This window comes from Pelmatolapia mariae, linkage group LG20 (assembly GCF_036321145.2).
Source record: "Pelmatolapia mariae isolate MD_Pm_ZW linkage group LG20, Pm_UMD_F_2, whole genome shotgun sequence".
In the NCBI taxonomy this organism is placed as follows: domain Eukaryota; kingdom Metazoa; phylum Chordata; class Actinopteri; order Cichliformes; family Cichlidae; genus Pelmatolapia; species Pelmatolapia mariae.
Window position 1 is genome coordinate 1,547,347 of NC_086244.1, and position 144,179 is coordinate 1,691,525.

Genomic DNA, 144,179 nt, shown 5'->3' on the forward strand with positions numbered 1-144,179 from the left:
GGGCCGGTGAGTCCAGTGTTTTCACAGATCTCTTACTGGATGACTGCTGCTTTTTAAACTCTCCTTGAATATCAGGTAGAGGAGGAGGCCTAGCGGTTGTTTTTAAGAAGCAGTATATATGTAAACCACTGCCCTTATCAACATCACCGAGTAGCTTTGAACTGAGTGTGTTTGAGCTGGGTCACTCTCACACAGTGCTCTGTGCTGTGGTTTACAGACCCCCCAAATACAATAAGGACTTCTTAAAAGACTTTTCTGATCTGTTGGCTGAAATTATGCCAAAATACGATCATGTCCTCATTGTTGGGGACGGTTTTAACTCATGATTTACCTGTCTCTAACTTAGAGGTTTGTGATATTGTATGGTCGGATCATAAGCCTGTCTTGTTTGAGGTTTCCCTTCCTTGTACCAAAATCAATCCACCTCCTGTTGTTGCTAGGTGCTGCTGTTTTTTAACCCTTCCTCTGCTGGTCAGATCTGTATTGTTTTTAAACAGAATTGCAGCCTCCCTGATTCCATATATAATGATACAGAAGAGCTGAGCACATGGTTTTACTCAGTCTGCCAAACCATTTTAGATTCAGTGGCCCCCTTTAAGCTTAGACAAGTTGAAGCCAAATCTGAACCCTGGCTGAATGAAGACACCCGTGCTGTCAGAAGAAAGTGTAGGAGAGCTGAACGTAAATTGAAGAACGATAAACTTCAGGTGTCATACCAAATATTACAGAATTACTGGAATTCTTATCAGAAAACTGTAAAAGATGCTAAGAGAAATTATTATTATTATTCAGGCAAATTGCCGTAAGCCTCATGCCTTATTTAAGACTATTGACATGGTCCTTCATGCTCCACAGACTCTTGGTGTCGAGTCCTCTCAGGAAATTTGCGAAAACTTCCTACACTTCTTTATTGATAAAATGCTATCTGTGAAAGCGCAGATTTCCCATTCCCTTCTCGACCCTTCTATCCCTGTCCTTAGCTCTGCTGTCTTTGACAGGTTTGAGCCAGTTTCTTTGCTCTGCCTGCAGGAGTTGGTTTCTCACCTGAAGCCCTCAGGTTCCCGTTATGATGCTCTCCCTCCTCGATTTTTCAAAGAGCTTTTCCTCACTGTAGCACCATTTGTACAATCCATTGTAAATAGTAGTCTGTCCTCTGGTGTTGTACCTGTGAATCTTAAACATGCAGTGATTCAGCCTCTACTCAAGAAACCTGCTCTTGATCCTGATATTATTGCAAATTACAGACCTATTTCCAAACTGCCTTTTGACTGATTGATCGATTGATTGATTATACTTTATTCATCCCGAGGGAAATTGGGTTAAGGCTGCCAGCCGTGCCAGCGCCATCTTACCCTTCCGACCATACATACATTACACAAACATCACATGGGGAAGACAGGTCAGAGGGGTATAACATGGAAAATACACAACATGAGGAAAGACGAGGAGAAAAAAATAACTCCCCGCAGACTGAGCTCCAACAGGGAGATCAGTTTGAGAACAGAAAAAAACACCTCTGCCCATAGCACATGAAAAAACTCTTAATACACCAAAGAAACACATGACAAGCAACAGGGATGGGTAAAGGGTGAGAGACAGCCAGTGTAGACAGTACATCCGGGCCTGCAGCCTATGCGCTGGTCTCCATGATCCACCGTCAGCATCGGAGGGGAATAAGCGTCGAAGGCGTTTGGAGGGGGAGGGGGGATGAGTGTATGTCTGCATGTGTATATATGTCTGTGTGCGTGTGTGTGTGTGTGTATGTGTCCAGAGTTCAGCTGAGACAGTATCCTTCGCCCCGCCAGGATAAGTAAACAGTCTTCCAGCCAACCCAGGTGGCCTTGCATAGGGGAAGAACAGTCTAAACACAGTCATTATCAGGGTGTTTTTGTTCAGCTCCAGCCTTGAGACCACAGCTGGCGCCGAGTGGTAGCTGCATGAAGTGATGGTGGTTTTTACTTTAGTGCGAACAACTCATACGAATTTCAAAGCTGTTCTAACAGTCCGACACTGGTCTCTCAATCTCCCGTTGGAGAGCCGTGAGCTTCTCCATCATGTTATCAACCTTACGCTCCGTGATGTTGTCATTCTTGTTCTCAAAGAGCCGATTCTGAGAACTCACGACCGCAGTGAGCTTCTCCAAGATGTGATCTAATTTGTGCTCAGAGGTCTTATTCTGAGTGTTCACGGCAGCCGTAAGCTTCTCCAAGATCTTATCCGCGCTGCACTCAATGAGCCCATTTTGAGAACTCACGCCTCGTCCCATCGTTTCAATCCCAGCCGGCAGCCTTTGGGGGTTTGAACAGCCGGTTCCGCTTCCTTAATTCTTCGATAAGCCAGGGCCAAGCCAGCTCCGATCAGCAAGAACCCTGTTATCATGGTTCCGAATAGGTAGACATCTTCAGCGTCTTCGATCGACCGTCCCGCCAGGCACACGACCCTCCATTTCTGCCACCCGTCCATCGTGTATCCGGCAGGGAAAGTCCCTCCAGGACACTCAGGCTCATCCGAGCCCAGACTTCTCATTGAGAAAAGGGTGTCAATTGCATTCAGGGACCAGTTGATCAAATCCATAATTTCTCTTTAGGTTTTAGAGAACAGACTGTGAGAGAGTGCTCCAGGGAAAAGTAATACAAAAAACACGAGACTAGACAAGGACATAAGAGGCTAAGCAGGGAAGCTAAGGGAGAGGAGGAGGAGGAGAGGAGAAAAGTGCGACCGCCTTCGTCAAGATCAAGAGAGATTATCTCAAACATTTTTGAAAAGGTAGTTTACAACCAATTAATGTCCTTTTTAGAATAACACGGTATTTTAGAAGTTTTCCAATCTGGTTTTAAAACTTTACATGGTACTGAATCTGCCCTTTTAAGAGTTTTTAATGATGTGTTTTTAGCAACTGACTCAGGTGACTGTGTTATTATCGTGCTTTTAGATTTAACTGCTGCCTTTGATACAGTTGATCATAAGATTATAATTTCCCGTTTAGAGCAGTTGGTGGGTTTTAGGAGTACCACACTGCAGTGGTTTAGATCCTATTTGGCAGAGCGAATTTTCTCTGTGAAACTTGTTGAGTTTGTATCCTCTGCTGCTTCTCTTCAACGTGGGGTCCCACAGGGTTCAGTTTTAGGCCCACTTCTTTTCTCTCTATATCTGTTCTCTTCTTAAAACATATTTATTTGCTGAAATCTTTGGCACTCTTTACAGGGTTGACTCAATTTGTTTTAACATGTTTTATTTTATTTTATTTTATTTTATTTTATTTTATTTTATTTTATTAATTTAATTTAATTTAATTTAATTTAATTTAATTTAATTTTTTATTTTTATTTTACTTTGCTTATGCTATTTGTATATGTAAAGCACTTTGTGAACCCTGGTTTTATGTTAAAGTGCTTTATAAATAAAGCTGGTAAGGTATGGTATGGTAACAAAAAGGTGTTGTTATCTTACCAGTTAAGTTATAAGAGAGAACATAACAGACTGGCGACGAGGATTAAAACGGATCCCCGATGTGCACTGGACAACAGAGAGGGGGAAATCCTAACTCACCTGCCTGGCTAGTGCGCTGCAGAGAGGACGTGAGTAACATCAATTCTTTTAGGTGAAGTACGCTTATAATGACACCAAGAAAATGTCAGGAGGGGTTGGACAAATAACGGCACAGAAGAATGGACAACATATGTAGAGAGAGTTGAGCAGTATTGTCTGGCTAACAAAGTAGAGGATGAGAGGAAAGTTGCTGTGTTACTGAGTGTGATAGGAGCGAAAACATACAACTTGTTGCGCAGCCTCATCACACCGGCCAAACCAGCTGACAAAAGTTTCAAGGAGATCACAGAAGTGCTCCAAAAACATTTACATCGGAACTCCAGTGGCTGTTGGAACACTGTCAGTTCAGGGAGGGGCTGTCAGATGCGCTGAGAGACCGTTTCGTCTGCAGCATCCACAATGAAAGCACACAGAAACGACTCCTTACAGAGGATACCCTCAGGTTGCACCGTGCATTAGAGATAGCTATATCGATGGAGACAGTGGTAAAAGATGCAGGAGAGCTCCAGGGAAAATGCACAGAGCCATGTTCTGTAAATAAAATACAACCGTAGCGCAATAATAAATTACAGATGTGCTTCAGATGCGGCAAAAAGTCACATGACACTGCTAATTGCTGGTTTAAAGAGAAAGAATGCCTGCAATGTAACAAAAAGGAGCATATACAGAAAATGTGCAAATCAAAGCAGTGTGAGTGGCCAAAAGACACTCATACAGCGCTTTGAGTGCTCAGAAAGAGTAGAAAAGCGTTATATAAGAACCAGTCCATTTACCATTTATGATAAAAAGAAAAACGAAATGTGGAAAAGAGACAGAAAGCTGCATGAAGTAAATGAGACAAACTCAAATGATTCTGAGGAGGATTTGGCATGCCTGGAGCTGTACACAATACAGGAGAAAGATAATGATGCAATATGGCTATCACCAAAAATACAAGGGGTCAAGTTACAGATGGAACTGGACACTGGGTCTGCCCTCTAACTGATCTCATATGAAGATTACAGAGACTGAAAACTGAAACTGAAAAACACCTCAGTGAAACTGAAAACATACACAGGCGAAAGAATAACTCCTCAGGGAAAACTAAAAGTGAAAGTGGAATACAGTTTATGAACTCTTCCTCAGGTGAAGGACAGATTATAGTCGTCTACTGGGCTAATTATGGTCGCCGTGACAACACCACGTGCCCTGATGGACGTCCTGACTCTCAGCTCCAAAATGTTCACTGTTCGAGTCCCAATAGTAAAGAATATGTAACTAACAGGTACAGATGCTGACTCTCTTTCTTCAGCTTTCCATCTTCTCTCAGATGACACGGCGTATTTCAGTCCTCTGCTGACTCACCTTTGACCTGCATTCACAGGTGTAACTGGCAGAACAGCTGTACTGTTGGAGCAAAGACCTCAGTGTTTGGAGACCCCTGTGGTGACACCTACAAGTACCTGGAGGTGGTTTATGACTGTCAGGGTAAGAACTTTAAACTTTATGACTCTGTGAATTCAATTATATGTACAGATAATTATTAATCATTATTAAAGAATTCATATTTCTGTCATAAAGAAGTCACTGAAATTATCAGACATGAAAATGTTTCAGTTCTTTTGCAGATCCTGAGTGAACGGATTGAAATCACAGTTTTCAGAAAGTTCTTGAGAATAAATCAGAATCAGTTCTGTATTAATCAGATTTAATTACTCATAAATTACACTTGAACTGCTGCTTGTGTCACACTAAATAATCACTGCTGCTGTAGTCAGTCAGTTAAATATCCAGCAGCTAAAATAAGAGGATTGGATACTTCTCTTTGACGTGGACTCAGATGCTGTTCATTAGGAGCAAAGATAAAGCACGTCTATAAAACATTTTCCATTCTCAACTTCATGTGTTTGTGTATTGTATGTACGGTCGGCAAGGTCAGATTCTCAATTGCCCCTCGGGGATAAATAAAGTTTTCTGAATCTGAATGTTGGATTCTTACGTATTGTTTTTATGTTGAACAACATGTTAACATATTATTTCATGTACCTCTGCTCCACTAACTTTACAATCATGCTGCAGCTCCTTCCTGCCCTCCTGGTTGGACTTCAAATCAAACTAGAAAGCGAAAATTTCAGAAGAAATTTTAAGTGTGCCTATGCCGCTGGTAAACAGTGTAGTTTGCCATTCATACAGCTACAGAGAGCAAAACTCAGCAGAGCAGCCATTCTCCACCATGAACTATGGTAAAAACAAACACCGCTCGCGCCTCACAGATGACAGCTTACAGTTTTGGGTAAAGATGAAGTGACTTTGTACAGCCCCGATTTGCAGACGCTGTGCACATAGTTTCATGAGCAGAAGTCCCATTGTACCACGGCAGACCCGACAATGTTTGCATGAACACGCTTTGAAGCATTACGTTATGGACCACTTTTCACACATGGTTGGTGTACCCACACAGCCGGCTGTAGCTTTTCAACTCACAGCCCGACACACACCCAAAAAACAGCCGAGAGAGCACAGACTACGCCAGAGAGGCGTGATTGCAGATGCCGCTCAGGTGGGTCCACCTCCCCTGCAGCGGCACTGCAGACCACGCCCCGCCACACACATCAATCACGTAAAATAAATATTTATGCACTTTTGCATTCACTTTTTGTTTTTTGTTATTTTTACACAGTGTTCTGAATGATTAACAATGGTCTACAGCCAATCTTGTGTATTATTATACAAACTTTGGTTGTAAGATGCCCTACCTGGCCCCCTGGCAAAAGCTTTGCTAGATCCGCCCCTGCACAGTTACCAGCTGTCAGCTAAATAAAAAAGGAGCTTGGTGTTTATTTCTCTCAGAAACAGTTCATAACTTCCCTTCAACTCATTCATGTCACCTAAAAAAAAGGTAAACCTGTTTCTCCATCACCAGTTCAGCTCTGATGATTCGGTAAGGTCATCTCCTGGTTTCCACCAGCCGCTTCTACAGCTGTGGCTCCAGCAAACATCAGCTGATACTAGAAATTAAAATCAAATGAATTCTAACAACAGCTGATCAAGCTTAAACGTGCTGCTGTTGTTTAGTGCGATAAACAAACAAGAGAGAAAAGCCGATCATTGATCAGTTTCATGACTGAAGTTTGAACAGGCGAGAGAATGACAGGGGAGGCTGTCATAAAGTTCAACATCAGTAACTTAGCGCGCACACAGCTGTATAGAAACTCCGTCGTGCTAGCTAGCACGCAGTACGAGTTATTATAACTGATTGTAAAAAGTCAGCACAACGAAAATAAACTACACCTAAACTCGGTTTATATCTGACCCAAATAGAGTGCAGTTCATAACTTCTTACCTGAAATTCAGTTCACCTCACGCTCTGACCGGCAGCCGCCTGCTTCTCCTGCCTTCGGTTTCCCTGATCCACGATCTACCACCGGTCGATCGGCGGTCGCCTCGCCGCCTCGTATGTCTCGTTCCCTGCATGCTCTGTCTGACACACACCGGTGGATAGCTGCCCTCGGTTGTAGCTCCGCGTCAGCGACCACCAAACAACTCAGTTATTTTTTCCACATCGACCAGCATCTGGACAATCCACCGCCTTTCACTGTTTGTACCGTTACTAAAAAAAAACCCTCATCGGCTCATAAAAACGAAAAATAAGTCCAGCTATGACCCTGAGTCAAAAAGACAGCCAGTTAGCTAGCTAGCTGTCTAGCTCTTTGCAGGCACCGAAACCATCAGAGCTAATATGGGATGTCTTGGTAACACGAGCAGATATTTGAAGTTTACATCTGGCCAATCCACCACCTTTCACTGTTTATACCGTTACTAAAATGAATAAATAAATAAATCATCGGTCCATATGAACGAAAAATAAGTCTAGCTGTGACCACGAGACTTTACGAAGGACCGGGTGTGAAACCAGAGTAAGCCGCTCTCACTGTCATCCAGGCCGGCTGTAGCTTGTTAGCAAAGCCGCGCTAGCCACACTAGCCAGCTAGCCTCAAGCAGAAACGACATCGTCAGAACATTGTCGCTAATATGGGATGTTTTGACAAAATGAGCAGATATTTGAAGTTTACACACCTATATTCTCGCCTGAAAATATCTTAAAAGTTTATTTTGTGACCTAGAAACAGTATTAAGAGGAAAATAAAAACTAAGTGATGGCCGCCATTGTTTGACTCGGCAGAGGCGTGCTATGAATTGTGGGATATTGAGTTTTCCACCAAGTATTACCGTAACTTTTGAATGATTTGCGCAACCTTAAAAATTCCAATGGCTCCTGAAAGCAGCGACGCTGTGCGCACCGTTGATATTGTCATCATTACGGTAATCCAAATAAGGGTAGACAGGCCGTACTACTCCCGGCATACCACTAGAGAGAGCCAACACACCACAAATGAAGTTTGAAATTTGTATCAGTGGGACCAAAAGATGGAGCCAACACACCACAAATGAAGTCTGTTTCTATGGCGCCAAAAGAAGAATCTTTCTAAATTTGCACTAAAATATTAATATTTAAAAAACTATAAAAGTCATAAACACCAAAAGTGTATACCATACTAGTCCAGCTCCAGCCGCACAAAATGATCTAACATATGTAACCCTATTGTCAAAAGTGTTTGGCAGAGAAGCGCGGGAAAATTTTCACTAAAATATTAATATTTAAAAAACTATAATAGTCATAAACACCAAAAGTCATAGCACACCATTCCTGATCCAGCCGCACAAAATGAGGTAACATATATGAAGCTTGTCTCAAAACTGCGAGGCGAGATTCGCTGCAAAATTTCAGGCGGAAACTGAAGAATAATAATAATAATAATAAATCCGACGAATAGTAATATGTGTGCCTCTTGGCATAGGCACACATAATCAAATCACTTTTATTGTCACATCACATGTGCAGGTACACTGGTACAGTACATGTGAGTGAAATTCTTGTGTGCAAGCTTCACAAGCAACAGAGGTGTGACTTGGTTTGGAGGTCGCTGTTTCATCTTTAACAGCAGCATGAAGATCTGGACTGATGCTGAGGTACATTAGGAAATAACAGCAGCTGTCGCTGCATCATTGATGATATAAAGACTTTCTGTCTTTGACTGATTTTGAATACATTCTAGTGATGGGAATTCTGTCTCTTCTAGAGAACCGGCTCTTCAGGTTGTTTTGTTGCTTTAATTAATTATTATTAACAACAATATAAAATTATGGACAAAAGGAATTACTAAAGTAAAAAAATGTGTTTTATTTATATATGTTTATATCAAGGGCGTAGATTTGGCATGGACGTAAGCGACATGTCCCCACCAATATCCAGCGATTATTGAATTGTCCGCACCAATAATTTGATCTCTTTGAGTAAAGAAAAACGAACCCGATAGAAACAAAAGAACGATCTGTCAACGTCTCATTCACCCAGTGGTGCAGAAAGAGTTAAATTGCGTTCTCTACTGGAGTCCTACCTCATGTGACAAATATGGCCAATGTGATTGGCTGTGCCTTTCAGGGAGCTCTGTTTAGTTTTAGCCGCGGCAAGCCTGCGCTGCAAGGAGGAGAGGAGGATGGCAGCAAAAAGGAAGAACCTGGATATAAGAAAGTATTTTTCAAAGAAACCTGTAAGTCACTTAAAGTCAAGTTCACTCATAAAATGTGTCCGTCATAATAACGTTACAGGCTATGCTAGGCTTTGGTCCACGTCAGTCTAAAATTGTATGTAACCATGAATAACGTGTTTTGGAAACTAACTGCACAACAGGCAGCACTATTAGTTATCTCAGTCTCAGAGCAGCATTTCTATTTTTATTTTGATTGAAACTGTGATTAGGTAGAGGATCACCAGGGGGTCCTTTTGTCCCTCCTTGGGGGGTTACTCCCACGGGGTTTAAAGCTGGGACTCTCCACCATTTGACCCTAGAACTGAAGAAGCTTCTCGGATGAGAGGTGAAACGTCCTCAAGCAACCTAAAGAAGTCCAGACGCTTTTCTTTGCAAGCTCCTTAGACAAATGTGCCAGCTGTTTATCTCAGTTAATGAGAGGAGAAGGCATGAGTTTTTCTCCTTCACATACTGGACATTGAGTTGTACACCAGTAGTCCATGTCTGTTGCTGTAACAGTAGTTCATGTTTAGAATAAAACATCCCAGCTCACTGATTTAATCGGGGCAATAGTGTTACTTTGTGGTAATCTTAGATGGACAAAAACCACCAGGTCATTAAGTGTTCCCTTAGTGCTAAAGTTTAAGAGATGTTTGCGTACTATGACTGAAGTAATGTTGTTAAGTCCTTAAAGTCATATTCTTTTATTGTAATGACTGTATTTGAAGCTATTTTGATTTTTGTATTATACCTGATTTATATGGAATATGGCTGAAGTAAACTAAAGTCTAAAATACTTACTCACTTGTAATAGTAATTTAACAAAAAGGAAAAAAAAAAGAAACTGAATCATTCGTCCCCACCAATGCCAAAACCAAATCTACGCCCTTGGTTTATGTATAAATATATACAGTGACCCCTAGTGACAAAGCAGAGAAAGAAAGAGAGCCAGGGACAACAACAAGAGACAACAACGTCACATTAGAAAGCTATAGTAATCATCCACAACTATTTTCAGTTGCGGATGATAAAGGATTCAAAACGTTTATTCATGCAGGCCCATATGACAAAGAATGTGCATCTTCTTTTTGTTTCGCATATTTTAATTTATATTTTATTGTGTTGTGGTTTGCAGTGTTTTGTGTTGTTTCACTTTAAATTTCTTTAGAAGGAAAAAGATCAACATTTAAATAGTAAAAAGTTGAAATGTAAATTATTACATTTTATGTGGAGTGAATAAATTAAAGTATATTTACGGTGGCTCCTAGAGACAAAGCACGTACAAACTCCAAAACAAGTTGGTAGCGTTACCTGAACTTCTAAAACCGAGCTACCTAGATCACTTAAATTACACTATTGAAAGTATATATTTATTGTTTGTGTATTTATACACAAAAACTCATATATATATTAAAATAATTTTAAAGTGTTCATTTACCTGTTACTACCACACACCACATCCAGTCGTTGGTACTTCCTGGCTTGTGTAGCCACTAGGTAACAAAAGCTCGACACTGCGCCCTAGCATCCTGGAGCACTTCTGTTGTGTTTTGGGGTTTGTACAAATTTAAAGTGAAACAACACAAAACACTGCAAACCACAGCACAATTAAATATAAATTAAAATATGAAAACAAAAAGAAGATGCACATTCTCTGTCATATGGGCCTGCATGAATAAACTTTCTGAATCCTTTATCATCTGCAACTGAAAATAGTTGTGGATGATTACTATAGCTTTCTAATGTGACGTTGTTGTCTCTTGTTGTTGTCCCTGGCTCTCTTTCTTTCTCTGCTTTGTCACTAGGGGTCACTTTCTAATGTGACGTTGTCCCTGGCTCTCTTTCTCTCTCTCTCCCTCCCGCTCTGTTCCTGTGCTACTGAGAGTGTAACTACCGCCCCTCCCCCTCTGCCCAGCGCAAAGCACAAGGCTCGCGTGCGGAGTGAAGCGGAAAAAAGTGTGAGAGAGAGGGTGAGAGAAAGAAAAAAAAAAAACCCAGGGCTCCCAATAAGGAGCCGGCTTGCACTTCAAAGATCCGGCTCTAAGAGCCGTTTCGTTTGCGAACGACACATCACTATTGGATAGATCCGCCCACCACTACTACTTTCTCATTCTAAGTGGAGATCTTTAGTTGCAATGACACTCCTACAATCCAGTTTTTGAGAACAACACATGCTATTTGTACCTTTTATTTTTTAAACATAGAAAGGATTAGTTATTAAACCCAATCTGGTTGATTTGGGGATGTCACCTTTTCAATTATATCTTTTTAGTACAAATAGCTTCATAAAAGCAGCACTGCTTTTCTTTTTTAATATTTTGACATTTATGCAAAAAACTGGTGTTTTGTTCCCATCTAAAGAAAACATTTGACACCTGTTTATTAATTGAAATTCGAACATTGAAGTAAATGCTTGAATACTCAAAAAGAATTTTGAAAAAGCATTTTTTTAAACTGCTATACATTCTCATTCATGAAATCTTGTTTTCCATTTGACTAATCATATTGTGCAACTGTTAATTCTTCACCCACAAACAGTTTCTTGTAAACTGGTACAGAAAATTCTGCATTATTTAACAAAAAACAAACACTGTTAGATGTTAACGTCCCTTTTATTTGTGTTCAAGGAGGATAAAACAGACTCTCAATAAACACTGGCATATAAGTTAAGTTTTGTAATCTTCTGTCTTTTATTCCAGTCAACTATTGCATCTGACAAATTGCTTTCCAAAGTTATTCCCTTAAAATATGTTCTAAAACAAATGACGAAAAAACAAAAAGATGAAAATAAATCAAAAAATAATTAAAAAAGGAAACAAAAAAACTCCTCTGCACAAAAAAGCACATAAATGTCCACAACCCAACATTGGGAAGACATAACAAGCCACACGATAGGGTGATGGGTAAGGAGCAATGTGAAGCAAACCCAGCAGCCGCCTCGCACAGCGCTATCTTATCCAGCGCGGCACGTAGACCCGCCATGTTCCCCCACAGGAAACAAGCATCGAAGGCGTTTGGAAAGGGAGGGGGATGAGTGTGTGGTTATCAGTGTAAGTGTATGTGTGTGCATGTCCATAGTTCAGCGGAGACAGTGTCCTTCGCCCTGCCAGGCTAAGTTAACAGTCTGCCAGCCAACCCAGGTGGCCGCATAGAATGGGGAGGAACAATGTCAACACAGTCGTTATCAGGGATTGTTTTGATCGGCTCCAGCCTTGAGCCCGCAGCTGGCGCCGGAGGGGTACCGCATTATGATGGCGATTTCTTTCCAACAGCTCTTGAGAATTTCGAGCTGTTTTGTTTTAGCACACCGACACTGGTCTCTCCATCTCCCGTTGGATAGCCGCCAGTTTCTCCATGATGTTGTTTACCTTCAATTCTGTGGTCTTGTCAATCTTTTGCTCACAGAGCAGATTCTGAGACCTCACGACCGTAGCCAACTGATCCGTGATGTTTTCCAGCTTCCGCCCATAGTTGTTGATTTGAGCTGATTCTTCCCTGATGTAACCCAGTATCCGCTCAGAGATGTTATTCTGAGTATTCACTGCAGCCGCAATAGCCTCCAAGCTCTTGACCATGTCCCCGTCTGTGAGCCCTTTCTGAGAAACCGCACCTCGTCCAGTCAATTCAATCTCAGCGGGCAGCTTTGTGGGGGTTTGAGCAGCCGGTTCCGCTGTCTTAATTCTCCGATAAGCCAGGGCCAAGCCAGCTCCGATCAGCAAAAACCCTGTTATCATGGTTCCGAATAGGTAGATATCTTCAGCGTCCTTGATCGACAGTCCCGCCAGGCACACGATCCTCCATTTCTGCCACCCGTCCATCGTGTATCCAGCAGGGAAAGTCCCTCCAGGGCACTCAGGCTCTCCCAAGCCCAAACTTCTCGTTGAGAAGAGGGTGTCAATAGCATTCAGAGACCAGTTGATCACATCCATAGTTGTCTTTAGGTTTTAGACACAGGCTGTGAGAGATTGTTCCAGGGAAGTAAGAAGAAAACACGAGACAAGACAAGGACATAAGAGGCTGAGCAGGGAAGATAGGGGAAGGAGGAGAGGAGAAAAGTGCGACCGCCTTCGCTGAGAGCCAAACGAGATTATAAACACAGTTCACCTCTTGCTGTCAACCCACATGACCTAATTAAACATGTTTAACATTTAAACTAGTACAACTTTTAAGTATGAAACTTTAAACTGAAATGTACATTTTTCATGATTGAAACGAATTGATGTGATCCCCAATGCTTGAAAATAAATTTAAATATTTTTTAAAAAGTTTTTTTTGGGGAGGTTACTAATAAAACACCTCCTTGATATTTAAGTTCTTTTTTTGTTAATCTAATCATGTGTTCCCTTTATAGCTTTATAGACACATAAACTACTGAAAAATGGATGTCATTAAACATTTTTTATTGCAAAAAAACTACTAAAGTAAAAATGAACACAAGGAAGCTCTCCAAGGCCAAAACAACAAACAAAACTCCCCCTTTAACTAAAAAACAAACCAAGAACTCTAGCCAAAAACAAAACACAATGGCTGAGCTCCCTGTCAGCCAAAAACAGGAGAAAACAATTGAAACAAAAATGGAAGAGAATCCCTACCAGCTTCCACTGTGATTAACCAATTACGCCGTAAACCCTTTGCTCACAATAAAGAAAGACAACTAAAGTTACACAGAGTTTAGATCCTCTCTCTCTCACAGACAAACAGACACAAAACCTGCTGCCCAAACCACTGTAGCTCACAGCTCTGGCAAATGGGGGAAGTGGAAGGGACGTGGTGGTTTGAGATGGCAGTCTATATGCCGTGGGTGACGAGCTGCAACACACCTCAGCTGCGGCTCATGAGGCAGACCTGGAACACAGGAAAGGGAAAAAAAAACTCTCTCACAGAGGGAGAGCCACTAGAGGTCAGCGACCGTAACACTGTGAAGTACAGGATACATGATTGAACATCTGTGTGTGTGTGTGTGTGTTCTGGTAAACTGCAGCAGGTTCTACTTCACCACTCTTACTGCTGATCCAGTTTTGCATTTGTCTAAACTGGAGTTGTGAGAAATGTGACTGTCAGAATTTCCACACAGCCAAGTGATTTTTAGTAGGTCACTGATTCTTTGGGTTTCTCTGGCAGGTCGTTCAGGCAAAAACACGGTCACCTGTGGATTAAAGCCCTAATGGGACTACGCTACAGGATTAGGTCAAGTCACCGAGAATGTGACCCAGCTTAACATAGAAAATAAAAAAATAGAAGAGATTGTTATTGATCTACAAGACCGTAGCATGAGAGATAATCTTGTGTTTTCTGGTATTCCAGACTCTACTGGAGAGGACACAGAGGCAACAGTGAAAATCTTTATTAAAAACCACCTAAAGCTGCCGGCCACTTTAAACAGAAGGAGCAGGTGAAGAGTCGTGGCAAGGAGCTAAAGGAAAGGACTTTAGGGTGAACGACCAGTTCCCCAAAGAGATCGTGGAACGATGAAAGGTCCTGTTCCCAATCCGACGCAGTTTCATTCACAAGGGCTCCCACGCTGCCCTCGCCATGGACCGGCTCTACATGGACGGACAGCTCTACTGCGACCCCGGCACCACTCCGTGGTTTTATTGACTTCACACCAGGTAAGAATACCCTACACTTTTTTCCATTCACAGTCTCTTCTATTAACTTAAATCAATATCAATTTGCTAATTCAGTATCTCGCTGTAAATAAAACCTGTCCCCCCAACCCTCTTGATTCTGGCTCTGTGGTTTCCAATTTCCAGTGTACCCCACAACCTGCGACCAGGCACATCTCTCGCTCAACCGTGTCCACCCCTGTTGACAATAACGGTTGAATGAGAGTTGACAACACACTCAAATATCATAAATCCTATAATTTTGGCCCCCACAATTTATGACTGCACAGAGATCGAATGTGAACGAAGTCATGGAGCCTGTAACGTAGTCCAACTCTATGCCACCGTAATAATTTAAACAGGTGTCGATTTTACCTGATGTGCTGCGTTTGGTTCGTCTCACCGTGGCCTGGAATGCTGGAGTCACTGGCGTGGTCTGAGGTCTGTCTCTGGCAACTCACATGCAAGAAAAATCACAGTTCCAGTAACAATAATAACAACCCCTAAAACTCCCATTGCTCGTCGATTTCCCCACAACCCCATTTCTGGTCACTTCTCCAACCCCTTACTTTATTCTTAGACTAGAACCTCTGTCTAAGGAGTTTGCAACCTTTTATTTATCTTAGAAGTGACCTTTATCTTCCAGGTTGGGTGAGTCTCTGCTCCTCTTCTTTCTTCAATGTCAGGGGTTAGACTACCCTTCAGTTCGTTGCATATATCAGGGGATTATTCTGCCCCAGTCAAGGTCTATGTTTGGGGGTCTCAGCCGAGTCCCCCTTCTTACAGAGCCTTTCAGACCTCCTAGGCTCCTCTGCCACAGCGCACTGACTCCAGTGATACCAGGTTTCACCTTTCCCTCTCAGTTGAACTGCATGTGAGGTCCTGGTCACCACTTCGAATAAACCTGTCCACCTCAGCTCGTTCTACTTCCACTTGTACACTTTCAGCCGCACCCGATTCGCCTACGGCACCGTCTGCTCCTGTCCTTGATCTTCTGTTACCTGTGATTCAAAACTTGAGACAAGAGCCTTGAGTGCTTTAAATTGCGTAATCTATTCTAACCCAGGTGCCTCCTCCCTCAAAGCTGGGATCCCTGCGGTGGGCGCAGGAAATTGTCTTCCCGTGAGCAGCTCATAAGGAGTGAACCCAGTGGACTGATTCACAGAGCATGTAATGCTCATTGGTGCTATTGGGAGCGCATCAACCCAATCCATTTTTGTCTGTGCACAGATTTTTGCCAATTTGCTCTTAAATTAATTAATTAATTAATTAATTAATAAACGCAATACCTGGAAAACCACAAACAGAACCATTTATAAAAGACGAGAAACCAAACAGGAAATGCTGTTATACAAAACTTACAACAAACAACTCACAAAGCCACACAACACAAAACTCTGGGTCCAAAACCAACAGACGCCAGAAGCCTCGTGGGCAGTGTAGCCCCAGTAAGCTATTAGGACTTACTGGTGAGAAGACTAACTTCTCACCTTTTATAAATGGTTCTGTTTGTGGTTTTGCAGGTATTGCGTTTATTCTGCTCCTCCCTGCTCCGCATACGTTTTGCTTTGTTTCCTGTGAGTACCGGAAATAAATCTGAACTTTGAGTTCATTACTTGTCCGGAGTTCTGCATCTGGATCCAAATCCTGCCAGCCTCACAGCTGCTACACGACACTTTCTGTGAATCAAGACCCTTTCTGCATGGTTAGTCCAACTCATTTAATCTTTCGCTGTCTTTTCAGTGAGTCACAACAGCTGATGTTCTCACGTGGCTCGCTGGGGTTTCTACACAGGTGTAATGACTTTTTCAGCTTCAGGTTTCCTGGATGATGATTTGGGTGTTTATGATGGCCCTGTTTTGTCTGTGCTCCAAACCCTTTGCATGATGCTGTAGCTGCTGTACAATGGCATGTTGTGTGTTTCAGGAACTAGTTCAGCAGTTCAACAGTCAGAGTTGATGGAAACTTGTTCATAAATGATATCCTGATGTTTCTTGGAACTCATCATTTGGATACTGATAATTGAGTGTTTGGACTCACAGTTCCAAACACTGTCTCCTCTGTGGTCTCTGACCAGAGGGACGTGTGGAGATGTTCCATGCAAATCAGAATATTTTCCAATCAAATGTGTCCTCAGTTGTACTCCTGCTGCATTCATATTCAGCATCAGCTGCTAACGATAGACATGCTGTTCAAAGCAGTATGATCTGTTATGAACTCATAAAGGGCAACCAGGCTGTTTAACACAGTCTTGGAGAGTGAGAGGAGTCCTGAGGATTGAAGAAGTGTGCTGCTGCTGAATTTCAACAACAAGTATGAAGTGCAGAGCTGTAGGTCTGTGAAGAATCTCAGTCATCCAGGTCATCGTAGTCTAAGGAGCTTGGAAAGAAAAGCGTCTGGACTTCTTTGAGTTGCTTGAGTTGCCTTAACGCCCACTCACATCCTGGGCCATCTGACCTCAGGAAATCACATGATAGGGTGGGGCCAGGTTTCACAATGAGCTCACCCGAAACCCTGGCTGATTGTGACCCACACCCGTTTTCACACCTTGGCTCATGTGATTAGGTAGAGGATCATCAGGGGGTCCTTTGTCCTTCTTTGGGGGGAAACTCCCACTGGGTTTAAATCTGGGACTCTCCACCATTTGACCCTAGAACTGAAGAAGCTTCTCGGATGAGAGGTGAAAAGTCCTCAAGCAACTCAAAGAAGTCCAGACGCTTTTCTTTCCAAGCTCCTTAGACTGCAGAGCTGTAGTAACTACAGCGGGATGAAGCTAATGAACCGCATTATGAGGATATGAGAAAGAGTTGAAGCTGGATTAAGAGGAGAGGTGATGATCAGTGTGCAGCAGTGTGGCTTCATACTGAAAAAGAACTCTACAGATGTGATGTTTGCAATGTTAAACCTATTCCAGGTAACGCTTCATGAGCTGGGACAGCTAAATATATCTTTGGAATATTAATTTGTAGTAGTTTTATTTCCTCATTCAGTCATTTGCATGCATTGCATGCCTCTTTTGCATGCATTGCATGCCTCTTTTGCATTCATTGCATGCCTCCTTTGCATGCATTGCATGCCTCTTTTGCATGTAGGTAACATTTCTGAACCAGACAGTGTGAAGACACCAGGTCTCTGATCCCCCATCAGCTCAGCTCTAACACCATGCTCTGCTCCGGACTCAGCAGCACACTGTGTGAGTACAACACACTCATAATCTTTCATGTACAGTAGAAATGAAATCAGTGCCAAGAAGTAAAATGTGCTGAACTTTGACATGTTTCAATAGAGCGATTAATCTAATATCATAAGTACATGTTTGTATTATCTCAGCAGGACATTTAGGCTTTCTAGTCTTAGTCAAAAATGTTTTTTTAGCATCAGCTGCATGTAATTCATCTGCAATAGTAAAATGTTGGATGGCTGATAACTTTTTCCAATTTTATGTAGAAAAATCAAATTCCTTGTTTGCGCCCCTGACAGATTTGTCTCTGGTGTAATAAGAGCTCTTGTTGCTTTGTGACATTTGATAAATCATCTTTGAGGAACCTCGGGGTAACTCTACTCTCACTTTGGAAATGCCGCCAAGTTAAGTACCGCTGTGCCACGGTCTGACCTGGAGAGTGTTATTCATGCATTTACTTCATCATGTCTGGATCACTGTAATTCATTGTGCAAATGTCTAAAGAAAAACTCTTCTAACTACTCTCATGCTGCTCCATCTGCACCGTCTCTCCATTCAGTTCATCCACCAGCTGTTGTCTGACAGAAGGTCGTTAGCATCATACCCCTCCCTGTTTTAACTGTACTTTAGAACAGCATGCATCAACACCACATATGGGCAGGCAGAGTGAGGTATGGGGTCCTCTCACACTCCCAGTCTGTTTGGTATCTGGGGCGGGGGGCCGGGAAGAGGCACTAGCTGTCTGGTGGGGATCTGGGGTCCCTGCCGGTGGTTGATGCCCCTGTCCACCAGGGCATTGGTGGTTCTCTGCGTCTGGGGCTGGGTGCTCAGTCTATTGCAGGAAGACACAACAAGGCATAAAAACCACAAAAACACAAAAAGATGCACATTGGTAAGCAACATTGTGTGCTGTATACGTCGATTCGATTGTTGTGCTTATGTCTGTATTATTCTGGGATCTTTACCTTATGATATAAAGTGCCTTGAGGTGACTGCTGTTGTTATTTGGTACTATTTAAATGAAGCTGAAATGAAGTTGAATAAATCCACTGTATTCAACACACAGTCCAACACTGATGTTTCTGTCTGTGTCTTTCAGTGCTGGGAGCAGCGTATTTACTCATGACTTCAGGTAAAAGTTGTAGTCTTTGCTCACGTTTCACAGATACTTTGTTAACAATTTACTTTCATCTTGAGCCATGATAATAACCTGGACATTTTTAAATTAATCATTGAACACAACCTCACCCTTTGTTCTTTGTTCCTGAACTGCTCAGTGCAGTAGGGGCGTAACATAGACATCAATGTCTGATGTCTCCAGGACCTATTGAAATTCAGAGTGGTACACACTTCACACGTAGTGTTTAGGTCCAAGCTGTTTTACTACCTGTGCATAACTTTAAGACAAATGAAATTACTTCCATGGTCTGTTTGCTTTACCTCTGGAACACCAAATGTTTATATGAAGGTTGTGAGAGCCTTAGGCACGGACTCAGTTTGCCTATTACAGTTGCTCCTGCTTTTTTCTCTTTAGTTTAGGTTTTTTTTTCTTGCTTATTCTTTTTCTTGACTCATACTTTCATCTGTTTTATTATCTTTCCCTCAATCATGTGGATTGAGAAAGTTTTTGTTCTGCTGGTGGCCACGGAACTGTTACTTTTATCGAGGAACGGGACCGCGGCACAACTCCTGCATACTACACGGGCTGTTTACTCTAGAGATCAGCTGATCCCCCTGATGCCGACTGGCTCATCGCTCAGACCCACAGACGTACCAGCTGAAATCTGGAGGAAAACACATCGGGGATGCAGAGGTGGAGGACAGAAGAGGAGAAGGAAGGAGACGGTGAGACAGCGGAGGCTCGAAGTGAAGAGGAGGTACAAACCATGTCTGCCATCTATCATAATGGGAAATACTCGGTCGTTATCAAATAAAATCGTGGAGCTGACAGCGCTTGTACGACGTCAGAGGGAATACCGGGAGTGTAGCTGGATGCCTTTCACCGAATCATGGATGCACCAGGATATTCCTGACTACAACGTATCTGTGGAAGGCTTCCACACTGTTCGGACGGACAGGGACAGCACTGGGAGCGGTAAGCAGAAAGGAGGTGGGCTTGCTGTTTATGTTAACAACCGGTGGTGTAACCCTGCCCACATAACAATCAAAGAAAGGATTTGCTGCCCGGACATTGAACTGTGTGCTGTTGGACTCAGGCCGTATTATTTACCCAGGGAATTCTCTCACGTCATCTTGGTGGCTGTTTATGTACCTCCCTCTGCTAACCCCACCGCTGCATGTGACACTATCCACTCTGCCATAGTCCGGCTACAGACTCAGCACCCGAGTGCCTCCATGGTGATCTCGGGTGACTTCAACCATGTATCACTGGACAATACACTTCCAACATTCACACAGTATGTGGACTGTCCCACCAGGGGGGAAAGAATCTTAGACCTACTGTATGCTAATGTCAAGGATGCATACAGCTCCTCCTCACTCCCACCTCTGGGAAGATCAGATCACAACCTGATTCACCTCATCCCCCGCTATGTGCCGTTTGTGAGGAGGGAACCTGTGACCACGACGAGCATTAGGAGGTGGTCAGAGGAGGCCTTAGCGGAACTACAGGGCTGTTTTGAGGTGACTGACTGGGAAACACTCTGAAAGCCTCACGCTGAGGACATCAATGGGCTTACTGAGTGTATCACTGACTACGGGGTGATCGTGGCTCAAGAGTTGGCAGTTCGTCTTGTAATCAGAAGGTTGCCGGTTCGAGCCCCGGCTCCGATAGTCTCGGTCGTTGTGTCCTTGGGCAAGACACTTCACCCGTTGCCTACTGGTGGTGGTCAGAGGGCCCGGTGGCGCCAGTGTCCGGCAGCCTCACCTGTCAGTGCGCCCCAGGGTGGCTGTGGCTACAATGTAGCTTGCCATCACCAGTGTGTGAATGTGTGTGAATGGGTGGATGACTGAATATAGTGTAAAGCGCTTTGGGGTCCTTAGGGACTAAGTAAAGCGCTATACAAATACAGGCCAGTTAGCATTTACATAACTTTCTGCATCGACTCCATTGTTCCAGCTCAGACTGTTCATTGTTACCCAAATAACAAGCCGTGGGTGACTAAGGACATCAAAGCTCTCCTCAATGACAAGAAGAGGGCTTTCAGAGGGGGCAATAAAGAGGAGGTGAGGAAGGTTCAGGTGTTACCAAGGGACAAGATCAGAGAGGCTAAGGATAATTACAAGAGGAAGCTAGAGTGGAAATTCCAGCAGAACAGCATGAGAGAGGTGTGGAATGGCATGAAGACCATCACTGGACTGATGCCAACCAACAGTAGGGAGCTGGGGGAGGTGAGGAAAGAGCTAATTAGTTGAATTTGTTTTTCAACAGATTTGACACCACAGTGTCTGCTCACACCCCCACAACCTCACCTGTAGTCAGCCTGGAATCCAGGGCCACACCACTGTGCCAGCCTCTCTCTTCACAGAGCACTGCGGCCTCCGGTGAGAGTCCTGACACCCCTCCCCCACCCATCACTTTCCCTCAATACCAGGTTCAGAGGCAAATGAAGAGACTCCACTCAGGCAAGTCTGCTGGACCAGACCGAGTGAGTCCCCACGTCCTCAAGGCCTGTGCCCCCCAGCTTTGTGTTGAGTCTGCGTCTGCAGAGGGTCCCATAATGATAATGAACTTTATTTATAAAGCACACTAAAAAACCAAGGGTATACCAAGGTGCTTGACAAAAATAAAATAGGAAAAGGAAGATGGGAGGGAAAAGAGAAAGGACCTGGCACGTATCAATTAAAAAACCTTGACAATCATAAGATATAAAAGTAGTTCACAAGCATAACGGATAAAAAATGTACCAACGCACACCAAGTGTTAACTAGGAGGAAAGGCAAGATTAAACAAATAAGTCTTCAGCCGTGATTTAAACAGAGGCAGAGAGTCAGACGCCCGGATAGACACAGGAAGGTTGTTCCATAAGACCGGGGCAGCTACAGCAAACGCACGGTCACCGCGAGACTTCAGCCGAGAACGAGGTTGCTCCAGAAGAATTTGGGTAGCAGATCTAAGTGCTCTGACAGGAGTGTGTAACCTGAGAAGCTCATTGAGGTAGCTCGGCACCAAATTATTAATGGTTTTGTAGGTGAAAAGTAATATTTTAAATTGCTGTGGAAGACATCATGCCTTGTCCCTGTACCAAAGACGCCACGCCCCAGTGGCCCCTAGGATTACAGGCCTGTGGCACTGACCTCCCACATCCTGAAAACCCTGGAAAGACTCATCCTGGACCAGCACCAACCCATAGTCAGACCACATCAGGATCCACTTCAGTTTGATTACCAGCCCCGACTCGGAACTGAAGATGCCATCATCTACCTGCTCAATCGTGTCTACGTGTCATGGTCCTGGGCCATGTTGGCCCAGTATTCTTAGTTTTCGTGTGTTTTGTATTTTGTTCTTTATTTATGCCTTGGTTCCTAGGTTGTTCTGTTAAGATGTTCCTTATTTGATTACCCCCTGTGTGCCCCTCTGTGTATCTGTGAGCTCTCGTTTCCCCTCATGTTTTATTCCATGTTTTCCCCAGCCCGTTATGTCTGTGCTCTCCCCGTGCTCTCTCTCCTCCTGTCTGAACCTCTGTACTTCCTGTTTTACTTTGACAGTCTCTCGTCAGTGTGCGTCATGTTGTGTTCACTCCTGCCCTGTCTCGTTACGATTATCTGTGTCAGCTGTGTTCCCCATGTGCTCCCACTTCCCTCGTTAAACCTCTGTGTATTTATGTCCGCGTCTCCCTCAGTTCTGTGTCGCGTTCTCCCTCATGACTGTGTGCCCCTCCGTGTGTCTCCTCGTGAGTCAGTTCCTTTAGCATCTCCCAGTTTATTTTCTTATTATTTTGTATCGCCCTTCTGTCAGCAATAAAGCTGTATTTTGAGTTCAGTCCTGTTTTCCCGTGAGTTTGCGTTTGGGTCCACTTCCTGCCTGCACACAGCCTAATCATGACACTACGCCCATCTGGACCAGCCGGAGAGCACTGTGAGGGTCATGTTTTTTGACTTTTCCAATGCATTCAACACCATCAGTCTGACCCTCCTGGGTGATAAGCTAACAGCAATTCAGATGGATGCTTCTCTGGTGTCCTGGATTGTTGTTTGCCTGACATTTCCTGTTGTTCTGTTCCTGTCACTTCCATGTATCATTAGTTCTATTATGTTCAGCTGTTCACTCACCTGTTTCCAATCAGTTATTATTCAGCCGATGTATTTAAGTCCTCAGTTTCATCCTGGTCATTGTCATGTCATTGATGTTGTTCTTGTCGTGTGTTCAGTTCAGTCAGCCAGTTAGTTTGCCAGTCCATTCAGTTCAGCCAGCCATCTTGTCTTCTGTTGTCCCGGTTTCCAATAAAACCATCAAGAGTCCTGCGTGTGGGTCATCTCTTCCTCGCCTCCGCACACGAGCCCTGACAGAATGACGCGACCTGTGCTGAGAAGACGCATACGACCCAGCAGACTCTGACCTTTTTGAGCGGCAGGAGGCAGCGCTTTCTCTATGGGCGGAGAAGCTCCGGTGGAAACAGCAGCTATTCTTAGAGAGGGAGCACATCTTTGAGGCGACACGTCTGGCTCTGGGGGGGCCTCGGAGACGCCGCGGTCCTCCACCTGCTGCCTCACCTGCTTTGGAGCATTCGCCACAGAGAGTGGGCATCACTGGCCAAGCTTCAGCCGCTCGCTCTCTCGCCACTCCGCTCCTCGCTCGCCCGCCAGCCGCTTCACTCACCAGCCTCCCCACTTCGCCCTGGCACAGCAGCCTGCATCCCACCTCGGCTCAACGGAGGCTCCCGCGCTCAGCGGCCTGGCTGTTTCCGCAACAAAGAAGCGAGGCTCGTGCCACCATCGCTCTTCTTGCTTGGAGCGGCAGCATCCAGTCGTGAGCGAAACTGACTTTTTTCTTTCTCCACACCGCAAGCCAGAGACTGTTCGCCATAAACCAAAGACTGGTTACTGTGATTACATTCTGGATTTTCCAATTGCTACTCACCACGCCACCTCCAAAGAGACTGTTCTACCATCCCAGGCCACTGCTAAAGACATCATCCCTGCTAAACATAATAATTTCTCCCATTCACTTATTATTTCCTCACCTATTACTCAGCCATTTCCTGCTAACAGGGCGGCTCAGATTCGACCTTCCCCTTCACCTGTTTCACCTTCTCAGGTAAAGGCAGCTAAGGCTCAGCCTGTCCGTGTAGCGCCCCCTCGGGGAGCAGACGCCGAGCAAGCACCCACTCCTATGCCAGCTCCCAGAACGAGGGCAGCTGCAGCCCAGTCTACCCCCGAGCCTGTTCCTGTTCCTCGGGTGGGGGTGACTGGTGTCCCGCCACCTCTCGTGCCTGTCCCAGCGCCCAGGCTGAGGGTGGCCAGGGTCCAACCTGACCCCCCTAGAGACTCAGCTGAGGCTCTCCAGCTGCTGACTATTCACTCTGAAGGCTCGGAAGAGCTAGCCTGTTCACCTGTCAGTCTACCACTTCGTCCACCTCCTGATCCAGCCTTTCACGCCCTAGCACTATCTCTGGTTAGGCTAGCCGACCTGTTTCCAGCTCAGGCACCAGAGGGCCTAGCCCAGGCTGTAGCTTTGTCTCCATCGCTAACTCAGTCTTTAGCTCAGCCATTAGCCTCATCAAACTCTGCTCAGCCATCAGCCTCGCCAGTCCAGTCAGTTCAGTCGCCTGCTGTTCAGCTTCCAGACCAATCAGTCCAGTTGCCTGTAGCTCAGTCACCCATCCTCCAGTCACCCGTAGCTCAGTCTCTTGTCCTCCCGTCCGCCATCGCTCAGTCTCCTGTCCTCCCGTCCCCCGTAGCTCAGTCTCCTGTCCTCCAGTCACCCGTAGCTCAGTCCCCTCCAGTCCAGTTAGTCCAGTCTCCTCCAGTCCAGTTAGTCCAGTCTCCTCCTGTCCAGTCAGTTCAGTCTCCTCCAGGCCAGTCTCCTGTAGTCCAGCCCATCGCCCATTCTCCTGTAGTACAGTCAGTCCAGTCTGTAGCTCAGTCGCCCGTTGCCCAATCTCCAATTCAGTCTCTGGCCCAGTCACTCATTCATCATCCTGTTCAGTTCCCTGACCTGCAGCCACTGCATTCAGAGCCAGCTGTGAGCTCTCCCGTTCCTCAGCCAGGTGTTCCCGCACCCGCTGGCCCGGCCGCTCCTCAGCCAGGGGTTTCCGCACCCGCTGGCCCGGCCGCTCCTCAGCCAGGGGTTTCCGCACCCGCTGGCCTGGCCGCTCCTCAGCCAGAGGCGTCTGCACCTGCTGGCCCTGCCTGCCTTCAGCCAGAGGTGTCCGCACCTGGCTGAAGGTACACCTGCTGGCGCTCCTCCGCCGGCTCCCGTGCCAGCTCCCGCGCCGTTGCCTGCAGCGGGTGCGGGAACACCTGGCAAAAGTTCTCCTCGTCCATGTCGGATTTGGCATCAGTGGCCACCTTCCAGGTCGCTGACTGGACCACGTTGCCGGCGTGGTCGACCTCCGGACCTACTCAGTCGCCGCCACTGCCTTCCGTGTGGTCGGCCTCCGGACCTGCTCAGTTGCCGCTACTGCCTTCTGCGTGGTCGGCCTATGGACCTGCTCCGTCACCTCAGCCACTGGCCGCGTGGCCACCCACCGGAACTGTGCCTGTTTGGACTCTGTCCCAGATAAACACAATGTTGGAAAATACCTCCCACCCACTCCATGACGTGCTGGCTACTCACAGGAGCACGTTCAGTGAGAGACTGAGATTACCAAAAAGCACCACTGAATGACACAGGAAATCATTTCTGCCCGTGGCCATCTCCCTGTACAACTCCATCTAATACAATGTGAACACTACAATAGTTACATCCTCTGTCAGTGCGCCCCAGGGCAGCTGTGGCTACAATGTAGCTTGCCATCACCAGTGTGTGAATGTGTGTGTGAATGGGTGGATGACTGAATGTAGTGTAAAGCGCTTTGGGGTCCTTAGGGACTGAGTAAAGCGCTATACAAATGCAGGCCATTTACCATTTACCATTTGCAGACACTCTTTCTTACTCTGTAATGTTGCTGTCAATTTGTTGATATTTATTTATAATCACATCTGTCAACCCTGAATATTTACTACTTGGTGACTCGCATATATTGTATAGATTGTGCTATTCCTCATATCTGAACATATCGTATTGATAAATAGTCTAGTTTGTTTTTGTTAATGCTACTGTACTGGAACAACTGTAACCCACATAATTTCCCTAGGGATTAATAAAATATTCTGATTCTGATTCTGATTTAACTGAGTGCAAGAGAAATGCTGCAGGATAGTGAGTATTTTCACATTTCACAGCAAGTAGATATTCAAAGCCTTGTTCTTTGGACCCACACAATCCAGAACCAGATGTTTAAAAGTCCTCTACATCTCTGGAACTGGGCTAGATTCATGTGCTCAATCAGCACATAAAGCTAGCCAATAAAAATAAAGCCGTTACAGCAGGTAGAATTGGTCTTTAAAATGAAACATGTATAAAATTATATTTATGCATTCATTTTTTTTATTACAGGGTTTAGCAGAGCCCAGCTCTCTTTACCTTCCAATGTGAAGTCCATATCCACAAAGAGAGTGATCACCTTTAACGACATCAGTGTCCTACAGCTGAGCTGTGGTAAGGAGGGTGTAGTTTGTACGTTAAAGCTGGATGTAAAGTCAGGTCTATAAGAATATATACAGTGACTTGTTTTGCTCACGTACATCACCACAGTGGATCTTAAATTAGACAGTCAGGAGGTGACTGAAGTGCAGACTCTCAGCTTTAAATCACGAAGTTTAATTAAAAAAAATATTAAAACTGTTGTGTCGTGTTCGGGTCAAATCTGACTGATTTACAACTTAAAACACTGATAAATATTGTGTTTTACATCTGATTGCCTCAAGGCCTTATGACATCCTCCACACTATGCACTTGAACTGATAAAAGTGATGATTATCTTTTCAATGAAATTTGAGTGTTTTAAACAACCTTATTACATCTGTGATGTTCCCGGTCAAAGGTGACCGCCATAGAAAATGAATGTCATTTTTACACAGTCACCTATTTTGGATCTGACTGCAACTTCTGAGTCTGTAAAGTGAAGCCAAAGTGTCTTAAACCTGCATTATTGATATTAACATTTCATTTTTCCTTTTGTCTCATCGTGTATGTAACAGGCAGTGGAGTGATGATTGTGCAGTCAGTTTTCTACAGATGTGCAGATAAAGAAATCTGCTCTCGGCTTCACGATCTGGACTTCATCAAGAAAAGGTGAACACTGTCGGGTAGTTTAACTGCTTTGATTACAATAAAAAGTAACAGCAGTTCAAATGAAAGCAGCAGATATTAGAAATCATGAACTGATCACTTCAACAAACCTGCAAATGAGCTCTTTGTCTCCCTGCAGCTGTGACTTGAAGGAAGTGTGTGAAATGAATAGAAACATGGTCTGTACCTGTGATCCCAGCGTCTGCATGTACCTGGACATCACCTTCAACTGCTTCCCTGCAAGTCTGTTACATCTCTGATTATCAGCTAATAATCAGTCACATCTGTACATGAATTATTACAGTTTCTAATGTGATGTGTTTCTTTGTCAGTCCACAGTGTAACATGTGAAGGATCTCAGGCGAAACTTCAGTGTGGTCAGATTTATTTTTCTCATTTATTGTAACTTTAGTGTAACTTTCATTTGATAGAACTACAAACATGGTTACAGTTTATGAACTCTTCCTCAGGTGAAGGACAGATTATAGTCGTCTACTGGGCTAATTATGGTCGCCGTGACAACACCACGTGCCCTGATGGACGTCCTGACTCTCAGCTCCAAAATGTTCACTGTTCGAGTCCCAATAGTACAGAATATGTAACTAACAGGTACAGATGCTGACTCTCTTTCTTCAGCTTTCCATCTTCTCTCAGATGACACGGCGTATTTCAGTCCTCTGCTGACTAACCTTTGACCTGCATTCACAGGTGTAACTGGCAGAACAACTGTACTGTTGAAGCAAAGACCTCAGTGTTTGGAGACCCCTGTGGTGACACCTACAAGTACCTGGAGGTGGTTTATGACTGCCAGGGTAAGAACTTTAAACTTTGAGCCTCTGTGAATTCAATTATATTTTCATAAACAGTTAATTATTAATCATTATTAAAGAATTCATATTTCTGTCATAAAGAAGTCACTGAAATTATCAGACATGAAAATGTTTCAGTTCTTTTGCAGATCCTGAGTGAACGGATTGAAATCACAGTTTTCAGAAAGTTCTTGAGAATAAATCAGAATCAGTTCTGTATTAATCAGATTTAAAAACTCATAAATTACATTTGAACTGTTGCTTGTGTCACACTAAATAATCACTGCTGCTGTAGTCAGTCAGTTAAATAACCAGCAGCTAAAATAAGAGGATTGGATACTTCTCTTTGACGTGGACTGAAATGTTGATTCATTAGGAGCAAAGATAAAACACATCTATAAAACATTTTCCATTCTCAACTTCATGTTGGATTCTTACACATTGTTTTTATGTTGATCAACATGTTAACATATTATTTCATGTACCTCTGCTCTACTACCTTTACAATCATGTTGCAGCTCCTTCCTGCCCTCCTGGTTGGACTTGGTTTGGAGGTCGCTGTTTCATCTTTGACAGCAGCATGAAGAACTGGACTGATGCTGAGGTACATTAGGAAATAACAGCAGCTGTCGCTGCATCACTGATGATATAAAGAGTTTCTGTCTTTGATTTTAAATACATTCTCACACTTTTCATCTTCTGTGGTCTGCACCTCATCTTCCTCCTCAGAGTTCCTGTGAGACACTCGGTGGACATCTGGCCTCATTCCACAGCACAGCTGAGTACACCTTCATCAGAGGGGTCACTCACACAGCAGCAGGGTCATATCCACCAGCTTGGGTTGGAGGCAGAGAGACTGTAAGTGTTTCATAGATAAAGAGGATGAGCTGCAGCTGTTTCTGAGATTTCATATTTTTCTCTTCATATTCATCAGTTTGATTCAAAGGTCAACATGTGACAGACTGATTAATCAGGACTTTGTTCCTGGAGACAGATGTTGCTGTTGACTTGATTTTTCTTTTCATTTTTTACCTCCACAAACAAAATGAAGCTTCATTGTCTTCGAGTGGTGTAAGAGGTCTCATGTCTGCACTCTCAGCATAGATGCATCAAAGTACATCAGAACAAACTGAACCTCAAACTTTATTCTTCCAGGAAACTGTGTGGGTGTGGAGTGATGGTTCCCAGTTTGACTTCATAATCTGGGCCAGTGGAGAACCAAACAACTATGGAGTAGAAGAAGATTGTATGGAGATAAATTATAAAGGTACAAACTGAATGTGGGCCTGTTGATGAAATGTGTTTGGTTTTAATTGATTGAAGTCATGTAATCTTAGGTCTTTATAAGAACTGTGTTTTGTTCTTTTTACATTAGAAAAGAAGAAAACATTTACTGCACAGACCTCTGATTTTATTTCTGTTCTTCTTCATTTTGATTCTTCTTTACAGGAGGAGATCATGTCAACGACGAAAAGTGTAACTTGAACATCCCTTTTGTTTGTGTCAGAGATCCATAACTGCTCCTTCGTGTCCTGACACATCTGACATGATGATGTCACATCCTCACTGTTGATGTCACTTCCAGCAGGAAGTCAAGCCTCGATGACATCACTGCTGGAAGATGTTGATAAATATGATTTCATATCACAATAAACACAAATAATAAAATCAATAAAATTTAAAGGGATTGAAATGTTTACCTGACAGTGAGTCGTTCATGCTTCAAATCATCATCTGATCATTTTAATAAACCTGAAAACGAGCTGCTTTCTGTCTCCCTGCAGCTGTGATGGAAAAATATGTGTGACATAAACACACATCAGTACTTCTGATCCTGGGACCTCATCGACTGATGCTGATAACTCAGTTTTTACATCTAAAGAAAAGCAAACTGGCTTAATCATTTTTGCGTAAAATTATATATTTATCTTTTTTTGCAACTTTACCATACCAGCTTTATTTATAAAGCACTTTAACACAAAACCAGAGATCACAAAGTGCTGTACATATACAAATAGCATAAACAAACAACAACAATAAAATAAATGATTAAATAAAATAATAAAACATGTTTAAAAAAGTCATATTGAGTCAGCCCCTTACAAGAGCAAATAAATGTGTCTTAAGAAGAGTTTTAAACTCCGAAAGAGAAGATGCCAGTCTAACGTGCACGCTCACGTCTAAATCTCCAAAAGTTGATTCTGTTCATCTGGACGTAGCGTTTTGTGGGAGAAATGTTTCGTCACTCATCCAAGTGACTTCTTCAGTCTCAGCTGACTGCAGGTTTCCCCAATCTTATAAACAGTACATTTGCATAATGACTGAAACCAGCCCACTGAAGGAACAATGGGCTGGGAGGACAGTTCCTTGATCTTAATTATGCAAATTCTTATGACCATTGATCAACAACCACTGATCAAAGCCCACTGATCAATGGCCATGAGTACCATTCACAGAGAGTTGGGGAATGGCTGCAATCACAGCATTGTAAGATGGTGACAGATGTACCCTTAGGCCCCCTCCTCCATTCAGAGATGGTCTTTCCCTTTTCACGTAAATGGCCTCCTTGACTCCGCCCTCAAACCAGCGTTCCTCCCTGTCCAGGATGTTACATCCTCATCATTGAAAGAGTGTCCACTGGCCTGTAGGTGTAAACAGACTGCAGAGTCCTGGCCTGACGAGGTAGCTCTTTGGTGTTGTGCCATCCTCTTCGCCAGAGGTTGTTTGGTTTCCCCGATGTATAAATCCTGGCAATCCTCCTGGCACTTAACAGCGTACACTATGTTACTCTGTTTGTGTCGGGGGACCCGATCCTTGGGGTGGACCAGTTTTTGGCGCAGCGTGTTTTGGTGTTTAAAAGCCACAGAGACCCGGTGTTTAGAAAAAATGCGTCTCAACTGCTCCGATACTCCTGACACATATGGGATCACTACAGGTTTTTGCTTGGGCAGCGGTTGTCCTTCCCTCCTGGATCGGCTGGAGCTTTCTTTTGGTGCCTTTCCAGCTTTGACAAAAGTCCAGCTGGGATAACCACATTTACTCAGGGCCTTCTTGATGTGTTCCTTCAGTGGGCTGGTTTCAGTCATTATGCAAATGTACTGTTTATAAGATTGGGGAAACCTGCAGTCAGCTGAGACTGAAGAAGTCACTTGGATGATGACGAAACATTTCTCCCAAAAAACGCTACGTCCAGATGAACAGAATCAACTTTTGGAGATTTACTTACCTGGATGATTGAGCATGCATCAAGACGCTCACGTCAAAATTTATACTTAGTTTTTGGTACCTTAAGGAGCTGCTGATTGGTGGACCTAAGGGAGCAGGCAGGTGTACATGGCTACAGTTGCTCAGAGAAAGGGGGGGGGAGGGGGGGGGGGGGTCAGGCCATTAACAGATTTAAAAACAAATAAAAGAACTTTAAAAAGGATCCTACCACTCCTGGTAGCCAGTGGAGTGTAACTAAAATGGGGGTAATGTGCTCAGATTATTTTGTTCCAGTTAAAAGACACGCTGCAGCATTTTGCACAACCTGCAGACATCTAATGGATGCATCACTAACCCCACAGTAAAGTGCGTTACAGTAGTCCAGCCTAGATGTAACAAAGGCATGGATTACAGTTTCAAAAAGCTGCTTTGATAAGATGGGCTTTATTTTGGCTAATTGTCACAAATGAAAAAAGCTTGATCTTACAAAAGCTCTGACCTAAACTCTCCCAAATGAACAAACATTAACAGAATGTGACGTCATGTTCACGTATACATACTGTACTGATCATCATATCATCAAATAGGGCTGTAATACCACTTTGTATCACCAGATGGGGGAATAAATTCATGGAACCTTTATTAAACCATTAAAAATTAAAAGGTAAAAAAAATCTTTAACTATGTTTTTGCTATAATCACAGATGTGACAAATAAGAACAATAAATACAGGATAGAGGTGAGGGGGAGGGGGGGCGGTTATATAAACATATACAACCAATAAAATTACAGTGACTGTGAAGCACAGGATACATGACTGAAGATCTGTGTGTGTGTGTGTGTGTGTGTGTGTGTGTGTGTGTGTGTGTGTGTGTGTGTGTGTGTGTGTGTGTGTGCGTGCGTGCGTGTGTGTGCGCGTGTGTGTGTGTGTATGTGTGCTGTTAAAGTGCAGCAGGTTCCACTTCACCACTCTAACTGCTGATCCAGTTTTCTAAACTGGAGTTGTGAGAAATGTGACTGTCAGAATTTCTGCAGGTGGAGACAGCTGAGTGATTTTTAGCAGGTCACTGATTCTTTGAGTTCCTCTGGCAGGTCGTTCAGGCAAAAACACAGTCACCTGTAGCTAAAAGGACCCACATGAGGACCTGAGGGGTCAAACTGGCTCATATGGGGAAACACTGCTGCTGTTCAGGATGCAGACAGACTCAGACAGGAGTTTAAAGGGATGAGTGAAAGCTGGAGGTGAGAGAGCGACTCTTCGTGCACAGTAGAACAGAGAGGAGGCTGCTGCAGTGGCTCAGTCTACAGAAAATAAATGTGAATGACCTCAGAACAGGAGATTTTTATGTTGTGTGAAAGTTAAATATTAATCAGACTGAACCGAAACTTCTGCCAACAGGTTTACATTTGTGTTTTTGGGATTGAGCAGAAAAAACTCTATTTTATTCTTTTATCATTGCCACTGTATTTTATGCAGATATTTTAAAAAAAATCTCTGTGACAATTTTTTAGTGTATTTCAGTGTAAACAAATAAAATTGTATATGATATGAACAGTGATGGGAATAACGGTGTTACAAGTAACGGCGTTACTAACGGCGTTACTTTTTTCAGTAACGAGTAATCTAACTAATTACTATTCCTATCGTTACAACGCCGTTACCGTTACTAACAAGGAAACGCGGTCCGTTACTATTTTTCAACAAACAGACGGTTGAAGCTGTGTTCAGCTTACCGCATCTTATATCAGCTGCAGGAAGTAGCTGTAAGTAATCTGGGTGCTAGCTTTAAGCAGCTGCGCGCTCCCGCGGACGGTAATCACGATCACTGGCTGTGTCCGAATTCAGGGGAAGGATGCTCATAAGGACACTACCTACCTACGTCACAAGGTAGTGTCCTTAGACGGACGGGTAGTCAGGAAGTGAGCGGCTGTGGACAGCCCCCTTTTATTCTCCATAGAAACTTTATTGAACAAACAATGAGTATCCAACATAACAGATGGGTTCTGAACAGCCTCTTAGCCTTCAACTCCGCCCCTACTTGCGTGTTTTTCCGGTCGCTAGCGCCACAGCGCGAAAACTTCAAAATGGACCCAGAAATGTCGCTCCGTTTTAATTTTAATTCTCGAGGAGCTAGAAAAACCTTATCGTCATCGCCCGCACGTTTTGTACATTGGGCTCATCAGAGACAATCATATCCAGGTAAAATAATTTCCTTTAATCTACACGCATTTAGGAATTACTTAGCTAATTACACGGATAATTGAATTATTGCCGGCGTTGTGCCAAAAAAGTGTTCGCCTGCCAAAACTGATTTCAAATGTTTCCGTGTGTAATATGTGTAATATCTTTATGTATGTTGGTAAACAGACTTCGGTGAACATGGTTTACAAAGGTGTTTTATATATACAATAATTACCTGTTGTTCAAGTATCTTTATAACTCTGGTTATAATGTAGGTACAATTGATATATTTGTTGCGCTGTCTGCTGTCCTCTTGACCAGATTACTCTTAAAAAATAAATTTCTAATATCAACAAGATTGTTTGTGAACTGGATAAATAAAGGATATATAAAAGTCACTGCCAAAAACTGATTGCAGCTTCTACCTTGTTACAGGAATGTTGCTGGTGGCTCAAAGTGACTTGATATCATTGATGAGGGAAACATTTGACATATGTTTCACGTATTATAGACCAACAAGTTATTTATAGCAGGTTAAATATGAGCAATCATTTTTGGGCAAAAACCGGAAATCAGTTTTTGGCACAACATCGGTCATTCTCACACGTGTACTGTATCATATAAAATATATGAACTAAATATCTTTGAAACGTATAAATCTAATCTTTTGTTTATTTTTTACATAGCACTTTATCAAACTGTTGTCTGCTACAGAGTTACAAGTATTATACTAATAATATAGCATCCACCATCTTCTGCTTGCATATTTCTGAAAACATCTTAGTGGTGTGGCAGCCACGAGTGAGCCCTGCAAACCCTGTGGATGGACGATGCAGTGGACAGTGGGAGGAAGCATCCTAAAGCTCTTTGCAGACCACCCCGTGTGATTCTCCACTCCCCGACCAGAAAAGACAAACCGCAGGTCTCAGTTGCACCCCATCCATGTCTGATCTTGCTCGGGCAGATTCAGCAACACTGCCAGAGACTTCCTGTAATCTATTACAGTTGTTCAAGAAACGGTCCAGGAACAGGTCACTCAGGTTAATCCTGTGTGAACAACTGAAAATATTGTTTTTTCATCTTTACATACTGTGTATTTGAAATATTCTTGTTTAATTGTTATTGTTATTTACTTTATTACTATCAAATAAATATCCATGTAATACTGTTCAAAGTTAGCGTTATGTTCATACATGTTACAAATGCCTGTAAATCAAATTGAGTTCAGTGACAATCACTGTTTGTTTGAATCAATTTATTAATAACATAAAACCTTTAAACTAATGCAACACATATAACAATGTAACAAATATATTCAAATAAATAAATTTCTCAATACATAACTCATTTTGGAACTAATCTTTCTAGAAGTGAAAACAGTCTGTCCATCCTCTCCCTGCTCTCCTCTCCTCAGCCTCTCTTTGCTGCCTCATGTCCTCTCTGATGAAGTCTAGCAGCTCATCATCCCTTTTCCTCTTCCTCCCTGTCATAGGTGGCTGAGCCGCTTCATCATCGCTGTCGTTTTGGTCACCCACTGCTGCGCTTGGCCCTGGAGTGTCCTCAGGGAGAGAGGACATTAGGAAAAGAGGCTTAATGGAAGGCATCTGTCCTGTCACCTCATCCATGAGGGCAAACCAGGGCCAAGTAGCAGCAGTGGGCTTCCCACTGACCCCCTCTCCTGAGCCTGGATACTTGCAATCCTAAAGGCAGAGGAAATAAAAATGACAGCAGGTAAATAAAAACACCACAACAACTCTTAGTAATTGCACATTTATTAACTTGTGTTCTTAAGAATTATCTTCTTGATAACACACATACGTACTTTGTATTCTTTAAAGTTATCTCATGTCTTCTGGCCTGCAGGGGGGTGACTTTCCCCTGCAGGCCCATCTTCTCCAGAATTGTCCTGATCACACACAACAAATAAGAGAAGAAAGGAAACCATGGCAACTATGTTAATCCCTAAATCCCAAAGTTTTCACAGCAGAACACCAGAGGAACACCGTCTGGACATCACAGGTTCTGTACAGCAGCGGTCCGTGAGTCGTTTGATACCGGGCCACGAGAGTTGAGGCTCCCCTGTGAAATTTATGGTTTTCAGGGGTTTTATCGTTAACTCGGTTTCCCTGAGTCTTTCCCTTGTTGTAGTTTTGTGTCTTATTTTGAAAGAAATATTTACACGTTACCATAGCGACCAGAGAGCATTAAACTGCAGTGTTGAGTCCGTGGCGCCGTTTGAAAATTTGTGAGGTGTATGAGAGTGGATGACAGCCGCTCTGTGTGCCGTTTAGGGTGTTGTCCAGAATAAGCAGAGAGAGAAGTGTCTCACAGAAAGTTTGGATGGGTCTGCAAGAAGCATGAAGTGTGTGTGAGCCAGACTCGAGAGGCGGGGTTCACAGGAGTGAGAGGATTGTGTGTATGAGTCTGTGAGAGGGAAGGAAAAGGTGGGGGCTGAGTGACCAGCCTGTGCATGTGTGTGTGTGAATTCCTGGATGACAGAGGAGGAAGAAGAAGTGGATTAGTTGAATTTTCTGTGAAGTAAAAATAGCCAAGGAATCCTAGTGAAAATAAATAAAGAAAACTAAACAGTGGATTAGTGTTAAGGTAATGATAAATAAATTGATAAAATTAACAGAGACTATGACAGTTTTGGTGCCGAGAACCCGGTTTGAGGGGGGACTTTGGTTGGTGTTTTGGCTGAGGTCCGGTGGTGTCAAATAGACGGACAGGAATCCAGCAGGTCGACTGAGTGATGGGGGCCCTTAATAAGGTAAGCACCACCTGTTGATTAAAATAATATCCAAAGGTGCTGAATTGGGAATTAAGCTAAATTAAATGTTCACTCAGTAGAGTTGCTGGGGATTTTGTCCGTGGTGATTTTGGGGTAATTAGTGATAAAAGTAAAAGGGGAATATTGGACTGACAAAATTTTGTTGCTGTTAATTTTGGGGTGAATTTTGAGTTAATAAGGTGTGTGTTGCAGTGAAAATATTATGTGCTTAAGTTAATGTGTTATATTTACTGACTGTGACGCCAGCCAAGCAGGATTCAGATTTTAGATTAGGGCATTTGGCTGAGGGATTTTATCCCCGTTTTGACCAGCAGGATCGCGGATCCGGGCATCATATAACAAGGTGGCAAGTGAGGTCCGCTTTGATGCTTTTAAAAAGTATATAAATTAGTCTAGGACCGGAGTTGAAAGTTGAACTCCGAGGAGCGCAGTCGCTCAGCGTGTGGCAACGACCGGTAACCGTGGACGCACGGTTATCTCTGGCGGCGTCCAGGTAGCTCGGGTGGTACCCGCGGGACTTCGAGCACCCGTTAAAAACCCGGTGGTCGACGGAGACCACAGTTTTACTGCGCTGTTTGAATAGCAGGGTTGGACCCGGCCGCGACCATTTAAAACGTGACTGACTTATGAGCTTTAAGTATAGCTGAAGGCGCAAGTGGGATACTTAGACACTGGATGTGGAGCTCTCTGTTAAGTCACGGGGAGCGGTTATAAATTAATTAGGGCCTAGATATTTGGCCGTTGTCGGAAAGGGAATTTCCGAAGCGGAGTTATTGATTAGCAAGGCTGGGCCTGGGCTTAGAAGCTTTTAAATTAGTCAAAAAAGTTAGGTGTACCGGTACAAGAGGTTTTAAGAATAAGAATAGGAATAAGTGACAGGAATAAGGATAAAATAAGGAACTGCTGAACAACTGATCCTCCACATCTGGTGTCTTTTTGTTTTTTTCATGTTCAATACAGGCCTGTGTATATGAAATAAAGTGTAAATTAGCTTTGTAAATTGCTTATACTGATTATAACTGGGTGTGCTGTGAAACTGATTTAATACAGAAGCTGAGTGTATGACGATTAAACAAAGAGTGTGTGTTTGTGGTGTGTAGAAATCGCGGTAGGAAGCCGTGTCACCAGTTATTGCAAACTGTGAAGTCAATTGGGGGTTGAATTTGGTTTTATATTTTTTAAAGGGGAGAGAAACTGCAGTGTTGAGTCCGTGGCGCCGTTTGAAAATTTGTGAGGTGTATGAGAGTGGATGACAGCCGCTCTGTGTGCCGTTTAGGGTGTTGTCCAGAATAAGCAGAGAGAGAAGTGTCTCACAGAAAGTTTGGATGGGTCTGCAAGAAGCATGAAGTGTGTGTGAGCCACCCTCGAGAGGCGGGGTTCACAGGAGTGAGAGGATTGTGTGTATGAGTCTGTGAGAGGGAAGGAAAAGGTGGGGGCTGAGTGACCAGCCTGTGCATGTGTGTGTGTGAATTCCTGGATGACAGAGGAGGAAGAAGAAGTGGATTAGTTGAATTTTCTGTGAAGTAATAATAGCCAAGGAATCCTAGTGAAAATAAATAAAGAAAACTAAACAGTGGATTAGTGTTAAGGTAATGATAAATAAATTGATAAAATTAACAGAGACATTTAAAGGTGATCAAGTACTCAAGGATGAATGGAGAATTTGTTTGCTGACTGCATGAGAGCTGTTGGGGTGAAATGAAAATGAGATTGAGTGAGTGTACAGGTTAATGTGTGGGTGTAAAACAATGGGGTAAAAGAAAGTGAAAAAAGAGAAAGAAAGTGATGAAACCAAAGAAAATAAAAAGTGTGGAAGTGTGAGTGAGACATTGTCTCCAACTGGGGAAGCAGAGATAGTAGAGGTCATCTTATTCCCCTGCTGGACACAAAAAGAAAACATAATTTTGAGTGTTGTGGATGAAAATAATTACTAACAATGTGAAGAAGTTTTTGTGTTTGTGGTTAAGACCAAATAAAAATTCCCATTTGGGGTTTAGAGTCAGTAGAGTTTGAAACAAAATAAGTGGAGATGTGTTGCTTTAGGAGTGATTAAAACATCTGGAGTCACAGTAAATAATGAAAGTCTCTCAGTCTGTCGTTTACAGGTGGGGAACGGACCTGGATAAATTCTCCATGGGCAGCAGTCGGCAGTAAATTATAGGTTAAAATCATTAGAAAAATAGAAACACCCAGCCAGACTTTTTGGCTGAATTGTTTTGCAGCTTCTCGTCTTCATCCTGAATAAGCGAGCTCCAAGGAAGCTAACCTCTCCCTGAAGACACAGAGTGCAGTTCCTGAAGCACAAGCATGAACATCAACAGTGGACAGAAGTCCAAGAGACAATACCAGAGACCTGAGCAGAGAGGTCTAGCAGCACGATGGGCAAACGGCATCAGAAAGAGAAGATCCACCATCTAGACTGGATGGATGGAGATGCGTTTGCAGCAGGCTGCAACCTCACTGTGTGTGAAGGACTTTTGAGAAGTCTGTCTGAGCTTGACATTTGCCATGTTTGGAGCAAGATGGCAATGAAAGAGACAGTGGGACAAAGAGATACGGGGACAACGCTGAGGAAGACTGACTGCTATTGGACTGCAAAGTGGGGGAGAAGAACGGAGAGAATGGAGCAGGTGAGGACAGAGGAATGCTGTTTTAGTGTGGGGAATCAAATGGGTTAGAGAATCCAGGGAGACAGATGACTGCCTGGAAGTGGAGGATTGACAAAGTGTCCAGACCACCACAAAAGGGGGAGGAAGACAAACACTGTGGGATGCAAGTTTACTGTTAGAGTAAATGGAAAGACAACACCACACATGAACATGATATGCACTACAGAGAATGCAAAATAATACATAAAGTGTTACACATGCAAAGAGGATATTTGTAGAAGGGGTTAATAACACACAGCGTGGTTGCTTATGGTAACCTGCTAGCACTGGGGGTTTAGCTGTGTCTGACTATGACAGAGTTTTTCATGTTTCTGAAACAAAATTTGGAGTGGATGGAATTTGGTTTCAGAAAAGGGGTAAGGTACATAAATGGACACACAGAAATAGAAAATGTATTAACCTTACTAACACAAACACACACACACGTAATGAAGCTCATTAGGATCAAACACAATTTTAAGTAGGCAATACTGTTACCATCATCCTGTCTGGTTTATTGAGGGGGTTGAGAACTGATACATAGACAACTGAATTAGTATTATTTTGGGGAACATGATAGCAGGGGTGAACTGAATCCTGCAGCCAGAGTTTAAATGAGTGAAACTAGCAGATTTTTTGTTTTTGTTTTGTTTTGTTTTGTTTCTGAAGTATGGGGGAGGTTTTACCATGGCACAGAGTTTTAGATTTGGTGTTTTTTCATCTATAAGAGAAAGAATATTCTGTGACAAGTCCTAAGACCGGGCTTCTGTATCTTTTGTTTATTTTTCATTTTATTTTTATTTTTTGCGCAGTGCACTGTTTTCTGTTTGTGAATTTCTTTTTTTTAAGCAGATCTGCACGTCGGGAATTAAAAGCGCTACACGTCGTTAAGAAAATTGTTGCAAGTGAGGTTCTCCACATTAAAATGGGCTCTGGAGAAAGTCACTTATCGGGGACAATTAGAAAGTAAGTCCCTGACAAAAGAGGATTCAGCGAGGTAATCCATCTAAAGTTGTTTTTCTTTTTGAAATGACGTCATTTTGCTGAGGGGGAAATCAAATGCGGCGAAGGTTTCTTCTATCAGCAAAGAAAGAATGAATGTATGAATGAATGGTAATAAAAACAAACTGACTGACTGGTAAAAGCTGACAAAAGCTGACAAGACTTGACCACGACTCAAGGTTAACCTCCACCTAGACAGGACGAAAGGGTGGATGAATTTATGTGTGTTTCTTTTCACAGGAGCAGGATGATGACAGCAGCATCCTAGGTTGTGTGACGATTTAACCTTTTAAATGCCACTTTCTGTGTTTGAGAATCTAACAGGGGTGTGTTATTCATGGGCTTGTGCGCAGCGTTAACATTTACATTTCTTTTCAGAGAGTGCCACCGAGAGAGCAGATAGTTGATGATGTGATTTGATGATGTGATTTATAACAGAACAATTGGTTGATGTTTGTTTTCCTATTAGAGGATTTCTGGGCTTATGTGTGAAGAAACTGTGTTTACAGGTTATGAGTTGGTGATGCTGTTACACTGTGTGGTTGCGAAAATGTGAAGGTTACTTTGACAATGTGAATAACATGTGAGACATTCCCTGTGTTGAAACTAGTATCACTTGTTTCCACAGCTATGGATGGCTTGACTTTATGGTCTTTTTACAGCACCTCTGGAATGTGGATGGCTGAAGCCTGACCACCGAGATGGTCAATGTGTGTTGCTAATGTTTGTTTTGCTTTTGTTAGGGGTGCATGTGGAGGATTCGGTAGAGAACAGACAAGTGACATGAAGAAAATATAAGAGATGCAGTGTTTATGGAATAGTTTAATAGGGTGCTCACTAGCTGGCCACTATTGAGCTCATAGTGATAAGACAGTGGAGTGACATTGCTTAAGGAAAGTCACTGATTAAATTGGGGAACAAATTGGGATGATTGATGATTTGGAAAAATTATGATAATAATAGTGATTTAATGATTGGAGAAAACCTGCACATGATACTTGTCTGTTTTGCTGAATACTTTATCACTCTTATGATTTATAGTTGGTTGTAAATAAGAAGTTTGATTTAACAGATTTGTTTTCCAGGATGCAGACTCCAGGTGGAGCTGGGAGTTAAACAAGCTTAACATGTAGCTGCTGACTAATGATTTTACACAGGGTTACAGGTTGGAGTATGGCTGCTTCAAGTGGGAAACCCTGGAGATTGTTTTAGAGAAAATGTGAAACATTCTTGTACATGTCTCAGTGGGGAGCTGACACACGGCGGAAGCCATGTGCAAGAGGAGGGTCGATTTTTAATCTGCAGGTGCCTACAGGAAGTGAGTGAGGAGGGGCGCCTACAGGATGGAGGCTTGAGCAGCATCAGAGATCATCTTCATCATAGCAGACATCGCATAGGGAGCTGTGCGACTGAGCTTCCAGGAGATGGAGAGGAGACGTCCCAAAGCAAAATTTTAGATAAAATGGGAGACTCATCGTTGACATTGAGGAAGACAACTAAGGTGTACGACGTGCTCTGCCTTAAATCTTCAGCACCGTGGGGACATGAGAACCTGAGGGATGAAGGGAGCGTGCCAAGCTCCAAAAGTGACGGCTCGTACCACAACAGCGGTCCAATTGAAGGAGAACTGGTTGCATTGGTCTCAATGTGCAGTAGCGGATGAGAGTGTGGTGGAGACAAGCTCATCTTCAACCAACACGGGTGAAACAGAGGCAGAATACATTCTCTCACATGTGCAACAACTAACCAGTAGTCTACCTGGGAAGTAAGAAGAGGAGGATCGCAGAGCATCACTTCACTCAAAGGGGAGGTGGCTTAGTTGCCCGAGGAGTGAGACAATGAGAGGAGTGTTGGCCTTTTTCAAAGGCCAAAGAGGAGGAATGTACGGTTTATTATAAAATTATTTTACTGGTACTATTCATAACCATTATTGTTTCTGTTGCATCACTTATCATTTATCATTATCATTTCATCAGAGCATTTTTGAAGCTGTTGAGGTTACATTAAAGTCTCTATTTCAAGTCTGTATTTCAGGTGTTGTCATAATCACATGATGATCCTTCATTGCAGGTTTAACTGTATTCATGTTATCCATATTGCTTATTAGAGAGTTGTTAATTGAATGTCTGAAGTTATGGGGAAGTGAGGAAGTTAAGCTAAAGTTAAGATGATTCCATATCTGCTTACAATACAACACATCACAGATAATAACATCACAGCATGGAGCATAGAGGCCTGTGGGCCCAGCACAGCCTGCTGCAGGGGAATCTGCCCGGCAACAGGTGACTCGGAAGAGGTTCATTGAGGCCAAGACACACAAGACACATAATGGGGCCTGCACACATACACACACAGTTTCTCAACTTGTTTTGCTCAAAACTGCTACGTGACTTGTCCAGTGTACGTGACCGTTTAGCAATAACAGAGAACATCTGGAGTAGGGAGTAAAGGGTGTCAAGGGTCCGATGTACTGGAGTGTTCTTAGATTACGAGAATTGATACTTAGATTTCCAGTAAATCCAACTGCTTTGACGCATAATGTTCGTCATCAACTGTTATATATACCACTCCTCATTTGTTGTTCTGGGGAGATCGGCTCTGGGAGTGTGATGATGCTCATCTTCCCCACATATATGTGCTTAATAAAATCACTATTTTGACATCTACTGGGACCTCCAGTCGTTTGTCCTTTCCTCAAAATACGAACCATGACAGTTTTCAGGGGTTTTATCGTTAACTCGGTTTCCCTGGGTCTTTCCCTTGTTGTAGCTGTGTGTCTTATTTTGAAAGAAATATTTACACGTTACCATAGCGACCAGAGAGCATTAAGCGGCAGAGAGGAGGATGTTACTCTCGATGCTGGCGCATTTTCAGGAGGACGCTGCTAATAAAGTTACACAATTACACAGTACATTCACGTTTATTATTATATTTACAAAATACCACCGTTTTTGTCTTGGTCGGATCATTTTATGTGGTTGTATTTATCCACGATACCTTAAAGGCCGCTCCGTGTCTGACATAAACCGGTCTGCGGTGCAAAAAGGTTGGGGACCGCTGCTGTATAGCAGGACCGTACTCATATGAATATGATGTGTAAATTGATTTATTCTTGCACCTCCACGCCGTAGCGGCCCAATTCTTCACCCCAGTGAAGAGGTGATCGTTTTCTCCTCGTTTTAATAAATTAAGTCATTTGGTCTTTGTTCCCCACAACATATCACCAATTTGAAAAAATCAAAATTAGCTGTATGTAAGCGGCATTACATGAAAAACCGCGGGACCCGCCATACAAGCTGGTTTACGGTTATTTAAATAAAAGAAACATGTCTATGCAGATGCCCAAAGCTTAACAACATGACCGCTATAACAATTTAACTTTTGTACAACCAGATTTTCATATACTTACATTTGAAAGTGTTTTCCTCTCCCGCTTCGACCACCATCCTTATCAGAAACAAATCTCCTGTATGACCCGCAATGAATCCTGGGATATAGTAGGACACGAAGGATACATCGGACCATCCTTAAAATTTGGGGAAAAGTAGGACACATTTGTCGCCACATTTTGAGCACTCTTTGAATTCGGACACCCTTCGTCGCGTCGCCGTGACGTCATTGCATCCAAATATGGCATTGAAGCATCCTTCCTCTGAATTCGGACACAGCTAAGCCTCAAATTCGCGGAAAAGTAGGACGCATTTGTCGCCACATTTTGAGTGCTCTTTGAATTCGGACAGTCCTCGTCGCGTCGCTGTGATGTCATTGCATCCAAATATGGCATTTTAAGCATCCTTCCCCTGAATTCGGACACAGCCACTGTCTAGCACAACACCTGGAGCTAAGGGGGCAAAACAATAGCATGAGTGCTGCTGTTTGACTGAGGAAGAATAAAGTAGTCGTGGTAAGTCAATCACATGACCACTTAAAGACAAAGCAACAAGGTGATATATACCAGTTTATAAACTGTGTTGATAGGCCACGTAAAACCAGAGTCGTGATAAACAAGATATACGCGGCGTTTTTTCCTCAATAGTTTCGTCACGTTTACTGTCTAAGGACAGCGCAGCAAGCACTTTCTGCTTATGAGCAAAAAACCAAACAAAACAGCGGAAGTTTTAGGAGTGACGGCGAGAGAGAGAGAGAGAGCAGAAAAAGAGAGAGAGCGAGTTTTGAGATGTGAGATTTGTGACGTTTAGCGTGTTTGGAGTGTGTAGTTAATGTGTTGTCTTGTGTAGTTAGTGTGTAGTGTTGTGGATAGTTTTGTGTTGTGTGTCAGAACAATGAGGCGACTGCTGTCTCCAGGTAGAAACAGGAGTGATACACCTGCTGCTGTCAGACCTGCAGGTATCAGGCTGTGATGTTCTCCTTTATAGTGGACAGAAATATTTGGAGTGGCACAAATAATTTGTGGCATCTTATTGAAGAACAGCTGATTGTTCTGTAAATAGTTTGAAATGGTTATAAAAAAAGGGTAAAAGGTAAATGGATTCAAATAAATTTGTTGTTTGCAAAACTTGTGCATAGGATTTTAAAATTGACAATTAATATTTGCATTTGAAGTTATGAAATATTATTCAATAAACATGTTTATGGTTGTTACAGTAAAAATATAACTTTTTCTACTCTGATTTTATGGTTTTTGTCTGATTTTAGATCAATTCTGGTTATACAGTTTGTCAAAATGAAAACATGACTGTAAATTCAGACACGTGAGGTTGTGCTAAAAAGCATGATACCAAACAAGGCAAAGTGAATAGTTTTTAAAGGTAATATGTGGAGGGAAAATCAAGAGTAGTAAAAAAATGGCCAATTATACCCTGGACCCCAGAGGGTTAAACGTTCTTTGTTTTTTTTTTAAGTAACGCAATAGTTACTTTTCCAAGTAATTAATTACTTTTAGAATATTGTAACTCAGTTACTAACTCAGTTACTAGTAACTATAATTGAATTACTTTTTCAAAGTAACTTGCCCAACACTGGATATGAATTACTTTAAGATTTTCAAAATCATTCTGTATTTGACATTTTTTAGTCTTTAACATGTTTTTGATTCACTTTTTCCTTCTGACTCTTTTGCTGCTGTAACAGGTGAATTTTCCCAGTGAGAGATTAAATAAAGTTATGGGATCCTAATCAGTCAGAGTTGAATAATGTGATGGAAAATGTAGTATTTAATATCAGAATAAAGAGATATAAATTTATGGATGACATAAACAGATTAATGTTGCTGTGATGACCGTTAGCTATGAACAGCAATAATCAGAGCTCTACAAACAGCTGATAACTAGAAACTTGGAGCTTCTAGTAATCGTTTCCATCTAGATCAGAGATGTCAAAGTCATCTTTCATGGTGGGCCACATACAGCCTGCTTTGATCGACCAGTGAAAGTCGTCTTTGTGTCAGTTCAACAAGTTTAGCTCCACATTTAATCCTGAGATACCTTAACATAAGAAAAAGAAGTTATGTATGTTCATACTGAGAGAGACAGAAAAGATGCTGCACATGAACTCATCACTTTGATCATACAAGGGAGAGATGAGTGAGTGACTGAGGGAGGGGTGAGAGAGGGCTGTCTCTCCATTCAAAGTCAATGAGACTTTATCACCAGAAAAAGTGGAAAATTTCAGAAAGGGTACAAAACTGCTGAGGAGTGCAGCATCAAAAGCAATGAACTCGAAGGAAAATGACGACGGAGCCAAAAAATAGATTATTTTTTTGGGAACTTTATTGACACACTGACACACAGTACATCCTCTCTTTCAAGGCTACCATCCCTGTGTGCACTCACATGGTAAGTGGTGTGATGACTGAGCGTTCTTTATTTACAATGGAGCTTACAAAATGATATTTAATGTCCACATTTTTGCACCTCTGTCGATTCACAGGGTTTTTAGCTAAAGCAATCGTTCGCTGGTTGTCCTCATACAACACTGTTTGTGTGTATTTGTAGCCATCTAAACCTCCAAAATAGAGAGGCGTTGAAAGGCTGCTCCAACAGAACTTATTGTTTCGGAGGAAAATACGAACACAGTGTAGAGTCGAGTCTTAATAGCTTACTTACAACTGGGCTCGTCAGGCACTCTTCTTGGCTGCAGTGGTTATTATTATATTTACATGCTTCCATCTCCTGTTTCTGCTCGATGACAGCTCGGACTTTTCCACTCTCCTTTTTCTCCCTCCCTCGCTCACAGACACATAACGGGTATGGTAGTCCATTCTCCCTGCAGCACGGACTACACTGCCCATGAGGCTACATTCTTTAGGTCTATACCTGTAACACTCTGCCTATTGCCTTCACATTAAATAATTTATTGAATAATAATTTAAAAAAATATTTCTTCACGTCATTATGCAAGTAAAGGTGACATGGGCTGCGAGATTGAGACACAGGCATTAGAGCTTCTTAATGCGTGTTTTGTTTGGGTTTCCACCAGTGTGGAAATACCAAAAATAGAGAGGGCATAGCCTAACATATGAAACAGGAAAAGACCGCCGTGTAATCCCTTTATTTCAACAAAGTAACTGTATTCTGATCACCACCTTTATAAACAGTAACTGCACTTAGTGGACCTTTGTTCCTCACTATCTGTTCTGCAAGACACGTTGCCGCGGATCTCAAAATGGTGACGGGCACCTGACAGTTTTATTACTGGGCACCCTATTCTAGTCTAAACAACAGCATTTCAGTAAGTTTCCACTACAAGATGGTTCCCTCCTATCTACTGCTCTACAGGCAAACATGGGCGAGAGTCTACGACTGAAGGACACCTATTTTAATGCCTTTATTATTCAGGGCTGTGTCCACTTAACACTACACAATATGATTATATAGCAGTTTTGATTAATATGAGATTAATATAAGGCACAGTAATAAAGCACTTCAGGTAAGATCATTCTAACATCCCCTCTTTTGATCTGTCCCCATCAAACATAATATCAGCAGATTGACCCTCCCCAGTTCCCAAGAGTGGCATTATGTTGTCTGCCTTGGCATCAGATCCTCCAACAGCCTGATTAATCACTCTTACCAATAATGCTCTGAGGCAAGGCACACAACAACAGCCACATGTTACCAAAATAGCTGTAAAAGTAGATAAAGAAATCAAAATAGAACAAATAAAACCCTTCCATTGCCCAAAGATAGAGGTCATCCACTCTCCCAACGGATTATTGACTCCCGAATGCTCGTGCATGTTGTTGGAGTCTTCAGGCCTTCCAACGCTCTGGTCACGGATGCATCAGGGGCTGTATTATTAGGAATAAAAGTACAGCACATATCGCCAAACATCGCGCAAGTTGGATATTATAAGGATATTATAAGGCTATAATGGACGTAATTAATACGGTCCACATTCTTATTTGGAGTAATTGAGATAAGCCCTGCAATCAAAGGCAAATTCTCAAACCCAGCCGCAATTGGGTTAGCCCAATAGCTAGTCGTCTGGCACTCATCTGGGCACACCAATGCAATCTATATACGTTGGTGAACCCGCAGAAAGGTCAAATAAGCTTGTCGAACGCTTCTTCAAAATATGACGTCTACGTCTTGCTGTTAGCTGGGCAGTGCCGGGTTTACTCAATTCCACCCTCTTTTCACCCACTAGTATTAACAGGGCCCCCAACCATACTAAGGCGCACAAGCCAGATGTTCCCCTTGGAATTCTCACAAACAAACGATATTCTCTACAATAATAATATAAACCAGATCGTGCCCATGAACCAATATACGTGTCCTTCTCCCGTGAGGCATTCCCCCTGGCTGGAAAAATTTCTACACACCAGTCAGCTGGAATCTCACTGGCGTCATGCTTGTGGCTGGAAGGTTCAGAAACAGTAAAGTTAAAACAGGTGTAATTTGCTTTTCTCGGTGTGAACGGTCCAACTACAGTTTTATTATCAATTGAGGGAAACAGACTGGCCAACAACGTGCAGTTGCCCTCTGAAACCGCCTCCCTAGTTAGTCTAAGCATGCACTTAAACCCCCAGCGGTCCTCTGGATACAGGGGTGCCAGTTCGGTGAACAAATGTGGTCTGGCCGCCGCACAGGCCACACAATCAGACACATTTTGCTCTTAGGAGTTTTGAATTAACCAATCTAACCACACATTACTATCCCTATAGCCAGTCGCCATAGAGATCAGCTGTCTGGGTTTCAATTTAGTGTAATCCACTTCCATAATCCCTGTAAAATTTTCAGAAAGTGGTGCTGGGTTGGGAACAAACCTTGTAATGAATTTCTAAAGTTCACCTTGACCACTCCATATGGGTCATCTCCGACCACATCCACTCCTAGGGTAAAATAAACCGCCCTATTGGTGATCCCCGTGGGTGGCGGAGCCGTCCAGTTCCCCAACGACACAGTCACTAAATTCTGTGAGGTCCTAAAATCTCGCTGTAAGTAAAACCTGTCGCCCCAACCCTCTTGATTCTGGCTTTGTGGTTTCCAGTTTCCAGTGTACCCCACAACCTTCGATCAGGCACATCTCTTGCTCAACCGTGTCCACCCCTGTTGACAATAACGGTTGAATGAGAGTTGATAACACACCCAAATATCATAAATCCTATAATTTTGGCCCCCACAATTTATGACTGCACAGAGATCGAATGTGAACGAAGTCATGGAGCCTGTAACGTAGTCCAACTCTATGCCACCGTAATAATTTAAACAGGTGTCGATTTTACCTGATGTGCTGCGTTTGGTTCGTCTCACCGTGGCCTGGAATGCTGGAGTCACTGGCGTGGTCTGAGGTCTGTCTCTGGCAACTCACATGCAAGAAAAATCACAGTTCCAGTAACAATAATAACAACCCCTAAAACTCCCATTGCTCTTCGATTTCCCCACAACCCCATTTCTGGTCACTTCTCCAACCCCTTACTTTATTCTTAGACTAGAACCTCTGTCTAAGGAGTTTGCAACCTTTTATTTATCTTAGAAGTGACCTTTATCTTCCAGGTTGGGTGAGTCTCTGCTCCTCTTCTTTCTTCAATGTCAGGGGTTAGACTACTCTTTGGTTCGTTACATAGATCAGGGGATTATTCTGCACCGGTCAAGGTCTATGTTTGGGGGTCTCAGCTGAGTCCCCCTTCTTACAGAGCCTTTCAGACCTCCTAGGCTCCTCTGCCACAGCGCACTGACTCCAGTGATATCAGGTTTCACCTTTCCCTCTCAGTTGAACTGCATGTGAGGTCCTGGTCACCACTTTGAATGAACCTGTCCACCTCGGCTCGTTCTACTTCCACTTGTACACTTTCAGCCGCACCCGATTCGCCTACGGCACCGTCTGCTCCTGTCCTTGATCTGCGGTCACCTGTGATGCAAAACTTGAGTCAAGAGCCTTGAGTGTTTTAAATTGGTTAACATATTCTAACCCAGGTGCCTCCTCCCTCAAAGCTGGGATCCCTGCGGTGGACCCAGGAAATTGTCTTCCCGTGAACAACTCATAAGGAGTGAACCCAGTGGATTGATTCACAGAGCATCTAATGCTCATCAGGGCTATTGGGAACGCATCAACCCAATCCATTTTTGTCTGTGCACAGATTTTTGCCAATTTGCTCTTCAAATTTTGGTTCCTTCTTTCCACCCTGCGCTGAGATTGTGGATGATAAACTGTCCGAAATTTATGTTGGAGTCCGAACATAGATTCCACCTCCTGAAGGTGTCTATTTTTAAAATGAGTCCCACTATCTGATCTGATTCTTTCGGGGAAACCATGCCAAGGATTATTCTATTGTTTTAACTTATTTTCTGTACAGCACTTTGTTCCTGTGCTGGGTATTTTAAAGTGCTTTATAAATAAAATTGGATTGGATTGGAAGGAATGTAATGGTTCACCAAACACTTAATCACCGTCTTACTATCTTCTCTCCTCGCTGGCCATGCTTCCGGCCACCCTGTCAGACTATCTACACAAACTAGCAGATATCTGAACCCTTTTGCGGCTATAGCCATGTCCGTGTAATCGATTACAATCTCCTGCCCAGGTCTTTGGCGCAGGGGAAACTTACCCATCTCCAGCTTTACTGTTACCTTGGAGTTGTACTGTCCACAGATCAGGCAAGTCCTCACATGCTCCCGCACCATGTCCTTCAAATATGGGTGCCACCAATGATAGAGATTCCTCTCCATCTGGGTCACCCCAACATGTCCTAGGCCATGAGCCTCTCTGATCTTCCTCTCTGCCAGACCCGTCGTTAGGACCGGTCTCCTGTTTGGTCCTCTCCATATTTCCTCCACTTTCCTGGCCCCCCTTTCTCTCCATACTAATTTCTCTTCCAGCGGGGCCTTCTCCTACTTTTTAATGATGTCCTCCTTCTCCAATCCAGGATTTTCCTCATACTCCATACCCATACTCACCATCTGTTTCACTCCCATGTATCCAGCCGCCTTCTTCACCGCCTCCTCGGCTACTCTTTTTCCTCTCACCATCCATGTGTCTGAATCATCGTGACCTTTGCATTTGATGATTGCCACCTCCTAAGGTCCTTTTAGAGCTTCTTCCAGCTCTTTCATTTCCTTTTCATGCTTGATGGGCTGTTGTGCTGAAGTTCGAAATCCAGCCCTTTTCCACTGCACCAGTTCTACATGTGCTGCCCCGAACATATATGCTAAGTCCGTGTAGATGTTCACTCTTTTCCCTTTCCCCAATTTCAGGGCCTCAATGACAGCTCTAAGCTCAGCACGCTGAGCAGACGGCCTGGCCCACAACACTCCCTCTTTTTCAGTCACCAGTCTCAGATTCCCTCTTCTCATCCCTAAAACAGCAGCCATCTGTGAAGAGGTCCTCTGCCCCTTCCAGTGGCTCTGCTTTAAGGTCTGGTCTAGTCTTTTCTTCCTTCCAGACCACCTGGGTGCAGAGATGTGGTTCTCCGGATCACATTTGGTCTGCCATATTGACCCCTTCATGTGTGAATATCAAATTTGGGGCTTCCAAGACTCTACTGAGTCTCTGCTGTATCAACAATGTCATAGTAAAGGCCTCTGAATTCATATATGCCACTACGCTGTGTGTAGTCAACACTCCCAGTGGGTGCCCCCTCACAAAGTGAGCGAGCTTTTGGATAGCCTTAGCTACTCCTGCCGCATGTTGCGTGCATGTTGGATGCCTCCTCTCCATGTTGTCTAGTGCAATGCTGATGTACATGAGCACATGTCTAGCTCCCCCTCTTTTCTGAAACAAAGCTCCATTCACTACCCCATTTGTTTCAGAAACATCTAAAAAGAAATCTCTGTTGTAATCTGTAATCTCTACAAGGTCAGCGGCGCGTGACAGATCTTGTTTCAATGAAATAAAGATCTGTTCTGCTCCAGCGGTCCAATTCAATTTAGCAGTCAGGTCCTTCATACCCTGCTGCTTGACTAGGTCACGCAGGGGTTTGGTACGGCCCACATAATCGGTTATGTAGTGTCGACTAGACCCCGTGAGACCCAAAAAGGAAAGCATTTCACTGTTTCTGGTCTGCGGTGGGACAATTTGGCACTTCTGTGATTGGCCAACATCCCAACCCTGAATTGCTTGATTTCTCTTCCCAAGAATGTGACCTTGGGCCTCACCAGCTGCAGTTTGTCCTTACTTACTTTAAACCCTGCCTCTGCCAGTCTCCTGAGCACGGTTATATTAGCTTGAAAGCAAGCGTCAGCCGTGGGAGCTGCAATGAGCAGGTCATCCACATACTGGACCAAGGTGTACTTCACTGGAAGTACACATGGTTCCAGCGTCTGTTTCAATACCTGATTTAAAATCCCTGGTGACAGGGCGAACCCCTGTGGAAGTGTAGTATACCTGAGCTGGTGACCCCTATAAGTGAACAAAAAAACATCTCTCAGGCAGTGGTGCAATGGTACACAGAAGAAAGCACTAGCTAAATCAATGCAGGTAAACCACCGTTGTTAAGGTAAAAGATTGGTAAGAGCCGTGAAAGGATTAGGAACAGGAACAGTTTTAGTTTTGAAGATATCATTGATGGCCCTCAAATCATGCGCCATACAATACTTTCCTGTGCTGTGCTTTTCTACAGGCAAAATCGGAGTGTTCCAGTGCGAGGTTGAGGGTTCTAATACCCCCACCTCTATGTCCTCCGCAATACCCTCCTCTGCCTCAGGTTTGTGACGGTATTGTGGACACCAAATCTGGACCTCTGTCTTCAACTCAAAGGTCACAGGGGAGCACGTGGTTAAGCCAACATCTGTGGGCCCCTGTGACCACAGAGTGTGTGGCAGGGCGGCCAGGCCTTTAACGGCTTCCGGGTAGTCCGTCAGCTCCCTGCCATGAGTTCTCCAAATAGGGCAGTGTTCTAACATCCCCTCATCCCTTTGGGTAGTAGAAATTCTATACGTGCTTGAGCTCGGGGAGAAGGAGACCTCAGGGATCTGAGTGTGTTTCCAATCGGTTGCTCAGGATGCCACTCGTATCATGGGACCCAGGTCCTTTGCCTGGTGTTTGGAATGCACTGCCAAGGACACATGAGGGACCGACTCGTCGCCCATTCTGAACCAGCTCTGTTGATCCTCCAGTAACCGGACCAGGGCGGCTACACCCTGAGGACCCACATAAATGTCTTCAGAACAAATCTCCTGAGATTTGCCCTCAAGAAACTCAAAAAACAGATCTTCATACCATTCAGTTTTATCGTGGTCATAAAAGAGCGTCACGTGGTATGGGTCAATGGGAGGGGCGCCAGAGCTGAAAATGAGACAGGATGCCGTCAGACGTACTCAGCCGGGCCCAATAAATGTCAGCTGTTTGCCCAATGTCCTCAGACAGCAGCCATTGACCTCTGGTCCCCGTCAAGATGCATGGAAGCTGAAGTGCTATCTTGCAAAGTCACTGTCAGTCCGTCAGCCCCGCATATGATCACCGCTCCAAGTTTAATCAACAAGTCTCTGCCCATTAAATTCACCAGGACTTGTGCTGAAATCACATACGGATGCATCACTACTTGCTTACCAAGTTCAGTCTTTCAAGGTGTCGTGACAGGCAGCGTCATTGGAACCCCAGAGAAGCCAACCGCACTGACTTTGTCCCCAGAAAATCATGTCTCTCCTGGGGCCTCACAAATGGTGGAACATGTGGCTCCAGTATCAACAAGAAATGGCAGAGTCAGTCCATTCACTGTCATTGGGAGCAAGGGATCTGCCTTTCCCCCGTCTCCCCGGCCTCTCTGTGGGGCATGAAACTGCGTCCACTGCTGCCCGTCCCAGCCGGCCTCCCAGGTCGGAAATTGTGGACGTGGTCCGGGTGTCATGTGTGGGTTAGGTGCTTGATATTGTGGTCCCCCTCCGCCCCACTGCAACTGACCAGTGTATTGTTGAGGCTGCTGCTGATAACAGTTTCTGGCCCAGTGCCCTGGCTGACCACAAATCTAACCCTAACCCTCGTCCCATCGCTGGAGTAAACTTCTGACATTTCTCCCGACTCCCTCGCTCCGGATCTACCTCTAATTTCTTTACCAGTTTCTTAGGGGCCGGGAGCACAGCCCGGGTACCACCTTTCCCTTCCGAATTCTGTAGCCGACTCTTAAATAAGTCCAGGCTCTCTTCTTCCTCCTGTGCTGGACTGCGCCCCCCTGTCTTCCTTCTGTTTTTGAGCTGGAGTGGGTAGTTCTCGAAACAGAATCGGTTCTTTCCCCCCTTCACTTACCTCTCCCAGCGAGGCCTCCTTAGGGCCCCCTCCTGTGGCCATTCCCACTGTGGTGTTGTTCAGGCCAGAGCTAAAAGTCATTGGTGAGATCTTAAATTGAATTTTGTTTGAGAGCCAAGGTCGCTTAGTCGGCTCATAATCACAGTTAATGCTCCCAGACTTTCTCATCCAATGCCCTTTGGCAAAAAATTCCCCATTTCATTAGGTTAGCACTTCTCTCCTCCTCCTCAAGTTGTTTCTTAATACCCCTTTTCTTCCACGCATTTTCCCCTTCCATCTCCTTTCTCAAATTCTTTCCCTTTTCCTCAGAAGCTCGTGCGACTTTTAGCAGCACTTTGGCCAGTGGGCGGCGCGTATCATCCGTCAACCCCCGTTCATCACATATTTCTTTGACTTCTTTCCGCATTTCCCATATTTCCCCATCCTTACCTGTATTGTTTCCAGAAATGATGCTCTTCAGAGCTTTTCACAATTCCTCTCTCTGTTTTCCAATGGTTTTCCATATGTTTCCATCTGCTGTTTTAACCTCTAATCATTCTCTAATCATTTCTTTTAAATCTGCCATTTTTATTTTCAATTGCAATACTTACCACTGTCCACCAGATGTCACCCTTGTTCTTTTCTGTCTTCCTCCATGCTCCTCCTCAGTTACGCCCTCACGCTCAACTCCACCCCTCTGAGTTGGGCTGCTCGCTCCTCCTCCTTCTGTCAGTCTGCTTCACTCCTCTCTGGGAGACACTTCCTTCTCCCACACACTCAACACACCATACAGAGCGCGTCTCGCTCTGCAAAACCCAAACACACGGTTTTAGACACATATTCATTTTAAGCCTAATTTACTAACCCCAAATTTAACCCCAACAGTCTATAGGCGCTACAGCGGCTAACGGACCCAGCTCAGAATGAATTTTAACTTTCATACACACTCACAATCTAAAGACACTGTAGCAGGATTCTCCAATCTCTGACTCGGAATCTAACTGGCTAAAGAACTTGGGCCCACACTCATACAGGCTGTAAACTGTGGCAAATTTAGCCACTCGATTTCAATTGAGATGCGAGACGCGACCCCTCGCGCTTCACATACACACACACAGCTTAGAAGCTCTGCTGCAGAGACTCTGCCTCACTCTCCTCCACGGACTAATCTGTCCTGCAGAGGTACTTGGAGGGGCCTATTCTCATACACACTTCAGCTATGACGAGGATGCTCACACCTCGAATTAGCTATTCGGGGGTCCTCAACTCCCCCAGGTCGCCACCCTAGCTCCTGTCCCACGGGCAGTGGCGTGTCCAGCGGGGTGGCTGGGGGGGCACAGGCCACCCCCCTGAACAGACTGGCCACCCTAGGTGCCACCCTGAAGCTAAAACAATAACATTCAATCAAATATCAAATGTACGATTATGTTTTCACAGTGAAGCTCAGATATCCGCGTGTAAGTGAATGCAGCATCGGCTTCTGCACTATGAGCATGACGTCAGCAAAGGAAGGAGAGCCAAGCACGAAAGACGGCACCGCAGAAAACAATTTTTCGGCGAAAGGAAATGAGGAGAAAATAAATGTCCTGGTAAGTAATATTAAGTTTGTCGAGTTTAGTAAATTTCTGTGAAATTAGAATACCAAGGAAAAAATAACACTTAAAGAATCATTGAAACCGTCGAATATTTCAGACAGTAGATGTTCCAGATCAACTGGCGTTTAGATCAACTGGCGTTGGTCGAACAGATGTGTGGCAGTCTTGCGTTTCAGGAGCTGCTACCGACAAACCAGCAAAAAAACGCCAATTGTGTCATCTGTGACACTTGTTAGTTTATCTCAAACACACCCCGTCAGTCTTGATGCCGTTGAACAACAAAATGTTTAAAAATGTGGCGAGTTTACCTGGTGATATCCTCATGCGCGACGCGATCGCGAAAACAGCAAACAATTAACACCACGCCGGTGCTATTCACAGGACAGCAAGAGTAAACGATCGGGAGACTCTTGCCGTCGTTATCGTCCCCCTCGCACGTTTTATTTCTCCGGTTTCAGCGTTTTTGCTTCACACCTAAAGCGTGCAGTTTACTTTGTGTGCACTAACATGGACTCGAATCAACCAGCGCCACCTCTGGCCGAGTGCCACAGCTTACAGCCAGATCAACTTGTGACACACATCTGCACCACATTTGAATTCGTTTCATGCACAACACATTTGTACCTTTCAATTGTGTCTGTTTGTGCGTCATGCAAATAAACCTTTGAAAAGAATGAAATGATATCATATATTCATTATTGGCCTACATTTGTACAAAAATTCCAAATTATATACACAAGGTCATAGAAATCATCGCTCTAATTGGTCATCATGATTTTAATATTCTCTTTTTCCATAACAATGAAATACGCCTTGGACAAATATGACACATCAATAGTTCATTAGTGTTGTCACATCACATCCTGTAACAGAGTCTGTCTGTGTCCTTTCTCTGGAAATTAATATTTCCAGCCAACATAGGCAATCCATCAACATGGCTGGAGAGATGGTAGTTATATACAGTCTGTATAAGTGTGGTTAATCTAATGAACATTTGTAAGGAGATGGCAGTTACTGTGAATTTACAGCAGTTACACAGTGATTAGTAACAAACAGCCAGTGAGAGTGAGTGGATTGAAGAAAGTCAGTGACTCAGGTGTGTCGATTGATTTGTCATCTGTTTTTGAGACTGGATGAGACGTAGAAATCTTTTGTTTTAAATCTAAGTTAGGAAGATTCCTGTTTTAAAACAAGCACTTTTTGTGAGAAATGCAAGAAGTACATCTGCAGAAAGCACACAGTTACATTCTGTCCATCATGTGGACAAAATTGAAAATGTTGAACATTGAAAAACTGAGAACGTTGGGCAAGTTCAAAAGAAATGTGTTTGTAACAATGAAAAATCTTTACCAAATTGTTCCTAAAATAGTTATGGAAAGTCTAACTGTTGTATGTCTGTGTTCCACATGTTTATCTAATGGAAAATAAAGTTGCTATTGTTTTATTGCAGTTTTTGAGTGGATTTACACAGTACGGGCCAAAATGACCCGCAACAAAATCAATATCATTTTTATTGTTTTTCAACATACTATAAGGCTTAATTTCCAAAACGTGCATATGATCTTCAATTTTTAGCAGATCCAATATCACATAGCAGCTGGAGCAGTTTCAAATGGAGGTCAGTCCACTGCTGCCACCTGTGGCCAAGTACCATAGCCTACTACTAGATTAACTTGTGACACATCTGCACCTGCTGCTATGATCACATTGAGTAGAGGCTGAGTGGCTGCACTTACCCCTGGTACATCCAAATCTACCCACAAACATGTTGAAAGATGCAATCCCAGCAATGTGGATTGTCAACACTAAAAACAATCAGTAAGCAAAGACAACAGGGATCAATTTTTTCTGTTTATTTAGCACCCACAACATTTGTAGTCGCCTTCTGCACAGGGGAAGTCCACACACACTGTGTGGTACCACTTTCCGCAGAAGGTGCACTCAATCTGCAAGATTGAATGAGATTGTCAGAGTCATTGTCTGACTGTTTATTACTAATCACCTGCTGTAAATTCACAGTAACTGCCATCTCCTTACAAATGTTCATTAGATTAACCACACTTATACAGACTGTATATAACTACCATCTCTCCAGCCATGTTGATGGATTGCCTATATTGGCTGGAAATATTAATTTCCAGAGAAAGGACACAGACAGACTCTGTTACAGGATGTGATGTGACAACACTAATGAACTATTGATGTGTCATATTTGTCCAAGGCGTATTTCATTGTTATGGAAAAAGAGAATATTAAAATCATGATGACCAATTGGAGTGGTGATTCCTATTACTTTGTGTATATAATTTGGAATTTTGTACAAATGTAGGCCAATAATAAATATATGATATAATTTCATTCATTTCAAAGGTTTATTTGCATGACGCACAAACAGACACAATTGAAAGGTACAAATGTGTTGTGCATGAAACGAATTCAAACGTGGTGCAGATGTGTGTCACAAGTTGATCTGGCTGTAGACTGTGGCACTCGGCCAGAGGTGGCGCTGGTTGACTCGAGTCCATGTTAGTGCACACAAAGTAAACTGCACGCTTTAGTTGTGAAGCAAAAACGCTGAAACCGGAGAAATAAAACGTGCGAGGGGGACGATAACGACGACAAGAGTCTCCCGATCGTTTACTCTTGCTGTCCTGTGAATAGCACCGGCATGGTGTTAATTGTTTGCTGTTTTCGCGATCGCGTCGCGCATGAGGATATCACCAGGTAAACTCGCGACATTTTTAAACATTTTGTTGTTCAACGGCATCAAGACTGACGGAGTGTGTTTGAGATAAACTAACAAGTGTCACAGATGACACATTTGGCGTTTTTTTGCTGGTTTGTCGGTAGCAGCTCCTGAAACGCAAGACTGCCACACATCTGTTCGACCAACGCCAGTTGATCTGGAACATAGGCTACTGGGGGAGCTAGCATAAGAGTTCTGAGTTATAAGATATAATCCAAGTCGTAACATTGCTGTATGGAGCTGCAGATTTGGTTGCAGGTTAATACTGGCAGTGTCGCCATGCCAGCTGACTGAATTTCATCATCAGCCAGTGTTATTCTTTATACATCAATATTACCAAAGTTATCCTATCTGCCAGCTCCATGTTATGAATAGAGTGTAAATCACCCCATGAAATGGCTGTGCCATGTGCAATGCAGGGATGTGCAGTTCTGGTTCTCAAGGCTCCCGTCCTCCCGGTTTCAGATGTTTCCATACTTCAACACAGCTGATTTAAAGAATCATTTACAGACTTGTGCACAACTAGGTGTTTGGGGATTATTTGATTTGAATTGGCTATGTTTGTCACATAGATATAAAATAAGCTCAGAGATTAAGCAGGTGTTATAGACAGGGTGATTAGTTTATGTAAAAATGTAGTTTGTTGTTGTTCTGGTTTACGTGTTAAAAATGGTTTTATTTGTGTATGTTCAATGTGTTAGACTTGTACATAGTTAACCATATATGATCAAATAATGTTGAATCCTGGATATGGATTTGTAAGCAATGAAATTTGAAATAAGGGGGTAGGAACAAGAAAAGTGTAAACTTCATCCTACTCCTTTTCGAGCACACACATTCTGTAGACAGATATATACATGAAAACTTGATGATTTTTAAGTTTTGGGGTTTTTTTTGGGGGTTTTTTCTGTTGTTATTTCAATTATATTTGCATGTTCGAAATAAAAATTATATCTATCTATCTATCTATCTATGAGGGCCAGAATTTGACATCCCTGACTTCTAGTCAAGGTCATACATCAGGAAGTTGTTGTTTGTGACATAAGTTTTTGCTTTATTACTTCAGGGCCAACCAGTAGAGATAAAAGAATGGGAAGAATGAAAAGATCTCAAAATATTGAGAATTTCTTCCTTAAGAAGGCTAAAATACAACCAGAAGCAGAGAGCAATGTCAGGGAAAGGTGGACCGAGCAGCAGTCATCATTGTCACCTGTGAGTTCTACAAATGAAGGTATGTGTGAGAATGAATGGAAGGAAAATGCAATACTTTATCAACGCAGTATCTAAAAACTTTGCACTGTAGTGGTTAAAATCTCATTCTAATAAGAGTTAAAAGCGCATTCGGTTATTAGGTTTATAGGGTTATTGAATTATGGTTAACGGTTGGTAGAATTTTTTTTTAACATTATCTGCCAATCACATCTGCCACCCTTCTCCAAATCTGTGCCCCTACATGGCCCCCCCAACAAGAATTTTCTAGACACGCCACTCACTGCCCACGGGTCTCGCCTTGCGTCCGAAGCGAGTGGAGACGCCACGCCTGAGGATTACTCTCACTCTTTCAGTCTACTGCCGCAAATTGACACTGAGAATTCAATCAACTTGGCGAACAGACAATTTAGACAAGCTCCAATATGCACACTTTGATTTAACAGGTGGTGCTTACCTTTATTTTAAGATGACCCGGGTCGCTGTTCGCTTCCGTGGTCAAACCCCCAGACCGCCCAATCCGTCTTCCTTAGCCTCCTATCGGAATCCCGGACGAGCCCCCAATTATTAATTATTAATTATTATTAATATCAACACTTCACCGAGTACTTTTGATTCCTCAGAGGCATCTGATGGAAGACAAAATACTGCTCAGTAGACCATTTAACACTTTATTTCACTTTCACAATACTTCTAGAAGGGAGATGTGTCCTGCACGACACGTTGCCGCGGATCTCAAAATGGTGACGGGCACCTGACGGTTTCATTACCGGGCACCCTATTCTAGTCTAAACAACAACATTTCAGTAAGTTTCCACTACAAGATGGTTCCCTCTTATCTACTGCTCTACAGGCAAACATGGGAGAGAGTCTACGACTGGTGGACACCTATTCTAATGCCTTTATTATTCAGGGCTGTGTCCATGTAACACTACACTACATGATTATATGGCAGTTTTGATTAATATGAGATTAATATAAGGCACAGTAATAAAGCACTTCAGGTAAGATCATTCTAACACCATGGAAACAGTGGAGCAGTACGAAGTACAAAGAAAAAAGAAGTGATCGTGTATATATTCGGGCTGCTGCCAGCTTTTTCACTCACTGTGTGTTTATATTCCTCTCTGCACTTAATTATTAGTTATGATTATTAATCTCTGGCTCTCTTCCACAGCGTGTCCTTGTCCTGTGTTCCTCCCCTCAGCCCCAACCGGTTGTTACAGATGGCTGCCCCTCCCTGAGCCTGGAGATTTCATCCTATTTAAAGGGAGTTTTTCCTTCCCACTGTCACCAAGTGCTTGTTCTTAGGGGGTCGTCTGATTGTTGGGGTTTCTCTGTATTTTTGTAGGCCCTTTAACATATACTATAAAACACCTTGAAGAGACTGCTTTTGTGATTTGGTCCTTTGAATCCATGAATCCACTTCCTCTGTGGTCTCTGAACAGAGAGACGTGTGGAGATGTTTCATGCAAAATCAGAATATTTTCCAGTCAAATGTGTTCTCAGCTGTACTCCTGCTGCAGCCTGTCTGTTACATTCATATCATGAACCTGTTTGTTTTTAAAGTTTCATCATTCCAAACATCCAGTAAATCATTAAATAGCCCTCATAAATACCTGCTGTACCACTCCATTTATAAACACTGTAAACACTGGTGTGTTGAACACCCACAGCTGTTGCTGCAGTGAGCATGTTTGTCTGTGTCGTCCACTTGGTCTCCGTCCTCTTTGTTCTCTCCTTAGGACGCTGTTAATGAACAGGGGAGTGTCACTTTCTCTCTGAGCTGATCAGGGTCTTTGAACTCTTCTGTGCTCTTCATGTAAATCCAGACGTGATCACATTTTCAAACTGTAGCTCCTAAACTTTGGAACAACATGTTTGCAATCATTTACATCATGTTAACACAATCATTTTTACTAAATGCAAAATAAATTTGATCTACCATTAGTCATGTTTAAAATGATGATTTGAGCCAGGCTTGTATAACCTTTAATGTAAAGTAGTTTTATTTCCTTGTTCTGTCACATCTGAGAAAGAAGATACTCTGCTTCTCGGGTTTTATGTGTTTTGCATATATATCACAGGTTTTATTCAAACAGTGTAAATACAGCAGCTCTGTGTTTGGTCCTCCATCAGCTCAGCTCTTCACTGTAATCCAGATCTCCTAACATGATGCTCTGCTCCGGACTCAGCAGCACACTGTGTGAGTACAACACACTTATAATCATTGTCAGGTTTACATTATTGGATTGTCATTTATGCTTAGAAATATTTAACCATATATGCTTAGAGGTGTATAACCGATTGTGTAGTGATAGGATGTGTGATCTTTAGTAGTCTGCAAAGACTCTGTGTGCCTTCCAGAGTGTTTTGGCATACACACTCACATCCTAGGGTCATGGGAAGAGGTCGTATCTTTTCTTGCTGATATATGGTATGGCAAACACATCTATATCTGTTTTAGTCAAGTGCCTTTTGTTTAGATGAACTGCTGGACCTTTATGTTTATGGGGTCACACTCTGACCCCTCCCCACACACACAGACACACGCACACACACATACCTATACACACACACACACACACAGATGGTACTCTTTGTTCACATGTATACCTATGTAAGACGTCATGTGTTAATGAACCTATGCATATTCATGTAACCACAATACAAGAGCAGTGTTACGAGGGAGTGGACGAGAGCAACTTGGGTCAAGCGAAGGAACGGCGCTTGTCGTGGTTCTCTCCCTCATATATATGAGTAACACAAAGAACTTTGCCTGTTTGGTGTGTAATGCTTTTGCTGTTGTATTAAAATTCTCTAGTTCCAGCGAATAGGTTTATGCTACAAACCTATCAATCCTTTATTTATACATGAAATCAGCTGCACATGTTCAGTCTAATCCTCTTCTAGCTTTCCACTGTGACATGCTATTCTTTCTGCTTTATTGGATCAGTTAATCCAGCGGTTCCCAAACTTTTTTTGCCAGGCCCCCCTTTTTCACAAGAAAAATGTTTGCGCCCCCCCACCACCTAACACCCCCCCCCCGCCCCGCACAAACACATCCTCCGGCAGGATCAGCCTGATATTATTTGTATCCCGCTGTAACTTTACTGCATAAAGAGCTAACATGTCCAAAATGTCAGGAGTAGTTAGTTATTACAAGAAGTGTTTGTGAACTAAAAATCAAGAATGTGGGATACTGTTTGTCCGTGATTTGGAGAGCCCAGCGCTGCTCTCGATGCAGGGAAAACTAATTTTGCAGGGGAGACCTACCTTGGCACTTGTGCAGGTGAAGCCAAAGGGAAGATATGCTTCACCATATTTTCTAGTCTGTGGCTTGGAAGGAAGTTGGTTTGGAAACATACTTGGTGATGCTTCATCTCCTGCTTTGCGTTTGTGTGGGAGCCCCGTCAAAAACCTGTCCATTATGCTAGCAGTGTCCAAGCGTTCTTTTTTTTTTTTTTTTTTCTCTTTTCATACCGTGCCCCCCCTGCAATGGCTCTGCGCCCCCCCCCAGGGGGCGGGCCCCACACTTTGGGAACCTCTGAGTTAATCTAACATCCTAAATAAATGTTTGTATCACCTCAGCAGGACAGTTAGGCTTCACAGAGTCCTGAGAGGAATTCATGGCTGATCGTTTACTTTGAAGAGTTGAAGTCAAACTGTCAACACAAAGAAGTTTATTGACAAAAGTTGGAAACATGAACAGAATAAATGTGTGATTGAAATCTGCTGTTTAGAAAGAGTTTTCACAAGAATCCAGGAGTGAATGAAAGCAGCAGCTTTCTCCTGTTTGGTTTTCATGATTTCTGTTTCATGTTTTGAGGTGAATTAAACTTCATATCAAACACACAGTCTGACACTGAGCTTTCTTTCTGTCTCTTTCAGTGCTGGCAGCAACCTGTTCACTCATCACTTCAGGTAAATGCTGTTTTACTGCTTCTTATATTTTGGTCACAAAGAGCCTTTCTGTGAGATGGCTGGCCCTCCCTGAGCCTGGTTATACTGGAAATATTTTCCTGTTAAAAGAGAGTTTTTCCTACTGTCGCCAAGTTCTTGCTCAGACGGGTCTTCTAATTGTTGTTTTGTTTTGTTTTTCTTGTAGGGTCATTTACCAAAGCTGAACTGTCTTTCCCTTCCAATGTGACTGCCATATCCTCAGGAAGAGTGATCACATTTAACAGCCTTATTGTCCAACATCTGAGCTGTGGTAAGATGGACATAATGTGTAAGTTGAAGATGGATGTACAGTCAGGTCCATAAGAATATGAGCAATGACTTTTGCGATTTTGCTTCCGAATCCTACATTAAACTATCAAAAGGTGACTGAAGTTCAGACTCTCAGCTTTAATTCAAGTTTTAAAAAAGTATTGTGTCATTCTTTCTTAAATCATTTTTTAACAATTCCTGCTTAACCATCTTGCTGGTCCGGACTGGATTCACCTGGGAAACATGAAACACATTGTGAACCTTCATGTTGCAAGGAGGATTCAGTTGAACAGTTATAGATTGTATTTCAAATGGGCCAATCAATCGAGTTGCAAGTTTTTTGGATCCGTCTGCAGCAGAATGTACCTAGAGTAAAGCCAAACCTTTTGGCCGACTTGGTAGGCCGGCACTGGAACATGACATCGATCACCAAGACGCTTGTTTTGGACCACTGACCTGAGGAGAGCAGCCTGTGTGGTCCGCCACACGTGATAGCAGCGGTGCATATGGTGTTGCACGGAGGGTACGGCCAGTTCTTCCTCCATGATGGACAGAAGAGGAGGTTGGTGTCCCAGTGGTGCCTCAAAAGGAGAAACTTCAGTGGCAGCCAATGTACTAGAGTTGTGAGAATACTTAGCAAATGTGGACTAATTTGAGGAGGCTACACAATGGAGCACGCCTTTCAGCTCCTGATTAGCCCTCTCTGCACAACCGTTGGTCTGAGGGTGGAAACCAGATGACAAACTGACTTGGGCCTCCAGTTCCACCAAAACTCTTCCCACACCCGGGAAGTGAACTGGGGACCCTGGTCCGAAGCGTCTTTAACCAGTGATGGCCACCCAAACAGATGTTGGAGGAATTGGATTATGCGGTTCTTACCCGGGTCACAGGCAAACCTGGCCGTGTGTGACCAGTGGATGATCTTAACAGCCGTGGGAACGCGTAAAGCCAGCTGGTGGGACCAGACCCTGGGTCAGATTCTTGCTGCCGCGCCTACCAGGTCAGGGAACCCACGGTGCATGTGGAAGGCAGAATGGTCTTCTCCTTCTCCAATGACTCCTGATGTGGTGCGAATTGGCAGGACAGCATGTCCGGCTGCATGTTTTGTGATCAGCTCCTGTAGGTAATGATAATAATAACAATAATAATAAATTGTATTCATAAAGCACCTTTCCAGACACTCAAGGAGGCTTAACAATAGAATAAAACACATAATAGAACAATGACACAATGAAGAACAATAAAAACAAAAGCACAAAATAAAATTAATAAACAATGGGTTCACAGTGAATATGCAGATGTGAACAGATGGGTTTTGAGTTGAGATTTAAACTGGGGTAGAGAACCAATGTTTCTTATATATGGGTTCTACAGCCTGGGAGCAGAGCAGCTGAAAGCTCTGCTTCCCATGGTAGTGAGGTGGAAAGAAGGCACAGCAAGCTGGATAGAAGAAGAGGATCGAAGTGAGCGGGCAGAAGAGGTAGGGCTTAACAGACCAGAAAGGGTAAGGAGGAGCGAGGTTATGAATGGCCTTGACGGTAAGCAGAAGAAGTTTGTATATTATCCGGAATTTCACTGGGAGCCAGTGAACAGGGGTGGTGTGCTGGTAGGAGGGGGTTCTGGTAATAATGCGGGCAGTGGAGTTTTGAACCAGTTGAAGCTTATGGAGGGATTTTTGGGGAGACCATGCAAAAGAGAATTACACTAGTCAAGGTGGGAGGTAACGAGACTATGGACAAGAATAGACGTAGACTGGGTAGAAACAGAAGGACGTAATCTGTTAATGTTGTATAGATGGAAATAGGCAGAACAGGTGAGATTATTGATGTGAGATTTAAAGGATAGTGAACTGTCTAGGATGATACTAAGGCTCTTAACCTCAGGTGAAGGGAAAACTGTGGAGTTATCAATAGTGAGAGAGAAATTATTTGCCTTCAAAAGGTTGGATTTAGTGCCAATAAGAAGGATTTCAGTTTTGTCCTCATTAAGCTTAAGAAAATTAGAGCTGAACCAGGATTTTATTTCAGATAGGCATTCTATAAGGCAGTTGTTCCCAAAGTGGGGCTCACAGAGCCATTGCAGCGGGGATGCTTAGATACTGCTAGCATAATGGACAGGTTTTTTTGACGGGGCTCCCACACAAATGCAAAGCAGAGTTTGAAGCATCGCCAAATATGCTTCCAAACCAACTTTCTTCCAAGCCAAAGACTAGAACATATGCTGTTGATTAAGCATATCTTGCCTTTGGTTTTACCTGGACAACAGCTATCGTGCCAAGGATAGGTCTCCCCTACAGAAATTGTTTCCCCTGCGTCGGGAGCACACGCTGGGCTGTCAAAATCACAGACAAACAGTATCCCACATTCTTAATTTTTAGTTCATAAACACTTCTTATTATGACTAACTACTCCTGAAACTTTGGAGGTTATATGTCACAGCTAATGGAGTGAGACGTGTGGAGGAATTAAATGAGGATCCAAGTGCAGGCACTTGCTGAGATGCGAAGGTGGTTTATTGAAAAATAAAACACAAGGTGAAAATCGTGGAACGGAGCTAAAGGTAACCTAAACTGGAAGAAACTAAACTACTAAACAGCAAACATGAACATGATCATAACGGAGGGTGAGCAGAGGCAGATGAAGGTGGATGGCAGGGAAAACACAGAGTACACAGTACTCACAGGCAGACCAGCGACTAGTGCACGAGTAGACATGACTTAAATACTCACAGAAGAACACAGGGAGATTACACACAGGTGGGGAACACAGCTGGAAGTAATTGACAAGACGAGACAGGGGAAGCAAAACTGAATACACTCACATAAGACACGAACCTTCACAATAAAACAGGAAACAAGAAACAATTCACAAGGACGCAGACTTGACACTGAACTAAACCTACACTAGGCATGAGGACACAACACCTGAGAACAAAACCCTAAACCAGAAAAAACTGAAACATAGAATATGATATTCAAAACATATACAAAAGAATCAGAACATAAATACAGAAGAATACCAAAATATGAGAAATGGAAAATGCTGCGTCAAATGACCTAGAACTGTGACATTTAAGCTCTTTATCCAGTAAAGTTTCAGGAGGATGAAAATAATTATCAGGCAAAATGTCCTTCATTTGTTAAGATTTCCATTTTCCATTAAGGCAGCAAAAAACTTTGGGAACCACTGCTTTAAGGGAAGAAGGTGGAAGGGAGGAATCAGGCCTGCAGGGGACATATAACTGGGTGTCATCAGCAAAACAGCGAAAGTGAAGATCAAATTTGCAGGAAATGGTACCAAGAGGGAGGATGTATATTATGAGGAGAAGAGGGCCTAAGACTGAACCTTGGGGAATAGACTGGCAATAGACGAGAGCAAAATGATTTCAGTTGAATGAACTAGGAGCGGTCAAGGAGATATAATTGGAACCAGACTAGGGGTGTGACAGAGATGCCAAGAGAGGAAAGTCCGCTTAGAAGGATGGAGTGAGAGATAGAGTCGAAGGCTGAGCTCAGATCCAAAAGGATGAGAATGTTGAGAAGACCAGAGTCAGCTCCAATTAGAAGATTATTAGTGACTTTAAGTAAAGCAGCTTCTGTACTGTGACATGAGTGAAAACCAGATTGAAACCTCGTAGATATTATTGTTAACCAGGTGTGAATGAAGTTCAGCTGCAACAGTTTTTTCGAGTACTTTAGAAATGAAGAGTAAATTCGAAATCGGACAGGGTTATTAAAGTTGTTAGGACCTAAGGAAAGTTTTTTTTCAGTGTAGGAGTGACTGAAGCAATCTTAAATAAGGAGGGTACGATGCTGGTGAGAATAGGTTAAGTCAGCTCACATGTCAGGCAATCTAGGGAACTAAATGCTAAATGTATCAACATTCACTGGCAGGACTTTCAAGTGCTGGCGAAAAATGATCACGAGATCACCCCCACGACCTGAGCGCCAAGGTTTAGAAAAGTAAACAAATCCTGGAGAAGTAGATTCATTCAGTTGAGAAAAGTCATTAGACTGTTTCCAGGTTTTGGTTAAAAGGAAAAAAAATCAAACCTACAGTCAGATTGGAGTCCGGATGCACCCAGGCCCCCTGGCCTTGATTGATTCCAGGGAACGGGCATGCCTACTGGGGTCAGCGTGGGAGCTGACTCATAACACACACATATAGGGCCTTGAGGGTGGGCATGCTTCAAGGTGTCCAGAGGAAGGTCTGTGTAGTCAACCTCACCTCTGGCACCGGTGCCCACCTCTTAATTGTAACTACTTGTAGACATTGAGGGTTCTTGGGAGGGGCTGTGCTGACACCTGCTGGTTTCTGGCAGAAAGCGCCATGCCCCTCCCGTGTTTTAAATGCACTTTAGAACAGCATGCAGCAACATGAGTGGAGAGAGGGTATGGGGTCTTCACACCCCTGTTCTCAACCGGGGGTCTGGGATCCTGGGACTTCTTGCTGCTTCAGGACCGGGGGCAGTCTACATGTCTCCATTCCAGGGCAAAGGGCAACATCTCCTGGGTCTGAGAGCAGATGCCTCTCTGGGGGTGATGGTACCTGGACCTGGGGTATAGAGTATGTTTGGGGAGTGTGAGTGTGTGTACAGTGTATATTTCTGTTTGTCTCCACGTTGGGCAAGTGCTGAGTATTTGTATATGTGTGCATGAGGGTGTGAATGTGCCTGTGTGGCTGTTTGTCTACATCTATATGTCAGGTCGGGTCTTAGACTCCACCTCTCTGGGAAAATCTCACTCCCAGCTGGCTGATGCGCTCAGCCGTCGGTGCATTGGTGGTTCTTGGTGTCCATGGCTAGGCGCTCATGTATGTACTGGCTCACTCTTGGTGGCTGCTTGGCAGGCCCTGGCGCCCATGGCTCAATCTGTCCCCCTTCCGGAGGGTGGGGGACCCTTGGATTTCGGACCTCTGGGCCGCACTGATAGAACTGGCTGCCAGCAGAGTCTGTGGGCATGTCAACGCAGTCCCCTGTAGCTTCTACACGATTGCTGCTGGGTGTCCCCTGTTAAGGGTCCGAAATTGGTGGAGAGTACAAAACCAGGACAGTCCAGAAGATTTGGGTCAAAGCAATCTTTATTGAAGTTCACGCGCGGGAAGACAATCACTGCATACATCAGCAAGGGTCTTCGCCAAAATTATACTTCAGATTGCTTTTATATCATCAGAGTATTATGACGCCTCCTCTTGCGTTTACAGTCACATAATTTGCATGTACAGAACATTTATGTATTTTAAGAATTAACTGCAGACACAGGAGTTCCCCTTTGGCATCTTCTTCCAAAGAAGGCAATAAACTCAGGCCTCTGTGGTCTCCAGGGGCTGGTCTTCTCCACTCGTCACCTGTTGTCAAGACAGAACCTCCAGTGCAGTATGTTAACTGAGTGCCTTCAGGCCTCTTCTTAAATCTGTTTCTAAGTTATATGTAATGTATATGTGTGTTTTGTAAGCATGTGTGCAATCTTTCTTAAGCTCCCCACTTCCTTACCAATGTATCACCCAGACATCGCGCTGAATGAAGCTTGTGACCTTTATTTACCTGGGAAAGCTTCAACTCTTTAAGACCATGGAGCTGCAATGTGTGTAAAGATATAACAATATAAAATGGTTATGACTGCACCTGTGAGAGATTAATATGGTGTCAGTATGTTTGAATGTTTCAAGGCCAACTTAAAGCTATAAGCTGTGTGATTAATGCTATTGGCAAGGCTATGAAATATATTGTAATAATGAAGCAATTTCCTTTGATTCTCACACCCCCCATCTGGGGCTCCTCTCAGCTCTTTCAAGATGGGTGGCGCTGCTGCCCTCCGGTGGTCTTCCTTGGGCTCTCGCGCTCCAGGGGGCCTCTAGATGTCTGGGGCCTTCATCTCCTACATGCCTACTTCATGTCCTGGGGGGCAGGGCTATGGCTCCCCACACCCACTATCAGATAGTTACATGGATAAACCTTTTGAATACTAGCGCCCTCACGCACAGAGGTGTGCACACAGGTTTCACATACACACACTATATCTTTCTTGGCTCCTGCCTCAAAGCATACCATGCTGTGTCCGTCTTGCATGCTGCTCAATAACATTCAATATTTAGTATTTACTGTTACTTATAGTTATCTTGCTGTGGTCTCCCTAATGTGTTGTTCTCTTTTTTCTTGTTTTCTTTTTTTCTTCCAGCAGGTGATCCAGCGAATTTTTTAGTGTCTTTTCTCACTTTCTGTCTTCCCCAATGTTTTTCTTTCCCCTCTATTTTACTTGAAGTTTTCTTGTCTACACCTTTCCCTTTCCTATCCCCCAGTCATGTCTGTTCCATTTGTAATTACTTAAAAGTTAAAAATAAAAATATAAAAAAATAAATAAATATCAAGTTGAGCAGTATGGCAAAGCCATAATTATCCACTTGGAAAAATAAGTCCGTTGGCCGTCAGACAATAATTCTGATTGCTACAGCGCCGAATGGGACAGGCAAAAAACCCCAAAACAAAGCAAACAAACAAACAAAAATGACTAGGCAATCCTCTGGCAAACAATGTTTTCTCAAAGTAATGCGCGGACGTACTAACAAGTTCAACTCAGCGATCCAGCATTGACTGAAGCTCAGCCACACTGTTAAGTACGGACACTGCCGATGATGGTAATCAGCTGCATCTGGCGGTGGCAGATGAGTGGCAGGTGTGTATGGGCAGAACTTGAATAAGTTCAATTCGAATTTGAATTGCTCAGATTGAATCTGAATTGTAACTTCAATAAATGCTTTTTAAAACTGAATTTGAATTAGCCGAATCTGAAATTCAGTGTATTGGTTTGAAAATGATCGTCACTAAATTGAAATTGAATTTTATATTTTGAAAATGGATTCATTTGCTTTGAAACTGTATTTTACCCTCTAAAAATCTAGCTCTCGAATAATTTCAGTTTCACTTCTCACCATTCAGTTTAAGTTCTACAATTTCAGTTCCAAAATTCAATTTTTTGGGACTTACATCCGGTTCCAGTTCCAGAGTAATGGAGCGCAGATTAATAGAACTAAGTTTTACCAGCGGACCGAAAATGGGAATCTACAGCATCTTGAGCTGAATTAAGACTTCAGAAGTCATTTGTCATGTTGAATGACCAGCGGATAAACTCTCAGGTTGGTAATAATTGTATTACATTTATAAGAACAAGCGTCATGTTAACAAATGATAGCCGTACAGTAACTTTTATGCTTATTGTAGCTGTTAGCTAAAAACGCTAATTTAGCGTAGTTTGCCCTGAATTCAGCTTTGACAAACATGACAAACAAATATGATCGACTGTTTCTAGTAGAATTCCAAAGTTGTCATGTTGTACCCTCTCAGAGCTTTGTATGCTTGCAGAGACCCCTACAGTAGGGAAACATGCAAAACAGTGTCCAAACCTTTGTATTTGAGCTTTATTTATGTCTTACACATCATCCCAACTCATTAGCTAACTAAATAACTTTAGCTAAAGTGAATAGTTAGTATAATTTATTAGTGCAGCATTACTGGATCACCTCTGTTTGAAGTGATATAATATTTAACTATCACTGTGTTTAACTACCAGAGTAATTGTTAGGTTACTGAGTGCATGCTTAGTTACCTTTTCTTTTTAAACATACTGCTCCATTGCTATGTTTGACAGGCTGAAGTTATCGGGTCACCTCCTAAATCGACCATCTTTTACAGGTGTTTTGTGTCAGAAATGTAGTGTCCACTGAAGACTGAAGATACTGAATCTCTACGCCTTGCCATTGATCTCTCTTGTGCCTTCATCTAGACAAGAGACATTAACTTAACCACTTTCACATGCTCTGTACCTACATCACCTTCCCTGACAGTCATAGCTTGGCTCATCTGAGGGTGAAATTATAAGAATGTGTTATTTTGCAAAGTGCTCTCTAGGGTTCCTAAATAAAATATAGCAGGTAATTTCTTTTGAATTTTCTTTAATAATCCCCAGTAATATGGAAGAGGGAAAGAAGTTGGCAAGGACTACTAAAAATAAACCTAATGCCTAACAATGGAAAATGTAAAGTTGTTGTGAAGCCACGCCTTTGTTATTTTAGCTGTGCGCTTAGGGTCATTGTCTTGTTGGAAGGTAAACCTTCGGCCCAGTCTGAGGACCTGAGCACTCGGGAGAAGGTTTTCATCCAGGATATCACTGTACTTGGCTGCATTCATCTTTCCCCTTGATTGCAACTGTGGACCCAGCTAAGGTGGAAGTGATTTCCAAGATGCCAAAGGAGGCTCTCATGGAGAAGGATGGTTGCACTCCTTCTGTGAAAAAGATTAAGTCCTTTTTAGGAATGGTCTTTTTTTTTATCAGTGCTTCATTCCTGGTTGCTCAGCCATTGCCAAGCCTCTGTTTGCTCTGACGGCTGGCCAGAAGAGGAAGGGACGGACTAGTCAGGCTGGGAGGGGTGCTGGCATGTTCAGGAAGTTGACTGCTGCAGATTGGAGCCCTGCGTGTGAAAAGGCCTTTCATAAACTGAAGGATGACCTCCTTAACTGTGCCGTGCTGGCTCATCCTGACTTTTCACGACCGTTCATTCTGTCTGTGGATGCTTCTCTGGATGGACTGGGAGTGTTTTTTTCACAATTGCCTGTCGACGTGGATAAGGCACACCCTATTGCTTTCGCAAGCAAAGCGCTAAGCAGGTCACAGCAGAGGTACCCGGCCCATCGCCTTGAGTTCATGGCTTTGAAGTGGAGCATCTCTGAGAAATTCAGCCACTGGTTGAAGGGGCACGAGTTCACAGTGTGGACTGACAACAACCCACTCGTTCATATATTGACCAAGCCCAAGCTGGATGCTTATGAACAAAGGTGGGTGGCCAAGCTGTCATCTTACAACTTTGATTTGAGGTACATCCCAGGTCGAAAGAATGTTGTGGCAGATGCACTCAGTCGTGACCCCTTCACCTATTCTATTGGCAGGCGCTTGCTTCAGGAGCCCTACGAGCACTTGGTGCAGAATGCAGAAGGTGTGTCGGCTCATGAGGTGCAGGACGCTTTCAGGTTTGGTGTCCAAAATCTTCAGGTTGCACATCAACCAGCTCCAGCTCTGACCTCAGTAGATTCCTACAGTTCATCGGAAGTCAAGGCTACCTTGCTTCACCATGGTCACTGGGAAACTGGCGGGGAGAACAGGGCTGCTTCCCTTCTCCACCTTGTTCAGCAGCTGCAACCGGTTGGCCATGATGTATTACCATAGCTTACCTTGCATGAGCTAGAGGACCGCCAACTTCAGGATCCAACCATCTCTACTGTCCTGCCACTTGTAGCCCGCAGGAGGCACCCTTCCAGACGTGAGAGACATGATATGGATTCCAGGGCACTGGCCCTATTGAAACACTGGGAGAAGCTCAAGGTTCGGGATGGGATTCTCTACAGGGAGACAAGAGACCCTTTGAGCAAAACAAAGAGACTCCAGTTGGTGTTGCCAGCGAATTTACGGGCTCAGGCCTTGGAAGGTGTCCACGATTTGGCAGGGCACCAGGGTCAAGTTCGGACCCTCCATTTAGCAAGGCAACGTTTTTTCTGGCCCAACATGGAGAGGGATGTGAAGGAGCATATTCGGTGCTGTGGAATGTGCATACTCGCTAAGACTCCAGAGCCTGCAGCACGAGCCCCGTTAGAGAGCATTAAGCGCTCTGCTCCCATGGAGCTCATCTGCATTGACTTTTGGTCAGCAGAGGACAGAAAGAAGCGCTCTGTTGATGTGCTTGTGGCGGCTGACCACTTCACGAAAATGGCCTTTGCTTTCCCGTGCAAGAATCAGACTGCCAAGCAGGTTGCCAGAAAGTTGTGGGACTTTGTTTTTTGTGTATATGGTTTCCCTGAGCGTATTCACTCAGACCAAGGTCCCAGCTTTGAGAGTGAATTGTTGTCTGAGCTTCTGCAGATTTCGGGCGTTGCCAAGTCCCACACTACTGCTTATCACCCTATGGGCAATGGTGGCACAGAGCGGTTTAACCACACACTTGGCAATATGCTGCGAGCTCTCCCTCTCAGAGCCAAACAGGAATGGCCGCAGCAGATTTAGACAGTGACCTTTGCTTATAATGCCACTGTTCACGAGACTACTAGATATGCCCCATTCTACTTGATGTTCCGCCGTGTCCCACGATTACCGGTCGATGTTATGTTCAAGTCTGTTTTGCATGATCCCATTGTGGTGGACTTTAACAGCTACTCCAAGCTTCTTCTGTCATACTTGTCTGCACACCAGCAATGAGCAGGAGCATCAGGCTTGTCAGTACAATAAGAAAATCAAGGGTGTGTCTCTGAATGTTGGGGATCGCGTGCTGCTTGCCAATAAAGGCGAGCGGGGCAAGAAAAAACTTGCAGACAAGTGGGAGCCTCGGGTTTATACTGTTGTGGAGAGGCATCCCAGGACCCACATCTACAGGATCAGTGACTCTTCAGGCCAGAGTAAGGTTGTACACAGAAACCTTCTGTTGGACGTGAGTTTCCTTCCTGTTCAGGATTCATTGGGAAGTCAGTATCTGGACGTTTTCTCCAGTGAGGGGGATCTCAGTGCTTGTGGGGATCTGGAGGACCCTGGCAGTGTAGAGACAGTCTACCGTGGCAAGGACTTCCTTGAGGGTGCTTTCGGATTTGAGCCATGGGGTGGATATGGATTCTGTGGCAGGAGAGCACGCCTCACAGTCCACGGATCGTCATCACGGTTCATGTGATGGTGCGGACATGGACAATGTCTGTGTTGCTGCTTTACCTGACTCTCAGACTTGCACAGCTCACACTTCAGCAAGTCCTTCTGGTCAGACCCAGCGCTTTGCACTTCCTACTCCGGTTGACTGTTCCATTACCTCTGATGTGACGCAGTCTGGCGCAGTGCTCCAGCTGCCTGTCATGGGGACACTGTCGTTCCACAGACTGTTCCTGTTTTTGACTCTGACATGAATCAGACCTCTGGTCAGCTGTATCCTGGGCAGCCATCCAATTTGCCAAGACATGACCCTGACCATGCTACTGTTTGAGGCAGAGTGGTTACCAGAGCAGGTCGGGTGGTAAAGTCAGTCAACAGGCTGATAGAAAATATGGTCCAGAAGCCTATTACATGGGGCCTGTTACCGCCACGGGAGGCTCGGCCTCTGGCATAGACTTTTCGGTCATCCCATTGCGTATTATGAATGTGTATTTGCTTACACGTTTGATGAGGTGTAGGATGCACCTTTGTGTCCTAAAAGTGTTGGATCCCTGATCAACCTATCCAACTTCTTTTAATCCATTTTACAGATAGTTTTTTAACTGAACTATGGGATAAGATCCTTGGGTTGCCTGGTCCGGAGGTGATGGTAGTTCAGCATTGTTGTGCCTCTTGGTATTGCAGTACCGTTCAGATGTGTAGTAATTTTGGTGAAATTCAAGGCGGGGTGAATGTAACATATGTGTTAAATACTTGTGAATTTCACCCAAAACACCCCTTTTTTAATTATATATTTCATTTTGCATCTCAATCTCCTACCTGTGTGATCTGAGTCTGTGTGCGTTCATGTGTGTGTGTGCGCTGTGTGGTGACGTAGGCACGTGCATGTGTGCCCCGGTCACAGCTCCTTTCAGCATGGCCGGAGGTAAGTCACTGCTACGTTGCTCTCAGCTAACTAAATTTTGTTCAGACCCCAAGCTGCAATGTGAATACAGCCGAACCGCTGCGTTTTTGTTTGTCAATAAGAGATTCATTCGGGATAGGTTTTGTGGAGGGCAGAGTTCGCTAATTTAAGTTTTTAATCAGTTTTAGCCAAGAACGCAGCTGTAGTGTTAGCATGCTAAGTTAGCCTGGTTGCTAGCGGCAGGTGAACGGACTCGCTGCAGTTTTTTTTAACAGCGTGCACTCTTTTTTCCTTCGTCAGGAGAGGTGTCCTGGCAGGCGCGTGACACACACAGATCAGATCCGTATTTCTGTGTTGCAGGTATGGAGATGTTTTTTATGTTTTGGAGATGCAGTCTTTCATTCATTGTTTTATGGTACAGTGTTATATTGCCTGTTGGATGACGATTATTAATATGATTGTACTTAAGTATAATGTTTGAATTGTACGTACCAAAATATTGGGTCCTGGTTATTAAATTGTATTTGTCTGATTGTTTGTTTTTGAATTATTTTGTTTATTGTTCTTATGAGTTATTTTTGATGATTTTTCAGTGACATTATTTATTTTGTGCTTTTTGTTTTTGAGAGCTTAAGTTAATGTTTTAAAACAATTTGTTGTATTTGATTTATTATATTATTGTAATGTTAATGAAGCTGCAAGCACAGCTCCTTTCAGCATGGCCGGAGGAGAGGTGTCCTGGCAGGCGCGTGACACAAACAGATCAGATCCGTGTTTCTGTGTTGCAGATGTGCAGTAAAGAGCCAAAGACCCAGTGCTGTCTCCTGCCTCTTACTTTCACGCCAGACAACAATGCAATGACAGGCGTAACACATGAACGGGTTACACTGGTCTCCTTGTGTGTATATATATTGTGGGTGTCGGTCTGTGCTCGTTGTCGGCTCGTCTGCGTTTCATGGTGTTCTGTTCCTTAGTCTGCGTCTCTCTGCCCTTCACCCCGTTTCGTGATGATTTCAGGTTGGCTCTTTAGTTTTTCCCAGTTTAGGTTCTCTTCAGTAACTTCTCATGCTTCATTGCCCGTTTTTGTCACTCTGCCACTTTGCAAATAAATATCACTCATATCATCAGCCTTTTGCCTGCATTTTGGTTCCTCATTCTCACAACACCTCACGGCTTGCCCCGGGAGCTGTGACAGGTGGAGGGCAGCAGTGATGGTTGACTGTCTACAGCTTTCTCCCATCTCCTGACTGCATCTCTGGAGCTCAGCCACAGTGATCTTTGGGTTCTTCTTTACCTCTCTCACCAAGGCTCTTCTCCCCCAACAGCTCAGTTTGGCTGGACGTCCAGCTCTAGGAAGGGTTCTGGTCGTCCCAAACGTCTTCCGTTTAAGGATTATGGAGGCCACTATGCTCTTAGGAACCTTAAGTGCAGCAGATATTTTTTTGTATCTTTGGCCAGCTCTGTGCCTTGCCACAATTCTGTCTCTGAGCTCTTCAGGTAGTTCCTTTGACCTCATGATCACAGCAAAGGGTCTGAATACTTAGAACCATGTGATATTTCAGTTTTTCTTTTTTAATAAATCTGCAAAAATGTCAACAATTCTGTGTTTTTCTGTCAATATGGGGTGCTGTGTGTACACAAATTAATTAAAAAAATGACAATATAACAAAGAGTGAAAAGTTTAATGGGGTCTGAATACTTTCCGTACCCACTGTATGCTGAACAGGCAGTCAGACATGCTGTAACTGTTGGGTAGAAAACTGCATGAACACCATACGGCAGGGGTCTCAAACTCCAGTCCTCGAGGGCCGGTGTCCTGCAACTTTTTCATGTGTCCCTTTTGCAACACACCTGAATATGATGAGTAGGTCATTAGCAAGACTCCAGAACTTGACTGCATGCTGAGGTGGCAATTCAGCCATTTGATTCATGTTACAGCAGCTCATTAGAGAATGAACATGGTGCAATAAAAGTATTTTTAGAAGTATAAGTATAATTTAGAAGTATGTAAGTAACACTTATATTTACTTAAATTTACTTGAGTAGGGTTAGGGGTTGCCAATTCAGCATGCAGTCAGGTCTTGCTAATGACCTACTAATTGTATTCAGGTGTGTTGCATCAGGGACACACGGAAAAGCTGCATGACACCGGCCCTTGAGCACTGGAGTTTGAGACCCCTGTCATACGGAATATGACAGGTGTGGTTGAACTGCATGAAGACTCTGAAGTTTCTCTTCTGGCAGGACAGGAATGTAGCCTTGTCCTGTGAGCCACCGTAAGGATGTACTTGGAGTAGAACTGGACTGTCACCGGCCTCAGGCTCTTCACCTTTTCAAAGACAAAGCAGTCATTTAGATAAAATATTAGATATTGCTTACCTGCAACTGCACAAAGAGAATTTAGAAATGTAATCATTGAAAAGAACGAACAAGCACTGATAGTGTAATCTACAGCTGTGGCCAAATGTTGAGAGAACGAGAAGTGTTGTTTCTTTTTTGTTTGTTTGTTTTTTTGTTTTTAAAAAAAGTTTACTGTTTAAGTGGTCGTTGTATATCATATTGTATGACTTCAAAGAGAGGTGATCCAGTAATGCTGCACTCATGAATGAAACTATTCACTTTAGCTAAAGTTATTAAGTTAGCTAAAGAGTTGGGATGCTGTGTAAGACATAAATAAAGCTCAAATACAAAGGTTTGGACACTGTTTTGCATGTTTCCCTACTGTAGGGGTCTCTGCAAGCATACAGGGCTCTGAGAGGGTACAACATGACAACTTTGGAATTCTACTAGAAACAGTCGATCATATTTGTTTGTCAAAGCTGAATTCAGGGCAAACTACGCTAAATTAGTGTTTTTAGCTAACAGCTACAATAAGCATAAAAGTTACTGTACGGCTATCATTTGTTAACATGACGCTTGTTCTTATACATGTAATACATTTATCAAATCAAATCTCTTTTATTGTCACATCACATGTACAGGCACACTGGTACAGTACATGTGAGTGAAATTCTTGTGTGCGAGCTTCACAAGCAACAGAGGTGTGCAAAAATACAATAACATAAGAACAAGCAAAATATAAGAATGGGTAAAACTGAGAATTATATGAATAAATATATGTACAATATAAGAGTGTATGCATATTACTGAATGTGTATACTAAATATGTATATCTACGTGTGTGTATATATGTGTGTGTGTGTGTGTGTGTGTACATATTTTACAAATTAAATAGAGTAAACAATAAAATAAAATATATAAAATATAAAGAGGTTGGTAGTTGGATATTGTGCAAAACAAGTGGCATTTATATACAGTATGGAGTGCATAATGTTGAAGTTCCAGTAGTGAGGGTGAGGTGTCTATGAAGTGTTCAGCAGTCTGATGGCCTGGTGGAAAAAGCTGTCTCTCAGTCTGCTGGTACGGGACCGGATACTGCAGAACCTCCTGCCTGATGGAGGTACTCTGACCAGTTTATGGCTGGGCTGACTGGAGTCCTTGATGATCCTCCCCGCTTTCCTCAGGCACCGCTTCCTGTAGATGTCTTGGAGGGAGGGAAGCTCACCTCCAATTATCCGTTCAGAGCACCGCACTACTCTCTGGAGAGCTTTGCGGTTGTAAGCGGTGCTGTTGCCGTACCAGGTGGTGATGCATCCAGTGAGGATGCTCTCAATGGCACAGCGATAGAAGGTCCTGAGGATGTGGGGGCTCATGCCGAATCTTTTCAGTCTCCTGAGAAAGAAGAAGCGCTGCTGCGCCTTCTTCACTGTTTTGTTTGTGTGTACTGACCACGTGAGATCCTCAGCCAGATGTACACCAAGGAAGCGGAAGCTGCTCACTCTCTCCACAGCAGCGCCGTTAATGGTGATGGGGGTGTGTACTTCTCTGCACCTCCGGAAGTCCACTATCAACTCCTTTGTCTTTGCGACGTTGAGGGTGAGATGGTTGTCTTGACACCAGTGGGTCAGGGCGCTGACCTCCTCCCTGTAGGCCGTCTCATTACCTTTGGTGATAAGACCCACCACTGTAGTGTCACCCGCAAACTTCACAATGATGTTGGAGTTGCTAGTGGCCGTGCAGTCATAGGTGTAGAGTGAGTACAGGAGAGGGCTCAGTACACACCCCTGTGGAGCACCAGTGTTCATTGTGATGGGGGATGAGGTGATGCTGCCCGGTCTGACCACTTGGCTTCTGTCAGACAGGAAGTTAAGGATCCAGCTGCAAAGGTAGCTGCTCAGTCCTAGATCCTGCAGTTTCCTGTCCAGCTTCGAGGGAACGGTGGTATTGAATGCTGAGCTGTAATCTACAAACAGCATTCTCACATACATGTCTCTCTTCTCCAGGTGTGAGAGGGCGGTATGTAGTGTCAGGGCTATGGCATCATCAGTGGACCTGTTGTGGCGGTATGCGAATTGTAGAGGGTCCAGTGAGTCGGGTAGTGCAGAGCAGATGAAGTCCCTGACCAGCTTCTCGAAGCATTTGCTCACGATGGGGGTCAGGGCTACAGGTCGCCAGTCGTTTAATGAGGAGATGGTGGAGGATTTGGGTACAGGGACGACAGTGGCCATTTTGAAGCAGGCTGGGACTACAGACAGAGAGAGGGAAAGGTTGAAGATGTGTGTAAACACTCCAGCCAGCTGAGCCACACATGACTTGAGGACGCGGCCGGGAATCCCGTCCGGACCAGTAGCTTTGCATGCGTTCACCTTCGTGAAGCACTTCCGCACATCCTCCTCAGACACAGTGTGCACACTGACATCATCCGCGGTGCGCACACTGTCCGGTCTCATGGTGTTCGCTGTGTCGAATCTAGCATAGAATACGTTTAGATCCTCACACAGAGAGGCCGTGGTCTGCGGTGTGCTGGTTTTCCCTCTAAAGTCTGCGATTGTGTTTAGTCCCTGCCACATACTGCGAGGGTTGTCAAACTGTTGCTCCACTCTGTCCCTGTTAGGGATGGGTATTGATAAGATTTTCACGATTCCGATTCCATTTTCGATTCTGTTTAACGATTCGATTGTTTATAGATTCTCTTATCGATTCTTTTTAAAAAAGGAGAACACTAAGGTCGATTAGCTTAGAACTTTGTTTTATATCTTCTCTTTGAACAAGATAGAAATTTAGGAGTAACATGGCCTTACAAACCCAACAGTGAGATCTTAAGAGATCCACAGCCTATGGCTCTTCAATGGGGTGTCACAGGGTCCCCGGGGGAAAAATTGTAAATGTAAAATAATAAAATAAATATTCTTCTGTAGCAATAACAAAGTATAACATAAATTATTCTGTAGCAATTACACAAGAATATCCAGTAATGTCCCTGCCTACAATTAAACACATTCACTTACCGAAAATCGGGGGCATCTGGTGTGGCAAATGGGTGCAAGCCTTTGACCACAAACTTAGTCACTGCTCGGTGACATTCTGGCCTGAAAGGAGACGCTACCGGTAGACTGCAGCGAGAGCTGCCAGCATCTGAGCCAGCCAGACTCATGGTCACCTAAATGCACAGTAATGGCAGGTTTTGTAATAAGGCAGATCGCGCTAACATAATATGCACTGTTAGTTGATTATATGCCTGCCGCATTAACGGGAGAGGACGTGCAAACGTTACCGCTGCTGCTGGGTTGAGATTCACGAGTCTGGAGCGGAATTAAAAACATGACATTCATTTAAGGTCATCGCGTGTTTTGTGAGCAAATGCTTTTGCATATTCGTAGTGTTTCCTCCCTTAAATGAAATATCTACTTTGCAAGTATTGCAAGTTGCCCTATTGTCATCTGTTCTCGTAAAGTATGACCAAACTTTTTAGCGTTTGAGCCGCCATGTTTCCTGCCAGGTAAATGACGCTCCGCAATGCGGTGACATCATTCAGGGCAACTGGAATCCATAAGGGAATCGTTTGCAAAAATGGCAAACAATTCCAAGGAATTGAAACAGTGGGAAACGGTTCTCAACAAGAACCGGTTTTCGATACCCATTGTAATATTTAAAGAAATTAGTTTACTGCTGAACTGTATATAACCATCATCCTTAACATTACATTAATTATCATTTCATCAAAGTGTTTATTGAAGCTGCTGGCATTATGTTATAAGTTATATTATAGGGGTTATCATAATCTAATATTAACATGTTTATTACAGGTGCAGTTATAACTACTTTAAAATGATTGAGTTAATATATATATATCATAACTCATAGCCTGAGTATATTGTTACAGTAAAATAGTAGCTGAGCAAAGGCCTGAATGTATTCAGCTTCTTGTGGTATTTGAGTTTGCTTAGTTACAGGTGACGAAAGGATGTCCAGTCCATGGGGACCTCAAAGGCCTGAGATCTTCACCATATTTGGATGGATGGGGAACTTCTGTGTCTGCAGTTATCTCTTAAAATACATGAATGTTCTGTACATGCAAATTATGTGACTGTAAACGCAAGAGGGGGCGTTACAATACCCTGATGGGATAAAAGCAATCTAGAGTGTATTTTGGGCAGAGATGTACAACTGATGTTTTGCAGTTTACACCTCTCCACGCTGCGTGCATTCATTAAAATCAATTGTTTGACCGACCTCTTCTGGACCATCATTGTTTTACTCTCGTCCTCAATTTCGAACCCGTAACATTTGGTGCATTGGCCGAGGGTTGAGAGAGGGAGAAAGTTGGAGATTGAGACTGAGAGGGTCCAAGGTGCTCAAACAGGCAGACGCGAGTCAGTGGTCGAAGTGAGTTGACATAAGCCGGCTTATCTAAAGGTAAGGCACTACCTGTTGAATTATTTCCAAACTGTGCCAGATTGACGATTACAAAATTGAAAGTCTACTCACTGAAAATTACTGGTAAAGGTCTGTTTTGATTTTGGTGAAAATCTCATGAGAATTGAAGTTGAAGTAATGATAATGTAAGGTTAAGTGACAGTACTGATTAAAGGAAAAGCAGTTGGACTGCTACAAGGATTTAAGTAGTTGGACTACTAAATAGGAATAGGTAAAAGTAACGGAAACAGGAAAAGTTACAGTAGTTGGACTACTGAATTTAGGATATAGGTCATTTGAAATCTGTATATGGTAATACAGTCTTAATTGATTATAAAGCTGGGCTTGGACATCAGTATAGTAGGTTTGGTGGTTTCATAGGGTGTCTTCAAAAGTAATTAAATTTCTGTAGAACGGAACTCTGGGAGTTCTAAGAAGTGCATTGCTCAGAGGTAACGCTTGCCAAGGTCAAGGACGCTTAGATCTTGTCCTCTTTTGAGGGATAGTCAGTTGGTCACTGTGGAGCCTGGGGCACTCCTGAATAACTAGTGGTTGGACCACTTTGCCGTCCGGGACGGTATTTTGCACTTTTTTGGTCGATAGAAACCGGGTTTCGGGCGTGTGACGTTACAATTATAACTTCGGGGAAGTATAGTTGGTTGCCGCTTTTAAATTATCTTAGATTATTAGTTATTTGACCACGGCCCGGGGCCGAGACTGGTTTTAATTGATTACAAAAAACTCAGGGAGTTCATCGGTTGGACCGTTAAAGTTAAATTTTTCTAAATTCGGTAGGTTGTTCGCTTTGAGGCCTTGTACATATTTGTATATTTTATAAGACGTCTCGGTGTTATAATTGGTTGTTATAATTTCTATGTTTGTATATAGGCTCTGTCTGCCACGGGTACTGCAGCAGGCTGGTTATTTTGAGAGTGTGTCTGTGAAAATGCAAATAAGGAAGCTGAGAGGTGCATAGAGGATGAGGAAGTTTATAGAGACTGCTAGACATTGCTGATGGCTGTATTTAAGACGCTGGTTTTGTTTATGACAATATTGTAAGTAAAGTTTTATTTCTTGCCATGACTGTATGACTTTTGCGGGGTTTTGAGATAGGATACATAAACTGTTGATACTTAGGACCGTTATTTGGGTTCTGAGAACTGAAATTGAATTTGCGATAATTTAATCAAACTAAGATGTTTTAGGATTTTTAGATGGGTTTTGTTTCAGTTTGAGATAATATACACAGTTACATTTGGTGTTTATCAGGTACTGTGGTTGACTTTGAGTGATACATATAGGTGTAAGTCGTTTGATGTTTGTTGGGTTAAGGAGGACTTTAGAAGATTGTAAGTGGTTTTTCGGTTAGTCAGATAATATATAAATAGTTAGATTTGACAGACTTGTTTACAGTTTGGCTTTATGTTAATATAGGTTGCAGCTGGCACAGAGGAAACACAGCACAACATCTTAAGGGTTTAAAATAATAATAAATAAATGAATGAAGTTTTTTAAGGGTTCTTGTGTGTGTTTTTAGGGATAGTTTTTTGTGGGTTTTTAGGGGGAGTGTGTGGTTGTGTGTGTCAAACGGGAGGTCTGAATACAGCTAGTGAGCTGGTGACAGACGCTGTAACATGAAAACAGAGGAATTAGAGACTAGAATGTCCTAGAAAGCAATAAAATGCAAATTAAGAAGCTGTGAACTGCTTAAACCACAGTTGGTTTCACAAGCACTGCTGCAAACATTGTTGAATGCGTGTGTTTAAGACGCCATTTATGTTTATTAGAGGGTTATAAATAAAGTTTTGAGTGCTGTAGTGGATGTATAGTAATTGACTGAGTTTTGAGTTATATATATATATATATGGAGTGCATTGTATATACTTAAGACTAACATATTACTTTCAGTAGTAACCTCTCTTCAGAAATAAAGGCTGTGGTGTTTTATTTTTCCAGTTATGCGTGTGCTGTGAGAAGGATTAGAGGTTTAAATTGTTATTATTTGATTTGCTCTTTCTGAGTTTGAAAACAATGCCTGTAAAATACCATTAGGAAAGCGTATTTTGAGTGATTTTAACTGTGTGAATGCTGTCAGTAGTTGATTTGAGTGACTCTGTGTGATTTGTACCAAATAGTAAATAAGTAATAATAACACTAGGGAGGTTTATAGTAGAATGAGTGAAAAGTGGGAGGTTGAGAGAAAAGGCAGTGTGTATGAGACGATTATGAGAGTATTGGGTGAATGATGTCACAAAAACTGACAAATGCAAAAAACTTGGAATATTTAAAAGGGTGTGCATGAAATAAGGGTGTATTGTTTTTAGACCAAGACTTAGTAAAACTAAAGAGGGTTTGTAAACTGTAAATATGAAAAAACAAGGGTTTGATTAATTTGTAGAAACAGGAAAGAGAAACAGGAAATACTGTGCTGCTGTGTGTGTGAGAAGAAGGTGTGTGAGTGATTGATGATGTGAGGGGAGCACCCAGAGAAATAGACAGACCTTAAATTCTAAGAAGATTAAGCGAATGCATGTTTTAAGAAAAGTAATAAAGTAATAAAATTATATTAATTACAGGTTTTAGAAAAGAGACAGACCGAGAGAAATAAATACATAAACTAACAATTACATTAATGAAGTGAAAACGCACGTACACAAACTGTTACATGTGAAATTATTGTTGGAAAGTTTAATACACACATGAAATAAAGAAAGCAGTTTACACTCCTTTAATTTCCAGAACCAGTGTGTCCCCCAGACCTGATAACACCCTTGCCCAGTTGGCCCCTGTATCAGGCGAGCATGGAAGGCTGGACAGCCCATGACGGGTAAGATCCCACCTCGAAACCCTGGGACGACCTAAGGCAAGGCGCAGTCACGATTGCTTGTACCTAAGTCCCGGAGTGACCTTGGAGTCACTGGAGGAGACGGGATTTAACAGGTAAGGCCACTGGGCACAGGCGAAGGGGAAATGCCACTAACAATGACCAGTGATGAGCCAGAGAGAGAAAACACACCCTGTCAAAAGGAGTCTGAAACACTGCAAAAGAAACATTTACGAGATCACAAAGATCACGAATAAACATTTATAAAAATCACACATACAAACAGAAAATGCACTAACCCTACAGAGATAAGCTCATGAAGAGTAATGCATAGATAGTGATTAAAACCTGCCTAAGAACACAAACATATGTAATTAAATGAGCTTGCTAATTTCATGAGTGTTAAACTAGTGTGAATGTTGAAGAAAATAAACTTAAAACACACTTGGATAAAATAGAGTTGTGGAATAACTCAAACGAAGCTGTATGACAAGGGAGTGAGTTATGGAAAAAACAAAAACAAAAGAGAAGTGATTAAAGTAGTTTAAGAAGGGTGACTTAGGAGCGCTGTTGCACTGATTGATAAAAAACAAGTGATTAGTATAGAAAGAAAATGAAAATAATTGAATAATGTGATAAGGTTTAAACATGTATTTATCTTGTGACTGAGTATGAAAATTAGTTGGAGAGCTAATGTGAGTGATGACAGAGGAGCTTGCTGTGTGTGTGATTGAGGCCTTGAGGAAAGGAAGCAAAGTAGACAGTTGAGAGGTGGAAATTTGATTAAGAGGTTTATAAATTAGTGTTGACATATTGTGAGAACGTGCTTATATGTTAGGTTGAATGTGAGTTTGGTAAAGTGCTTAAAGGGGGATATTGTGTACAAAACGGTGAAGCTTTTAAGTTTTGGGTGTGTTCTATGGGTGAAATTTAAGATTGTTGAAGATTTTTGAGGTTGTTGTTTTATTTTTTAAAGAGGGAGTTTTAATAAACATGGACATGTTTAAGGGGTTTTGTAACAGTGCACTTATAAAGAAAAACCTGTCAGGTGATTTTGTTTTGTACTTTGATGAGCTAATACTCAGCTCTCTTTTTTCTCATTTTTGTTCTAAGCAGGCCTGCAAAAGACAACAATGAATAACGGCGCCGACAATAGTCTCAGGAAAATAAAAAGTAAGGTGACCTTTTCCGAATTACAATGGGTCAGATTGTGGGTCCCTGTCTAAGAGGATTGCAGCGAGCCAATCCAGTCCAAAAGTATAAAGAACTATTTTGCTAGAAACGAGTAAAAAAAAAGAAAATAAATGATTATATAAATACACTGAGTTTGCTGAAAGTGGAAAATCTGATTATTCGTGCGGAAGTCTACCAATACCCGATGTTAATGCGTGTGAGTGAATGTGTGGGTGAATGGACGGACCAGGAAGACCATAGGTTGGACTGACTGGACACTGACAAAAGACTGGACTAAGGTTGGACACATGACTGATAATTGTTATGTTTTAAGTTTTCTTTTATAACACAGGGTGGATCATAAGTGGGAGAAACTGAGTATGAAATGTGAAGTTCTGGTTAACACACAGGCTTTGTTTCTAGGACGTTTAAAGGATGCAGGCTGTGGATGGAGCCAAGAAGGGATTTTGACATGATGATTAATTTGATTTCATTCCTTAAACACAGGTTTGAAGGCCCGGAGCAACTATACCTAATATGATATGATTAACTTTTCTTTTAATTCCCTAACCTGAGTGAAGGATTTTGAGTTTGTAACACATGAGATGTGTCACAAAAAGGGGGGTGTTAATATATGCGATTAGCTACATGAAATGTGCTCTTTTAGGGTTACTAAGCAAATGTCTACGTGACCTTTACCTAATAACCTTTGTGATGATAAACTTGTTTACCGACTTGCTCTCTTGTAGAACATACAGACTTAGGAAAGGGGAACCTCAGCTCTGAGTGTATTAGAGCTTGTAATTAAATGTGGGACTTGAAAAGAGGAAGCAAATTTGGTACAGGACGTACTTGAGATGATTAGATGAGAGAAGGAGAAGGTCAGGAATAGTTTAAAGTAAGATTGAGAAATTAAATGGGGTAAAAGGGGGTGTAGCTTCAGGGCAGCTCACAGCCCGGCGTAAACGCAAGGTGCTGTCGCACAGCTTAAGTTATTTGGTTGATTTATTTTATGACAAAATAATAAGGAAATATTAAAATATACCACACGTTGAGGAGATCTCTTTTGTTATATTTTAGTGTTTAACATGGAAGATGCCTCTCTGGAGCTTCTCTCCTGATGCTACTCCACCAAAAGACGCTTATCCATAGAGACTATGTCAGCTCCCAAACAGACAACAACAAACCAAGACTAGCAAAAAACAATCTGAATATAAATAATAACAAATAAAGAATAATACAGAATCCAAATATGAACGAAAGAATAAAATAGTGAAATGTGGATTATTAAATATTAAGTCTCTCTGTTAAAAGAAGTGTCTGTTAGCTGACGCCGAGCGGTCGCAGCAGATGGCTGCCCGTACCTGAGCATGGTTCTGCTGGAGGTTTCTTCCTGTTAAAAGGGAGTTTTTCCTTCACACTGTTGCCAAAGTGCTTGCTCAATAGGGGGTCACAAGATTGTTGGGTTTTTTTCTGTATATATGAAGCACCTTGAGGCAATTTTTGTTGTGATTTGGCGCTATATAAATAAAATTAAATGGGAATGTATTGAAGTAAACTTAAATGTCATAAACTAGGAATTAGTTCATTTCTCAGGGGAGAAATGAAAAAACGGGGACTGGTGTTAGGAATAAAAGCTATATTTTTAATATGAACCTGCCCATTATCTTGTTTTATGTACTTTAATAATGAAGGCTGGCTTGTAGAGCAAGGCCACCTTTTACTCACAAACAAGTGCTCAGCCAGACTGAAAAACAGGAAGTTTTAGTGCACAAGGCATATTAATAAATATAGACACAAAAAGAGGAACTCCCCATATAAACAACATTCAAAATGTGTGAAGTATAAAGTACCGAAATAACACTATATAAGTCACAGCTGATGATTCTAATGTTAGAGAGCTCTTGCAACTGGCGTCTGAGCTGTGCAGAGGTCGCTTTTAAGACAGGTACTTATGTAGGTTAACATAAGGTTGAGTCCAACAGAAGCAAGGCGCCCTAAATGTGCACAGCATGCAGCAGGGGTGGCCAAAATAATATAGGAAACAGCACATGTAGGGAGAGAACACCCACTAAAAGTTCTGACTACACATAGTGTGGTGGCTTATGTGAACTTGCAGGCGTTCACTATGACATCATTAGCACAACAGAGACTGAGTAAAGTTTTAGATGCTCGAAATCTGACACTTACACATGAAGGAATCAATATGGCAGATTTAATGGGATTAGGAGGACCTAATTACTGTACTAAGAAAGCAGAACTTGAAGGGAAAGTCAGGGAAGATTTAAAAACAGGACCTGTTGGGATTTGGGATTTAGAGATTCTTTTATTGCTATCATATAATCTGTCTTATGATGACTGCATTAATAACATGTTGTACAGTATTATTTTAATAGTATTGAATATGTTTGTGATAACAGTGATGTCTCTATTTACAGGTTGAGTTTATTTCATACACAAAGCATAACTGTGCTTGTTTAGAGTTGATGTTCCGTCCAAAGGGTCTTAAGCTTCACTGGCGAGAGTGTCCAGGTGATACATGTTGAGGGAAGATGAGAACATAGCAGGTTAATTGCATGCACGCTTACAAACACACATGATTTAAATATAGGCCAGGCCGAAGGTCTGGACTTTATGTAGCTTTTAAATTTACAGCTCCTAACTTGCAGGAATGGTGTGGACTGTAATGAATGAATGCAAAACATGATTACAGACACAAACATGTTATGGATTTATTTTGTAGGGTAAAGGTGGAACACATGGTGCTTTGTTTCTGCTTAGCAACTACTGAGTCGGGTGAAACAAAATGTTGTAGATAATAGAAACTTGTCTAACTGGTATGAACAGTAACTTTTGCATGTTATGTATATGCTTGAAGCAAAAAGAGGCGTAAATGATGATAGAAAATTTTGAAGTGTGTTTTCTAGCGGACATTTAGGCTGACATAGGGATGGTGTATATTTTACCCGGGGTGTTTTTAAATAGAACTAAAAGCGTTGCTCACACACATAAAGAGTATTGAGATTAGGTAAAGTTAATATAATGGATAGAGCCCAGAACATGATGTTGTGAACCAACTTTGAATAATGACAGGAACCTTAGATGAACACAGTAGGTTAGTAAGGTGTAGCAGAGAGAGGCTGTTTGTTTTTTATCCCTTACAGGAGAAGATTTCCACTAGAGAGGGACCCAGAAAAGGAGCAGGGACCACTTAAGCATGAAGTGTTTTCAAGTGGGAGCTGGTGTTTTAGTACTGGACCACCTAGAGGACATGAGGTGGTTGTCTGATTTGCTGAGTCAGAGGACGGCTAGAGAGGGTCAGAGTGGGTCGAGGAGTGACCCAAGGAAATGGTGTGGTGATGTCTCTGGAGAGACATCAAGAGAGGGAATTGTAATATTTAAAGAAATTAGTTTACTGCTGAACTGTATATAACCATCATCCTTAACATTACATTAATTATCATTTCATCAAAGTGTTTATTGAAGCTGCTGGCATTATGTTATAAGTTATATTATAGGGGTTATCATAATCTAATATTAACATGTTTATTACAGGTGCAGTTATAACTACTTTAAAATGATTGAGTTAATATATATATATCATAACTCATAGCCTGAGTATATTGTTACAGTAAAATAGTAGCTGAGCAAAGGCCTGAATGTATTCAGCTTCTTGTGGTATTTGAGTTTGCTTAGTTACAGGTGACGAAAGGATGTCCAGTCCATGGGGACCTCAAAGGCCTGAGATCTTCACCATATTTGGATGGATGGGGAACTTCTGTGTCTGCAGTTATCTCTTAAAATACATGAATGTTCTGTACATGCAAATTATGTGACTGTAAACGCAAGAGGGGGCGTTACAATACCCTGATGGGATAAAAGCAATCTAGAGTGTATTTTGGGCAGAGATGTACAACTGATGTTTTGCAGTTTACACCTCTCCACGCTGCGTGCATTCATTAAAATCAATTGTTTGACCGACCTCTTCTGGACCATCATTGTTTTACTCTCGTCCTCAATTTCGAACCCGTAACACCATCCTTAGTCCCTGTACTCAGGTTTGGCTGCTTTGATCGTCTTCCGGAGTTGGTAATGTGCATGTTTGTAGTCTGATGTGTTCGCGGAGGCAAATGCGGTGCTCCGTGCCGCCAGTGCCGTGCGAACATCTCTGTTAATCCAGGGTTTTTGATTTGGGAAGGATTTAACTGTTCTGGATGGGACGACATCTTCCACGCATTTTCTGATAAATCCGCAGACTGAGTCTGTGTAGTCATCGATGTTGTCAGCAGCCACGTGAAACATTTCCCAGTCTGTGTGATCAAAACAGTCCCGCAGCGTAGACTCCGATTGGTCCGACCAACAGTGCACTGCCCTCAGGGTTGGAGCTTCCTGTTTCAGCTTCTGCCTGTAGGCGGGCAGGAGCAGGATGGAACGGTGATCTGATTGGCCGAATGGGGGCTTTGTATGCATCCCGGAAAGAGGTGTAGCAGTGATCCAGTAGCCGGTCTCCACGAATGCTGAAATGAATGTGTTGGTTGAGTTTTGGTGAAACTTTCTTCAGGTTTCCTTTGTTAAAGTCCCCGGTCGTGATAAACGCCGCCTCTGAGTGCACGGTTTCCTCACTGCTGATTGCGCTGTACAGTTCCCTGAGTGCTCGGTCAGTGTCAGCTTGTGGGGGAATGTAAACAGCCGTAATAATCACTGCTGTATATTCCCTGGGTAGCCAGAATGGCTGGCACTTAATCATCAGGTACTCCAGGTCCGGTGAGCAGAAGGATTTGACCGGGTGCACGTTCGCATAATCACACCAGCTGTTGTTGATCATGAAACACACACCACCGCCTCTGCTTTTCCCAGTAAGATCCTGTGACCTGTCGGCGCGGTGCACAGAGAACCCCGGTAGTTGTATTGGGGAGTCCGGTACCTTGTCCGATAACCAGGTTTCTGTGAGGCAGATCACGCAGCAGACCCGCATCTCTTGCTGGAATGAGAAGCTCGCACAGCTTGTTCTCCAGAGACTGCACATTAGCCAGTAATAAATTGGGGAGCGGTGGTCTGTTAGTGCACCGTCTCAGTCGAACCAGAACGACGGATCTTCTCCCTCTGCGTCAGCGTTTGCGGCCTCCAGGGACCCAGAACAAAGGCACCTGAGGTGGGATGAATGGGGGGGTCTGCAAACGGAGGATCCGTGTTGCAAAACTTGAACTCCGGAAAGTGATGAGAAAGTCCATCTCTTATGTCCAGTAAGGTTTGTCGCTCTTACACAAGGAGACATGTGCTACTCGTGAAAAAATAAAAGAAAAATAAAATTAAACACAAAAAACAGCTGTTGCTTGGGGGAGCTCGCGACGAGGCTGCCATACTCGGCGCCATGTAGGGCAGTGTACATTGCCTACATGGCGCCTGAGACGTCTTGATGCATTCTCAATCATCCAGGGAAGTAAATCTCCAAAAAGTTGATTTTGTTCATCTGGACGTAACATTTTGTGGGAGAAAAGTTTCGTCACTCATCCAAGTGACTTCTTCAGTCTCAGCTGACTGCTTGTGTCCCCAATCTTATAAACAGTACATTTGCATAATGACTGAAACCAGCCACTGCACTCTCAGCCACGTTTCTCCCACAAAACGCTACGTCTGGATGAACAGAATCAACTTTTTGGATACCAACCTGAGGGTTTATGCGCTGGTCATGACGAATGACTTCTGGGGTCTTAATCCAGCTCCAGTCAAGATGCTGTAGATTCCCGTCAGTAACACTTTCGGTCCGCTGGTAAAATGTAGTTCTATTAATCTGCGCTCCATTAATCTGGAACTGGAACCAGATGTAAGTCCCAAAAAACTGAATTGTAGAACTAAAACTGAAATTATTCGAGAGCTACATTTTTAAAGGATAAAATACAGTTTCAAAGCAAATGAATTCACTTTCAAAATATAAAATTCAATTACACTTTAGTGATGATTATTTTCAAACCTATATACTGAATTTCAAATTCGGCTAATTCAAATTCAGTTTTAAAAAGCATTTATTCAAATTACAATTCAGATTCAGTATGAGCAATTTAAATTCAAATTGAACTTATTCAAATTCAGTTTCTGATGTCACAAAGTTCTGCCCATAGGTGTGTGCCAAAGCTTCCAGGGATACAAAACACACACACACACACACACAGCAAAAGAGAGACAGGAGGGAAGTAGAAACAAAGACAACACACCACACTCCGACACAACGGGCAGGTCGACCAGTGAGGACTGCCCGACTATGGCAATTTTGTCTTTTTTCATTTTGAAAAATGGTCAGTTGACCAACTTTTAGGCCATTTTGTTGAACACAGAAATCTGCAACATTTTTCAAACATAAATATCTTAAAAATAATTGAAAATACAAGCCTGAAATTTTCTGTTTTTTCTTACCATCAAAATCAACCAGGAACTGTAATTTGTGACAGATATATTAAAAATGTTCTTAATATTGGCTAGTTGAAATATCAACAAAGTCCAGCACTCCTGGAAAGTTCATTTTACTTTTAAAAGGTCTAATTTAGTGTCAGATTTCACACTTCCCACCTGATCAATGTAGTCCTTCATGTGTGACATTGGATAACAGTCAGGTTTAGTGATGGCATTAACTTTCCTGTAATCTCTACAGAGTCTCAACCATCAGTCTTATCTGCCAACAGGCACGGAGAAGCTCAGCTACAGCATGCTGGTTCAGAAGTCCCAAGTTCCAACATATATTCGACTTCTTCTTTCATTCATTTGCACTTTTCCATTGTCAAAAGACCCACCATCCTGACATTAAGCTCACCAGTAAAAACAAGGCTGGAGCTATCAGTCTAGGTCTTTAAAATGAAACACATGCACAAAATTATATTCTCACTTATAATTAGAGTACCATTTGGAAAATCCAGAATTTAGGTCGTGGTTAGACTATCTACGGATGACCGTGTTGTATTTAGGAATTGCAGACATTTTTACACAGTCACCTATTTTGGATCTGACTGAAGCTTCGAGTCTGTAAAGTGAAGCCAAAGTGTCTTAAACCTGCATTATTGATATTAACATTTCATTTTTCCTTTTGTCTCATCGTGTTTGTAACAGGCAGTGGAGTGATGATTGTGCAGTCAGTGTTGTACAGATGTGCAGATAAAGAAATCTGCTCTCGGCTTCACGATCTGGACTTCATCAAGAAAAGGTGAACACTGTCGGGTAGTTTAACTGCTTTGATTACAATAAAAAGTAACAGCAGTTAAATGAAAGCAGCAGATATTAGAAATCATGAACTGATCACTTCAACAAACCTGCAAATGAGCTTTTTGTCTCCCTGCAGCTGTGACTTGAAGGAAGTGTGTGAAATGAATAGAAACATGGTCTGTACCTGTGATCCCAGCGTCTGCACGTACCTGGACATCACCTTCAACTGCTTCCCTGCAAGTCTGTTACATCTCTGATTATCAGCTAATAATCAGTCACATCTGTACATGAATTATTACAGTTTCTAATGTGATGTGTTTCTTTGTCAGTCCACAGTGTAACATGTGAAGATTCTCAGGCAAAACTTCAGTGTGGTCAGATTTATTTTTCTCATTTATTGTAACTTTAGTGTAACTTTAATTTGATAGAACTACAAACATGGTTACAGTTTATGAACTCTTCCTCAGGTGAAGGACAGGTTATAGTCGTCTACTGGGCTAACTTTGGTCGCCGTGACAACACCATGTGCCCTGATGGACGTCCTGACTCTCAGCTCCAAAATGTTCACTGTTCGAGTCCAAATAGTACAGAATATGTAACTAACAGGTACAGATGCTGACTCTCTTTCTTCAGCTTTCCATCTTCTCTCAGATGACACGGCGTATTTCAGTCCTCTGCTGACTCACCTTTGACCTGCATTCACAGGTGTAACTGGCAGAACAACTGTACTGTTGAAGCAAAGACCTCAGTGTTTGGAGACCCCTGTGGTGACACTTACAAGTACCTGGAGGTGGTTTATGACTGTCAGAGTAAGAACCTGAAAGATAAACAGACAACTTCAAAAAACAACTCAACTTCTAGTCTCTGTGTAATTAAGCCTGTATGATTAGAAAGGTAATTATTAATCCTTCTTCACAAACATCCACAGAGAGTGAAGCTACATCAAGTCCTCCTCCAACTACTGTGACAGAAGGTGAGCTCACAGAGTGGCAACTAAACATTATTCCAATCAATCATTTGTATCAATCACAGTTTGAGCAGCTGTGAGGTCAGTGAGGCATTCTGAGGAAGCCAGTGTGTTTCAGGCTGATGTAACATGATAGGTTTCACAAGGGGTTCACCCGAAACCGTGGCTGATTGTGACCTACACATGTTTTCACACCTTGGCTCGTGTGATTAGGTAGAGGATCATTAGGGGGTCCATGTCCTTCTTGGGGGGGACACTCCCACAGGGCTTAGATCTGGGACTCTCCACCATTTGACCTTAGAACTGTAGAAGCTTCTCGAATGAGAGGTGAAACGTCTTCAAGCAACTTAAAGAAGTCCGGACGCTTTTCTTTCAAGCTCCTTAGACTCAACGACCTCCATTTTACCAACCCCCCTTGCTCCCCCTGGAACTCAGAAAACATACTCGGGATGTGAGCTGCCTGTTTCAGAAACAGAAGCCTAGGAAAACCCTGGGACCAGACAGTGTTTCACGCTCCTGCCTCAAAACATGTGCCGATCAGCTGGCTCCCATCTTTATCCGCATCTTCAATAGATCCCTGGAGCTGTGTGAAGTTCCCTCCTGCTTCAGACGCTCCACCATCATCCCTGTCCCCAAGAAACCCACCATTATAGAACTTAATGATTATAGAAATGTAGCCTTGACATGAAATCCTTTGAACGCCTAGTGCAGGGGTCAGCAACCTTTAACACCCAAAGAGCCACTTGGACTCAGTTTCAACGCAAAAGAAAACACTGGGAGCCGCAAATACTTTTTGACATCTAAAATGAAGATAACACTGTATATATTGTTTTTTTACCTTTATGCTTTGTGTGAACAACTAAAGTAAGTAAGTAAGTAAAGTTTATTCATTAAGCGCTTTTCACAGACAGGCAGTCACAAAGCGCTGTACACAAAGATTAAAATAAACAATACAATCAATAGACATTATACACAATGTAAAAGATCAAATGTAAAGAATGTAAAGAATATAAAATACTTAGATCAACAAAAGGCTTGTTTGAACAGAAAAGTTTTTAACTGCTTTTTAAAAGAATCCACAGAGCAACTAAGGTGTGTTGCTTATGAAATCCATGAAGTGCTACAGAGAAAATTACATTTTATTTATGTAATTAACACATTTTGAACTCTTAAAGAAATATAACAAAAGGAAAGACACCCAGCTGACCTAAAATGATCCATGTAGCAAACAAAAACTGTTGTGAGCCGCCACCCTTATATCGCCTTTGGGCTTTTGGAGCCTTGACCTGACTTTTAAAAAATAATTGGAAAAAAAGCACTATGCTGCTAAAAAAAATTAGATGTTTGCAAAATTCTGCCTAAATATGTATTTTACCTGGTTAATGTGTGTGGCGGGGCGTGGTCTGCAGCGCCGCTGCAGGGGAGGCGGACGCACCTGAGCGGCACCCGCAATCACGCCTCGCGGCCTTAAAGTCTGTGCTATCTGCTGTTGTGCTGCTGTGAGCTGAAAAGCTACAGCCGGCTGTATGCGTACAGCAACCGTGTGTGAAAAGAGATGCAGAAAAGCATGTTCATGCAAACATTGTCGGGTCTGCCGTGGTATGTTTACAATGGGACTTCTGCTCCTGAACCTCTGCGCACAGCGTCTGCAAATCGGGACTGTACGAAGTCACTTTCATCTTTACGCAGGACTGTAAGCTGTCATCTGTGAGGCGTGTTTGTTTTTAACATAGTTCACGGTGAGCACAGCTGCTGACATAATGTGGATCCGAGGATCCATATTTGGCTTACCTGGGGTTGAAAGTCTCGATAAATACACGGCGTTTAGGCGGGTACAACGGCTTCCGCGAGTATGACGCTTATTTTGAGCGATGAAAAATAATAAAATATAATTTTATTTTTATATTTCAATATCACAATAATCTTACAATTTAGAACTACAAGTTAAAAAAAGAACTAAACACAAATAAAATACACTTCAGCTAAATACTTCTAATTTATTTTCCCAAACCACCCGGAGCCGCAGTATAAGGACTAAAGAGCCGCATGTGGCTCCGCAGCCGCAGGTTGCCGACCCCTGGCCTAGTGTTAGCCCTGAAGGACATTACAGGCCACCAGTTGGACCCCCTGCAGTGTGCCTACCGGGCAAACAGGTCGGTGGATGATGCAGTGAACATGGGACTGCATTACGTCCTGCAACACCTCGACTGCCCGGGAACTTATGCCAGGGTCCTGTTTGTGGACTTTAGTTCAGCTTTTAATACCACTGGGCCTGAACTCTTCTCCTCCAAACTCTCCCAGCTCAGCGTGTCACCAGCTACCTGTCAGTGAATCACCAGCTTCCTGACAGACTGGAAGCAGCAAGTGAGGTTGGGGGAGATCCCCTCTGAAACTCGGTCCCTCAGTACTGGTACAGCTCAAAGATGTGTCCTCTCACCACTATTTTTCTCCCTCTACACCAATGACTGCACCTCCAAGAACTCGGCTGTTAAACTCCTGAAGTTTGCAGATGACACCACCGTCATTGGCCTCATTCAGGATGGTGATGAGTCTGCATACCGGTAGGAAGTTGAGCGGCTGGTACTCTGGTGCAGTCAGCAAAACCTGGAGCTGAACACGGTTAAGACTGTAGAGATGACAGTGGACTTAGGAGACATCCCACAACACTGCTCGGTATCTACTGTGGAGATCTTCAAGTTCCTGGGTACCACCATCTCCCAGGACCTGAAGTGGGAGACCAACATCTCCATCCTCAAAAAAACCCAGCAGAGGATGTACTTCCTGAGACAACTGGAGAAGTACAGTCTTCCACAGGAGCTGCTGATCCAGTTCTACACTGCAGTCATTGAGTCTGTAGTGTCACAGAGTGGCAACTAAACATTATTCCAAGCAATCATTTGTATCAGTGACAGTTTGAGCAGCTGTGAGGTCAGTTTATGATCATTAATATGCCAATTGTCATGACCACTGATCAACAGAAGATTTGACAGCTGTGTTTGATACAGTGGATCATGTCATTTTACTCTCTCGTTTGGAGCACTTGGTGGGCATCAGGGGCACAGCACTGGAGTGGTTCAGGTCCTACTTGGCAGGGCAAACTTTTTGTGTCAGTCTCTGTGACCATGTGTCGTCCTGCAGTTCTCTCTTGTGTGGCTCAGTTCTCCTCCTCTTTTCTCAGTATCGGCTCCCTCTTGGTTTGATACTGAGAAAACATGGCATTGCATTTCACTTCTATGCTGATGATTGTCAGATCTCCGTCCCTCTAAAGAAAAAAGGCACATATTCCACACAGACATTACTTCAGTGTCTTGATGACATTAAGGCTCGGATGTCTCTTAACTTTTTAAAACTTAATGACAAAAAGACCGAAGTGATGGTTTTTGTTAGCCTCACTGAGACCCCCAATGTGTATTTAGATACCTTGGCCCAGTATAATAAGCCAACTGTCACAAACCTGGGGGTCAAAGTGGACTCTGAACTGAAGCTTGACAGTCAGATTTAGGCAGCTGGCTAAAATAAAGCCAATTCTTTCACGGTAGCACTCTGAGACAGTTATCCACGCCTTTGTTAGCACTCGGCTAGATTACTGTAATGCACTTTATATAGGGATCAGTCCTTCATACATTACTCATTTATAGAAGGTGCAAAATGCCGCAGCTCCTCTTTTAACTGGCACTCGAAAGTTGAGCACATTTATTTTAGCTTCACTTCACTGGCTGCCCATTCCTTTTATGATTCATTTAGTTTGCTTTTAAAGCCCAGCCCCATCTTATCTCTCTGAGCTGCTATAGCCATATACACCCAACCGCTCTCTCAGCTCAGCTGATCAGCTGCTCCTGAATGTACCCAGGACTGAGCGTAAACCTAGAGGAGATCGTGCTTTTGCTGTAGCAGCTCCAAAACTGTGGAACGATCTGCCCTTAGAGGTCAGACAGGCTTCTTCTCTGCTTGTTTTTAAAATACTCCTGAAAACCCACCTCTTTTTTTTTTTTTTTAATTTGTAACTTGTATAATTATTTTTTTACAAACAAATCTTTTTGACACACACGAATTCTCATCAATAGATGCACAAACATGACATTTTCAGATATTTCAGTTTACAATGTTGCAAAATTCAGATCACAACTACGCAGTCTGATTTACAAAGTATTACAAAATATTTATGACCACAATTTGAGCCCATACGACTAGACTGCGGAGTCCTGGTCTGACTGGTTTACTTCTCTCCTCTCCTCTACTAAGCCAGAAGTTGTTTGGTTTCCCCGTTTACGGTACACATCAGCTTTTAAATGTCCCCCAATACTGATGTGTAACTCAGGTCCCAAATAGCTATGGTTAAAGCTAGAGTGTATAGTAAAATGAGACTGCACCTGGTTTTGTTGTGCTTCTGTATGTATACCAATACCCTCTAATTAGATTACAGTTTTTCTCGATTGCTTAAAAGCATTTCTTGAAACGATGCCTCGTATTCCCAAAACAAGAAACACAAATCCATTACGTCTCCCCCAGTTTCCCAAACATCGTGTTGTCAGTTCAAACTGAAGCTCTACACTCAAAACCATTCACTCGTGCTGAAAAACCAAACTTTGCCCACAGACATCACACACCAGGCTTCAAAAACACACACACGACAACATAGTCGTACACATTGGTGCAATAAATGTAAAACAATATTCCCAAAACTGGTAAGTTATGTTGCTTGTGGTTCTTCCCCTCAAAAACCTTTTCACATGATGAACACAAAAGACGCAACCAATGTATATACAGTGGCACATTTTTATTCATGTACCATACAGTACAACACACACCAAAAACATTAGTCCACCTCAGCAATCCTGTCTGCGTTTTGGGTCAGGCCAGAGAATCTCATCCACATCACAGGCTATATTGGCCCTAGCCAGACAGCGGGGGGTAAAATCCTCTTGCATGCCTGATCCACCCCTGGCATGCATCTACTGATATGTCTAGGCAGGCTTCTTCCACAGCCTGGAGGAGGTGCACACGGACATATGGTTCTTTGGCATACACTTTCCACCGCCATGCTGAAAATAACTCCTCTATCGGATTTATAAAGGGAGAGTATGCAGGAAGAAAGATGTTAGACAACCTTGGGTTATTGGTAAACCAGTCATGAACCAGAGCAGCATGATGGAAGCTGACGTTATCCTAAACAACAACAACAACGTAGTGAGGGTGTTCTGGCTGTGCTGGTTCCCTGTAGTCCCGCTGGAACATATGTTGTCTCAGACCATCAAGAAAAGCAATGAGAAGCATAGTGTTATAGGGTCCTAGAATGGCATGGCTGTGGAGTACCCCTCATTGGCTGATGGCTGTGCACAGAGTGACATTCCCTCGACACTGACCAGGGACATTTACGATAGCCCGAAGGCCAATTATGTTCCTCCACCTCCTTCACCTCCTCTTTCCTGGTGTCCTAGATCTCCTTCTCCTTCTCCTCCTCCTCCTCGACCTCTTCCTTTGAATGTCTTTGGATCCATTGTTTCAAACCTGAACCCATCCATCGAAGTTTCTGATTGGTGTGTGATACATTTTGACTCCTAGTGTTTCCACTTCGTTAATTGTGTGCTAATTGCCCCTCCCTTTCTTCCCTCCCCATCTCCAGCTGCCTCCCTCTTCCCGCTCCACCACAATCACCCACACATGCAGGGCCTTGGGGTAGGGGTGTGTCACCAGGGTGCAGAGGAGGCATCCCCCCCCTCTGTCCCCTTCTGGCTGCCTCTGCCTCAATTTTATCTCACAACTTAGACATTCACATTACTCACACTCTCATAACACATACATATAGGATCTTGGGGGTGGGCTCACAACACGGACTCCAAATTACCATCAGGGTGTACACCGCACCCCTGGCGTAGTTGCCCACCTCTCAATTTTAAATACACGTAGACATTGAGGGCTATCAGGAGGGGCTATGCGCTTACCTGCTGCTCTCTGGCAGGTAGCTCCATGCCCTCCTGGGTTTTAATTGCACCTTAGAACACATATACATCAACACTACATATGAGCGGGTAGAGGGAGGTTTGGAGTCTTCTCACACCCCCGGTCTCTGCGGCCTGCTGGAGCGGGGGGGCTAGGAGGAGGAGTTGGCCGTCCGACTGGGGTCTGGTGTGTGGGGCCTCCCTGCTGCTGCGGAGTCGGGGCAGTCTGCTTCTCCCCACTGCAGGGAAAAGGGTAACACCACCTGGGTCTGGGTGCAGTTTCCCCCTCCAGGAGCAAGGGTACCTAGACCCGGTTCTTAGAGTACGCTTGGGGAGTGTGATTGTGTGTACAGCGTCTCTTTATGTCTGTCTCCACGTTGGTTGAGTGTGGAGTAATTGCCTATGAGAGCATGAGGTGGGAATGGATGTTTGTATTTGAGTGTGCCTGTATGTCTGTGTCTATATGTCAGGTTGGGTATCAGACGCCACCTCTCTGGGGACATCTCAGGCCCTCCAAGGTTTGGAGGCCTATCTCCCCCCACCACTTCCCCTGCCGGTGGCAGACGCCCTCAGACATCGATGCGTTGGTGGTTCTTTGTGTCCGGGGGTGGGCGTCCAGGTACACACCGGCTCACTCCTTGGTGGCTGCTTATCCGGGCCTGGAACCTGGGGCTCGCTCGGGCCACTTCGGGGGTGGGGTGCCCTCGGCCTCTCGGCCTGGGGCTCAGTCACTCAGGCACAGCTGGCTGCCGGCGGAGCTCACGGGCACGTCACTGCAACCCCCCCTGGCTTCTGCTCCGCGGCTGCTGAGTGACCCCTCATCTGGGACTCTCCTCAGCTCTTTCTGGGACAGTGGCGCGGCTGCCCCTCTGTTGGTCTTCCTTGGTCTCTTGTGTTCTGGGGGCCTCTGGATGTCTGGAGTTTTGATCTCCTCCATACCTGCTTCATGCCCTGGAGCATGGGACTGTGGCCCCCCACACCCTCTAGCAGATCATTACATTAAGGAACCTTTTAAATACAAGCGCGCTCATGCTCACAGGTGTACACACAGGTGATCACACACACAAATTACACCCTTTTTGGCTCCTACCTCAAAGCACACTGTGCGCTGTCGATCTTACATGCTGCACAATAATGTTTAATATTAAGTATTTAGTGTTATATTCCCATATATCATTGTGATGTTGTTTATTCTATTACTCTCGTTTTCTTCTGCTTGTTTTCTTTTTTCTTTCTCAACAGGTGATCCAGGTGATCGATATATGTATTTTTTGTCTGCTTATTTTGTTGGTTTTTGTTTTTTGCCCTTTATCCCCGTCCCTCTTGTCCGCTGTTTTTTTTTTTTGTTTTGTTTTGTTTTGTTTTGTTTTTTTCCCCCCTCTTTCTTTCTCCCTTTTCTTTTCCCCTGTCCCGTATCTAGCAAGTAAAAAAAAAATAAAATAAAATAAAATAAAATAAACAATAAAAGGTAAATCAAATGGACCATTACGGCAAGGCTGGGATGGTCCATTTGGTAAAGTAAATCCGTTGGGCATCTTTCTTCGCCTTTAGACAATAATTCTGATGGCAAAAGAACCAAACGGGACAGGTTTAAAAAAAAAAAAAAAAAAAAAAAAAAAAAAAAATTGTGTGCTAATTGAGCTAAAGCTGTGTTGATGTGAGTTAACATTATTAACTGCTAGTGCAGGAGTGTCGAACTTCAGGACACATTTTGTGTAAGATACACAAAACAAAACAAGAGCACCAAGAGGGTCAAAAAAAAATGAAACACGAGTCCAAAACAGAACAATTCAGGGGGCCGGCCTGGGGGCCGACAGCACAGGAGCCCGGACAGTTCAGGGGGCCGACCGTGCGGACAGCAATGGCGGCGACGGGCAGACAGTTCAGGGGGCCGACCGTGCGGAAGGCAACGGCGGCGACTCAGGCGAAGGGGGTCCGGGGGCTGGCCGTGCGGAAGGCAACTGCGGCGACTCAGGCGAAGGGGATTTGGGGGCCGCCCACGACGACGATGACGCCCGACCAGTAGCCTGGAAGGTGGCCGATTAACCGCAGACCCAGACGAGGCAGGACCAGGCGACGCTGAAGGCGAAGACACGGAGGCTGGGCCAAGCGAAGCTGAAGCTGGACCAGGCGACGGTGAAGCTGAAGCTGAAGCTGGACCAGGCAACGGCGTGGACGAAGCCGCTGCTGCAGGCGAGGCTGAAGGCTCGGAGGCTGCGCCAGGCGAGGCTGTAGACACTGAAGCTAGGCCAGGCGAGGCTGTAGACACTGAAGCTGGGCCAGGGGAGGCTGTAGACACGGAGGCTGGGCCAGGCGAGGCTGTAGACTCGGAGGCTGGGCCAGACGAGGCTGAAGACTCGGAGGCTGGACCAGACGAGGATGAAGGCGCTGCAGGCGGCGGCGTGGAAGCCGGAGACGGTGGCGCTGCAGGCGGCAGCGTGGAAGCCGGAGACGGTGGCGCTGCAGGCTGGACGGATCCCTTGGACCCTCCAGCGACGACAGGAGACAACGGCCAGAAGGGCCCCTTGGACCCTCCAGCGACAACAAGAGACGAAGGCCGGAGCGGTCCCTCGGACCCTCCAGCGGAGACAAGAGACGAAGGCCGGAGCGGTCCCACGGACCCTCCAGCTGAAGCCATCACAAGACCAGCAGGCACGGAGTCCTCTGGCAGACAAGAAGGCAATGGGTGCTGTACTGAGCACTGGCTCTGCCCAGACAGCGCTGACACGGGGCAGTTCTCTGAGGGCTGCTTAATCTTCAGGGGACCAGAAACAGCTGGGGACTGAAACCTAGCTTCTGGGGAGGCCCTGGAGTGCATAACTGTGCCTGAAGCAGCAAAAGCGAGAGAAACTCCCTGATTGGAACTTAGCCTTTCTCCCTTCATAAAGTGAATGTGTGAGACTGGTGACAGAATGAGTGACGGAGCTAGCGGTGACAGTGGAGCCAGAGCTACGGGTAGCGGGGGCACTGGAGCTACGGGTGACACTGGAGACGCTGGAGACTGAGCTACGGGTGACACTGGAGACTGAGCTATGGGTGACACTGGAGACTGAGCTTCAGGAGGCTGGGCAGCTAAGTGAGCTTCAGGAGGCTGGGCAGCTAAGTGAGCTTCAGGAGGCTGGGCAGCTAAGTGAGCTTCAGGAGGCTGGGCAGCTGACACTGGAAACTGAGTGGAAAGTGGCTGCAGGACGGCTAGCTGAGCCGAAGGTGGATGCTGGTCAGCTAACTGAGCTGAAGGTGGCTGCTGCTGAGCAGCTGATAAGCTGTTCACCTCTTTATCTGCAGCACAAAACATAGACCCTGAATGAACAGTCCCATAGATCGACACAGAAAAAGAGTCCTCACGCACCTCAGCCGGCGATTTAGAAGTCCAAACGTCCGGCTGTGGGGTGGCGCGCCGGCGGTGCGATCGTCGTTTCCTCCCCGCAGACAGCTCCGACGGACCGGGCAAGATCACATCCGGCGAGTCGGGCAGCGAGGCAGGAGTGGCTGAGAGAAGGTGAGGTGTGTGCTGGAGAAAAGCCTGCATGATCGGAGGAAGCGATTTCAAAAGCCATGGCAGGCCGGAAAAGAGCCGTTGTAGCCGATTTTCAATGATGCGGCAAAGCTCGTACGGAGGGTTCTCCAGCTACAGCCCGAGTAGGATCTCCACATTATAGATGATGTCATCTTGGAGCTCCTCGGACTGATTGAATGCCGCAGGGTCCATGCTGGCTGGTTCGTACTGTCACGGTCTGCCGGGGCAAGCCGTGTGGGAGTTATTTAGGACCAGGAAGCGGCAGCTCAGGTGCACGTGAGTTTAATGACAACAGAAAATACAAACAGCCAACGGTGCGGGTGGACATAAAACAGGAAAACCTAAACTGGGCAAAACTACAAAACAAACCAGAAATGAAGATGCAGGGAGGTCCGGGGAAATACACAGAGAGAAGGAAGGAGAGACACAGGGAGACCGAGGGAATCAACACAGACGAACCAGCAACGAGGACGAGGTAACACACACTATAAATACACACGCCAGGAATCAGAGGATGGGAAACAGGAGGAGAACACACCTGGAAGACATCACAGCTGACGAAGCAGGGGAAACGTAAACAGAACACACTCACATGAGACGCAGACCTTCACAATAAAACAGGAACTTACACATGCAAGGACACAGACTAAGAAACGCAGACTTAACAAAGGGAAACATGGCAGAACACTAAAGAGACTAAACAGAGGAAGAACAGCACCAAAATCACAATAAAAGAAAACACAAAACGCTGGGTCAAAAGGACCCAGGATCATGACAACTATAACCAATCTTATGAACCTAAATTTTAAAACCATAATGCCGCTTTCCAAAAAGCACACCAATTTCCCTCAACTATAAACATCCCTGCTTTAACACATGAGTCAGATTTGGTGAACTGTTACTGCAAAACTCTACACAAAAATCCCTACATTTGTCAGTGCCGACACCATGTGGTCACTAAGAAAGCACTAGCACACAGGTGTTGATCTCCAGGCCTCGAGGGCCGGTGTCCTGCCGGTTTTAGATCTCACCCTGGGTCAACACACCTGAATCAAATAGTTAATTCATTACCAGGCCTCTGGAGAACTTCAAGACGTGTTGAGGAGGCCATTTAGCCATTTAAATCAGCTGTGTTGGGACAAGGACATATCTAAAACCTGCAGGACACCGGCCCTCGTTGTTGTTAACTCACTAGTTTCCACCGAAAGAAGATATACCATGTTCTGAGAGGTTTCTGAAAAAATTAAGACGTACAGTTCTGCTATCACTTCCAACATAAATGAAGACAGGAAACTAAACAGCAGTGAAGTTTGTAGGGTTACTGAAGTTGGGCTAGCTGGTATATAATGATGTGCTACGTGATCGCTAGCGACACAGCTATGTTAGCATAATATAAACACAGTGAAGCTGGAGGATGAACGCTAACATTTTTACGCTCGATAAAAGTTAACGTGAGGGTTCCCGATGGTTAGGGACAAATGCAATCGCATGGCAGGATGCTGTAAACGGACCAAACTTCAGTCAGGAGAACAACTGAGATAACCCATCCACATTATGAGGTTAGTCATTAACATACTGCAACAATAGAGCAGCTGCAAGAGAATTCAACATTAATGAATCAATGGTACAGAAGTGGAGGAAGCAAGAAGAATGAGTTGAGTAACGTTTGACTGACTGACTGTTTGGTTTCACTTAATGAGTCTTATAATCCAGTGCGCCTTATGGTCCGGAAAATACGGTACTACGAACTTTTTTTCCAACTCATTTTAATTCATACACAAATCTATACTCAAATACTCAAAGTTCAGCGAGGGCAGATCTCACAATCTAAGAAGGCTAACCTGCCACTTTTCATATCCTCCCTGATTAATTTCATGTGTTCGTCCACTGAGTTAATGTGATCCGTGAATTGTGGTACGTCCTAAGATTTGATTTTCACCCAGGTGTCACCCACATACCATCAGAATAACCCAGCACAACTTAACACCATGAAATGTCTGGTCCTTAATTTCAGGAACTTCCAGAGTGAGTGAAGCTACATCAAGTCCTCCTCCAACTACTGTGACAGAAGGTGAGCTCACAGAGTGGCAACTGAACATTATTCCAAGCAATCATTTGTATCAGTGACAGTTTGAGCAGCTGTGAGGTCAGTGAGGCATTCTGAGGAAGCCAGTGTGTTTCAGGCTGATGAAACAGGATTTTAAAATGTCACAGTGACACTGCTTCTTAATCAGAAAAAGGTTGTAGGGAGTCACTTTAATGCCAGAAGGTTGATTCTGTTTATCTGGACGTAACATTTTCAGTGAGAGAAAAGTTTCATCCAAGCGTCTTCTTCAGTCTAAGCTGACTGCAGGTTTCCAAACGTATAAACAGTACATTTCATTATTAAAACAAATAGGCAGACATTGTGTATTTAAGTTCAACCAGTTTTTATTTCTTCTTTGTTTTACTCAGATAAGAAAGTAGACAGGAGCGCTGGGAGGCTAAGAATACGACAAACAAAAAGGTGGCAAAAGAAAAAGATTTAGAGTGAGTTGTATGCGAGTCTGGACACCAAGGAAGGACTTGTATTGATCGGCAGGAAGAAAGGTCAGGTTGGAAAGGATGTGCAGCAGGTTAGAGTGATGAGGACAGAAATGAAAGTGTGCTAACAAGTGAAGAGTGTGTGGAGAAGATGGGAGGAGTACTTTGAGGAAGTGATGTATGTAGAAAAAGAGAGAGACAGTTAGTGAATGAAGAAGTGTAGAGGATTAGGAAGGAGGAAGTGAGAGCAGCTATGATGAGGATGAAGAGTGTAAAGTTGGTTGTTCCTGATGATATACCTGTGTAGTTATGGAGATGTCCAGCAGAGGGAGCAGTGGACTTTTTGTTTAACACAATCATGAAGAGTGAGAGGATGCCTGAGGAATGGAGAAGGTGGTGCTGGTTGGTGCTGATCTTCAAGAACAAGCAGGCTGTGCAGAGCTGTAATAACTACAGAGGGATAAAACTGATGAGCTAAACCATGAAGATATGACAAAGATGAGGTCAGGCAGGAGTCTCTGTGGACTCTGATGTTTGCAGACGACACTATGATCTGTAGTGAGAGTAAGGACCAGGTGATGGAGAGCCTGGAGAGGTGGAGGTGTCACGGCCCAGCGGCACGAGGAAAATGGGATGGACACAAGTGCAGGGAGGGCAACTTCAGTCTGACCGCCGAGTGGCCAACCACCATTCCACTTCAAAAGGGCCGATGAAACGCGGGGACAGCTTGTCCATCCTGAGGGGAATGTCCTTCGCTGAAAGCCACACCTTCTGTCCCCGGGTGTACGTAGGGGCTGCCCTACGACGACGGTCCGCGTAGCGGCGCTGGCAGGCGGCTGACTGACACAAGGCCCGCGGTGTGCATCCACGCCCTTCGGGAGTGTTGCAGATGATGCTGGACGGAGGGCACCTCGAGCTCGGTCTCCTGCTCCGGGAAAAGGGGAGGCTGGTAGCCGATTGAGGCCTCAAAAGGGGAGAGACCTGTACCTGAAGAAGTGAGGGAGTTGTGAGCATACTCCACCCATGGCAATAATGACGACCAGGACGCAGGGTTGGAGGCTGTGATGCAGCGGAAGGTGGCCTCCAATTCCTGATTGAGGCATTCTGTCTGACCGTTAGTCTGTGGGTGGTGTCCTGAGCTCAGACATGGTTTCACTCCTAAGGATGCACAGAACACCCTCCAGACCTGCGACGTGAATTGCGGTCCTCGGCCAGAGACAATTTCAGTGGGAATCCCATGCAATCTGAAAACATGTTCAACTAGCAGATTGGCCTTTTCAGTGGATGTGGGGAGTTGGTCTAGGGCAATGAAGTGAGCTGCCTTGGAAAATCTGTCAATCAAAGTGAGAATTGTGGTCTTGCCAAAGGAAACAGGTAGACCAGTAACAAAATCCAATGAAATATGCGACCAGGGGCGCCGTGGAATGGAGAGAGGCTGCAACAACCCAGCCGGGCGTTGCGCGTTAGATTTGTTCCTAGCACAAATGGAGCAGTCAGCCACATATTCTTTCACATCTCTATCAATAGACCCCCACCAGAAATACCTTTTAATGAGCGTACTTGTCCGTGCGCCCCCCGGATGACAGGAAAACCTCGCCTTGTGAACCCAGTCGATCACTTTGGAGTGGGCTGCTTTCAGAACAAAGCGGCGGTTTGGAGGCCCCATGCCGGGGTTCGGCTTGGTCTCCAATGCCCGGCGGATGTCTTCAACCACCTCTCAAGTGAGAGACCCAACCTTGACACTTGCAGGGAGAATGGTGGGTGTGTCGGGCGACTCGTTTGCGGTGTCAAAGTGCCGGAACAGAGCGTCCGGTCTAACGTTGCGGGACCCTGGACGGTAAGAGATGGAGAAGTTAAATCTATTGAAAAACAATGACCAGCAAGCTTGGCGTGAATTCAGTCTTTTGGCTGTACGAAGGTAAGTTTTTGTGATCGGTCCACACAATAAACGGGTGCTCCACTCCCTCGAGAAAGTGCCGCCACTCCTCTAAGGCCAGTTTCATGGCCAATAGTTCTCTATCACCCACTCATAATTCCTCTCAGCAGGCGGGAGAAAAAGGCGCACGGGTGAAGTTTGGAAGTCGTACCAGATTGCTGCAACAATACCGCTCCCACCCCGACGTCGGACGCATCCACCTCTACTATAAATCGCTTCTTGTGGTCGGGGTGAATTAAAACTGGCGCCGAGGTAAACAGTTCCTTTAACTTGGAGAAGGCAGCCTCTGCCTCCTGACTCCAAATGAAAGGGAGCTTTGAAGAAGTCAGCCGGGTCAACGGTGCTGCTACATGGCTATAGTTTCTGATTAAGCGGCGGTAAAATTTGCGAAACTCAAAAAGCGCTGCAGAAGTTTCCTGGTCGTTGGAGTGGGCCATTGCACGACTGCTTGTATTTTTGCCGGATCTGTCTTCACCTTCACAAAATGGTCTAGGAAGTCCCGCAGAACATCATTCACCAGATTTTTAAAAACAGCCAGGGCATTTGTGAGACCGAAGGGCATCACTAGATATTCAAAATGCCCCAAATGAGTGATAAAAGCGGTTTTCCACTCATCCCCCTCCCTGATTCTGACAAGGTGATATGCATTTCAAAGGTCTAATTTAGTGAAAATGGAGGCACCATGGAGCAGCTCGAAGGAGGAACTGATCAGGGGTAAGGGGTACTTGTTCTTTATTTTGATGTCATTAAGTCCCCTAAAATCAATACAGGGACGAAGTGAAACGTCCCTTTACCGACAAAGAAAAAGCCAGCCCCCACAGGTGAAGAGGAGGGTCTAATGACGCCCACTGCCAGAGAATCCTTAATATATTTTTCCATGGCTGTCTTCTCAGGGCGTGTCAGGTTGTAGAGGCGGCTTGAAGGTAGGGTGGAACCAGGTAATACGTCTATGGCACAGTCGTAAGGTCTGTGCGGGGGTAGTGATTGAGCTTTGTCCTTATTAAAGACCTCCCTTAAGTCATGGTATACTGAAGGAACGGAAGAAAGATCTATGTTGACACTTTCTTCACGTGTGGGTTCGACAATGGCAGACGGCGGGGCTGAGACGAGACAATTTGGCATGGCAAAATGGGCTCCAGCTTATTATTTTCTGCCCAGCCCAGTCCAGATGAGGGTTATGTAGTTTTAGCCAGGTGAAACCAAGGATAATGGGAGTACCAGGGGAGTGGAATGTCAAGAAGGGGAGTCTCTCCCTATGGTTACCTGAGGTGACTATGGTAACGGGTGCAGTGCGGTGAGTGATGAGGGAGAAAATCTGGTTATCTAGTGCTTTAACTGAGATGCCGGGATCCAACTCAAAAAGGGGAATGTTTAGCTTCTTGGCTAAATCCCTATCAATGAGGCTTTGCTCTGCGCCTGAATCGACTAATGGCTGAGACGTGTGGGTCACGGAACCAAGGAAGAGCGTAACCGGCAAGAAAAAACGGGGCTTAGAATTAATGTTTGATTCGCCCACCCGTATCCCTGAATCTACCGGCGGGCGTCCCCTTTTCCCCTTTTGGGACAGGTGGAAATAAGATGCTCAGCGGAGTCACAATAAAAACATGAGCGAGAGCGGCGGCGCCTCTCCCTCTCTTCCAAAGACAACCGGGATTGCCCGATCTGCATGGGTTCTGGTTCCGATTGATTCCTCTCCACTGGAACTGAGGAAAGCGGGGAGGATCATCAAGGACTCCAGTCACCCCAGCCATAAACTGTTCAGACTACTTCCATCAGGAAGGAGGTTCTGCCGTATCCGGTCCCGTACCAGCAGACTGAGAGACAGCTTTTTCCATCAGGCCATCAGACTGTTGAACACTTCATAGACACCTCAGCTTCACTTACCAGAACTTCAACATTATGCACTCCACACTACAGATAAATGCCACTTGTTTTGCACATGTCCAACTGCCAACCTCTTTATATTTTATTTTATTGCTTATTCTATTTCATTTTTAAAATATGTATATATACACACACACACACACACACACACACGTAGATATATATTTAGTATACACATTCAGTAATGCGCATACACTCTTATATTGTACATATATTTATTCATATAACTCTCAGATTTAGCCATTCTTATATTTTGCTTGTTCTTATGTTATTGTATTTATGCACACCTCTGTTGCTTGTGAAGCTCGCACACAAGAATGTCACTCGCATGTACTGTACCAGTGTACCTGCACATGTGATGTGACAATAAAAGTGATTTGAATTGATTTGAACTGTGGAGGCCGAAGACAGGAAGCGGACACGGGGGAACAAAAACCAGGGACGCACGCCGCACTGGCCGACGGGTACTGGAGTTCCTCTCCCGCTCCCGCAGTCTGTTGTCAATGCGGAGCATGAGCAAGACTAACTCCTCGAAGGTGACGGGTTCGTCCAGAGACGCTAGCTGATCCTTCATGTCCTCGTTAAGCGACTGCAGATAGACCCCCTGCAGGGCCTTATCTGGCCAGCCGACTGCCGCTGCGGCGGTGCGGAAATCGATCAAGTAATCCGCGATACTACGGCGGCCCTGCTGGAGGTTTAACAGTCGCTGAACTGAACTGCCCTCGGAGATTGGGTGGGCAAAAGTCTTTTTGAACTCGCTCAAAAAGGCATCAAAGCTGCAGGACGGCAACTGATGTCTGCACAGGCATGCCTCGGCCCAGTTCAGGGCTTGGTCGCGCAGTTTACCAATAATGTATGAAACTCGCATTGTGTCTGAAACGAAAGAGCGGGGCGAACGCCCGAGCGCCAGCTCGCACTGCAAAAGGAAACTGCTACAGGCCCCCGGGTCACCGGCATACGGTCCTTGAGGCGACTGTTGATTATGATTATAAATATTATGTTTAAGATGTGTATAGAAAGTAAATGTAAGGAACTGTCAAAGAATCATTTCAGTAAGCAAAGAAAGACACAACTCAAACATGTATATACATGGGTGATCTAAGTGGAGACTCACACCGAGACATCAGTTCCCTCTTTATTTACACACTCGTTCACACAATACACCCTTTCATAACTCTCATAAGGGCAATGGCGTGCTTCCCCTTTAGACTAATTCTACTATACGTTTTCATCCTCGTGACTATGGCATGATCTTCCAGTTTCAAATTCCTTAGGCATTTCCTGTTTTTCTCTAAAAAGTGTTTGAAACTGGCTTCACAAACAGTTATACAGGAGCAGTTATTTCCACATAGTTTCCGTGTTAAATGAAGTAAAACATAAGCTTTATAAAAAGGTATAATAAAACAGTAAAATCTCTTAACAGGAACAATAATTCATGATGGTGTGTTGTTGTCATTTTGGCGCAAACAGTTTACTTTTTAAGACAACAGTTTTTCCCTCTGGCATCACCTTGTACCAGCAGTAATCGAGTCACAGAGGCTGAGATGGTGAGTTTTGAACACAACCAGTGGTAAAATGCTGCCCTCTGGTGGTGTCAAACAGAGTTTACTAAATGCTTTGACAAAGCAGCCAGAGGTTCTCAGAAGGTAAATTCAAACAGAAAGTGAAATCTGAGGACCAAACAGGAAGGATACTGTTAAGTTCATATAGAGACAGAGTTAAAAACAAGAAAATGTGAGTCATCTTTCATGCACAGCGAAAATAAGAGGATTGGATACTTCTCTTTGACGTGGACTGAAATGTTGATTCATTAGGAGCAAAGATAAAACTCCTCTATAAAACATTTTCCATTCTCAAATTAATGTTGGATTCTTACGCATTGTTTTTATGTTGATCAACATGTTAACATATTATTTCATGTACCTCTGCTCTACTACCTTTACAATCATGCTGCAGCTCCTTCCTGCCGTCCTGGTTGGACTTGGTTTGGAGGTCGCTGTTTCATCTTTGACAGCAGCATGAAGAACTGGACTGATGCTGAGGTACATTAGGAAATAACAGCAGCTGTTGCTGCATCACTGATCATATAAAGAGTTTCTGTCTTTGATTTTAAATGCATTCTCACACTTTTCTTCTTCTGTGGTCTGCACCTCATCTTCCTCCTCAGAGTTCCTGTAAGACACTCGGTGGACATCTGGCCTCATTCCACAGCACAGCTGAGTACACCTTCATCAGAGAGCTCACTCACACAGAACCAGGGCCAAATAAACGAACTTGGGTTGGAGGCAACGATAGAGAGAATGTAAGTGTTTCATAGATAAAGAGGATGAGCTGCAGCTGTTTCTGATATTTCATATTTTTCTCTTCATATTCATCAGTTTGATTCAAAGGTCAACATGTGACAGACTGATTAATCAGGACTTTGTTCCTGGAGACAGATGTTGCTGTTGACTTGATTTTTCTTTTCATTTTTTACCTCCACAAACAAAATGAAGCTTCATTGTCTTCGAGTGGTGTAAGAGGTCTCATGTCTGCACTCTCAGCATAGATGCATCAAAGTACATCAGAACAAACTGAACCTCAAACTTTATTCTTCCAGGAAACTGTGTGGATGTGGAGTGATGGTTCCCAGTTTGACTTCAGAAACTGGGCCAGTGGAGAACCAAACAACTATGGAGGAGAAGAAGATTGTATGGAGTTAAACTATAAAGGTACAAACTGAATGTGGGCCTGTTGATGAAATGTGTTTGGTTTTAATTGATTGAAGTCATGTAATCTTAGGTCTTTATAAGGACTGTGTTTTGTTCTTTTTACATTAGAAAAGAAGAAAACATTTACTGCACAGACCTCTGATTTTATTTCTGTTTCTTTATTTTGATTCTTCTTTACAGGAGGAGATCCCAACGATGCACCGTGTGACGACAACAAACCTTTTGTTTGTGTCAGAGATCCATAACTGCTCCTTCGTGTCCTGACACATCAGCAGTGAGGATCATCACTGCTGATGTCACTTCCAGCAGGATGTCAAGCCTCGATGACATCACTGCTGGAAGATGTTGACAAATATGATTTCATATCACAATACCCCCCCCCCCAAAAAAAAAAAATAAATTCAATAAAATTTAAAGGGATTGAAATGTTTACCTGAAAGTGAGTCATTCATGCTTCAAATCATCATCTGATCATTTTAACAAACCTGAAAACGAGCTGCTTTCTGTCCCCCTGCAGCTGTGATGGAAAAACCTGTGTGACATAAATACACCATCAGGACTTCTGATCCTGGGACCTCATCGACTGATAACTCAGTTATTAAATCTAAAGAAAAGAAAATTGGTTTCATCATATTTGTGTGAAAAAAATATACTTTATATTAATAATTTTTTGCAACTTTCCAAAATGAACAAACATTAACAGCATGTGACGTCTTGTTCACATCTATGTACTGACAACACGTTTTCACTCCCAAATTTTACGCTAGGTGACAAATTGTTGGTATACGATTACGCTTTCGGCCACCCAGCGCGTCCCTACGGAAGCATAGAGCTGCCACCCAGGCTAAAGGAAAATAGACGTATATCACGCTATAACGTGAAAACTTTATTGTTCTAACAATATACCATCATGTAAGCACAATATACTTTTCACATTTGAACAACATAATATCATGTTATTACAATATACATATTAGTGTTATAGCAAAAAATGAACAATGAACAATAAATCCTTCATGTTATAACATATCTTTTATTGTTCAAACACGATTTATTGATTTGAGTAAAGCATAGTGAAGTGGATGACAGTGCAGATCAGAGTGTGAGAAAATGGCTCGTTTATCGAAATGAATTTAGTTCTGTTTTATTGTTTGGATTGAGGCATGGGGAGAAAGGAGAAAGAATCGGCCCGATCCGACTGAGGCGGCAGGATTTCTTATTGATCAGCTGGAGGGACGCTGGAGGCTGCATGGATACAAACTACACCACCTGAACTGCATTCAGGCAGGTTATGTTGTCACACAGAGCACTGTGAGACATTTACTGAAATATCTTGACCCTTACGGTGTTGAGCAACGACGCAGAAATCTAATGCGACACACGTATGTAAATCCTGGACCAAGTTTCATGTGGCACGTTGACTCCTACGACAAACTGAAGCCTTTTGGAGTCTGAATTTTAGGAAGTTATAATTTGGCTTCATGCCTATTCAACAACGAGAAGTTGAAAAGAGGATGGGCACACCTGCTAGGATTCGCTCTGATTTGGGAACAGAAAGTGTCAAAATGGCAGAGATGCAAAGATTCTTGCGATGGTCTATGGATCAGAATGTCAGAAACTGTTTCATTACTGGGTCCAGCAATCACAATCAGCATATTGAAGTCTGGTGGGCCTTTCTGAGATGGCATCATGCCCAGCACTGGATAAATCGTACACTTGACATGCCAGAAATGATACATTAAACAAGTTAAAAAAAATTAAAATAATATAAAATAAAGAAAAAAAAAAGAAAAAAAAAAAGATGATAATTAGAATTACATTTAAAACAATAAAATCAGCACATTAGATTAAAACAATAAAATGAGGGTCATACTGTGTCATATGCCAAGGAGTAAAAATGGGTTTTAAGATGTGTTTTAAAAGTGGACAGTAAAGGGGCAGCAATAGAGAAGGCCCCGCCCCCTCTGAGCTTCCTCTTGGACCTGGGTACCTCCAGGAGCAGCTTGTCAGCTGACAGTAAGGATGCAGAAGCTCAGAGAGGTAAGTTGGGGCAAGACCGTTTAAACATTTAAAAACAAACATGAGAATTTTAAAATGAACTCTAAGATATACAGGCAGCCAATGGAGTGAAGCCAGGATGGGAGTTATGTGCTCTCTTTTACGAGTTCTGGTTAAAAGTCATGCAGCAGCATTTTGGACCAGCTGCAGATGAGAGAGAAGATGCTGACTAACTCCAAAATACAGAGCATTACAGTAATCCAAACGAGATGAAATAAAAGCATGGATTACTGTTTCAAAATGCGGCTGAGATAAAATAGGTCTTATCTTTGCCAAACGCCTTAAATGATAAAAACTGGACTTGACAGTAGCCCTAATTTGAGTGTCCAATTTAAAATCACTGTCCATCTTAAAACCCCTGTTAGTAACAACAGATTTAAAATACTCTGCCAGGGGTCCTAAATCAATAGCGGAGGGTTCACAAGGTTCGCTAGGACCAAACACAATCACCTCAGTTTTGCATGAATTACATCTTAGAAAGTTTAGGGACATCCAAGATTTAATGTCTTCTAGACATGCTAGAAGAGGCTTAATAGAGAAGACGTCTATCTGCTTCAGAGGCAGATAAATCTGACAGTCGTCAGCATAGCAGTGGAAGGATATTCCATGCCTTCTGAGGATGGTTCCCAGGGGCTGTAAACATAATGAAAAAAGCAGAGGCCCTAAAATTGAGCCCTGCGGGACCCCAAACTGAAGAGCAGCAGAAAAGAACTCATACCCTGAAAAGTTAACACTAAAAGTTCTGTCACAAAGATAAGACCTAAACCATTTCAAAGCAGTACCACGAATGCCTGCAAGATGGTGCAAGCGAGACAGTAAAATGTTGTGGTCTACAGTGTCAAAGGCAGCTGTTAGGTCAAGGAGGACAAGAACAACATGATTACCAGAATCACAGGAAAGGAGGATATCATTAAAAACCTTTGAGTGCTGACTCAGTGCTATGAAAGTTTTTAAAACCTGATTGGAAGAACTCCAGGATACCATTCTCATTTAAAAAAAAATCCATCAATTGGCAGTGTATAATTTCTCTAAGATTTTAAACATAAAAGACAACTTGGAGATAGGCCTGTAGTTAGCCAATACAGTGTGGTCCAGGGCAGGTTTCTTAAGCAAGGGTTGTATTACTGCATGCTTAAAATTAGCAGGGACTACACCAGATATTAAACTGCTGTTTACAACAATAAGAACAGCCTGGCCTATGCTAGGAAAAATCTCCTTAAAAAATTGTGATGGGACAGGATCATTTGGGGAACCAGAGGGCCTCAGGTGGCTAACCACATCCTCTAAATAAGAAAGAGTCACAGGCTTAAACCGGTTAAAAACAGCAGAGCAAGGGATCGAGACAGAGGGGTCAGACTCAGGGGAAGAAATGAGAGCCTGCGTGGTTGCAACCTTCTCAATGAAAAAACACCAAACAGGCCTCCAAACAGCCACTTTGTGGAGCATTTAAGACTAAGTCAATAGATTTAAATAACACAAGTGGATTGTGACTGTTGGAGGAAATGATCTTAGAGAAGTATTTTCTTTTAGCCTCTTTGACCATATCCTGATAGAGGCGCCAGCAGTCCTTTAGGATTTGAAGAGACACCTGCAGTTTGTCCCTCTTCCATCTGCGTTCAGCTGTACGACACTCCCTCCTCACAGCCTGAGTGGTCACTAATCCAGGGCTCGGTTTTAGCCTTGGGCTTCCTGGTTTTTAATGGTGCCACAGAGTCCAGAATAGTTAGGCAAGAAGATTGAAACCAGGAGCTGAGGTCCTCTGTGTCCAAGGGAGTGAGATTGGCGGGGACAGACAGCTGGCTAAAAGCAGAGGAGAACTGGGCAGCAGTGGAAGGGTTAATAATCCGACAGCGGCGAACAGGAGCGCTGGTTTGAACTGTAGTGCGTGAAAACACAGCATCAAATAATACAGCCATATGGTCAGAGAAGGCAGTGTCAGTCACTTCCACGTTCGACACAGGTAGACTGTGTGACAAGACCAGGTCTAGTGTGTGTCCGTGTTCATGTGTGGGACCAGGTATGGGCTGGACCAGATTAAAAGAGTCAATGAGGCTTAAAAACTCTGAGCAGAAAAAACTATTTTATTCTTTTATCATTGCCACTGTATTTTATGCAGATATTAAAAAAAAAATCTCTGTGACAATTTTTTAGTGTATTTCAGTGTAAACAAATAAAATTGTATATGATATGAATTACTTTAAGATTTTCAAAATCTTTCTGTATTTGACATTTTTTAGTCTTTAACATGTTTTTGATTCACTTTTTCCTTCTGACTCTTTTGCTGCTGTAACAGGTGAATTTTCCCAGTGTGAGATTAAATAAAGTTATCGTATCATAATCAGTCAGAGTCTGAATAATGTGATGGAAATTGTAGTATTTAATATCAGAATAAGGAAATATACATTTATGGATGACATAAACAGATTAATGTTGCTGTGATGACAGTTAGCTATAAACAGCAACAATCAGAGCTCTACAAACAGCTGATAACTAGAAACTTGGAGCTTCTAGTAATCGTCTCCATCTAGATCAGAGATGTCAAAGTCATCTTACATGGTGGGCCACATACAGCCTGCTTTGATCGACCAGTGAAAGTCGTCTTTGTGTCAGTTCAACAAGTTTAACTCCCCTTTTAATCCTGAGATATCTTAATATAAGAAAAAGAAGTTTCAGCAGCGTCTCAGTTTTTCTACATGATGAAGAAATTCTGCTGCAGTTAATCAAAGACACCTGTCAGCACGACTCTGAGCTTCAACTGTAAGAAATACATGTGTGATTACAGAGAAAGTTCTGGAAGCTCGCTGTCCAGACTGTCCTGTAATTATAAAACAAAGTTTCTGTTCACAGAAAATGTTTTTTGAGTCGCTGTAAGAAACAGACATTTCTACAGTTTACAGAGAAAAAACAGGAACTTTTTCTCTCATTGAATTATGACGTCATTAGGATGATTTGTGTGAAGCGCGTATGGAAGCTTGTGTTGATGATGTATGTGGTGACGTTCGAAGCTTCACGAGCTGACTGTACCACGTGACAGAAAATGGTTCATGGGTTTGTCGTGTCATTCAAAATATAAGAAGAAGTGAAACACAATAGAGTCCCCCTCATATTTGCACTAACCTGCAGATGGTTTTCATGCAAGCTTTAACAAGCTGTTAATCTTCCTCAGTTTGTTTTACAGCACATTTCACAATATCAAGAAAAAAAATATTAAACACAGCTTAACTACGGATGTAATACCACTTTGTACCAAGAGGAGGTGCTATAAATCAATGTCATCTGTATTTAACCACCAAAAGTTAAGAGATGAACACAGCTCAACACATACAGTAGTAAGGTACTGCCCCCTGGTGGTGCAGGAATTTTTAAAAAAGTACATTCAAAAACAGAGTTCACGAAATTCTTTGTCAAACGAAAACTAAAAGTTTCTGGAGGTAAATTCAAAGAGAAAACCAAGCATGCCACATACTAGATAAAGTAGACATATAGGGATGTAGTGATGTTTCTCACCAACACTCTGAAAGGTCTGGATGTGTGAGGTAGTCCTGTCTCAGGTGTTGTCTGCTCGCTTTCTGTGGATCAAGACATTTTCCTCATTTTTAGTCCAACTCATTTAATCTTCTGGTGTCTTTCCAGGGAACTACAACAGCTGATGTTCTCATCAGTGAGTTCAAAATGAGGTTCCAACAACACACAGGTGTAATGAATCTTTCAGTTTCAGGTTTCCTGGATGATGATTTGGGTGTTTGTGAAGGTCCTGTTCTGTCTGTGCTCCAAAGCTTTTGCATGATGCTGTAGCTGCTGTACAATGGCATGTTGTGTGTTTCAGGAATTAGTTCAACACTGAAGGAGGCTTGTTAAAGGTGGTGAACCAATGAAGGGTCTTAGTCTTGTGTCTGTTGGTATCAGAGTAACAGATAAAGTGCAGTAAAGAAAAAAAACACAAATATGTGGCGCTATTTATGAGATATTAGCCTTACAGATTAAAATAAATCCCAACACTATCACGTCAGCATCTGTTAAATTATATACCTTTTTATAAATAAATACCTACCCGTTGTATTTTTCATGTTGATGCCTTATGATTTAAAAAATATCCCAATGCTATACATAAAACATAGAAACAAATAGCTTCCTAATCAGACCATCTGGAGTTTAGGTAGAGTACCATTTGAGACACTGGCTGTTGAACAACAAAATGTTTAAAAATGTTGTGAGTTCTGCAGCATCCGGTCCCGAACCAGCAGACTGAGAGACAGCTTTTTCCATCCGGCCATCAGACTGCTGAACATGTCATAGACACCTCACCTTCACTACTGGAACTTCAACATTATGCACTCCATATTGTATATAAATGCCACTTGTTTTGCACATTTCCAACTGCCAACCACTGTATATTTTATTTTATTGCTTATTCTATTTCATTTTTAAAATATGTATATATATATATATATATATATATATATATATACACACACACACACACACACGTAGATATATATTTAGTATACACATTCAGTAATACGCATACAGTCTTATATTGTACATATATTTATTCATATAATTCTCAGATTTAGCCATTCTTATATTTTGCTTGTTCTTATGTTATCGTATTGTAGCCGAGTGGTAAATTAATAATAATATTTTCCATTTAAGGTTCCAGAAGGGGTCTTAAAATGTTGTTTCTTTGTTTCCATGTATGGTAGGACAAGAATGCTATTGAGTAATTTAATGTTATTGCTTGTGCTATTTCTTTTGTTATCTGCATGTTGTGTGTACTTGAAGCTGTTAATTTTATAGGTTGGTGTAGTTGCATATTGTGGTCACTGGGGGGTGGCAGTGCTTAAGGGTTAACTGCAGTTTTCCAAAAAAAAGACTTAACAAGAAATGCATCTTGGGACTTCCTGTTTACTGTTTTGTTGTGGATGTGGAACGGGAGTGTTGTGAAAGAGTTATATTTTTGGTAAGGAATTGTTAAATATGCACATAAGTCATTGAAACATATTGGTATAATTGTAGTGCAGTGGTAAAACGTCAGTATTTTAACAAGATGATGTATTTCTGAAATGTATGATGCAAAGGACCTGTATGTGCAGCGTGGAGCGGCCATTTTCTCCATGCAAGGAATAAGTTGCGAGATCGTCTGTGTGCTCCAGTATTCCAAGTGAGCTGAGATTTCTGTGGAATGTAAGTGTTTGTAAAAATGTATATAACACTTCCACATTTTCTAAAGGAGCCTTGTGTGACTTAGCTCTTTGTATTTTGTTCTGCACAGACAGAGGCCACTGCCGTATTTTTGTGTTTTGTATTTCATTTCATTTCCTTTATTCCTGGTATTGTATTGGCGCATCTTTGTTTAATCGGTTATTCTGTTACTTCGCCACGTTACCTCTTATGCTGTCGATGTTCAGTACAAGTCCATATGGCCGCCGTTTGACAAAAGTAAAGGTCAAAGGACATTTTTTTGTTTATTTTATTGTCATTGACAATAAAACTGCACATTAAGAACCCCAGCAATTGTGTCCTGTGTGGCTAACCATTTCCCAGGCTACACAATTTTGGTACCAGGAGTGGGGTGTGCAGCAGAAGGAGAGTTGTAGTTCACTTCACTAACTTACATCTGGCGGCACAGTGGCATGTTATTTCCTTTTTATTAAAAATACAAAAAATACGGCAGTGGTGAAGACTACAGGGACCAACTATCAATGCGGGAGGACGTGTGGAGGTGGTGATCCTGCAGAGTTCCTGGTGCGGCGCTTGGAACAGAACCCATCTGGACCTGGCAATCTGATAGCAGCGAATAAGATTTATCTTGTTCCTTGAACTGGACTTTTCCCATAGTATCCTTATTATAGCTAAACTATACTTAAGTTTGGACTGTGGACTGAATTAGAAGCGCCATGTCAAGTGCTCCGGATGCTGGGGATAATGCCAGTGGTGGGGATTTATCCAGTCAGGGCCCATTAGAGCCGGCAGGACCAAGTAGGGCTCCAGATGATGAGATACAAAGCCAGCTTCAAGAGCTGACGAGGTTGAGGGATGACCTTGTTAGATTAACTGATGAAACAAGGGCTCAAAGGGACAGTGCTAGTCGTGCCCTTAACCGTTCATACATTTGTGTTCCACGTGAACGCCAGGTCCAAGTCTTTACGGGGGAATGGGGAAAGGACGGGAGGTCCGTTGAAGAATTTATTGAAGAGGTTGAAAGAGTCACAAGGTCCAGAGAACAGAGCACAGAGGAACAGTGTGATTTTATAATTTCATTGTTGCGTGGGCCAGCACTTGAGGAAGTGAGGTTATGTATGAGGGGTCAATCAGTTGGGCCAAGTGATCTATTCACCTATCTAAGAAATGCGTTTGGTGAGAGGCGTAGTGTCACACAGCTCCTGCAGTCTTTTTACAACCGTAAGCAGGCAGATGGAGAAGATCTCCGTGATTATTCCCATGCACTTTCTCAGATACTGGGCTCTGTAGTAAAACAGTCCACAAACGCAATATCTGATGAGAACACTGTCCTAAGGGATCAGTTTATTGAAGGGTTAAAGAATGCCACTCTGAGGCGTGAACTAAGGAAAATGGTCAGGGAGAGACCACACTCTAGTTTGCTAGAGGTGAGGGATGAAGCTCTCCTTTGGGAAATGGAGGATTACTGATCTCATTCCACAAAAGGGTTGAGAAGCCACATGGTTCAATCAGAAGCCTTAGAGGCCCAATGCTCGGTAACTAAAACCGCTCCAAACAACGATCCCCCTTCAGTGTTAGAGGAAGTGCAACGGGCTGTTGCCCACCAGGGAGAGCAGTTAGCAGAATTAGGAAAAGCACTGACTGCACTATCAACTGCTGTAGGGGAACTGTGTAGACGTGCCCCACAGACTCCCCCAGACCCCAAGCCAAGAGTTAAACAACAGCCTGCATTTACACCTGATGGTCAGCCGATTTGTTTTAAGTGCAGAGGGGTTGGGCATATTGCCAGGAAATGTCCACAAATCAAACTCGGGTCTAGTGATGCTGCCCCTGTGTCTCCTATAGGGCAGGAAAACTGGAGCCCTCGGTTGTCATGAGCCAAACAATTCGAGGGGGGGCAACTGGCTCACAAACTAAAACACTGAACAAAGATGTAGTTTTAGAGAGGGCCGTTGGGGAATGTAGGACTGTAAAAATCAAACTACAGGGAGTGGAGGTATCATGTCTTCTCGACACTGGCAGTCAAGTGAGTACCATCTCAGAGGGGTTTTTCAACAAACACTGGTCAGCAGAAGACACAAATATCCATTCTACCTTTGAATGGCTGAAGATCACGGCAGCTAATGGACTGGAAATACCTTATTTAGGCTATGTGGAGCTGGAAGTAGAGGCGATGGGGCTGACAATCCCAGAAAGGGGGTTTCTTATAGTCAGAGATTCAGCACAGTCTTGCTCTGTGCCTTGTCTCCTTGGAATGAATGTAATTAAAAAGTGCCAAGAATTAGTACATGGAGAGTTTGAAACCACAATGAAGGGTAACCTTGACAGTAACTGGAGACAGGCTTTTCAGCGAGTACAAACGGTTTGTGTAGCAAACAGACTTTCATGTGCCAGGCTCGCTGGGAAAGATGCTGTCCATGTCCCAGCCTCATCTGCGGCTACCATCATGGCCAAAGGACTCAAAACTGTCAGTGAAACAGGTCCTTTAATGCTACTTGAACCTGGCAATGCCCCTTTACCTGGAGGTTTGGTAGTTGTGCCAACCTTGATAACATCAGAGAGGCATATTTTTCCTGTTCAGGTCATGAACTTGTCTGATGAAGACATCTGGTTGCAACCCAGGACTAGACTTGGACTTTTGACTGAGGTTGACACCGTAGACAATGACCAGTTGTGTAAAGTTCAGTTTCAGAGAATTTCGGCAGATACAGATGAAGTGAGCGTAAGCACGCAGCCTGAACCACCCACAGATGTTCAGTCCATTCTACATAAACTTAAGGTTGGTGGCACTACAGACCAGCAGGCACAACTAGCTTTGCTGTTGGGAAAATACTCATTTGTATTTGCAACAGAAGATGAAGACCTAGGGTACACAGACAAAGTGCAACATGAAATACACCTCACAGATGACATACCTGTGACACAGCCCTACAGACGGATTCCCCCCACACAATACAATGAAGTGAGAGAACACATTGGCAAGTTGTTACGGAGGGGAGTAAACAAAGCGAGTTCTAGCCCATATGCTTCCCCAATAGTGCTAGTCAGAAAGGTTGATGGTAGTCTGAGGCTGTGTGTTGACTACAGGAAGCTCAACTCAAAAACCAGGCGTGATGCTTTTCCCCTCCCAAGAATCGATGAGAGCTTTGATGCGCTGAGGGGTGCTAAGTTCTTCTCCACAATAGATTTAGCAAGTGGGTATCACCAGGTAGCCATGCACGAACGTGATAGGTCCAAAACAGCATTCACAACCCCTTTTGGCCTTTATGAGTACGTAAGGATGCCCTTCGGTGTGTGTAACGGGCCCGCAATATTTCAGCGACTCATGCAGGCTACAATGAGTGACCTCATTTTCCAGATGCTACTTGTGTATCTTGATGACATTTTAGTTTTTTCTGAAACATTTGATGAACATCTCCAAAGACTTGAAACTGTACTCAGACGCTTGGCTGAAACTGGTCTTAAGGTGAAGCTCGAAAAATGTGCCTTTCTTCAGGACACAGTGAAGTTCCTGGGTGTCAGAAGAAAATTATGTTTTGATCAGTTACATGAAATGTATTCTTTTTATAATTAAGCACATGTCTATGTGACTTTTCACCTAGTAACTTGTGTGATGAACTTATGTAGATACTAACCGCTTCCTGTTGTTCTGAACATTTAGATGTAGAAAAGGGAAAGTCCCGCTACTGGAGTGATGATATTATCTTTGTAACACCACACACACACACACACACACACACACACACACACACAGAGATCAATTTTGTATAAATAAAGAACGCAGACGGTGACAAAGCGCGGTTCCATGAGTGTCTCCTGTGCGAGCGCTCTGTGACCGTCCTCGCGAGTAAAAGAAACTGCAGTGTTTGTGCTTTCTACCTCAGGAGTCTTGGCTAAAGAAAGAACGGCAGGGTGATTTAAAGAAATCCCCTGTCATTTAAATTGGTCCTTCGAGCCGAGAGATGGAAAAAGCAGACACGTTTCTGTGACTCCAATAAGGTCTGACTTCTGCATCCTGACGCCGTGGGTAAACCAGCACCGAAGTCTGTCGACAGCCGGTGGTTTAGTTCTGGTCCACGACGTTGGGATCCAGATGACCTGAACAACCAGCAAAAGACGACTGAGGGTGAGAAAACACTTTTTGGTCTTAAACCGCCGGAAGGGTTTAGAAGAATGCGCAAAATAGGTTAGAAGTAGCCGGAATTACTTCAGGAAATGCGCAAAGGTTGGAAGTAGCCGGAATTACTTCGGGATACGCGTAAAATAGGTTAGAAGTAGCCGGAATTACTTCGAAAAAACACGTGAAATAGGTTGAGTTCGCTGGAAGGAACTAAATTTAGGCTGGTTTTAGAGGTAGCCGCAATTACCTCGTAATAAATTATATTTAGACTGGTTTCAGAAGTAGCCGGAAATACTTCGTGACAAATTAGCGCGCAAATGTCTATCTGTGTGTATGTATATGTGTTTTGTGTATGTGTTTTGGAAGTAAGTTGATTTTACAGTACAATACGCTGCTGAACTACTTCCATTGTTTGTTTGTTTTTTTTATTGTTTTCTTTGTGTATCCTGCAAAAGCTCAAGTACTGGTGATAAAGGGGAAAGGTAGAAGGGCGTGTCAGCAACCACCGCCGAGTCTAGTACCAGAGAAAGCTTTGCAGTTCTATGATAATGGGGAATTAGCCCACAAAACTCACTGTTGACGAACAGTGACTAGAAAAGAAATGTCCAGGCGCCGGACAAATCAGTGCTTGTAGATGAAGAAATCCTAAGAAAAAAAATGTCCCAATATACATTCACCCATATCAGGAGGAACATAATAATGCCTTATCAAGTGAAAAATTAGAGATCAAAGTAGAAGTTTAAAAAGAGTTGGATACAGACCCAACTGAATATATATAAATACTCTTAGGAATAAAGTGGAATAAACAAAAGGTTAAATCAAATTAGAGCTTATCTCTACTATATTCAAACTAATACTAGGGAGCATAGCAACCTGTAAATTGGCATTACCAAATGAAACAAAATTGGTTAAATAACCATGCCCAGAATGAATAGAATGAATGAAAGTAGATAATTCACACGAAAACATCTTAAATAAATTAGAGAAATGTATAAGGTATATTAAGGCTGCGTCATTGTTCAGCCAAGGAAAGAGTGTGAAAAGGTAGATGTCTCCAGCTTGGGAGGGGTGAAACTGCAGATCACCCCCAGCCCTCGATGGATACATAATAAAATATAAAATAATAAACTATTGTATATTAGTAGTATAGTACAGGGTGGGCCATTTATATGGATACACCGTAATAACATGGGAATGGTTGGTGATATTAAAGTCCTGTTTGTGGCACATTAGTATATGTGAGGGGGCAAACTCCTCAAGATGGTTGGTGACCATGGTGGCCATTTAGAAGTCGGCCATCTTGGATACAACTTTTGTTTTTTCAATAGGAAGAATGTGACACATCAAACTTATTGGTAATGTCACAAGAAAAACAATGGTGTGCTTGGTTTCAACTTAACTTTATTCTTTCATGAGTTATTTACAAGTTTCTGACCACTTATAAAATGTGTTCAATGCGCTGCCCATTGTGTTGGATTGTCAATGCAACCCTCTTCTCCCACTCTTCACACACTGATAGCAACACCGCAGGAGAAATGCCAGCACAGGCATCCAGTATCCGTAGTTTCTGGTGCTGCACATCTCGTATCTTCACACCATAGACAATTGCCTTCAGATGACCCCAAAGATAAAAGTCTAAGGGGGTCAGATCGGGAGACCTTGGGGGCCATTCAACTGGCCCACGACGACCAATCCACTTTCCAGGAAACTGTTCATCTAGGAATGCTCGGACCTGGCACCCATAATGTGGTGGTGCACCATCTTGCTGGAAAAACTCAGGGAACGTGCCAGCTTCAGTGCATAAAGAGGGAAACACATCATCATGTAGCAATTTCAAATATCCAGTGGCTTTGAGGTTTCCATTGATGAAGAATGGACCCACTATCGTTGTACCCCATATACCACACCAAACCATCACTTTTGTTGGTCCAACAGTCTTGGAGGGATCCATCCAATGTGGGTTAGTGTCAGACCAATAGCGGTGGTTTTGTTTGTTAACTTCACCATTCACATAAAAGTTTGCCTCATCACTGAACAAAATCTTCTGCGTGAACTGAGGGTCCTGTTTCAATTTTTGTTTTGCCCATTCTGCAAATTCTGTGCGCCGATCTGGGTCATCCTCGTTGAGATGCTGCAGTAGCTGGAGTTTGTGAGGGTGCCATTTGTGAGTAGCTAATATCAGCCGAAGGGATGTTCGACTAATGCCACTCTCCAGGGACATGCGGCGAGTGCTACGCTGTGGGCTCTTGCTGAATGAAGCTAGGACAGCCACTGATGTTTCTTCATTAGTGACAGTTTTCTTGCGTCCACATTTTAGCAAATCCAACACTGAAAAAGTTTCACGAAACTTAGCAAGCAGTTTGCTAACTGTAGCATGGGAGATGGGTGGTCTCGTAGGGTGTCTTGCATTGAAATCTGCTGCAATGACCCGGTTACTGCGTTCACCAGATATCAACACAATTTCGATCCTCACGTGTTAACCTCTTCGACATGAACACAGAGAATCTTGTAAATAACTCATGAAAGAATAAAGTTACGTTAAAACCAAGCACACCATTGTTTTTCCTGTGACATTACCAATAAGTTTGATGTGTCACATGACCCTCTTCCTATTGAAAAAACAAAAGTTGTATCCAAGATGGCCGACTTCTAAATGGCCTCCATGGTCACCACCCATCTTGAGGAGTTTGCCCCCTCACATATACTAATGTGCCACAAACAGGACTTTAATATCACCAACCATTCCCATGTTATTACACCCTAAAAAATTATTCAGGGGCTTAGTAAATATCATTATAATTCTAAGTTAGATGACCTTGATTAAATCTTTGAAAATCACAAAAGTGTTATCTTGAGTTGAAAATACTGAAAAGAATGCTTAAATTTTCAACACCAGTTTTTGTGTTGAACTGAGCTCTTTTTAAAAGAAAAAATTCTGTATTTGAAACACAGGGTGCATTATTTAAATCTACTCAATATATCTCATAGAAAGTACTCAAAATAACTGAGACACTGGTATTCATACTTATCATTGTCTTGAACTTTAATTATTAATGGTTCAAAATCAATATAATTTTGTCCCCCAATACTAACTTAAAACTTTGAGTAAGACTAATGACCTTTGGCATGTACCGCGCGCGAGGAGCATGGCCTCATGGGAGATTTTCTGCATGTTGAACGAGACAGACACACATCCACTGCAGACTTGGTAACGTTTTCAGGTAAGTGACCAATTCTTACATTAGCTGTCTTTATCCACACCGTTCTTTTATAACATGTTCTGAAGAAAGTGTTTGTCATGGTGGCTCACTTTTCGCAGCGTGTTTGTGCACGTTAATTTAAGTTTTCAACCCGTCTTCCAGTCAAGGCGGCGGGAAACCGCGCCCTTTTATCCTTTTACGTTCTGAGTCGCTATCTGCGTTCCGGGTAATTTGACCGGAATGTCCCGGTACCAGCGACCTGACCGTTTAATCGGGGGCAATTTAGGAACCACGTGAACGCAGGTGTGCTCAGACATTTCTAGAAAATGGCCCTGTTGAGTCGCAGTGCGGGAGCTGCGGTAGTCACGCGGCCTGACTCACTCTGTCAGGTTGTTCAGGAGGAGATGAACAGACGTCATCAATGGCTTTGGTAACTAAGAAGACCTGCCTGCGGAACAGTTCATAGCAGCAACCATGCTGCTTAGTAGGGGTGGGTTTTAATAATCGATTCATCGATTAAAATCGATTCTGGCTTGGATAACGTGAAATCGATTCATTAAAATCCTGAATCGATTTTTTAATATAAATTTATTTTGCCCGAAACGCCTGAATCTAGGGTGAAACCTCACAAAATTTCAACAACCACCAAACAGGTAAGACAGTAAATGAGAGCATGTACACGGATTCTGCACAAGGACGTAAACACACAGCGCGGACCCGCGGATCAGAATCAGTGAGATGTTGCCTTTCTCACCCGACGGACGCTGCAGCTTTAAGCGGCTGCGCGCGCTCCCCCGGACGGCAATCACTTTCTGGCACAACAACTGCACGGACACGGTCGGGGCTGAAAGCCGACAGCTCGCTGATTCTGATGTTTCTGCGGGTCCGCGCTTTGTGTTCACGCCCTTTTTGCGCGGACCCGCCGGGCTGTTAGTTTTATCTCTCTCCAAACAATATTGACCGAACCAGCAGCAAAAGAAGATCCAAACTACGCTTCACATAAACATCGTCATGAAATCACTCTGACTTTTACTGTTTTGCTTCCACCACGATAAAATCCCACTTCATGCACAGCTCTCTCCCTCTCTCTCTCTCTCTCTCTGTACTTCAAGAACAGTTTCCGTCTAAAAATCTGTTTTCTGCATTATTCGCTTGCTTGTTACGCACAAGTCTACCGTTGTTTACGCTGGGTTTTTTTTCGTTTTACATACTTCCAAAAAGAAAACCTAATTTCTGCCGTTTACTAAATTTAAACTTTTTAAAATTATGCAAAATGCAAAACACTTAGCCGTGTCTAATAAAACCGCTGTAACATCAGAGGTAACGTTCATATGTGATTAATGGTTTTCTTTCGTTTTTGATGTACTGCAGAATATTTTTATAAAATCCCAGGCCAGGAAAACCACCTTCATGTTTTTCTGTGTTTTATCTTCAGCTACTTTGACACAAAGGCATCTGCTGTGACGCTTACACCTTTGATAAAGTCTTGCGTGTGTCAGCTTCCTTTTTATAGATACAGAAATATGTAAATGTACTGATCTGAATTATAATATTTCTGACTGTCAAAATTTCGAATTTAATTGAATCGAATCGAATCGATTTGAATCGAATCGTGGATCGAATCGATTTGGGACCTTGTGAATCGGAAACGAATCGATTCTAGAAATCAGTGACGATACCCAGCCCTACTGCTTAGCTTTCTTGTTCTATGTGGGGTCTTTCAGAGCATATAAGACGCTGCTTTCAGCTTTGTCCCGAACAGGGCCAGTTTTTGAGAGAACGCTGAGAGGACCGCCCGGGTCAGCAGATTACCTCATCCAGGGCCGGTCCAAAGTACTATGGGGCCTTAAGTCAATTTAGACTCGGGGCCCTACTTCCTTTCAGATCCCAGAAAATAATGAAAAAAAAAAGCTTTGGTCCTTTGGGTCAAGCCAAAAGTACCATCATTTCCAGTATAGTTACTCCCAATTTACATAAATAAATGTTTATTTCAGTCCAAGCTAAAATTTCTTATAAGAGATTGATGTTATGGCAGATTACTCAGTGACATGTTTTGTAATGATAAAGTTTTGATTTGTATTTTTTCAGCACCATCTTCACCACCAGGAGAAAAAAATCTGCATCAACTACAAAGTAAAGCAGGTAATTTTACTCAGAGGACTTGATGTGTTAAATTTTGGAATGATATGATATTGTTTTATACAAGCTGAGTAGTGGATGGTGATACCACCTAAATATTTATACTGGTTTTGTGGTGGGTTATTTTAGTCATACAAATGCCAAATCTAAATTTTGAGAATTTTTCAGTTTGGTAAATATATTGATGAGTTCATGGTCTGTCTTCTAGTGTCACCATACTATCTTTTTATTTATACAGCGTGGTGATGTGATTCAGATTATTTCAATGTGGTGAAGTATTGTACTTTGTTCCATGTTGACTTATTTGTAAGTTGTATCCTCCACCTGAATTGGTAGTGAGTATTGGTTATTCAATCAGTTAATCATACAAAAACTGTGTAAATATGGTTATACACCATTCTGTCATCTTCATACTGTGAGACATATTTTCTCCCCTAGGTCACAGGTGATGAGATGGCAGTGTAAACTCTGCAAACATGAGGAGTCATCAAAAGTGTCACTACTCAAACATTATCGAGTGAAACATGGTACATTTGGTCATGGCTATTCCATACCCTGTCTTCATTTGAATTGTCCTTGCTCTTTTAAGACATGGGGTGCCTTACGCTCACACTTGTCTAGGTCTCACAGTTCGCATGAAACGGAAGAGTGTGAGGTCCTTCCAACTATTTTTACCCAAACACAAAAGACTATTTTCAACATATAAATTCCCATTTGAAAAGCCATGAAACCATAGAGTGTGTTTTTGATGGTTGTGAGTTTAAGACAAACATTTGTGGGACTTATGCGACTCACAGAAGTCGAAAGCACAGATTTTGTTCATGGAAGCACTTTAAAACTAACTTGATTTCAAAGCAAACTGTCAGTACATCTAATGAAATCTTCTTACCAGCACTGGAATTAGAAGATCACGAGGACTTGGATGTCACCATTGAACTTGGTTGTGAAAGGGAAACAACAAATGAAATTTTGAAAAATATTGTGTGCTCTTGTTAAAACTGGAAAGCATGTATAATGTTTCTGGTAAATGTGTGGATGACTTGGTGGAACAGCTCAATTATATCTGCACATTATCACTTCAGTATATTCCAAAGTCAATAAGTGATATTCTTATTAAGAATAACTGTAATATTGATCAGTCTTTTGTCAGTGAATTGGCTGAAAAAATATGTCACTGTAGTCCTTTATGTGCAGCCCTTAGTCCTGATGGTCCCTTTGCTTCAAGATATAAGAGACAGAAATATTTCAAGGAAAACTTCTGTGTTATTGAACCAGTAGAATACTGTTTGGATCCAGAAAAGAATTCCACTTTTCAGTATGTGCCTATTCTTCAGTCCTTGCAGCTGTTACTGAGGAAAGAAGATGTTAACAGTATATTAACTAGACATTTGAACACTTCACAGTTATCCTCTTTCCACGATGGACAATATTTCAAGCAAAACCAACTTTGTGCTATTGAGGACTTAAGTATTTCCCTTGTTCTCTATGTGGATGACTTTGAAATTTGTAATCCACTTGGGACTTCAAGAAAAAAACACAAAGTCACAGCTGTGTACTGGGTACTTGCTGATATACCAACTGAACTGAGATCACGGCTAACATCAATTAAATTGGCTCTCCTGTGTAAGGCAAGTGATGTTAAAACTTTTAGCTATGAAACTGTTCTCGAGCCACTTTTAAAGGATCTCATAACATTAGAGAGAGACGGGATTTTTTGTTCACAGCTTGGTAGATATATCAGGGGCACTGTTTTTTGTGTTTGTGCTGACAATCTTGGCGCTCATTCTCTTAGTGGACTCGTGGAAAGCTTTTCTGGACATTACATCTGTAGATTTTGCCTTGGAGACCATTCAGACTTTCAGCAAAAAGAAGTTCGTTCAGGAGCTTTTCCACCAAGAACAAAAGAGAACTATGATCTACATGTCCAAACCATAAAGGAAAATTCCTCCTCGGTTCATTTTTGTGGTGTGAAGAAAGGTTGTCCATTAACAGGGAAATTAAAATATTTCCATTTTGTCACAGGGTATCCTCCAGATCTTTTGCACGACCTTTTTGAAGGCATAATTCCACTAGAATTAGCATTATGCCTTCATGTGTTTATCCGTAAACGTTACTTTTCCTTAACTGAACTCAATAACTTCATAACAGAATTTCCTTACAAATGGACCGATAAAACAGATCGCCCCCAAATCATCCCCCTAAATTTTTCCACTCGCAAAAGCATTGGTGGCAACGCACATGAAAATTGGACGTTATTGAGACTATTACCTTTTATTATTGGGGAAAAGATTCCCAAAAATGATGAAGCATGGCAAGTTCTTATGACTCTAAAAGATATAACTGAACTTGTTGTGTCCCCTATTCACAGAGAGGAAAGTATTTGCTACTTGGACACACTTATATCTGAACATCGCAACAGGCTATTGGAGGTTTTCCCAGAGCAAAAACTAACTCCAAAACACCATTTTTTGGAGCATTATCCTGACTTGATCAGAGGATTTGGTCCATTAGTATGCCTCTGGACTATGCGCTTTGAGGCTAAACATAGTTTCTTTAAGAAGGTTGTTAAACACACAAACAGCTTCAGAAATGTACTATTGTCACTTGCCTCAAAGCACCAGATGATGATGGCATACTATTCAGATGGTAATGCATTGAAGCCATCAGTGTGTGTCACTAAAGTATCATCTCTTCCACTGGAACTGCTTGATGTAGAAATACAGCAGTGTCTCAAGGAACTTTATCCAACACAAGCCTATGTGAATTTGACCAACTCTCTGACTCATCATGGAACTAAATATGCCTCAGGAATGGTTTTGCCTCATGGATCTACTTGTGGCTTACCTGACTTTGTGGAGATTTTACAGATTGTTGTCTTAAGCAATGAATTTCTTTTCATTGTGAAGTTGCTCAACAGCTGGTATGATGAACATTTTAGGGCATTTATTCTGGATCCTTCTGGGAAAATGACCTTAATACATCCCAGAGTACTTGGTGACACTTACCCCTTAACACCATATCGTGTTGAAGGCAAGCAAATGGTGTCAATAAAACGTCACATTGTTTGTTAGTGTAAGGGGAAAGACTCAGATACCCCCTTTCTTTTTCTTTTTTCTTGTGGTTTTTATTCTGCAGATGGACTCCGTTGCCTTGAAAGTAATTTTTGGACAACAGAGTGAGAAGCTTGTGCTCTCTTCAGGAATACCCAGGACTGTTGAGGAGTTGCATGAGACAGTGAGAGAGACATTTGGGCTAGTTGAGGATTTCACATTGCACTATTATGATGACTCATTTGGAGATTTCTTTACACTTCATTCTCCCAACCAAATCAAAGATAGGGGTACAGTCAAAGCTGTGGTCATTCCATCAGTAGTGCTTACATTGATTCCTCAGTGTGAAAATCCCTCAGATGTAAGTTCACTGAATGAAAGTTCAAGCTCTTCAACCTATAAAACCACAGAGGACCAAACAGATGGATCATCTCTGTCTTCAGACAACACTGTCATACTCTCCCCTCTTCAAAGTCCTCTGAAGACTACATGGCCAGATGAAATTGTCATTCCACTTTTCTCTGTGGCAACTGAAAAATGTACTGAAAAATGCCAATGAAGTCTTTGTTCAAAATGGCACTGTGCTGAACAATACTTCAGTCAAGTCAGATATAATGGAAAAATTAGCTGATTATATGTACAGCTACACAGCCTACCCTACTGGCCTTCAGATTAGAGAAGTGGCAGAGGCTCTGGTCAAAAAGCACCCATGTCTGACAGAGCCAGGCAGTCGTAATGGCTGGATGGGATGGATGTATAGTCTTAAATACAAGATGGGAAATTATAGGTCAAAGTTACGAAGTCTTGGAGTTCCAGAGGTTACCTGCAACTCACTGAAGAACAAGCACCCTGATGACAAGGCTCCAGCGAAGAACATAAAGAAGGCGCGGAAAGGAGAAGTGCTGTTTCTGCCACACTATCCAGGACAAGATGGTAAAGAACAGCAAGAGCTGGAGCGACAACAACTGATTGATGAGTGTAAGAAGAAAAACAGCACAGCCATCAAGGATTTAATGTGCAAAACCTTTGCACATAGAAGACATGATATTATCAGCCAACAGCTGAGTGTCAGCGACATCAAGGACAGATGGCCGGCGTTGTTTGACGTCTCCCAAGTAAGTGAACATTTAAAGGGATATCGACTTGTAAATAAAATTTGGTCTGTTAGATCCCCCATCATAAGATAAGTGAGGTAAAACATGTTGCTACCATCCTAGTGATTTTGATGATCTTGCAGCAGCCAGGTTGCTTTAATTTGTCATAAGACTCTAGAATCTCTAGGAATTTGAATCAAAATGAGGAATCTGAATCAAAACCAGAATGGTTCTAATCAAAACCATTCCCAAGCCTAGGGAACAATAAATGCTAGTAATTTCCGTTCACTTAACTTGTTTTAGGCTAAGCTAATGTAACCTGACTGAAGAATGACTGGGCTGATTGCAAAGTGCCTTTGTCTCACTTATCTAACTCTGGAGCACATAACGACAGACTAGATTTTACTGAAGAGTAAAGAGTGAAGAGTAATTTAATATTTTTATGAAATGTTGGTTACGTATTGTAACCCCAGATTCTATAGGCGCAGCCCTTTAAGTGGGTATTCCCCTTGTGCGCGCAGCACTGAAGTATTTTAGTCCACGCCCACCTCCTGTGTGGGCCTCACCCTGGTCTAGTATAAGTTACGGTGAGACCAGGAAATCGGCTCTGCCGTTTTTCTTCAGCCAGCCAGAAGATGTCCAGCGAGACCATCCGTCTGTGTCCATCCTGCCAGACCGGCTACATCATGTCGTATGACCGACATGCCGTCTGCGTGGGCTGCCTCGGTCCTCACCATGCGGACCTCGCCCTCACACCTTAATCCTATTGCCGCTCCTGTTAGCTCCTCCCGCCAGAGGAAAAGCAGCGGAGGTAAGCCTTTTTCAAGGCTGATGCTGAGGAGGCGTTCCCGCTAAGAGCGAGGTACTCGCTGGAAGAAGCCATCGAGTTCTTCGATGGTGGGCCGGAATTGGATGATTCCACCCACCGTGAGGAAAACGGCAGTGGTGGCAGCTCCACTGCCTCCCAGCTGGGCAGCCTGGCGACAGAAGGGAGGCGGATGAGCGGACGCTCATCCACCCCTGGCCTTCACGTGTCGGCGAGGACGCCGCTCCCAGTTGTTGGTGCGCTGCTCCTGGATCTGCCTGGCATCATCCAGGAGGCAGCTGGTGAGAAGGGACTTCCCGTCCCTCAGCCTGCTCCACCCCCATCGGATGATCTGGCGGGAAGGTATGGCTCCGCTCACTCTCGTTGCCCAGATCCCATCTGGCCTCAGTTCCCGGCGGTGATGACCTACCTCTCTGAGGCAGCAGCAGAGCCAGCGAAGATTAGAGCGCCGGTCTCTACCTAGGGCTTCCCAGAGGGCTTCACAGACCAGAGTTTTCCGCCTGTTCCCCCTCTAGAGCCGAGCCTCGCTTCAGTTTTCGGCACCAAAATAACCAAGGTCGTTGGACAGCGACCGGCCCATCCCGCCAAACTTCACCAGCTGATAGCAAGGTTCACTGATCGCGCACATCAATGCACTGTTCAGTCAGCTGCAGTGACTAACAACACTGCCTTGCTAGCGTTTGTCATCTCCAGGAAGGTGGAGGTAGCAGAGCTGCCAGAGGAGCTGAAAGGCTTTCTCTGTAAAGCCGCTGACGCGATTCTGAATATGTGCGCCACTTCAGCGGTGTGTTCCTCTCGCATCGCTGCCTGGCAGACGATGGTTCAGAGGGCAACCTGGCTCCGCCTCTTCCCTCCAAGATTATACAATCTCACAGGGAAATAGTGCAAGCAATTCATAACATAAAATTTAGAACCTTAGTGGAAGATAATACTTTATGTTAAGGCTTTAGTCTGCATACTGAACAACTCCACTTATATGGATTTATGTCTGGATGAGTAAATTAATCTTTTGCATGTTAGAAAATAAGGTCCAGGTTGCAAAAAATGGTAGTTCCACTTAAAGATTTTTTTTTTTGATTGAATCAGAATTTTGGCCTTCAGATTTTTTGTCCTTGGTTTTTTGTCCTCTCCCATCCAGGTCAGTGCAGAGTTTCATAGGATCACGACCCTGAACCTTGAACCAAAGTTCATGTCATCGTTGGACTTGTATTCATCCAAACTCCTGTCCTTGTTTCAAGCCAAGAAAGGTGCTGCTGGACAACGCCACAGGGCGCAGTTAAACCTTCTGCTTCAGGTAAGGAAGATTGCATTTTCTAACCACAAAAACGTTCCAACACAGCATTGAAGAGGCCCTTCCACTAAAAACGGCTTTTCTTAGGTTTCTGTTCAATATTTTAGCTCCACAGGTGTTCTTACCTTGATGGTGGGTGTGAAAACAGGTCAACAACAGAAAAAAAATAGTTATGTTTAAGCTAGAAATGGTATGTCATGTTTTAAATGTGCAAATTTTGCCTCAGTTGAGACTTCCTGTTTTACAGAGTGGAAATTCCATCGAGAAAAAACGAGAAGTTACCATCAGATGTCTCATTGACCATCTGGGAGAGGATCCAAGTGCCTTAATCAAAACCTTTGAGGTTGGTGCAATAAATCTGTTTTAGGAATATTAGTAGTTTATTTTAGCTTGTGAGATCATAGAAAAGTTTTAAGATACTGTTCTAAAGAAAAAAAAAAACACTTCAAAGCATACAAAAGAATAGCATTTGCTCAAAGATTTTGGAGCACAGTGTCCACATATTATGAGTACCGGTGATGTCATACAAATGAAACTTTTTGTTTCAGTGTTTGGAAATATGTGAGCTTAAAACAGTTGTTTCTCTTTTTAAAGGACGGTGCTGATGCTGTCTTTGTTGAAGAGGCTTTGGCTGAGGAGGTGATGAAGATTTACCTGCTGCAGAATCAAGACAGGTCAGGTGAACCTACTGATGTGGGTATTGTTATTGAAGGCGTTACTGTTCTGGGCAAACTTGTGAATCTGAGCAAAGCCTGTTGCTATCTTTTGGGACTGTGCTATGCTCTGGATCTGAAATACCCCAAGAATTTCAAATGCACATTTGAAGCATTTCAAAAAGTGTTCATGGAGCTGGATCCAGGAAACCTTTCTGTCAAGGTTCAAAGACTGAAAAATGACCTCTGTTCATTGTAGACAAAATTTCACAGGGCTGTTCTTAAAGTGTTAGACTTGTTAAGTGACATGTAATGCTCATCAAAAGGTTCAGTTGCGGCATTACATTATGTTGACATTCCTGTTCATAAATAATGTTTGGACCATAAACTGTGTTTTTGTATTAACTTTCCAGATTCACATTAAGGTGTAAATGGGAGAGTATCTTCTGTATGTTTTTTTTTTTTTTAGCGCAATCCTTTTTGAAACTTTTTTATTTAAATTATAGATGTTTTTTGGTCACTCTTTAGTTATAATCTTCCCAATTTTTTGGAATCAAAATAAGATGTTCAAAAACTATGTCACAGTGCAAATGTTTTTTTTTTTCAGGATTTATATTTTTTTGGGATCTTAATTTTATTTTTGTCATTTGACCTTTTCTGAAAAGGTAAAGCACTGCGTTCACTTGAGCCACTTTTATTTTTTTGTATGGCAGGTACATTTTTCTTGTTGTTAGCATCAATATGCCAGTTTTACAGAGTTTTATCAAGCATGCCAATTTGGATGCAATTTTATTATATAAGGCTGTTGTGACTGAAATTTTATCCAAGTTTTATCCACTGAATGTAGAACAGATTTCAGCTCACTGTGTTCAGAGAAGGAATCTGCTAAATGTGTGATTCACAAAAAAGCTGTTTAAAATAAATCATTGTGAACAATGTTGAACTGACGTGGTTCTTTTTTCCTGTGGGTGTGTGTGTATGTATGTGTGTGTGTATATATGTATGTATATATATATATATATATATATATAAATAAATAAAAATAAACACTTAATTGTAATTAACGTTTTTGCTTAAGTTAACTTAAAAATATTAAGTAAATTGAACCATTATTTAAAAACAAATAATTGTAATGGTGTAGGTTAAATGTGCCAAGCATTTCAGCATTTCCTAATTAATATTTTATGTAGTTTGAACTTTTGGTTACTGTTGTTTTAACTTACATTTTCAATTGTATTTACTGAGTTTTGTATGTTACTGTAACATTTTTAATTGTACATAACAACTTATTCCATTTTAGTTGGATTTAGTCAATTAATAAGGTGTATTTAAGAGATGTGATTGTTTTTGCATTTACTCATTATTTTTGAGTGTAAAAGTGTTGCACCAAAATATTTAAGTAAATATCAGTTTTATTTCTTAGAGTGTATGGTGTATCCATATAAATGGCCCACCCTGTAGTATATTCTAATATACTAATAAATATTGTAATGTACTATTGCTGTTATAAAGAAAAAACAAAATAATAACATTAATAATATTAATATTAAATAATAAGAGGCACCTCAGTCAGTTATGATGTGAGGTGGATAATTGTTAAAAGTAGTCGGATTCAAGCTTAAGGTTTGCTCAAACTCAGTACAATGATATATGAGATGAAGAAAATAAGGAAAATACCTAATCTAATCAAGTGCATAGAGACACTTGACCTGCTTGTAAACCTGTCATAGATGAGACTTTGTTGTGATGAAGAGCAATCCTATACTAACAACTAATAAGCCAAACCCTGTATACAACAACTAGAGCTACAGGTTTGAAAAGCTGAATTAAATATGTGGACACTACTAAGCTAATGAGCAAGTTACACACTTTTTATTTTTATTTTATTTGTCTTTTAGAGCAGAAGCTGCATATTAAAAGCCATTTGTTTTTTGTTTTTGTTTGTTTGTTGTGGATCACAATGACAAATAATGATTAGGCATATGATTTACTAATGCCTAGTTTTAGAGCTGTGAGCTATGAGCTTGTCAGAAGAAAATTATGTTTTGATCAGTTACATGAAATGTATTCTTTATGTTTATCAGTGAAGCACATGTCTATGTGACTTTTCACCTAATAACTTTTGACATGAACTCTTCTGTGATAAACAACTTACAGCTTCCTCTTTTTATTCTAGAACATACAGATTTAGAAAAGGGGAACCTCAGCTCTGAGTTCTGAGAATAATGTTGTTATCTTTGTACACACACACACACACACACACACACATACACACAGAACAATCTTGTATAAATAAAGAACGCAGACGGTGACAAAGCGCGAGTCCATGAGTGTCTCCTGTGCGAGCGCTTCTGTGACCGTCCTCGCGAGTAAAAGAAACTGCAGTGTTGTGTTTTCTACCTCAGGAGTCTTGGCTAAAGAAAGAACGGCAGGGTGATTTAAAGAAACCCCCTGTCATTTAAATTGGTCCTTCGAGCCTAGAGATGGAAACAGCAGACATGTTTCTGTGACTCCAATAAGGTCTGATTGCTGCATTCTGACGTCGTGGGAAAGCCAGAACCGAAGTCTGTCGACAGCCCTCTCCAGGTAGAGGCGAAAGCCCTGGGCGTAAATTTGCATCCAGGCCGGGCCTGGCCCACGACGTTGGGATCCAGCCAGATGACCTAATAACCAGCAAAACACGACTGAGGGTGAGAAAACACTTTTTAGGTCTAACCCGCCGCAAGGGTTTGAAAAGAGAAGCGCATAGGTCTTATCCGCCACAAGGAATAATAGCGCATTAGGCTGACCCACTGCACGGGTGCATAAAAGAGAAGCGCATAGGTCTTATCCGCCGCAAGGATTAATAGCGCATTAGGCTGACCCACTGCACGGGTGCATAAAAGAGAAGCGCATAGGTCTTATCCGCCGCAAGGATTAATAGCGCATTAGGCTGACCCACTGCACGGGTGCACAAAAGTTAAAACTGGCCTGGTCCGCCGCAAGGACCCGCGCGCGTAAAGAAACAAGAGTGAATATATGTGTTTTGTGTATGTCATTTTTCTGTCTGTTGGAGGTAAACTAATTTTACAGCACAATATGCTGCTGAGTTGCTTCCAGTTGTTATTGTTATTTTATTTGCTGTAAGACGCTGAAGTACTGGTGACAAAGCAAAAGTAGGTTGGGCTCCGTCCCGTAAAACTGACACCGCTCCGCGGAAGTAGTCCCGGAGTAGAAGGGCGTGTCAGCAACTACTCCTGAGTCTAATACCAGAGAAAGCTCTGCAGTTGTGTTGTACCAATGGGGAATCAGCCCAAAAAACTCACTGCTGACGAGCAGTGGCTAGAAAAGAAATGTCCAGGCGCCGGACAAATTAGTGCTTGTAGATGGAGAAATCCCAAAAAAACAAAAAAACAAACAAACAAAATGTCCCACTTGGGAAGGGAAATGCAGCCCCTCAACACTTACACAGTTGAAAGAAGCTCTTTTGCAAGAAATAGCAGAAACAAAAAACTTAAAAAAGAAAGGAAAACTCTCGCAAGAATCACAATATTTCCAGGCCTGGAAAGAAGAAGCAGTTAGACGAGAATGGAGAATAAACAAGCAAAATTAACACCTGATGAGAAATGTTTAGAAAAACAACAAACCAGAGTAGGACTAATCCAAGAGAAAGACAGAGGAATGCTTAGTGGAACAGCAAGAGGTAGAGGTAGGCCTATACACACCAAAAAATAGCTTTAAAACTGCATGATGGAGATGTGGAAAAGAGGGACATTTTGTACATGACTGTAAGAAACAAAGAAGCAGTTCAGACTAGGAAGTACTTAATAATCCCTGGTTAAATTAAAGATTGGAGATCAAAGTAGAAGTTTAAAAAGGGTTGGATACAGACCCAACTGAATATATATATATAAATACTCTTAGGAATAAAGTGGAATAAACAAAAGTTTAAATCGAATTAGAGCTTATCTCTACTATATTCAAACTAATAATAGGGAGCATAGCAACCTGTGAATTGGCATTACAAAATGAAACAAAATTGGTTAAATAACCATGCCCAGAATGAATAGAGTGAATGAAAGTAGATAATTCACACGAAAACATTTTAAAATAAAATAGAGAGATGCATAAGGTACATTAAGGCTGCGTCATTGTTCAGCCAAGGACAGAGTGTGAGAAGGTAGATGTCTCCAGCTTGGGAGGGGGTGAAACTGCAGATCACCCCCAAGCCCTGGATGGATACATAATAAAAAATAAAATAATAATTTGTGTATATTAGTAGTATAGTAGTATAGTAGTATATTCTAATATACTAATAAATATTGTAATGTACTATTGCTGTTATAAAAAAAATAACATTAATAATATTAATATTAAATAATAAGAGGCACCTCAGTCAGTTATGATGTGAGGTGGATAATTGTTAAAAGTAGTCGGATTCAAGCTTAAGGTTTGCTCAAACTCAGTACAATGATATATGAGTTGAAGAAAATAAGGAAAATACCTAATCTAATCAAGTGCATAGAGACACTTGACCTGCTTGTAAACCTGTCATAGATGAGACTTTGTTGTGATGAAGAGCAATCCTATACTAACAACTAATAAGCCAAACCCTGTATACAACAGCTAAAGCTACAGGTTTGAGAAGCAGAAATAAATATGTGGACACTACTAAGCTAATGAGCAAGTTACACACTTTTTATTTTTATTTCATTTGTCTTTTAGAGCAGAAGCTGCATATTAAAAGCTCACACATGCAGCTGTGAGCTCAGATTTTTTCCTCACATTTCTGCTTTGTTACTGGCAGCAACTTTTTTCTTTTTGCGTCCTGACTCGTGTGTAAAGCCTTAATGACATCGGCAATTTGTTTTTGTTTTTGTTTGTTTGTTTTGTTGGTTTGAAAAATAACTTTGTGATCATACTTGTGGATCACAGTGACACATAATGATTAGGCATATGATTTACTAATGTCTAGTTTTAAAGCTGTGAGCAATGCATCCACATAGAGATTAGAAGCCTGGTGCATGATGTATATGAAGCTGCTATAGGAAGAATGGAACCTTGTGGGAAGCGTTCACATAAAGAAGTTTTTAAAAAAAGGGCAAAGAAAAAAAGAAACAAAACAAAAACAAATCCTAACTTAGCAGTTTGAAATATGTGAGATGTGTGAGTTCTTTGAAAAAATAGAAATGACCTAAATGCCTTAAGTCAAAATGTAGTCTTGCACCTGAAAAGAAATAAAACAGAAGAAGCATTCAGTAACTTGAAACTAGCATTACAGATGAATATAGTTTACTTAGTGACTTCAATTTTAATCTAAGCCCATTTGTCTTACCTCACACATGCGAGACAACTCTAAAATGATGGAATCTTATTGTCGTAATCACAGATTAGAATTGATAAATGATGTCAGTTGAACCCGAGCACACCTTTGGCCTCACCCGAAGAAGGTCATCTACACTGCTGTGTAACAAAACTAGATGAGGAGACAAAGCCGCGAGCTGACATTTACTGTACACAACAAGCTGGTTCCACTGACGTTTTGTAGACGACTCAGCGTCTAAAAGTAGCCATCGGCTATGCAGTAACTACAACAGACAGAGTTGCGGAAGCGAAACCATTGACATCCTCACACACGCAGGCCAAGATATAAATATATATACTGACAGTCAGTATGTTTTTTCAGCAGCGTCACTTTGAAAAATTTGGCAGAACAGAGGAGTGATTACATCTACTGGACATCCAGTACACCATGCAAATCTTCTGAAAACACTATTAGGAGTGATTGCATTGCCAAAATAGTTAGCATTATGTAAATGTGCTGCACATCAGAAAGATGAATCAAAAATAACTAAAGGTAACAACTTTGCAGATCAAGCAGCAAAGTTAGCCTCACAACAATCTGTAGACACATTAATGTCTGCATCCTCTATGCAAATACCACTTGATGTACTTAAAGATGAACAAAATGCCGCACCAACTACAGAACAGAAGAAATGGTTAAAGTGTGGAGCACGACTAGAAAGTGATCCGATGACTTGTGAAGTACAACCAATACTTCCTAAGTCCCTGTGCAGAACAGCAGCATTAGTGACACATGGGATGACCCATATGTCCTCAGGGGGGTTACAGGTCCTTAATACACACTTTTATACTCTGAATTTTGAAACTTCAGCAAAGGAATTTGTGAGGACATGCTTGATCTGTTAAAAACACAATTCATAAGGACTTTATTGAACTAAGTGAAAGTCAAGGCTCAAAATACGCTCTAGTGATTATAGACTATTCTCAAAATGGCCAGAGATTTATCCAGTGGAAAAAAATGCAATCTCAGTTGCAAAAAGTGAGCCTTTAGAAAAATCCGTCAGAGAAACAAGTCTGGCAGAATGGATGGCAAAACTACTAGAAAATAAGGATATTGTTTTGAACAATAAACTGCCGTATGAATCTTCTCCAGTCTCTTGTAGGTTGAAACCAGGCGACTGGGTCCTGTTACGGGTGCTCCAGAGGAAAAATTGGAGTTGGCCCAGGTGGGAGGGTCCATATCAAGTGTTATTGACAACACCCACAGGCTGTAAAATTGCAGAGATACCCTCCTGGATACATCAGAGCCACTGCAAAAAGGTTGAGGTCCCGAGAAGCCCCGACACCAAGGAGGAAGCACATTAGGGAAGCCTCACTTACGCTTGGTTGCTTCGGGGGTGAGGGGGGGCAGTGCAATTGGGTCCCCGTAGGGTGAGCCCGCACTCTAATCTCCATCCGATCAACTTTAGGGCAGCCAGGTGTAGGTGTGATGGACCTATGTGCGACAATGTGAAGGAGAACCCTCCTGGTTACCTTGACTATAAAAGCTCACCCTTACAGGATGCCAGCTGATGCCAACAGCAGCCGAGCCACGAGGCAGAAAGAGAAGATGGACGTACGACAACTTACACCTAATGGACATGACACAAGATCACATCCATCTTTGGATGAAAAATGCCTGATACAGATATGTGTTTAACAAAACCACAGAGAAAGACTGTTACGTCTGCTCGCACATGCCGAGCACAGTAACACAACCATATATGGGAAACACCCTGGGACAGGTGCACTAATTCTGATCTCCGATCACACCTTCAGAATGACTTTTTTTTTTTTTTTTTTTTTTTTTTAAACCTGTCCCGTTTGGTTCTTTTGCCATCAGAATTATTGTCTAAAGGCGAAGAAAGATGCCCAACGGATTTACTTTACCAAATGGACCATCCCAGCCTTGCCGTAATGGTCCATTTGATTTACCTTTTATTGTTTATTTTATTTTATTTTATTTTATTTTATTTTTTTTACTTGCTAGATACGGGACAGGGAAAAAGAAAAGGGAGAAAGAAAGAGGGGGGAAAAAACAAAACAAAACAAAAAAAAAACAGCGGAGAAGAGGGACGGGGATAAAGGGCAAAAAACAAAAACCAACAAAATAAGCAGACAAAAAATACATATATCGATCACCTGGATCACCTGTTGAGAAAGAAAAAAGAAAACAAGCAGAAGAAAACGAGAGTAATAGAATAAACAACATCACAATGATATATGGGAATATAACACTAAATACTTAATATTAAACATTATTGTGCAGCACGTAAGATCGACAGCGCACAGTGTGCTTTGAGGTAGGAGCCAAAAAGGGTGTAGTTTGTGTGTGTGTTCACCTGTGTGTACACCTGTGAGCATGAGCGCGCTTGTATTTAAAAGGTTCCTTAATGTAATGATCTGCTAGAGGGTGTGGGGGGCCACAGTCCCATCCTCCAGGGCATGAAGCAGGTATGGAGGAGATCAAAACTCCAGACATCCAGAGGCCCCCAGAACACAAGAGACCAAGGAAGACCAACAGAGGGGCAGCCGCGCCACTGTCCCAGAAAGAGCTGAGGAGAGTCCCAGATGAGGGATCACTCAGCAGCCGCGGAGCAGAAGCCAGGGGGGGTTGCAGTGACGTGCCCGTGAGCTCCGCCGGCAGCCAGCTGTGCCTGAGTGACCGAGCCCCAGGCCGAGAGGCTGAGGGCACCCCACCCCCGAAGTGGCCCGAGCGAGCCCCAGGTTCCAGGCCCGGATAAGCAGCCACCAAGGAGTGAGCCGGTGTGTACCCGGACGCCCACCCCCGGACACAAAGAACCACCAACGCATCGATGTCTGAGGGCGTCTGCCACCGGCAGGGGAAGTGGTGGGGGGAGATAGGCCTCCAAACCTTGGAGGGCCTGAGATGTCCCCAGAGAGGTGGCGTCTGATACCCAACCTGACATATAGACACAGACATACAGGCACACTCAAATACAAACATCCATTCCCACCCTCATGCTCTCATAGGCAATTACTCCACACTCAACCAACGTGGAGACAGA

The 144,179-nt window shown here is 43.0% G+C and overlaps 2 protein-coding genes across 5 annotated transcripts; both read left to right on the forward strand.

Annotated features, from left to right (window-relative positions):
* The first annotated feature begins 27,655 nt into the window (after positions 1-27,655).
* LOC134618271 (ladderlectin-like) lies at positions 27,656-29,556 on the forward strand. Its single transcript, XM_063463608.1, has 6 exons — positions 27,656-27,810; positions 27,910-28,013; positions 28,529-28,614; positions 28,740-28,868; positions 29,166-29,277; positions 29,460-29,556. Exons 1-6 carry the CDS (start codon positions 27,656-27,658, stop codon positions 29,525-29,527), a joined length of 654 nt encoding a protein of 217 aa, XP_063319678.1. The 3' UTR covers positions 29,528-29,556.
* Positions 29,557-54,949: 25,393 nt separating this feature from the next.
* On the forward strand, positions 54,950-112,625 carry LOC134618236 (L-rhamnose-binding lectin CSL1-like). 4 transcript variants are annotated; one of them, XM_063463539.1, is made up of 17 exons: positions 54,950-55,046; positions 58,865-59,029; positions 59,705-59,813; positions 60,185-61,213; positions 62,899-62,931; positions 63,116-63,220; positions 92,647-92,740; positions 92,876-92,979; positions 93,069-93,113; positions 93,207-93,345; positions 93,445-93,548; positions 93,668-93,712; positions 105,177-105,233; positions 111,462-111,547; positions 111,673-111,807; positions 112,105-112,216; positions 112,397-112,625. In XM_063463539.1, the coding sequence occupies exons 4-17, from the start codon at positions 61,180-61,182 to the stop codon at positions 112,459-112,461; spliced, it is 1,158 nt and encodes a 385-aa protein (XP_063319609.1). In that variant the 5' UTR covers positions 54,950-55,046; positions 58,865-59,029; positions 59,705-59,813; positions 60,185-61,179; the 3' UTR covers positions 112,462-112,625. The 4 variants fall into 4 exon arrangements, with proteins under 4 accessions (XP_063319609.1, XP_063319610.1, XP_063319608.1 ...); XM_063463540.1 differs by lacking the exon at positions 59,705-59,813 and having other exon boundaries at positions 60,185-60,829; positions 61,147-61,213; XM_063463538.1 differs by lacking the exon at positions 59,705-59,813.
* Positions 112,626-144,179: the final 31,554 nt, after the last annotated feature.

What these genes read in the sequence shown, in the direction of transcription:
- LOC134618236 (XM_063463539.1), top strand. Translation starts at nt 61,180, where the DNA reads ATGATGCTCTGCTCCGGACTCAGCAGCACACTGT. An exon ending in CTGGACTTCATCAAGAAAAG is followed by an intron (nt 92,741 to 92,875) that starts GTGAACACTGTC and finishes GTCTCCCTGCAG; the next exon opens with CTGTGACTTGAAGGAAGTGT. An exon ending in ACAGAATATGTAACTAACAG is followed by an intron (nt 93,346 to 93,444) that starts GTACAGATGCTG and finishes CTGCATTCACAG; the next exon opens with GTGTAACTGGCAGAACAACT.
- LOC134618271 (XM_063463608.1), top strand. Translation starts at nt 27,656, where the DNA reads ATGAACTCTTCCTCAGGTGAAGGACAGATTATAGTCGTCTACTGGGCT. An exon ending in AGAACTGGACTGATGCTGAG is followed by an intron (nt 28,615 to 28,739) that starts GTACATTAGGAA and finishes CTTCCTCCTCAG; the next exon opens with AGTTCCTGTGAGACACTCGG. An exon ending in TATGGAGATAAATTATAAAG is followed by an intron (nt 29,278 to 29,459) that starts GTACAAACTGAA and finishes TCTTCTTTACAG; the next exon opens with GAGGAGATCATGTCAACGAC.